The following is a 101,467-nucleotide window of genomic DNA, read 5'->3' as shown; positions in this document are numbered from 1 at the left end:
GGAGGAGGGGGCGGGGGGGCCGTCGGAGGGGAGCACTGGGGGAGGGAATTAGGGGCTCCAGGAGGGGAGCATTGGGAGGTACCATGGGGGCAGCACCCCGAGGATCCTGCACCCAGCTAGACCCCATCATCCAGGGGGGCCCCCAGTCCTGCCCCACTCCTGGGAGGGCCCAGTCCCACTCATTTCTGTGGGGCTTCCTGCACCCAGGGAGGGGAATGAGTGCCCCAATACTTCCCCCTCCCCCCAGCTTTCAGCATGTGGACACACCACCCACGCACTGCAGCGCGCACAAACACCCCCGATGCACACATGTGTGTGCACACACATGCACACACGTGTGCCCTCAGAGGCATTTGCTGGGTGTCTTCCTACCCCGCTGCACAGCGCCACTGGGATCCCTCCCCAGCACCAGTACTTTATTATAATTACAATTATTACTATTACTGTTCCTGTTCCTGTTATTATTTTTACATCCCGCCCTGGGAGCCACAGGCAGGGACTGGGATCACAGGGCTGGGGCAGGTGCCAGTGGGGATGGGGACAGGGGTGGGGGGCACAGCAGCAGTGCACAAGCGCATGGCAGCAGGATGCATGCGCAGCAATGGGGAGAGAAGCAATGGAAAGGGCAAGGGAGAGGAATGGAGGGGAATGCTAGCAGGAGAGGACAGCTTGGAGCCGGCAGAGAAGAATTGGGGGGGGGGGGGGGCGCCTTGGCCACAGCAGCCCCATGCATGTCCCATGTTCTCCCCATGGCTGGGGAGCCCAGCCACGGAGGAAGGCTTCCCTTCAGCTTTGTGCTTGCTGAAATTGTTCTTGCACCCCACAGCCTGCTCCCTCCCATGCAGGAGAAAAGACCCAGGCATCCAGGAGCCTCCCCCCCACCCACTGCAGCAAGGTCCCTGTGGGAGCCCTGGTGCCCCTGACAACCCCAAGGGCTGTGGGGTGGGTTAGGTTCCCCTCCTGCCCCACCAGCAGCCCCAGATTCAGGCAGGCAGAGGCAAGGGGAAAGAAATGAGGCTTGAAGAAGATACGGAAGGAAAGAGAAAAAGGGAGAGAGAAAAAAAAGAACTCTAGAGGAGATATAAGAAACCGATAAGTGAACAAAGAGACAGTATTGAAATAGATCTGAGGGCTGGGCTGCGCCGCAGCCCGCCAGCGGAGGGGCTTGGCACTTTCCCAAGGCACCAGTGCAGGCATCCGTGGGAACTGGGGGCACTGGGTGCCAGAGCGGGCGTGAGCTGGAGGGCATCATGTCACCCCGGTGCCCCAGTGTTCTGCGGGTGGCCAGGTGGGCCAAGCTGCTTGGCTGCAGGCTCCAGTAGTGCAGAGGTGTGGGGCTGCAGTGGTACTGTGCGGCCCTGCTTGGTGCTTGCACCTGCTGTGCTCCATCCATTATGCAGCGAGGGAGGCTAGGCGCTCAAGGGCCACTTGTGTGTGCCCTCAGGAGCAGTGAGGCCACGCAAGGAGGAGGAGGAGGAGGGCTGAGGGATGGCAGGGCAGAAGGGTTTGTGCATCCACTGGAAAGAGAACAGACATCAGACAAATGACTCCCTGGCATGCACCGCCCCATCCCCGCTGTCACCTCCTCAGGGACTCATTGGTCAGCAAGCATATCTGGCACCCCCATCCACTGCAGATCATGGGTGAGCCTTGGATGTGGCCCGGGGGGGGCCTTGGCCTTGACCTGCTGCACCAGACAGGGCTGCTGCAGCCCCGGCACAGGCTCACCTGCAGCTCAGCTGCCAGTGGCCCTTGGGCTGGCCCTCTCCCAGCCTGCGCTGTCAAAGACCTGGCACTTTCTCTGGTGTTAACCCCCCTTGCCATGCAGGGACACTGCAGGGCACAGGCCCTGGCAGTGCTGCACACTGCAAGCTGCATGCTGCCTGTGTGGGGAGAGGCAGGGTGAGCAGCTGCCTGGGTCTGTGGTGCTGCTGCAGGAGCAGGGCTGGTGCTTGTGCTTTCCCTTCTCCCATGCCCTGCCAGCATTGCTCCCTGCGCTGCTCCCAGCTGTGCTGCCCTGCCAGCGTGTGGGTCTGAACTGGCCTCACTGCGCAGCCGTGTGTATGTGTGAGTTCATGACCCCGGGCCTCACTGAAGCGTGTGCAAGACAGGAGTCTGTGTACAAACCCTCTCTGCTGTGAAGCTGTATCCCTACTCATGAAGGCATGCGTTCATAACCAGGAGCACACACGGGGTACATGCACATGAGGGAGTGCATGGCGGGGGACACACATATGTGGGAGGCATACAGACAAGGGTGCCAACAGATGGGGTGCACATGGGGGGTGTGGACAGCGGGTGCACATGAGAGGGTTCACGTGGGGATGGCACATGGGAGGGGTGCACACACAGGGTGGTGCACACAAGTGAGCACATGTTGAGGTGCACACAGGGATACGCATGAGTACACATGGGGGGGCACAAGAGAAGCTTCATGCTTGGAGTGCAGAGGGTGGTGCACACAGGGGTGCTCAGGGGGTTGCACATGAGAGGCTGCGCATGGGAGGATGCACAYGGAGGTGCCCCTAGGGGATGCACACACGGGAGGCTGCACCCAAGGATGCCCACAGGGGTGTGCACACAAAGGTGCCACACAGGGCTGCCCACAGAAAGGCGCACACGATGCCGCGCGTGCAGCCCCCTCCCGTCGCCCGGTTCCCGAGGGCGGTTCCGCCACCTGGCGGCGGCTGCCGGGACCGCGTGCGCCGGCCGAGCCCGGCACCAGCGCCGAAGCCGGGGCGCGGAGCGCGGGGCACGGAGCCGGGGCGCGGAGCCGGGGCACGGAGCCAGGGCGCAGCGCTGCGGGGCCCAGCCGGCCCAACGCCAGCCCCGCAGCGAGGCAGCGCCCGTGCCTGCACCCACCTGGTCGCATGCGTGCTCTGTTTGCATGGGCACCGCTGTGCTGTGTGTGCCTGCCAGGTCGCACGGGCATGTACTGGCTCACCTGAGCGTCCGCTGGGTTATGTGAACACGCTGGTTCACAGGAGCACACGAGCACCCACCCAGGCACAAGCACTCACCTCTTTGCACAAGCACCTGCCAGGTCACACAAGCACCAGCTGAGTTTAACGAACGCCCACTAGTTCACATACTCACGCGCTTGTTTGCACAAGCACGGGCCACGTGCCATGCGGCAGCCCGTGGCTCCAGCTGCAGCAGCGTCCTGAGCCAGGGGCCAGCACGGTCACAGCTGTGGCTGGCGGGACCCAGGGCCTGGTAGCACCAGCAGCATTACTGAGGTGAAAGCCTGGGAGCCCCTGCCGCCCCCCACCTCTGCCCCCCCCAACCAGCAGCCAGCTCTTCAGTTTTTAAAAATTTTATTTATAACAATATCTGTTTTGTTTAGTTGTAAAGTAATCCAGCAAAAATTATTAAAACATTTCCCCCCAATAAAAGGATAGGGTTGCCCCCTGCCCTCCCCCCACATGCGTTTATTTATTTCTACTATAAAAGCTAGGTCATTTTCATGTTTTTTTTTGTTGTTTTGGAGTTTTTTTGAGTGTGTTTCTTTTTTCTCTTGTTAAAAAAATGTGCATGTTGGAGAGCGGGCGAGGTGCAGGCAAGCCGTAGCGCGGGGCCGTAGTGGCCAGGCCAGGGGCTTCACCAGGTGCCCCCCCAGCAGCAGGGGCAGGTGAAAATGCCACAAAATGAAGGGGGAAGAGGGGAGCCAAGAAAGGTGGCAGGGGGGCACAGAGGCCACACAGGAGGGGTGGGAGGAGGGCAAAAAGTGAGGGGGAAGGAGGCAGTGAGGGGAAAAGGGAAGGAGGGCCAGGATGAGCAGGGATGCAGGGACAGGGAGAGGATGAAGAGATGGGGAGAGGATGGAGGAATGCAGGGATGTGGAGGGGAGGCAGGGAGGGAAGACGGAGCACAGAGGTGAGGAGAGTGGAGGGTGTAGCCCCTGAGCTTTGCACCCTCCTGCCTGGACCCTTTGCTGCCTGTGCCCTGCTTTTTGCAGTATCCCCTTGTCTCCGTCGAGCGTGCAGTGCCCAGCCCTCGCCGTCCCCATCACACAGCTCCGCAGCACACTGCCCATCCAGCCTTCACTCCCAAGCCATCCCCATTCCCTGGCGCCAACTTGGCCCATGGCCGCCATGGGGGAAAGGAGGGGGGGCCCACAGAAAGAGATTTAAAATAAACCAAAGCCGAATCTGGCAATGAGGGGTGCTGGGGCCCAGTACCAGGGAATATACAGGTAATAATACTGCTCACATAGAAAAGTAATAATCCTTCATTTGTACATTTATACAGTGGCTCTCGGCTCCCCCCRACCCCCTGCTGGGCCCATCCCGTCCCATCCCCACCCTATGCGAGGGGGTCGGCCAGCTCGTCATCCGCCCCCCGCGACAGCAGCTCCCGTTTCTCGTCGGTGCTAGCCAGTGAGTTGCGGCTGTTGTGGGCACCCATGTACAGCGTGGCGTAGACAGGGTTGGTGAAGTTGGTGGGCTGCAGAGAGGAGGGCGAGGAGATCGGATGAGGGACAGACACCATGTCTCCCCCAGCAGAGCCGTCCCTGGAGGCACCCTCTGCCCCTGTGGGTGCCGGACCCTGCACAGGCGAGCACCAGCAACCAGCTCCCAGCGCTGCCAGCCCCACCCCACACATGGGGCACCCCACCATGGCCCACCTTATCTGGGTCCAGGGCGAAATCGGCATCCAGCAGCTCGCCCACGTCATCGTCGGGCTCCCCCTCATACATCTTGTAGGTGGGGTTCCCAATCTCCACGTTCATGGCACCGTTGGTCATCCGCTGGTGCTGGAAGCCCTTGGCACTRGGGGCAAGGGAACGGGGTGAGTGCTGGGGGGCACCAAGAGGGGCAAAGGACATTCCCATCTCTCCGCCCAGGGCTTGCCTGCACTGCACCAGCCAGGCAGCACAGGTCTCCCTCTGGCGCTATGCCCCCTCCCAGCCCCTTGCCCCAACTCACCCCTTAATCCTCCACTTGTACCAGACAAAGGCCACCACAGCAATCAGGATCAGCAGCAGCAGGATGGGGATGATGATGGAGGCTGCTCCTGTGGGGTCAGAGGTGCAGGTGCCTGTTGGTGGGTGCACGGTGCCACACAGCTCCCCCCCCCCGCCCCACTGCCCGTGCCGTGTCTGATTGTGAGAGACGCAGCACGCCGGAGGAAGAGCCCCAGCTCTCCCCACCATCAGAGCCAGGCCCGCATGGTGCGGGTGCTGGGCAAACCAAAAAACCACATGAGAAGCCACCCCCCGCCCCACCGAGTGCGTCTCGGTGGCCCCTGGGAAGCCCCCTGCCTACGCACGGCTGCTCTGCTGCTCGCTGACGATGAAGTCCTCACAGCGCGGCCCCGTGAGCCCTGCCGGGCACCTGCCAGAGAGCGGGAGAGCCGCATGGTTAGCAGGGGGAAAGGGAAGGGGTGGCTGTGGGGTCGGGGCTGCATGTGGGGCAGAGGGGGCATGGGGCAGGCGGCAGTCACAGGCTCCCTCCACCCAGGGGGAAGGAGAAAGTCCTTCCCCCGTGCCAGGCAGCCCCTGCAGGTYGCCTGCCTGCCCGCCCCGGCCCTGCTTACAGGCATTCAGGCAGCCGCGTCTTGTCGCCCACGGTGCAGGTGCCTCCATGCAGGCAGTAGTTGTCGCAGGTCAGGCAGCTGGGGGCCACCTTGCCGTCTGGGCAGCTGCAGGGTGGAGAGCATCAGCCGGCACCCAGGGCACCCCACTTGCCCTGCRCCCCCTGGCCCTGCTTCCCAGAGCCCTCTGCTGCCCCCGGCACCTACACGCAAGAGACCTCTCCGCTCTGCTTGTTGATGTTGCACTTGCCCTCCTGGCAGCGGGAGCACTTGTTGTCCTGGCACTGGCTGCCCTCAAACTGCGGTGGGCAGCGGCACTGCTTGGTGCCACTGGCCGTCATCTGGCACACGCCATCGTTCTCGCAGTAGTCAAAGCACTGCCCTGCAAAGGGACAGCAGGCGTCAGGGTATGGGGCAGGCCCCGCATGTGCCAGCGGCCGTGAACCCACAGTGTCGCGCCTCTGCCCCTGCGCAGGCAGTTCCCCCTGCTTTGCACAAGAAACATGATTATCCAGGAGTGCAGGAAGCCCTGGGTGCCCCACTGCCCAGGAACTGCTCGCTGGGCACGTGCAGATAGGCAGGTGGCAGCACTTACGGTACTGGCAGCGGTCCCCGATGAAGGTGGGCAGGCAGCGGCAGTTGGGCTGGTTGCCCTGGTTGACGGTGCAGCTGCCGTTGTGCAGGCAGTAGTCAGTGCACACTTGCTGGTTGCAGCGGGGCCCCGTGAAGCCAGTGGGACAGCGGCATGTCGGCATGCCTGGTGGAGCGACAGAGCTGTCAACCTGCTGCCTGGCCCTGCTGTGCCCCGGTCACCCCCACTCCGTCGCCCAGCCTCACCAGACGGCGAAGCAGCACACGTGCCCCCGTTCTGGCAGTAATCCCAGCACTGGTCGATCTGGCACTTCTCCCCGTTGTAGCGAGGCTGGCAGCGGCACTTGGCCTGCTTGCGGGCGTTCAGGAAGCAGCTGCCCCCGTTGAGGCAGACCAGGTCACACGTGTCTGTGGTGGGCACTAGGGAGAGGGGCCGGGTGAGTGGAGCCGCCACTCCTGGCCACACTGCCCCACACCGGACCCCAGGAAGCACCTACCGACGGGTGAGATGGTGGGTGAGGGAATGACCACGCAGGTGCCGTTGTCCAGGCGCTTGCCATTAGGGCAGGTGCAGACGGGGCCGCTGGGGCTGAGCAGGCACAGCCACTCACATTTCTTGCGATCGCAGGGGTTGGTCACTGCAAGGGAGTGGGGCAAGAGGCAGGGTGAGCCAACGCAACGCACCCACAGCCCCATGTTGCCAGCCAGCAGTTTTCCCTAATACCTGGACAGCTTCCCCCCATCATTCCATCCTGCTCCAGCACTCCTGGCCTCCCCAAGGATGCCCTCCCACTGTGGCAGGGAAACGCATGGCTGAGCCTCTTCTTACTCCAAAGCTCTGCCAGAGCTCCCCTTGCCTCTCTGGCACCCCATCCTACCCTGCCTCAGAGATGAGGCCCCCCAGAACCCTCATTCTCCCCCAGCTTGGAGACAAGGCCCCTGGCATCCCCAAGCCATACTGGGATCAGCCAGTGCCCAGGCCCGGCACGCACCCTCTGGCTGCTTGTACTGGTGGTAGAGCACCACATCAGTGGCATGATTGAGGCCAGATGTCAGGTTGGTGACGGACTTGTGCCCGAACTTTTGGATCTTGAAGATACGATTGTTGATGTAGGTGACACCATAGATGTAGTCCTCAAAAATGTCGATGCTGAACGGATGGCTCAGCCCTGGAGCAGCAAACGGAGAACACGTGGTCAGAGATAACCCAGGAGCAAATGGCATGGCTGGCTGTTCCTTGTGCAGGACAGGGCTGACAAGGGTCTCCACCCATATGAGGCTTCTGCCTGTGCTGAGACTGGGTCTACAGCAGTGCCAGTAGGCTCTACTCCTGCTGCAGAGCATTTAATGAGGAAGAGCAGCCCTTGCTGCTGTCTGCTGGGCATCTTCAGCCCAGTGCTGGGGGTCTGCCGTGCCCCCAAGGTGCCGGGCACACGTGGCACAACCCAGGTCATGGGGGCCCCGAGGAGCCTATGGGGAAACTGGGGGTATGGGAGGATCACATCCCAGAGATATCACCCCTCAGGCAGCTCTGTTTCCTCCTTGCTGTGCTGGTGGGTCTCAGGGGTCCTGCTCACCCTTCTTGTTGTCGATGGCCACTACAGGGTCAGTGCCATTGAGCCGGATGCTGCCGATGACGGAGAGCTTGGCATCAGCCCAGTAAAGCCTCTCGTTGTGGTAGTCCACAGCCAGCCCTGAGGGTGCAGGTGCAGATGCAGCAGTGAAGTAGGGGGACCACAGCCTGCTTGTAGTCCTTGCTGTCCCCAGGGCCAGTAGAGGAGCACCTGCACTGCCCCCCTGTTGCCATACACTCACTCTTTTTGTGGAGCTCAGAGGAGACCAGAAGTTCTGGCTCCCTAGTCAAGCCTTCTGGCCCCAGCCTGGTTGCACATCTTTCCCATCGCCCACCTCCACCCCTCATGCTCCTCCTAGCCTTTACTCACCTGTTGGCCACTGGATGTTGTCTTGCACCAGGGTCTCCCGCAGTGTCCCATCCATAGCGGCCGTCTCGATCTTGGGGTGATTGCCCCAGTCTGACCAGTACATAGTCCTGCAAAGGATGCAGCAGGTCATTGCTGGCAGGGGAGAGCAGAGTAGTCCAGTGCCCCCTCAGAGGAAAGGCCCTCGTTCATTCTCCCAACACCATTCTACAGTTACTGCTGAAGGGAAATGCAACAGGCCAGCCAACTCCAACCACGCACAGCTCACATTGGCAAAGAAACAGTGACACTGGGGCTCAGAGATGTGCCACCATGGAAGGTCTTGTGGTAAGAAGAGTTGGGTGAGGGCAGGGTACAGGACAAGGGAGCAAGCCCTTGAGTCTCTCACCCCCTAAGCGGATCAACTACGATGGCGTGGGGTTCATCGATCATGCCTGAGATCAGCGTCTTGCGATTCTCGCCTTTCATCTGCGCCACCTCAATGACATCCCGCCCAGAGTCTGTCCAGTAGATATTCCCAGCAACCCAGTCGATAGCAATACCCCGAGGCATCTTCAGCCCTGAGATCTGGAAAGAGCAGAAAAGAGGGGGAGGTCAAGGAGGAGAAGCCTCCACAGGCGGCCTGGGTGACTCCCACTGTGGCCCTGAGTAGAGCTCACATTGAGGTGGGTGACACCACCATCAATCTGGCGCCGGTTGCGGTTGGAGGCAGTGGAGGCAGCGGAGGAGGCAGGCAGCTCGCGGTACGAGATCCTGCCAGTGTGCCAGTTGGTCCAGTAGATCTTGTTGCCCTTGACGTAGATGTCCATGGCATCAATGCGCACATTCTCATCACCCTGGAAGGCTGGCTCATAGGCTGAGTTGGGGTTGAAGGGGTACATGCTCCGGATCTTGTTGTCATCAGCAATGTACAGGATCTGATGCTCTGAGCCTGCAAAGGAGGAGCTGTTAGCAAGGGCTGGGCAAGGAGCCTCACTGGGTCACCAGGAGCTTGGCACCCCCCTCGGCCTGTTCTGCCAGGGCAGGACACACTGGCAGGGCACAAGGCAGGACGTGGTGCCTTCCCTTGACAGTGCCAGGCTTAGCATCCCAAAGGGCAGGATGCCCTGGCATCCCTGCAACAGGCAAGGAGCACTGTAGGGAGAAGAGGTGGCAAGGAGGAAAAAGCAGCTGGATCCTGTGGGGAGGCGTGGATGCACTCAAGATTGGTGCACCCCCATGCACAGCATGCAATCCCTTCTGACCTTCTGCCTTGCACATGTTGTCTGTCTTCATGAAGTTCTTGGCACAGCTGCACACGTGGGAGCCCTTGGTATTGTTGCAGAGCTGGGAGCAGGTCCCAAATCGCAGGCACTCATTGACATCTGGGCAGAGGACAGGAGTTACCAGGGAGATCAGGCAGGTGCCTCCAAATGCAACACAGTCTGTCCTGGCTCCTGGGAGCTGGTTTGTGCTAAGCAGGGCTCAGCGATCCCCTCGCTCCCCCCCTTTCCCACTCTCCCCCCACTCAGCATGAGAAATCTCCATCGCATTTCTGCCACAAGGACATCAGATCTGACTCCCCACATACTCTTCATTTGTGAAGACACACCTTATGGGTGAAAACCAACCATAAATCTGGCGGCTCAACCCTACGTCCTCCACAGCAGAGGCAGGGAGTACCTTGGCAGGAATTCCTGTCTGGCACCTTCTGGAAGCCTCTGCGGCAGGTGCAGTACGTGGTGGACCGTGACTGGATGCACTGGGCCTCGTCCCCACACATGGTGGTGTTGGTCATGCAGTCATAGGACTTGTGATCTGCGGCGGAACATCATATCAGTGCCTGCACCTTCCCTGTTTCCCTGCTGCACACCCCAAGCACGGGCCCTCACCAGCTCCCCACTCACCGTGGGAGCAGGACTCTTCATCTGAGCCATCCCCGCAGTCATCGAAGAAGTTGCAGCGGAGGCTGGCACTGATGCACTTCCTGTTCTCGCACAGGAATTCATTCTTGTCCTGGCTGCAGCTCCTGGGCTTGGCTGTGGGGGACTCTGTGGAGGGACAGGGCAGTGGGCGCGAGCTGGGGCAGAAGGGGAGCTAGCCCCAGCCCAGGTATCCCGCCCCACGAGAGCAGCAGGCAGAGAATGGTACATAAAAGACATAGCAGGGACCCAACAGGGCTGGGAACCAGGATGCCTGAGCTGGTCCCCCAGGTTTTGGATGGGAAGAGTTGAGCAAACTGAGGCCCAAATGCTGGCACTCAACCCAGGGCTTCACCAACAGCAGCCCGGGGACAGCCACAAGCTGCTGTCGCCTGTTGGCATTGTGTGGCCAGTGGACCCCCACTCACCGCAGTCCTTCTCGTCGGTGTTGTCGCCACAGTTGTCGATGCCGTCGCACTGTCGACCAATCCACAGACACACCCGGTCGTTCTTGCAGCGGAACGGTCTGTTGGGGGGACACTGGAATTTCACTGCACCGGCAAACAGAAACAAACGGTAACGGTGAAAGGAGACGCCAGAGCCAGGCTGTCGCGCTTATCTAGAACCGCTGTTGGCCCTGCCTGCTCTCCGGAGAGACCCGTCCCATGACCAAAAACGGGCTCCAGAGACAAAAGCAGGGAGTATCTCCCAGCCGCCAACTCAGCTCCACTGGGGGGGGGGGCATCAGCCCTCCCCTTCCCCGGTAAGTGAGACGCCAGCACCCTGCGTCTCCCCACCGGCTCTCGCTGCTCCAAGCCCCAGCCCCAGCCCAGCATCGCAGAAACTCTGCCCTCTCCATGGGCCGCCCCTGCACATCCTGGCCTGCAGGCTCCTGGCAGCGCTGCGGGGTCCCCACCACCCCTCATGGGACTGGGGACAGAGGGCAAGCACCTGTGGCCAGCCAGCGGGTGCCCCAGGCCGGGTGCTGGCTGGCGGGCGCAGGCAGAGCCCTGCACAGGGGGCAGGGGCAGCACAGTGGCACTCACAGCACTCCTCAGGGTTCTCGTCCGAGTTGTCCCCGCAGTCATCCTCCCCGTCGCACTTCCAGGCCAGTGGCTTGCACAGTGTGTTGTTGCACTGGAACTCATCCAACGGGCAGGTGCGGACTGCAGGTGACAGGGGGACACAGCCCATCAGTGAGCACAGATCGCAGGGGCGCAGCAGCACCCACAGGACTGCAGCCCCTATGGCATGCACAGTTGCGGGGCTCGGAACGGCTCGTGTGCTCATGTGTGCACACACGGGGGGCTGGGGGAGCAGTGCTGACACAGACACAGAGCAGAGCTTCCCCCAATAACCTGGGGCTTGGCATGTCGGTGCACTGCATGTCAGCTGTCCCCGCTGCTCCTACAGTCCCGCCGGTGGGCGGCAACGGATGCACAGGCAGACATGCAGCCCTGTGACAGACCCTGCAGCCCTTCCAGTAGCAGCGCCAGAGACATTAGAACACAGACAGGGAAGGCAATCAGCACAGAGGGCAAAAGGGAGCCGTGACACATTGGCATTACCCCCAGTGCCGCAGTTCTCCTCATCAGTGCCATCCATGCAGTCAGCATCAGCATCGCAGCGCCAGCGCATGGGAATGCAGTGCCCGTTCTTGCACTGGAACTGGTCAAACTCACAACGGGGTGTGCAGTCCTTCTGCAGAGGGAGGCAGGTGATGTGGCAGGTCAGTGGGAATGCAGCCTGGAATGGGCTCTCAGGCCCTCCACAGTGCCAGGCAGGACAAGGGCTGAGGATGTGGCTGAGAGCACCATACCTCATCGGAGCCATCTGCGCAGTCATGGTCCCCATCACACTTCCACCGGCCTGCGATGCAGCGGCCATTGGCACAGGAGAACTCGCTTTCTGAGCAGGGCCTGGGCGCTGGGGAACACAGAGCAGAGGGGCGAGCCTGTGAGCATGCGGCGCCACTGGGGACAATCAAGGACTCTCTGGCTAAGAGTTTGGAGGGACACAGGCCAACACAGACATCCAGGTACCCAGTGGCATGGGGGACAGGCTGGGGTGCAAGCAGGACTGGGGGAGCTGCCAGAGAGGGCATGGCTATTCTGCCTCCCAGCTCCCTTCCCTCCCCACTGCAGGGTTTCCAGCTCCATTCAGGGAGATGGGGGTCATGGGGGGACAGTATGGCCAGGAAGGCTTGATCCTGGCCACTGCCTCCTGTGTCATCCCCCTAAGGCAGCATTAGTCCCACGTCCCTGCTGCCCGTCTGCTCCCTTGTCATTGCTCCCCTGCCCTCCCGCTCGTCCGTGCCCCGTTTCCCCAGAGGCGCGGGCCAGGCAGCCCAGCCCGCTGGCGTGGCAGAGATGGGACAGCAGCGTGGGCGAGGGCCACGGCCAGAGCAGAGAGGGGTGGATGGGGCAGATTCTGGAGCTCAGCATGAGCCGTGCAAGGGCAGCAGTGCTGGAGCCTTCCTGACACGGACCCAGCACAGGAGGACACTGGTGCAAGTCCATCAGGGCTGATCCAGTCCCGACCCCTCTGCCCTCACCTCTAGTTTATTGTATTCACTTATTTTAAAGAGATTGTACATGGAATTAAAAGATTTTGGCGGAAACCTACCTCTGTGCGCCCCATAACGACAGTGTGAAAATGGAGAAAAACATAAGATGAAGTGAAATGGCACAAACTCAAAAACACAACGTGAAATCAACAGAAAAGAAAAGAATTTACGCTCTAGAGGGAGACAGAGGCAGGTGGGGGGGCAGCTAGGGGTGGGAGGAAGGAGCCGAGCCTCACCCAGCCCCCAGGAGCTGGGATCAAGAGCCCAGTGATGCTCCGTAGGTGGTTTGTGCCCCTGTGGAGCAACCAGAGTGAGTCCCTGTCCACCAGCAGAGCCATGAGAGCCCCCCGGCCATGGGCACCACCACCGCCTCTTGCGGTGCAGCAGGACAAGTGCTGGCACAGCCCTGCTAACGAGTAGCAACTCGTTAAGGGGCAGCAACTTGACTGCCTGCCACCACTTTCCAAACCAGCTGTCCAGGTCCAGGTTTGTGACTTAGGTTCAGCTTGTTCCAGACAGGCTACAACTCCCCTCCCAAAGGCAGTGCACTCACAGAGGCAAACTTTTTCAGGCAATGCTGCCTACCAAGCTGGAGCCAAACCACAGGGTGATGGTCTAAAGAAAATCAGTTCCAGAATGAGGTCTGTTCCATCACACTGCCGGCCAAGCCCACATAAGCTGCCTCGGGAGCAGCACCTGCGAGCTTAGCAGGTGAGTGCAACCGCACAATGGGCTGAACCGCTCTGCACACAGCCTGCCCAGGAAGGTGCTGGGATTAGCTGCCTCCCTGTTACCTGTCACCACTTCCAAACCTTCCATCAAACTGCCAGGAGCTGGGGAACTTAAGACCCTTTGCTGAGGGACCAGCTAGGGTTAGGGTTAGAGCCACCACCCTAGCTCTGTCCAAGCGGAGAATGCTATGCAGCCCCCAGAGCAGCCCGGGGCACCCTGCTCCACACCAGTGGGGCCACGGAGCTGGCAGAGTGCCGCAGCAGATTTGCAATGCTCCGCTCTCCTCCACACCTCCTCCTTCCAGCCAGCAAAGGCAGCACTTACTGCAGCTCTCCTCGTCTGAGTTGTCCCCGCAGTCGTTGTCATAGTCACACTGCCAGCGCCCTGGCACACAGCGGTTGTTCTTGCAGCGAAACTGGTAGGGCTCGCAGGTGCGCTCGTCTGCAAGGAGGGGGAACACGACAGCATCAGTGCCACCTGCACATGGTGGGCCGAGGGGTAAGCTGYGCTGCTCCCCAGCTGCTGCCTCGCTGAAGCCTCCTTCCACCCCAGCTTGTGTGCCAGAGCACCTGTCCCTGTTGGGACAGACAGCAGCAGCAGCTTGGCTGTCAGGGAAGAGGGGACCCAAGATGTCTTCGTGGCTCATCTTCCCTGGCCCCCAGCTTGGCTCACCGCATTCCTCCTTCGGCTCGTCAGACCCATCCCCACAGTCATCCTCCCCGTCGCACTTCCAGCGCGCTGGGATGCACCGGCCCGAGTCTTTGCACCGGAACTCATCCACGCCACATGTCATTTGCGCTGCAGGAGAGAAACAAGATATCACCGACATGGGGAGTGGAGGGGCAGAGTTCGCACTAGCCAGAAAAGTTCCTTGCCCTCCAGGGCTCACAGATAGCTTTTCCCAGCAACTGGAGCCGAGTGCAGCATCCCTGTCTGCACAGCTGAGTAAGACCCCAACTGTTTGTGCCCCCCTCCAGGAGGGGAGGCAGCAGAAGCATCGCAATGGGATAGACCCAGGCAGAGCCAGTGCCACCCCCTGCCTGCACCATGTGCAGATCTGCCAGGATCCCACAGGGAAGGATGCACACAGCTGACGAGCTGCAGGGCAGCTGTAGGCATCAGTGCAACCAGACCCTGTCACTCTCCATGCATAGGCTTCTTACTGCAGTTGGCAGGTTCATCTGAGCCATCCACGCAGTCGTTGTCCCTGTCGCACACCCAGACGCGGGGGATGCAACGCTTAGTGATTGCACACTGGAACTGGTTGGGGGCACAAGTCACCTCCGCTGAAGAGGAAGAAATAGTCAGGACAGGCAGTGAGCGCAGACAGGTTCTGCCAACAGCTACCTCACGAAACCATCCCACTGAAGATAGGCATCACAAGAAAGTCTCTGGCCAGGCCTGCTGACTCGTTTCCACAAGGGGAAGGGAGGGGAGCCCTATGACAGCCCCAGCAGACTCTCTCCTGTCTGCTCCACTGGCCAGAACAGCTGCAGGCAGATGGGGAAGAAACAGCAACAATATCCCTCAGCTGTGAACAGATGGTTCAGGATAGTGCAAACCCATAGCAAATATGTGAACTGGTCACAGAGGGATTTAAGCATTCGGTTTCCACTACAAAATGGGAAACAGCAGTGTCTGCAGGGGAAACAGGGTGAAGGTGGACAGATACTTTAAGGTGCAATGGTGATAACAGAGTCCCTTGCCTAGGGACAGGATCACTCAGAAAGCAGGGATCAGGCCAGCCTGAAAGAGAAGGCTAAATGCAAAGACACAAATCTGATGCAGCACTGAACTCCTCACCCCTAATCGTGCATGTTCCTCACACCTCATACACCCAGCAGCTCCCCACTTACGGCAGTCTTTCTCATCCTCGCCATCACCACAGTTATCCTGACCGTTGCAGCGGAAGATGCCTGGGATGCAGCGGTTGGTGTTTGTGCATTTGAACTGGCTGGGCAGACACACATGGATATCTGGGAAGGGAGGCAACATAGTCAGAAGCTGAGACACAGAGCATCTCTACCTCACTCCTCAGATGCTGCAGCCCCGCCAGGGTCCAAGGGTCGCAGGGGGGAGGTGGAGAACCTACCACAGTTGGCCTCATCTGAGTTGTCCTGGCAATCATTGTCCCCATCACAGATGAAGGCTGGGTTGGTGCAGATCCCAGTTGAGCATTGGAACTGTCCTGGCCGGCATTTGAATTCGGCTATGGGGAGAGCAAGACAGGATGAAATATTTGCTCAGAGTAACATTTTCAGGGAAAACCTTAACCTCCCACTTTCCCTCTTTGAGGTCCTCAGCAAGGATTGTGCAAACACCACACAAAGCACTAGGTGACAGAGGACAGCTCTTCTACAAGAGAGCAGCAGGAGGCTGCTGTCTTCCATGGGGCAATCTCCTACACAGGGAAGCATGGTATTCCGCTGTGCTGCTCAGCCTCATTAATGGGGTAATGCGGCCAGCGCCAGGCCAGGGCAACCCTCCTTGTCATCTGTTCTGAGGAGGGAGGACATGTAAAGAGTAATGCTTGCCTACGCCAGTGCAGCAGTAGGGCTTTTTGGGACCTGCTCCCCAAGCAGAGCCACACTAGCTGCGGGCAGTGCCGAGAGCTCTCCCCTTATCACAGCTGCAGTGTTAYACTCCTTCTGAAGGCACCAAAATGGGGCTTGGCTGGTAGAACAAGGCAGCATTGGTCAGGTGATCCCTTCTGTGCCCTGCCCTGCACTCACGGCAGTCCTCGGGCTCATCTGAACGGTCCCCACAGTCGTCCTCGGTATCGCATTTCCACCAGAAAGGGATGCACTTGTCGTTCTTGCAGACAAACTGGGACAGAGAGACAGCTTGTGAGGGCAGCCTGGAACAGGATGCCCAGCTGGGGACATAAACCGTGCCCTCATGCCTGACCCAGACCTGACCCTACACAGCCTCTGGAGTTTTGGGGAAGGAGGAAAGCTGCAAATGGAGTGGGACTCCAGAACTGGGGCAACTGTGGCTCCCTGTGGGAGATGGGGCAGCCCCAACCCACCGCAGTCTGTACGTGCTGCTAAGGGCCACAGGAGGGAGATGTTGCCCATGTCAGGAGAAGGCATGTGCCTATCAACATCCAGGGTGTGTGCAAGCACGCACATGCCAGGGAAGCCGTGGCAGCTGCACAGCTGCTGCAGCATTATGGGAGCCTGGCAGGAGGGACTGGTGCTCCAGTGCAGGTCCAGCTGGTGATGTGTGCTTGCAGGGAGTATGTCTGCACATGCAGGAGGACTCAGGCAGCCCTGCTGCTGCATTGCAGCCGGGCAGGTAAGGCTGGTACCTGGCTGGCTGTGCAGTTGGAGACACAGGTTTTGCCATCGCTGCCCAAGTAGAAGTTGGTGGGACAAGCACACTTGTGTCCCCCGCCCGGCGATAGGAGGCAGAGGTTACTGCAGCCTGCATTGTTGGTCTTGCAGGGATGGTTGGGAACTGGGGAGGTAGCAGTGAGAGAATTGCAAGTCAGACCAGGGAGAAAATACCCTCTGAATAGTGCATGAACCTTTGACTGCACCTCCCATCCCACCATGGACATCACCCATCTGTTCCCCACCCAAACTGGCATTACCCAGCCCCAGACACTGTGTTCAGCCCCTGCTTCCTGCCTTCCTGCCCAGGGCTCCTCCCCAGGGCCAGGGCCACCAGAGACCCTTGTGTCCAGCCCCAGGCTGGCAGCTCACCATCAGGCTGGCGGTAGGAGTGGTAAATGTGGATGTCCATTGGACGGTGCAGTGTGCTGATCAGCAGTGTCTTGTTGGCACCTGTTGTCTTGTGAGCTCGGTTGATGGACTTAGTCTCCCAGTCAGTCCAGTATATGAAATCCTCAAAGAGGGTGAGCGCGAAGATGTGCGGGATGTCCTGGCTCAGGACTGCAAAGGGGAGCAGGTGGCCCACTGAGAGGCTGCCCCAGCCCATTCCTCCCAGCTYGCCCTCAGCTACACATAGGATAGCTTCCCTCCAGGGCCAGCTCAGCCAGAAGCAAATGTCCTGCAGAGGGGAGCTCCAGAGGCAGCTGCCACCAGGGCCGAGGACAGAACCTAGGAGTCCTGGCTCCCAGCCCCACAATCACACCAAAAATTGCACTCCCATGGAGGTGCGAAGGGGACTGGGACTGCTGGCCCTCTCACCCGTGTGCCTGTTGGAGCCATCCAGGCTAGCAAACTCAATGTAGTCCTCCCGTGCATCAGCCCAATAGATTCGGCTGTTGATGTAGTCAAGGGTGAGGCCATTGGGCCATGTAATCTTGGTGTCCACAATGACGCTGCGGTTGGTGCCATCCATGCCAATTTTCCCAATCAGGGAGTGGTCGCCCCAGTCTGTCCAGTACAGGTAACTAGGGAGGAGAACAGAACCGTAGAGGGAGGCTGAGTCCAGCCCAAACCACATCCTTCAGCCGGTCGCGTGGCTGAACTGAGAGAACTACAGCAGAAGGCATGGGCCAAGTTTGCAGCCACTTGGCAGGGAAAAGGGGCAGGAAAAGGAACCAGGGTGTCCTGCAGGTGGGGAGGAAACTGTCCTGTCTCTCAGTCCCCAGGACTAGCCGCCCACCAGCAAAACAGCAGAAGTGCCACCAGCTCTGTCCTGGCATAAAGAGGTAGGTCCCAGAGGCTCTCACCCATTCTGCACATCCACCACCAGCGCCCGGGGCTCGCGCAAGCCCGAGTTCACCAGCACTGTGCGGTAGGCACCATTGAGCTTCGACACCTCGATGGTGTCCCGACCTTTGTCACACCAGTACAGGTTGCCTCCCACCCAGTCCACAGCCAGCCCATCAGGATTACTGAGACCTGTGCGGTGAAGAACCTGTTGAGAGAAAACACATGTGTTGGGGCTGGATGGGGAGAACCAGATCCTGCCCTGGTCCCTCAGGAATAGGAACAACGTCCCCCTTCTCTGGGCACAGTCTCATAGGTGGTTGTGCCCTACTCCCTTGCCTCATCCCTTCCTTCACCCCTTGGGAGATGGTCTCTCTTGCCCCACTGCTTTGGGGCAGCACAGAGACTATTTCTGACTGGGATGGTCCTGAAAGGCCTCCTCTGGAGGCCTCATTTGAACTGGGCTAATGCTCTGAGTCCTATGGTGACCCCAAAGCAGGGCTGCGCCCTCTCGCATGGCGGTCCTGGTCCTGACAGTCCTGGTCCCCCTCAGTCTGGACAGTCTTGCCACACAGGAGCTGGATAAGGAACAGAGGCCCAGGTGTTAGTGAGGCCTCCTTGGCTGCCCACCTGAACATTGCTCCCATTGATGTGCATGCGGCGGATCATGCTTCCCTGTGTGGTGACATCTGTCCAGTAGATCATCTGCTCCCGATAGTCAAAATCCAGAGCTACCGCATTGTTCAGTCCCTGGGAGGAAAGAGAAGCATTAAAGCAGCTTAAGCTGCTGTTGCAGGTGCTTTAGACATCCCTATGATGGCCCCAGCCACAACTCCCAGCCTCAGCAGAGGAGAAGTTAAAGGCATTTACAGACAACTGTTGTGTAGATATTACCTTATAAAGGTCAGCTACTGAAAAGCTACTGTTTACACAGGATCTAACATGTATTTATAGTGAGAGCTATTATTTATACAGGACCTATCATCTGTGTCAGAAGCCAAGACCCTAACTCACATTCCCCCTTCTGGTCTCCCAACGCTGCCAGTTTCACCCCCACCAGGCCCCTATGCCAGCAGTGGGGCCTGGCCCCGGGGCTGGTGCCACCCTTCGGTGCCCTCACTCGCCTCGTACCTGCTTGAGTAGGGTGTAGTTGGAGCCATCTAGGTTGAGCTTCCTTAGGTAGTACCGGTTGGCAAAGATGAGGAAGGGCTCTTCATCTGCACAGGGAAACCAAGAGATGTCACAGAAGGGCCATGGGCAGATCTCCTGCATCCAGTAGCACCCAGATCTGGTTCCCTCTATGCCTCCCTGCTCCTCCTTCCTGTAGCAGCTGCAGCTACATCCCCTTGCAGAGCACCACAGCTTGCTCCAGTGCTGGCAGCACCCCACAGTCCCTAGAACAGCATCTCCACCCCTAATGCCTCTCTGGGCTCTCACCTGTGACAGCTTTACAGCTGGTGGGGTTGTCAGGTTTGAGCCTGTAGCCCTCTATGCAGAGGCACTTGTAGCTGCCCAGTGTGTTGATGCATTTCTGGCTGCAGGGGTAAGTGGTGGAGCACTCATCGATGTCAATGCACGTCTTCCCATCGTCCTTGAGTCTGAACCCAGGACGGCATCTACACTGCAGAAAGCAAMCAGGAGCTGTTAGATACATCCAGGGACATGTTGCAGCCTGACATTCATCACTGTGGGACAAGTGGGCTCAGGCACAGAGAGCTTGAAGATGTGAGAGCAGCACACAGACACCAGCCAGGATTGCTTGCATGCACATTGCCTGACACCAACTGCAGGAGAAAAGCACCCCTCACGCAAGGGTGTCCCCCAGCCACCTGCCTCTGCCCAAGAGGCTAGACCAGGCCCCTACCTTGTACCCGATCTTGAGGTCCTCACACTCCTGGGAGCAGCCACTGAGTTTCTTGTTGAGACACTCGTTGATGAAGCAGTTGAGCTCATCGGAGCCATCTGTGCAGTCATCGTTGTTGTCGCAAAGCAGGGCCTCCGGGATGCACTTGCCATTCTTGCACAGGAAGAACGAGTCATTGCACTTGTTCTCTGCAAGGGCAGGGAGACGTTAGGGCCACCAGGCACGATGCAGCACAGCGGCAGCTTCTCAGGCCGCCAGTTCACCCCTGCTACCCTGCAGGTACCAGGGCTGGTGCAGCGCGGGTTCTTGGGCGCCTCATCTGAGTGGTCATGGCAGTCAAACTCGCCGTCACACTCCCACTGGCTGTTGCTGAGGCAGCGGCCATTGGCGCAGCGAAACTCATGCGGGCCACAAGTCGGGTACTCTGTGGGCAGCGTAGGTGGTGGCTCAGGCAAGTGCCACAGGTACTGAGCCCTGGTGGGGTGCCCAAGGCTCAGCTTCCTCGCGGCAGGGCTGCATGCACCAACAAAGACAAATGCTGTGTGGCTTTGTCTCCCTAGTCATGCTCAGAGCCTGTGTCTGCTGCCCCATCTCTGCATCCCTCATCTTTCCCCACTTCCAACCCCCTCAGATGCTCTGCTGCCTCCCCCTCCAGGGTCCCATTTCCAAGCCCAGGAGATCCCAAGGGGCCACCAGGGCCAGTGCTGCAGAAGATGCATCCCCCTGCCCCACGAACACCCACCACATTCTGGAGACTCATCTGAGCCATCGCCGCAGTCGTCGTCATGGTCACAGACAAAGTGCTTGGGAATGCACTGCCGGTTTCGGCACATGAACTCCCGCTCGTCACACGTGTTGTTGTACACTGCAATGAGGCACTGCTGTCAGCCACCCGCTCCAGTGGCCCATAGGGCAGGCTGAAGCTCTCCCACCAGCTCCCCAAAGCTGTCTCAGGGTTCTGGGCTCAGAGGAGCTTGGATGGGACAGAGGCACCCACACAGAACAGAGCCTCCCTTGTGCGGCTTCCCCATCTGAGCAGGGGGCTGCACCACAGTCCCTGACCAGGAACAGGAACCAGGCAACTGGGTGCCTTCAGCTACTGCACCACGAGGTGATACTCTCTCCCCCCTTGCAGCATGGGAAAGGCATCCAAAGGTCCCCATACCCAAGTGTGCTGTGACCACAGCACTGTACATCCCCACTGTGAGCCTGGTGGCAAGTGGGCAGGATAAGGCCCCTGTTCTGCCACCATGCAGGTGCTGGCTCCACTGCAGCAGCTCCCCACACCCTGCCGTGCACAGCCCAGGTGACTCACAGCAGCCAGCAGCCAGGGTCTCATCAGCGCCGTCTGTGCAATCTTTGTCTCCATCACAGAGCCAGCGCTCCGGCACGCACACGTAGGTGCCTGGGCACTGGAAGGATCCAGCACTGCACGTTGTCAGTCCTGCAGGAGGGACAGACAGAAAGGCTGGTGGTTAGGCTGCTGGAGAACCCGCACGCTGGGGTTGTGTGTCCCCACGGTGCATGTCCAGGTGAACAGCAGGGCCCAGGCACAGAAAGGCAACGGTAGGGGTAGGCAGGGGCAGAGGCTGGATCTTGGCGAGGGGGTAACATCACAGGCATGAACAGACAGAGGTCAGATTGGGGGCTTGAGTGACTCACGGCAGCGGTCATCTTCATCAGAGCCATCCCCGCAGTCATCTGCCCCATCGCACACCCACAGCTTGGAGATGCAGCGGTGGTTGTTGCACTCAAACTGCACGGGGTAGCAGAATTTGTCTGGCAGGGGAGAGGAGGATGTTAGGGCAGGGTAGCGTGGAGGAAGGATGCTGCAGTGCAGAGCAGCCAGGCTGAGCCCACAGGCTGCAGTTCAGGGTGCCACTGTGTATGGAGCTCACTCAGCCCTGTGAAGGCCCATATATAGTGTTGATGGGCACGTGAGGAGCAGGACTGATGGAGTGTTCCCTGCTCTAGAGGGAAGCCATGATCTGAGGTTTGCTCAGGGAAAGGTTAAACTAAAAACAAAAATCAAGTGAGCTAAGTCACAGAACTCAGAACCCCAGCGGGACACCCTCAAAACAACCGCAAACACATGTGCCTGTATCAACTAAACAAGCATGCAAGAACATTTGTTTCAGTCACAGGCAAAAGCCCCAGTTCGTGGAATCAGACCACAAAGGGGTGAAGAATCTGGACCCCGGTCCTTGACAAAGGGATTTCAGAGAAAGAAGCGGCTGCTGCCTTCCCCCCACAGCATGCCTTGCTTTTGCCAGCCCTGCTATGACCCTGGGGGATCCCTGGCTCTCCCCACCCTGCCGCTCACTGCAGTGAGTCTCGTCTTCTCCATTCTCGCAGTCATCCTCTTTGTCACAGGTCCAGGTCATAGGGATGCACCTCCCGCTTGGACAGGCAAAGTAATTGGCTGGACATTTGGGTTTTCTCCCACCTGGTTTGTGAGGAAAACAGTAAGTTTGGTGACACTGATGGAGCTCTACCTATCTTCATGCCCAGAATGGCTCCGAATGCAGGCCCAGGGACAGGACCCCAGAGAGATTCCTCCCCAAACCTGCTTTTTACTGGTGTAGCACAGCAGTGCCCAACACCACCCCTCACCACAGGAAAGCAAGGCGATCCYTGTGATGCAGAGCATCCACTGCCTAAACAGATGTGGACCATGAAGCGCAGCAGCTGGCCAGTGAGTTCATGTGACATCTGGGCCCTGGGGCAGCGCTGAGCCTGCTCATCTAGGCCCTTCTCCTCGCTCTTACCTGGGCAGTTGCGCTCGTCTGAGTAGTCTCCACAGTCGTTGGCCCCATCACACACCCAGCTTGGTGCATAGCACAAGGAGGTGTGTTCGCACTTCTGGAAGGTTGTGCCCTTCACTCCCAGCTTGAAATAGCTGCTGCAGTCAGTGGCGGCTGCAAGGAACAAGACCAAACRTCCCCGGTGATGGGTGCTGCCTGCCTGTGGTACAGCCCTTCTGCTTCAGCTCCCACTGGGCAGCAGCACAAGCCCTCGCCCTCTGGAGAGCAGCTCTGCCCACTCTGCCCCAGCACCACGCTGATCTCGCCCCATGCGTCTCCTGCAGCCCCGTGTTGCTGGGGCAACACACATTTCCTACCACCTCGCTAAGTGCTTCTAAAGAGCTGTCAGACAGCAAGTCGCTGAGCACTGTGCATGTGGGCTGGTAGCAAGAGCGAGGACCTGTACCTCTTCCAGCACACAGGCCAATCTGGACCGGCCTCTGCTGATGGCATCTGAACCAAGATCCTTCTCCCTCCTTTCCTTCCCATTCAACGCAAGTCCCACAGCCTGAAGCAAGCTGTAGGACCCAGAATTTCCTGCCCGCAGGCACAGAAGGCACGAGCATCTCTGAAGGCTACAGGAATGTCACAGGTGGGGAGGCAACAGGGGACAGGATGGCAACTGGGTCACTCACTGCAGTTCATTTCATCAGAAGCATCCTCGCAGTCAATGAACTGGTTGCAGCGGCTTGAATTCCCAATGCAGCTCCCGTCCCGGCAGCGGAACTCTGTGGCTGCACAGCTCGTTTCTGCAACRCAGGGAAACCCACAGCTGTGAGGCTGGCAGGACCCATTGCTGCAGCCACCCATGGCCCTCTGCCTGCACTGCAGCCACACTGGCACACATGTGAGTATGCTGCCTTCTGCCCAGCAGCCCTGCCCAGCCTTGGACCTGCACTCCCAGCTGTCTATCCCCCCTCCTGGTTGGTTCCTCTCTCACTTATTAATTTTGCCTTCCATGTCTGGACTCACCTGCCTTTTGTGAGGGGGCCTGGCCTGGCACAGAGGCGCTCCTAAGCTATTCAAGCAATTCTAACCCAAGCAGACAGGCTCCTGCAGACCTGTGGCTCTGAACAGGCACCTTGGTAGGATGCTGCCCTTGGAGACACATGGGTGCCCTTTTCTCAGGAGTACAGCAGCAGTGACATGSCACCTTGCCACCATCTTGTGCTCTTCCTGGATATTAAACCACTATTTTTAAGTAGCTTCAGTTGCTGCACTGCCCTTCTCAGGAGTTCCTCTTCCCAGCTATCAGGGGGTGTTTTACAAAACTAGTGCACAGAACATGCAGCACAACCAGGGTTTTAACCTTGACTCTACTAAGCCCTGGCTCTGCTATGATCCTGTCAAGCTGAAGGTAACTCACTCCTGAAGCCTCTCTCCCTGTCCCAGACAGCTGACAGAGTGCTGGTAAGGGCTGGCACAGTGCCAGCCAGCCTGCTTACTGTTACATGGCACTTCGTCTGAGTTGTCTCCGCAGTCATCCACGCCATTGCACCAGTAGCGACTAGCAATGCAGCGGCCATTCATGCAATGCAGATAACCCTTCTTGCACTTGCGGCTGCCTGCAGAAGAGAGAAGAATATGAGGGCAAGGGGAGGGCAAGGGCCTTCAGGCTCTCTGGCTCCTCAGGGACCTTCAGCAGCAGAGAAACCACATGGAGCAAGATCAGGAAACAGATTCCCTTGCATTGTGCTGGCAACATCAGAAGGTTAAGCTTGGCCTCTGCCCAGCAGAGAGACCCCTCCCAGCTGAGGAGCAAGGGCTGGTGTTAGAAGAGTGCTTCAGCCTCCTCAAGATAGCTCACAGCACCCCACTCTCTAGTCTGCCCCCAGCAAATAGAGGGGCTAAGAGTGAATGGATGTGAGGAGACCACCTAGGAGGCCTGGCTCGCTTTGACCAGCAGAGCTGACAGCCGAAGTAGGGTGTATGCACACGTGAGTGGGTGTGCAAGCAAAGCAACAAGAGGAGGAACCTTACTGCAGTAGGACTGCTTCTCATCTGACTTGTCCTTGCAGTGGACCACACCGTCGCAGGTCCGGCTGAAGTCAATGCAGTCACCATTCCCACATTCAAACTCATCGTGCACATTGCAGGTGGAGTTGAGGGCTGGGGGGAGGTGAGGAATGTCAGTTCTGCTGGGATGAGACAGGCTACCTCCCCCACCTCCTGCATCTTTCCTCTTCCCCTCTCCATCCCCACCAGCTCCCCACTTCCACTTCCTCTCCACCTTTGCAGGTGAAGTCTTCCTGCAGGATGCGCTCGCCACGGCAGGAGCAGTTGACATGTCCTTTGGGCGTGAGCAGGCAGAGATCCTGACAGCCACCATTGTTCACTCTGCAGGGGGACAACTCACCTAGGAGAGATGCAGAACAGCATCTGAGCAACCCTTTCCCCTAATGCACCTGTGGGGAATGGGAAGGTCTGGGCTCTCCCTCGAGCTCTTCAAAAGGGGGCTATGGAGGGATGCACGAGTTTGGGAGCTTCCAGCCTCCTCACACCTCATAAAGAGGATGCCCTGGGAACAGCACAAATGGGGCAAATTCTCTCCTTCTACAGCCTTGGATGGACATGAACGGACTTTGGTGGATACATGGCTTTAGGGTGTGAGAGCCTCTAACAGGTAATCACAGGACAGGAAAGATGGTGGGAGAAACTCCACTTTCMTCCAGCCTGAGAAGGGCTAGAAGAGCCAGAATGGTCTGGCAGGGGGTTCGAGAAGCCACCATAGCTTGAGAGGAGGCCAGGTATGGCAGGGATATGTGGGGGTAAGTGTGTGGGGCGGTGTTCTTACAGCTGTCGGTGTCGTTGGCCACAGCAATGATACCCATGGGCTGCTGGGGGATGTCAACACGCAGAAGCTTCATGTCGGTGCCCACGTATTTGTTAGCTCGTTGTACAGCCCTGCGTACCCAGTCCGTCCAGAAGATGTAATCACCATAGACAGCCAGGCCAAAGGGGTGCACAGGTTCCGATTTCAGGATCACCTGCCAGACATTGGCAAACCATGAGCATCAGGGATCTTGGCTGCAGGACATAGTTCCCAGCATCATCCCAAACAGCTCCTATCCCAGTGTGTCAGCTCAAGGGAAGACTTGACTTCCCTTTGCCACAGGAACAGCTCTGCTCCTTCCAACTTCAACCATTCTGCTTTGCCCAGTCCAGGACTTGCCTCTCAGCACTCCTCCCCCTTCTCCCCTGTCCCCGGTGTGGGAGTCAGAGTGAGTTTGGCCTTGACTCACATGGCGGTGGGAGCCGTCGTATTCACAGCGCTCAATTTTGTCCAGTGTGGCATCTGAGAAGTAAATCTTTTCGGCCTTGTGGTCAATCGCTAGCCCATTGGGCGTCCGTATGTCCTGGTCAATGATGATGAGGACATTGGCACCAGACAGAGTGGCACGCATGATGCTGGGGTGCTGCTCATTCCAGTTGGTCCAGAACATCAGGCTGGAAGGGAAAAGATACAAAATGCCTTTGAAAATCCCACCTTTCTCCATGCATGTTGGATCCACTCATCCCAGCCACTGGCAGATGGTAGGGGCCCATCCCTTTATCACTGTGGAGTTTCCAGGGATTTTGGGATGGATAGGGTCATTGTTCCCCACATAAAGGGGGCAGGAGCAGATGAACAAGGCAGCTGGGAAGGGTAGCACTCAATGGTGCCACAGAAGGGGATTAGGATGCGGTTTCTGCCTCTGCTTCTGGGTGCTGGCTGCAATCCAGGGAGGGCTGTGTAGGGATGGGGGGACATGGGGCTCTTCCTCCCTGGGGCACCAGTCTGATACAGCCTCCGTTTGGAGAACTCAGCAGGCTTGGGAAGTGAGAACCAGCATTTCCGACCCAGAGGAGGGGTGCCTCTCCAGACACTGGCCCTGGATCATATGGACACAGCTGGCTGGCCCCAGCCTCAAGGGTGACTGCCACTCACTTCTGGCACTCGTCTAACACAAAGGCCCGGGGATGATCGTCTCCCGACATGGTGATCACAGTTTCCCTCTCAAAAGCCCCCAGGCGGCTCTGGTCCACAGTGTGGCGGGTAATGGTGGAAGTGGTATAGCTCGTCCAGTAGAGYGTGTCCCAGCCACGATGGTAGGCCAGTCCCTCCACCGAGCCCACATCTGCAGGAGGGGAGGATGAGGACATGGGTGAGATCCCGGCCCTGGGGCTGTGTCCACCCCCTTGCTCCTGCTGGGCATCCCAGCTCATCCTGCACAACCAGTGCTAACAGTGACATTTAGTGTGGCCTCTTTGGAAGCCTGACATTATTGCTTTTAATTACACCCCAAAAAAATCCCTCAGCAGCAGGACACGAAACAAATCGTGGCACTTGTGTATCTTGAGAGCCTGAGAGCAGCAGGAGCTCACTCTGCACAACCAGCTATTGAGCCTGGGCACAGCATCTGAAGAGAGAACAGGCACTGTGGACTCCCTCAACCTTCCATCTCCTCCAGCTGCCCCTGCAGCAACACTAAGAAGAGAAAAGTCTCCCCATCCTCAGGATGGGAGAGGAGAGGCCCCAAGGCACAAAGTGATGAGCCCAGAGTGAGACGAAGATCTATGACAGAACAGGGAAAAATATTCTCTTCCTTCTGGAGCCCCAGTCCACGAACTTGAACCACACACCTTCCACCATCCTTCCTTCCCCATTAATGATCAACAAAAGGTTTAATGAACCAGCTACAAGACACGGGACCTGCTCTCCTGATCTCAGTAATAAAAGCTATTTCAAGTGCCAAATGTAAATACAGTCATTAGTGAGCACATTTATAACCCTTGCTTGAGGCTTTCCCTAGCGACACAAAGCAACAGACATGGTCCTTCCAACAGCTGTAGGAGCTAATAAAACTAATCAAGTGCAAACCAAGGGCTTTGAGGCAAACACGGGGCCAGGCTATGGCAAGGTTTGTTCAGGCTGCACTGTTCTGTCTTAGAAGTTAAAGGCAAACACAGAGCAATTCCAAAGTTTGCTGCAGTGCCTCATTTCTAGAGCAATGCACACACACGTGCATGCCTGAGCTTTCAGAGGTGCTTCCCTGACAGAACAAGCTCAGCAGACTGCTCCTTACTACCTTCCAGTCCTCTGTCACAAGCTGTTGTCTCTTCTAGAGACCCCAGTAGAAAATTCACTGCTGAATCCTTAACAGTCATCACTCAAAACACTTCCCCCCAAAGCATTAATGAAGGAAAGGAGAAAGTCCCCAGGTGAGGAAGGAGGGAGCTTGGGAAGAGGTGACTGGGAAAAGCAGCAGAAAAGCGGGGGACATGGGAAGATGTGAGGAGGGGAGCCCACAGCACTCACTCTCCACAATGGTCTTGCGCCCTGTGCCATCATCATTGATTTGCTGGATGTTGCCAAAGTGGATGTCGCTGTAGAAAATGCGGTTGCTGCCCTTGGAGCCATAGCGATAGTCAAAGGCCAGGGCGATGACGTTCTTCATGTGCTCTGCATCCTCAAAGGGCTTGATGGGCGCGTTGAGGTTGTTCTCATCTGACAGGTGGATGCTCTTGAGGATGGTGCGCTCCGAATACAGCAGGTAGCCATCATAGTCCCGGCAGCTCACACCATCCTCGGAGAGCATGCCATGGGCGCAGGCACACGTCCTCTGCCCGTTGCCCCGGAAGAGGCACAGCTGCTGGCAGCCCCCATTGCTCTGCGCACAGATGTTGGTGCCTGTGGCAGAAGAGAGTCTTTATTTAGAGGTCTGTGTAGGCTCTGTGCGGGAGGATGTTCCTGCTGGACAACTTTTCACCTCTCCTCCAGTTCCCAGAGGAAGCAGGTGAAGAAAGGGGCTCAACCCACACCATGACACAGTCCTTTCATAAGGACACAGCAGCCCATTTGTCTCCTTCCCCCTCCCCTCGCATCTGTCCGTGGTGGGAGATGACGTCCACCACTCGGCTCAGCCACRCGAGGCTGCCCAAACTCGGCTCCCAGCCCAGTCCTACCCTTCTGCCTGGCGCGGTTGAACACTTTGATGTCCTTCAGCTGCACACCAATCCCTGTCCGCAGAGACACCGACTCCGTGGCATTGTCCTTGCTGCCTCTTTTAATGGAGCCATTTGCATGGGTCCTGGGAAAGGAAGGCATCACTGAGCRGCAGACGCAGGGCTCAAGCCAGCTGGGCAGCACCAGCCCACCACGACCTTCCCTCTGTCCTGCTGCTTTCCACCAACAGCAACCCGTAGACCTGTCCAGTCTCCCCATCCTCCTGCCTCCTGCTCCTCCCTGCCAGYCCTGGCCACCCACAGCACCACCAAGTCAGGGACTGTACCGGTCACTCCAGTAAATGTAATCCTCAAAGACAGACACCGAGAACATATCCATGTTGTTGCTGGAGAGGACAACCTCTCGGTTTTCTCCAGTCTCCAGGTCAATTCGTTCAATCTTGTCAGTTCGAGCATCACACCAGTAAAGCTTTCCATCCTGAAGTAGACAAGAAACCAGCCCAGTCAGCAGGAGAGCACAGAGGTACAGGGCAGGTGCTGGGCCTGAGAAACCCTACCAGGCAGCCTATCATGCCTAAGGTTCGGAAGATGACAATCCTGGACAAGCTTCCCTGCACCAGAGGGGAGGCTCCAGAGCCCTGGTGAGGATGGCTGTCCCCTCCAAAGGCTCAGTCCCACTGACACCTGCATCCCTGCAGGGACCATTTAGGCTGGCAAATTCCCTGCCAGGCCTGTGGGAAGGCTGTTGAGGGGGGCACTGTCCTTCCAAATGCCACCGTACCTCATAGTCAACCGATATCCCATTGGGCCAACTGATGCTGACATTCACCAGTACCATCCGCTCAGTGCCATCCAGGCGAGACCGCTCGATGCGGGGATACTGCCCCCATTCTGTCCAGAACAAGTACCTGCAAGGGAGGGGAACAGGGACATGCACAGGGCTCATCAGGAGCAGCAACCCTGGCCTCAGAGGGGAGGACAAACATGAGGTCCTCCACAAAGTCAAGGAGAGTTGTGATTTCTCAGCACCCCTAGGGAGCCAGCTCAGCACATCGCTGAAAGTGGGGTGTGTAAATCCAACTGCTGCTTTGGACATCCTGGGCCTCTCCCTTGGCGTGGCACAAGGCAGTGCCAGAGAGAACAGGAGAGACCTGGAAGCCCTGCTCCTCTGCCGGGTGCAACCACAGCCTCCCACAGGAGCAACAGCACCCTCTGGGCAGCTTTGTGTGGTTCCTCACCCCTTCTCTGGATGGACTGTAATGGCCCGTGGCTTGTCCAGCCCCTGGGAGATCACCACATAGCGGAAGGACCCATTCAGCCTGGCCACTTCAATGACATCGAAACCCTGGTCTGTCCAGTAGATGTTCCCTGGGGAGAGGGGAACAATGAACAACCACGTGAGCCCTGCCGCTGACTCCTCATGGATATCTCCATGCTCAGGAGCACAATTCTCACCTGCAATCCAGTCCACAGCGATGCCTTCCACTCGGCCAATGCCATGGGTAACCACATCCTCCCGCCATGTCTGGTCCCGCTTGGCCCGGCTGATGGTGCTCAGACCCATATCCACCCAGTATATGGTATCGTTCTCTAGGAGGGGGCAGGTTGAAGCACTCAGGTCAATCACCAGCTTTGGGTCACCCCAAGGATGGCACAGACGTGGGAAGAGCTCCCTCCTGCAGCCCTGGCAGGGGGACTCGAGACACAGATGGGAGATGCTCTACAGAAAGACACTGCCCAAGGAAGGGCTGCGTACTATARGAGCAGGGCCTCCTGCCAGAAGTGTAGGGAGCAGAGGAGGCTGTCAGGGAACAAGGTGCAGGGGAACGGTTCCCAACAGAGAAGGGAGAGGAGCGGGGTCGTGAGAAACCAGCGCAGTGTCCTGGGATCTCTGGGGACCAGGTTTGGCAGAGAGCAGCTGCTCTTTCAGGGTCAAAGGGATCACCCTGGCAACATGAGGGTCAGGGGYCAGAGCAGCCTCCACCTCCCTTGCTCCATCCTTCCTCCCCATCCAGCTCCTGCCACCCACAAGAGGCAGAGCAGCTCTTCCCCGAGGCGCAGCGGCAAAGCCAGGCATCCCAGCTCCCAGCCCCTTCAGTCACCTGCATGGAAGTCAATCCCCACAGCCAGAGAGGTCCCAGACACTGGCACCAGAGCATCCGACTTGTCATTGGGATCCAGGGGAATGCCACGGATCCCCTCATGGACCGAGTACAGAAGGAAGGAGCCAACACCTGCAAAACAGATGCGGGGACATTCAAACCCCACGGAAGAGGTTTGCACCACCACAGGCCTCAGTGACAGTCACAGCCCCCTGGAAACCTGCTCGACAGCCAGAGGAGCAGCAGCCTGGGTGCCACCCCCCACCGCAGCATCACATGCCATGCCAGGCATGAGGCCTGGGATAGTGGAGGGATGGTGGACAGAGCAAGGGATCAGACAATGCTGCTTGGAGCTGCTGGCAGGCTTGGACGCTGCTGGAGGCATTGCTGTGAGGCAGGTGCAATGCCCACCTCACAGCCTGCTCCGCAGCTGGGCCCCGGACATAAGGACAGGAAAGACTGGGCAGCTCCCAGGAGTTGTGTCTGGAGCTGTCGCAGGAGCCCAGCAAATGGATCCMCCTGGAGGCTGCAAGCTCAGAGACCTACTCAGGGTGGGGTCTGGATCCACGTGGGGACACAGGGGAGGCATGAGTGCAGCTGCTTTGTTCCAGGGTTCCCTCCACCCCCCCCAAGCGCTGACAAGAGCTCAGCGTCACATTTGGGTCAGGGTAGCGCTTGTTATTCAGTCCCTGCCCTGACCCAGATGGTGCTGCAACTTTGCCAGTCCCGTCCAAAAATACCCAGAACATTTTGCACAAAAACAGCCATTGAGAGAGGCCTTGGCAGTGAATGATTGGGGGGGTGGGGTGCTTTTACCTCCCAAGGGTTATAGAGGCAATTTGGGCAGAGATTTGGGAATTGCAGGGCAAATGCTAATGGGGAGCTCGAGCTGCTAAAGGTACCCGGGAGAGGTTGCTCACAGCTGCTGGGCTGACACTTTGCTCTCCCCCAGGGGCATGGAAACACCTGCAGAGTAGGATGACTTCACAGGAGCTACCCCAGCCATGGAGCAGGAGGGGCCAGCCAATCCCATGCCAGGCTGCCCAGTCCCATTCTCCATGATTTCGGGGACTCAGTGACCCATCCCCACTACCAGTAACAAAGGTGTCCTCTCTCCTCCAAGAGCTTCCACCTCAGCTCCCACCATGGCATCTTGCCCTGTGTCCTCTAAAGCTGGAGCAGTTAGTTCCTGTAAAGAGACCTGCTCCTCCTGGATCCAGCCTGCCCGCCCCTGCGCAGCACCCTGTAGGCACACAAGTCACCCTGCAGCCAACTTCAGCCCCTTCTGGGCTCCCACCCTGCTGCGGTGCCCAGTCACCTGCAGCTCTGCTTGGCACAAAGCTGCCAAAGAGGAGGCAGCCCCACAAGGAGCCACCACCAGCTGCCTTCGGAAAGTGCAGCGAGCATCACGCAGGCTTTGCTCCCACTCCTGCAATCGGCTCAGCTGGTTGGCACCATGATGTGCAAGGTCTTGGGGCCTCTCCGCTCCCTAGGGACCCAGTGGGAGGGGAGGGTGGCCAAGCGGCACAAGGAGCAGGCGCAGACTCACCCTCACAGGACTGCTGTCCGCTCTTCAGACTGTAGCCAGCAGTGCACATGCAGGACCGGGAAGTCTCTGAAGTGGGGAGGCAGAGCTGAGAGCAGTCGCCATTATTTACGCTGCAGGGGTTGATTCCAGCTACCGTGGAGAGAAGAGGAAGTCAGAGGTGGCTGGGGGCTTGAGCCAAGTCCAAGGGCTGCAGGCAGCTGGGGGAAGGCTAAGGCAGCCAGGGCCATTGCTGCCTGCTGCACAGTGCAGCAGCAGGAGACATGGGGGCTCTGACAGCTCTTGAAGAACTGGGTGCAGGGATGATGGGCAGGCGTGGGCCAGCACAGAAAAGGGCCTGGGCAGCCCCAGGGCTGCCAGCAGAGCATGAGATCCTCTCCCCGGCCCTGTGGAAACCTCTGCTGGCAGGAAGGCGAGCTTACCCTGCTGGATGCTCTCGTCATACACCTTCATGTGCATTACCAACGTGGTGCTGTTGCGCAGCACAGTCACCTCTGTGCCATCCTTCTTGTTGCAGGTGCCCATCCTTTCCGAGGCCTGGTCWGCCCACCACAGCTTGTCACCTGTTTGGAGAGGAAGCAGGAGCATGCAGCAGATTTTGCACCCTCTTCCTCCGCCATCCACCTGTCTCTTCCCATCTGCAGGGTAGAGCTGCAGCTCCACACAGATTCACATGCAATGACATGGGAACAAGAGGTCTCATCCCCTCCCTCAGCTGCTAGAGGTGGCAGTGAGTAGTCTMAGCCTGGGAATGGTACATAGCTTTGCAAGTGCCCCTGTCATCCTTCCAGCTCTCACCCATGATGGCCAATGCAGTCGCCTTGCTCAGCTGGCTCTTCACCGTCTCAATCACCTCCAAGCTACTGCCATCCAGGTTACACCTGTTAATGGTGCCGTTGCCAGAGCTGATCCAGTACAGCTTGCTCTCTGGGTAGTCAATGGCCAGCCCTGGAAAACAARGGACCATCAGCAGCTCGCACTAGCGGCTGGGGCCAGCCAGGGAGCTGGGAGGCAGGGGCTATCCACAGGAGTGTGCAGGGACATCCGTACCAACAGGCCCCTTCTGGTTGGTGAAGAGGAGGGTGCGGTTGCTGCCATCCATGTTGGCCACACTGATGTTGTCCCCATCTGTCCAGTAGAGCTTCCTGTACCCGTGAGAGCATGGTGAGTGTGGCTCGTCTAACGGAACGACCCACGCCTCCCTCATCGAGGCCCACCTCTCCTGCTCACTTTGTCCCTCTGAGCTCTGCCAGCATCCCACCATACCAGCCAGCACCACCTCCTCTTCAGGCTCTGGTGAGCCCTTCTCTCCCTCCTGCCACACAGCCAGGACAGGCTGGCTGCCTTGCCTCAAGCACTGGGCCCACAGCTCCAGGGAAGCGAGCATGGTGTTTGCAAGAACACATGCACCCCCATTCAGCAAGGCCCCCATGCCCAGAGCTGCAGCCTGTCCTCTTCCTTTTGCACACACACACACACACACACACACACACTGGCACATGCTCATGGCTGAACATTCATCTGCAGCCTGTTCAGCTCCACATACATTCTCCTACACACACACACGCAAGCCTTTGCAGAAGCACAGCCTGCTTGTTCAGGCACACTGGCAGATGCACACCTCCTAAGCTGAGGCCTATCTCCTCTTCTTACAGCACTCCTACGTGCACAGACACATACAAAGTGCAATCTGTTCTCCCCAGCCTTCTGCACATGTACTGATTCTACCACGCACACACACACGTGCCTGTACACACACCTTCACTTCCTTTGACGCTCCTGGCCCTCTGCATCTGAGCCTGCTGGCACACTGGGCTCCTGCTGCCCCCACGCTGGAGACACGAGCGCAGAGCCACAGTGCTCCCGAGCCAGCCCACAGCTGAGACACCTACCCTTTGAGGGGGTGAACCACCAAGCAGTGAGGCTTGTCCAGCCCCTGGATCACTGCGTTCTTAAAGGAGCCATCCAGCCGCGCAACATTGATCTGCTTCTTGTTGGTGTCATAGCTGGTCCAGAAGAGGTTTCTGGAAACCCAGTCCACTGAGAGACCGTGAGCGTTGGGCAGGTCTGAAAGGCAAGGGTGAATGGAGACTCGTTAGTTTTGCGGCCAGGCTCTGGGACGATGCTCAAACTGGAGAGAAAGGGCCCAATAAGTGGACCAGAAGCCTTTGGAGGCCTGAAAGCCCAACAGCTTGCTCTGCAGTGGGAATAGCTGTGCCAGTTAATGCTGCCTCTGCCATGTCATGGGGGCTGGAGAGGAGGGCAGAGGAGCACTCCTCCTCACTCACCTGCAGAGACCACAGTCTCCACACCAGTGCCATTGATAAAGGCTCTCTTGATGGTTTGAGTGCGCACATCAGACCAGTAAATGCGCTGCTCCAGGGCATCATAGTCCACCACAGTGACATTATCAATGTCGGGCACCGTGAAGGAGATGATGTAGTTGTAGTAGGGATTGTCAATGTCCACGCCACGGATCTCCATCTGTCGCGCGTACAGCAGGAACTTCTTAAACTCTGAGAAGAAGGGGTGAGATGGGGCAGTAGTGGGAGCTCACTCTGGAAAGCCCAGTGAGGCCTGCAGCAGGGTGCCTTCTCCTCCTCTCCGGGAGCAGAGCCCTGGACACATCCCTACCGTAGCAGGTTGTGTTGTCCTTGTCCAGTTTCATAAGGTGTGGGCAGGCACAGGACAGAGTGCGATTGTAGTTGATGAGGCAGAGGTGGGAGCACGGCCCTTTACCCCCATTGGCTTCGCAGGGATTCGGAGCTGCAAAGAGAGAAAAACAATCAGCAACACCTCTGCCTGTGGGGCCGCTTGCCCCCAAGCTCCAGAGAGTGCTGCAGATGCCCCTGCTCAGGGAACAGCTCGCCCCATCACTGCCCCAAGACCTGAGAGGGAGCCAGGCCACCCTTACCCTTTGGCTTCATGAAACCAGGGCATTTTCTCTGCACTGGTGGCCAGAGCCGTGGAGGGAATCTCCTGGCTCAGCTGGGAGGTGAGCAYGGGCAGTCTGCAGGCTCCCAAGCTTGCAGGAGCTTTCTCCCTCATGAAGCATGGGAGTGGAAACAACTTGCCCACAACACACTGAGCAGATACGGGCACACACTGAGTGCAAACATCATGTCCCCATCATTCTTCTCCCACCCCACATCACAGTCTCCTCCAGGCCTCACCCAGTGGCTGCCGGGAGGGGTGATACACCTGCAGGTCAAAGGGCTGCGTGTTTGTCCTCTGCACCACTGTGACGTTATGCCCGGTCCATTTGTTGGCCTTGGCCAGTGTGTTGGTGCGCCAGTCGGTCCAGTATACCTCACCCCCATAGAGGGTTACAGCAAAAGGATGCGACAGGTACTCGTGGCCCCGTAGCACCTCAATGTGCCCTGTTCCGTCATACAGAGCTGAGTAGATAGCATCTGACCTGCACCCCAACAGAGATAGGGAGAGGGAGACAAGGGGTGAGAGCAGGCTGACAACGGGGCACAGGCAAGGGCCAAGTATTTCACACAACAGCAACAACCCAGGGTCCAGCCACTACCACCTCTGCTCTGCATAATGCTGCAGGCAAGGATGGCTACTGGTTCTCATCAGGGAGTCAGAGCTCTTGCAGAGGAGAAAACCCAGACCAAAAGCTGGAACATGCTTCAGGCACCATCAGACCCCTCCTGAGCAAGGGCTTTGCATCGAGCCTGGAAGTCAAAGGGCCGAGTAACATGGACACAATCAGGAACATACCAGAGCTAGGCGGTATGGCCGAGGGGCAAGGGCCCTGGCAGCTGGGAGGTGCTTGGAGCAGTCTGGGGAGCTGGGGAAGGGGAGGAGGCACCAGGGTGGAAGATGGCCTGCTGTTACCTGGCGTCGATCCAGAGGATGCGCTTCTCCAGGTAGTCGACGGTGAGCCCATTTGGCCAGCCCCCGGAGCCCGTCTCCTTGTGGATGGTGCGCCGACCCGCGCCACTCATGGAGGCAGCCTCAATGCGGGGCAAGCTGGCATCCCAGTCTGTCCAGAAAAGTATCCTGCAAGGGACACCAAGGAGGGGTGCTCAGCAAGGGGCACATGGGAAAACAGCTTCTCCTCCCAAAACAGCAGAATGAGGGAATGCCACCAGGCTAGAACCTGTGGCTTGGTCCCTTCTCAAATCAAACATCATGCCCTGGTGACAGATATCTCTTCCTGCCTTACCCATAGCGGGGGTCTAGGGCGATGGCACGGGGATGTTCGATGTCCCCAGCCAGAAGCGTGGTTCTCATGGTGCCATCCAGCTTGGCTACCTCGATCTGGTCCAGGTTGCTCTCCACCCAGTAGATATTGCCAGCGATCCAGTCCACAGCCAGGCCCTCAGGGGTGGCCAGCCCATACTGTATCACCACCTCAAAACTGGTCAGAGCTGGGAGGAGCAGTGCCAGGAGAGTCAGAGCTGGGAGCCTCCTCCTTGACACACCAAGGGCACCCACACACCCTAGTCCTGAACGGGTCCACCTAGCTTGACTGGGGTTGAAAGGGCAACACACACCCTATGCAAGATTAGTATCTTCCCGAAATAGGGCCTGAAGCCCAAAGGGCTCAGCTCTTCCCCTCACTGTGCACCAGGATGGAGGTAGAGCCTTTGGAAACCCCAGCCCACGTCCAAGCCCAGATGCTGGGTGCTCCCCCTCCCACAGCTGCTACTGGCATCGGAAGGCACTGCTGGGGCGGGGGAGAGCCTGGGCTTTTTGCTCCCAGCTGCCAGGCTGTAATTACCATTAGGGAAGCATTGGGAATGCTAATTAACGCCTACATAATGAGCAGCCTTGGAAGGCAGAAAGGGATCATTACAGCGGCTGTGGGCTCTAGCCGCTGCCACACCATTGCTGGGGWACAAGGACTCACTTCTAGGAGCCTATCCCAGAAAAGTGCCTCCGCTTCTCATTCCACCCGTCTGGCCTTTGAGAGCTTGCTCTACGCCCTCAGGGCTGCTCACCCCCGTTCTCAAGCAGCTTCCCACGGTAGATTTTGTCCTCCACCACATCTGTCCAGTACAGTGAGCTCTGGTTGAGGTGGAAGTCCAAGGCAATGGTGTTGCGCAGGCCGGGGACTAGGACACTGTAGTCTCCCCTGTGCAGGTCAATGCGGCGGATCTCGTGGCGGTTGGAGAAGATGATGAAGGGCTTGAAGGGATCTGGGGAAAACATGGCAGCGTCAGAGGGGCGGGGCACGGACAAGGCAGGAAACACTGTCTTCATGTCCATGGGTGAAATGTGTCCCTGGCTCCTGGCCCCCAGCCCCACCTGCATCCCTGTACCACAGACCCTCCTTCCAGCCCCACCACTGGCATCACTTCTCTCCCYACTTGGAGGGTCAGCCTGTGTGGCCACACCCCAAGAACCAGCCTGGGGTACATCACAGTCCACCTGAGCCTCGTGCAGGGCAGAGGCTCGTGCCCTACTAGGTGCTTGCCTCCCCCCTTGCCACATCCTCTGGCTTCAGACAAAACATCCCCTGGCTGTGCCGCTCACTCCTGGGCTCTGGGAACAGAGCTGCCTTTCTTGTGCCACCAAGCCTGCCAACGGCAATGAGGACAGCCCTGAGGACAGGGACATGGCTGTGCCCTTGGYGGGGGACAGCTCAGGCTCACACCCRCAGTGACAGCAGCCCTTGGCAGGACTGCACAGTTGCTGCACACAAAGCAGGTTCCGACAGGCTGGCAGAGCTCCCTCTGCCCTCAAACCCGCGGTATGCTTCTCCACTCTGCAGGAATRAAGCCAGCAAGGGCAAAATGCAAATTCCCTGCTTCTCAAAGGCACATGAGCCAGGTCTGAGCTCAGGGTTGATCCTGGGAGGGAAAAGGTGGCCATGGAGCTCTGTCTCCTGCAGAGAGCAGCTCCTGATGGGGTAGGGACAGTGAGGGGTCCATTCTCTACTGGCAGATCCTCCACCTTGGATCAGGCCAGGCTGTGGACTCCTCACCAGCATGGTCCTCAGCTGCACTGCGAATCCCTGCGTCCCGCAGGGTCCCACGGTTCACACGCACCCAGGCTGCGGCAGCTCTCGCCATCAGGCTCCAGCATCCAGCCCTCATAGCAGGAGCACTTCACGTTGTACTTGTCCTGCTCGCACTTCTGACTGCATTTGAGATGCTTGGCACAGTAGCTCTGGATCTGGCAGGTCTTGTTATCTGAGCCCAGCTCCATGCCCAGTGGGCAAGAGCACACGATGCCCTCGCCGGGGGCCACAGTGCAGTTGTGGCTGCAGCCGCCGTTGTTCAGGGAGCATTGGTCTGCAGAGAGGGGAGCCATATGGCTGTCAGGGATTTCTCCTCCTCCCTCTGCCTGGTCAGGGAAGGCATTGGGAGTTCCAGCTCAGCACTCACCACAGAGCTCGCCCTCATCGGAGCCATCTCCACAGTCATCAGAGCCATCGCAGAGCTTCTCAGGAGGCAGGCAGATAGAGGTGTTGTTGGCACAGGTGTGGGAGGGCGGCTTGCACACCAGTGACTCACAGTTCTCCTCATCCGAGTTGTCCTCGCAGTCGCTGTCCCCATCACAGACCCAGGCCTTGCTGATGCAGCGGGCTGGTGGGGGGGGAAGGCAAAGATGGTACAAATCAGACACTGAAGAGATGTTATTTCCATCACCAACAAGTCCTCTCTGTCCCTGGAGTTCGTGCTAGCTCAGGGAACTTTATTTTGCCTCCAAATTAAAAACATTCAGTTTTCAAATCTAAAAGGGGGAAAAAATATCCTAAATTCATGTTCCAGGGGTGCTTCCTGCAACCCAGATCTTGGGCCTATATCCCCAGGCCTCAGAGGTCAGGCAGGGCCCTGCACACATCCCTCTCTCTTTCTTTGGCCCAGATGCAGGTTCCTGGCCCAGCCCCATAGAGCAGACAGCGCGGATACAGTTTCCCCGTCCTGTTGTCACCTGAGTCCTTGCAGCCAAACTTGACATTGGGGTCGCAGACGTGGGTGACACCCTCACAGTTCTTCTCATCGCTGGAGTCCATGCAGTCGGTGTCACCATCGCAGCGCCAGCGCATGGGGATGCAGAGCCCATCCAGCCGGCACTGGAACTCGTCTGTGTGACAGCCTCCGGGTGGGCGCGTGGCTGCGGGGTGGGGCACAAGGATGGGGATACACACTGCATTAACTGTATTAACCACTTGCGCACCCAGAGCCCAGGTACCAGCTGGACCTTGGCGGGGAACAGGAGGAGCTCCAGGCTCTTACTTTGGCAGGGAAATGGCTGGATGCCCTGGAACATGCAGGAGCAGGGTATTTGGGCATCCAAGGCGGCAAACGAGGCTGCAGGATCCCTCCTAGGAGCAGGGGGCTGGGGCAGCTCTGTGTCAGGGGACTCCTTGCTTTGCAGGGTCTGGTGCCAGGGAACGTCTCCCTGCTGCACCCACCTGCCCCTTTGCCAGTGGCTGGGAGAGGACAGGCCAGTTTGAGGCCTCCCAAAGCAGGTCACACACAAGTTCTCCCATGCCATGGAGTGGCTACACCCCGAGCCCTTCCTGCAGGCTGCGCCGCAGGCAGGATCTGGGCTACAAACTGCCCTCTGCATTCCCATGTCCCTGCAGACTGACACGCAATACCAAACGTTCTGAGCCCAACGAGACAGGAGGGACAGGAGCAACACGTCTCTCCACAGCCTGTGCCGCGGCTCACCCTGGTTGGTGCAGTTGGCGTGGGTCTCATCGCTGTAGTCGCCACAGTCATTGTCCCCATCGCATGTCCAGTGAACAGGGATGCAGCGCCCACTGTTGCACTTGAACTGGTTGCTAGAGCAGGAGTGGCTGCAGCCAGCCTCGTCGCTGTTGTCTCCGCAGTCATTGTCTGAGGAGGGAAAGGGAATGGGAGGAGAATCAGYGCACACTGAGCTGGCTGTGGCAGGGTCGTGCTGCGGTATGGTGCCGTGGGCAGCGCCAGAGTGTGGAGGCACCATCCCCCCACCTCTGACAGAGGAGCAAGCTGGGGGAAGTGGGCAGACATCAGGGATCCAGCAGGACCATGCTGCCAGGCCCGGAGCAGGAGCCCCAGCTGAACAGAGAGCTTGGCCTCAGGCCCCCCACCTCCCACCAGACATGCTCGCCCGGCACAGCCGGGCACCAGCAGCACACAGGGAAGTGAAACACAGAAACTGCATAGATCACTCATGTACCGGGGCTAGGAGGGCACCCAGCGCCAGGGGAGCGGGGCCGGCCAGGTGCTCCAGCTCGTGCAACGGGGCTGGTACAGCCAATTGCAGGTGCCAGCTTGCCAGAAGGAGAGCGTGCTTCCTGCTCGCAGGGAGGTGGGATCTCTGCAGCACTGGTGCTGTGCCGGGCTCTGGAGCTGCCAGAGCTGGAGCTCCTCCAGAATGCTGCACTCCCACCATGCCAGGCTGTCTCCAGCCATTGGAAACACTGGGAAAGCTGGCAGGGCAGGTAGGCATCCTGGCCTGTGCTCCCAGCGCCAGCCTCCTGCAGCTCTGCAGGACACGCGGGGCCACCGGCACCACCGCAGCTCCAGGCCAGCCCAGCTCCTGCAGCTTCAGGCCCTTGTATTACTGGGCTCTCTCTAATGGGGCCCGAKCTTTTGAGTCCGTGGCACTGGAGCAAGCGGGGAGGCATGGTTCCTTTTCCTCAACATTTCTCTCCTGCTGCCAGAGTATGATTTGTGGGAGCGGAGCTGCCAGCATGCGCACAAGGGGGCATGCGGCACCCCGGAGGGGCAGTGGGTTTTGGGGCACCCGGGCCAGGCCGGGGTCTGGTGCATGTTGATCTATGCACTAACCGGTAGACTTTGGACAGTTCTTTTCGTCAGAGCCATCCCCACAATCTTTTTCTGAAACACAGAACCAACCAAGACAGAAGAGTGGGCACAATGACAAACAAAACAACACAGCACAGCACAGCACTGGCACACAGAGTGGCACAAGAACAAGTGGACATGGGGACAAGGACACCAACATGGAAAGGGACACACTGACACCATGCAGCGGCAGGGCTGAGTGGATGCCCAGGGGGCAAGCGAGATCAGAAGCAGGGGCTGGAGGCAGCTCTGGCTCTGTGGATGTGCAGGGTCTGGCCACAGCAGGCCGTCAGCTCCCGCGTGCAGAGATGCCCAGCACCAAGGCCATCGTTCAGCAGCACGCCCTCTACACTGTCTGGCCACAAGCACTTGTGGATCTCCGGGAAAACACCTGGCCCCTTTGTAGCTGGTGGCTTCAAGACAGGAGGAAGAGGCCACAGGCTCATTAAGAGCTGAGGGAGAGGTTTGCACCCTGCAGCTCCCTGCTCACCTCCTTTATACCTGCTGTAAACATGCCTCACCTACTCTGAAGTCACTAATTAAATCATAACAGTTAGGAAGCCCAAAATAAACTTGTGAGGAAAAAGAGCAGCCTTGGGACAAACCGTCTCTCCCAGGTCTTATCCTGGAAACAGGATAGTGAGGCCAGGGTGGAGCTGCCCGGAGTCCTGCCCTGCTTCTCCCAGGGCTAAGCACAGCGCCTCGCTCAGCCCGGCCATTACCACAGGCCACAGGAAACTTGCTTAAAGCGCTGGGCACACAGTCTTGGCTGCCTTGCCAAGGTCTGCTGGAGTGATCCCTGCCTGGCTACTCCTGCAACACCTGCTCCCCCAGGGCAGCCAAGCGACATGTGTGTCCCGGCGCCTCAGGATGCATTTATAGTTACAGCTAATTCYTCCTCCCCTGGCTGCCTGGGCTCCAGTATGCAGTGGTGGACCAAAGGGAGGCAGTCCTTGCAGACACAGGCCAGCCAAAGAGCCCCGCTGCCCAGCTGCCCTGGCCACTGATCTCGCCATCGCAGGCTGTGCCGTGGCGTGGCGTGCCACCCCAGCGCAGCAGGAGAGGCGGCAGGGCCTTACCGTTGTCGCAGCGCCAGTTGATGTTTATGCAGCGGCCGTTGTTGCAGGTGAACTGTGTCAGGGGGAAGCAGGTCGGGTAGGCTGCAGAGGAAGCAAAGGCAGGATCAGCACGGGGAGAGACCCTTCTTCTCGCCTGCCCCCGCACTGCCATTCCCGGCGCTCTCCCCAGCCCCAGCTCACCGCACGAAGCAGACTCGTCGGAGCGGTCCCCACAGTCATCGTCCAGGTCACATGTCCAGGAGATGGGGATGCAGCGCCCACTGGCACAGGAGAATTGCTTGGGAGAGCAGGTGCGGGCTGGACCGGGGGAGACAGAAAGAGCTTTAATAACTGGCCATGCCTTAGTGTGCCTGGGTAGAGGTAGAACAAACTCCATGGTAGAGGTGCAGAAGCCAAAGTTGCTRCAGCAAGGGCAGCTAGCACCTGGCATGCAGACACCTCCACGAGGCCCCTGAAACCCCAGCTGCAAACCAGCAACTTATGCAGGCAACAGCAAAGGCTGCAGCTCAGTGCAGCAGTTCAAGCCCTCCCTCCTGTCCCYCAAGGATCTGGCAGACTCCTCACCAGAGCAGGTGGAGTTGGACTCATCCTCGTTGTTCCCGCAGTCGTTGTCCCCATCACAGAGCCAGCGATTGGGGATACACCGGTTGTTCTTGCACTTGAAGCGGTCCGAAGGGCAGGTGTGCTGGTCTGCGAAGGAGACATTTGCTCAGGATCTTCCCTTCTCCACCCACCCCCTCCGCCCCTGCACTGCTCCTGGCGCAGAGAAAAACACAGGTAGAAAAGGGCAGAGAGTCGCAGACCAAAATGGGGATCCAGATTCCTAATCACCATTTTCCTTCCTCCTCCCTCCACTGCAATCTTGTGAATCTGCTCCCCTCTTAGAGTCAGTCAAGAGACCCAGGAACTGTGGCTGCCTGCCCCATGTCTGTGAGAAGTCAGATTTCTAGGCTGAGCCTGGATCCCAACACCCCAGAAGCACGCAGACTGCCATCCCCCTGTGCAGGGGCTGCTACGCACGGCAAAGCTCAGGGGCCTCATCACTGTTGTCCAGGCAGTCGTTGTCCCCGTCACACTTCCAGCGCTCCTGGATGCAGCGGTTGTTTTTACAGGCGAACTCCCCAGGCTGGCACTGCGGAGGGGGGATGTAGGACGGGTTGGCTGGCAAAGGAAAAGCAAGAGGCAGGGATGATTTTAGACAAACAGTTGGTGCAGGATGCAGGGCAGCAGAAGGAYAGTCCCACACCCCCAGGCAGGCAGGCTGTCACCACGAGTGCCCAGCAGACCTGAGACAGGTCGCACAGAGGTACCCCATGCCCATGTGCACAGTCTCCCAACAACAAAACAACAACACACAGTGCAGGATGGAGGGGGACAGATTCTGGGTAACTCCATGCATGCAGGCATGCTGCATCAGCAGAACTTCACCCCTCGCATCCRTGCAGAACTGGTGAAGCCCATCAAAACCTGAGCTCCCTGTCTTAAGTCTGGCTCTCCTCAAAGTTCACACGCAGCAGAGCAAACCCGCTCCAGAGTGCTTGGGCATAGACGCCTTGCACCAGGTAGCTCCCATACTGCGGCCTTCACTGGAGATTTCCACATGCTTCCCAAGGGAGGCTGCTGTCCTTATCACCATTTCACAAGTGGAGGAACCGGAGCAGGTAATGCGACTCCTCCATCAGCAGTCTCCCAGCAAAGCAAAGAGGACTCGTCTTCCCCCAAGCCCGGAGCCAGCCCATCCTCTCCCCGTCACCACACAGCAGCCTACCCTGGCAAGTGACTGAGTCCAGTCCCAGAATCTGGTCCTCGGCACAGGCACACTGCCGGCCCCGAGGGGTGGCCAGGCACAAGCTGCTGCAGCCCCCGTTGTTCACGCGGCACTTGTTGGAGCCCACTGTGGAGACAAGGCAGGAGAGGAGGGAACATCAGCGTTCAAGCAACCCTGCTAACCCTCAGGAGGGCTGCTGGGTGCCCTCAGCCCCCCACAGTTCCCTCCACGGGCTCCACAGCAGGAACCCAGCTGGAGAGCCTGGTTCAGCAGGCCATGCAAGGCGCTGGGGACTCCTTGCAGGATAGGAGCCCAGCTGAACCAGCCACTGATGTTGTGAGAGAGGAGGAGGAGGAAGGGAAAGGGCGAAGGGCCTGGGATGACTGATAGCAGTGTTTATGGAGAAATACAGGGTGCATGGCAATGAGTAGGGAAGGTGTAGGGGATGGACAGACAGCCGTGGTGCTCCGCGGAGGCCCCCCGACCTTGCTGCTGCTGGGCATCGTACATCCGGATCTCGAAGATGGGTGGGCGCTCATTCCGCAGCAGGCTCACCACCTTGGAGGTCTGGTCCAGGCGGTAGATGCTGCCTCTACGGTACTCAGTCCAGAAAAGGAAGTTGCTGTAGTGGCACAGCCCGAAGGCATGATTCAGCTCTGTTCCCTCGTACACGATCTGCAGGGCATAGAGAAGCTCGTCGTTACCCAGGGCGGGTGCCAGGGAGCACAGGGCAGGAGGACGGAGCAGAGAGCAAGCAGCAGGGGAGTGCGGCTGAACACAAGCCAGCTGCCCACCCTACAGGCGTGCAGGACCACAGCCAGCCAAGGTGAGGCATGAGACACCCTGCTGGCGGGTGGGCTGCCTGCCCATGGCCCCCACAGCCCCAGCAGGCAACTGGCCAGCAGGAGCAGGTGAGGCCTCCACTCGCCTTCCGCTCAGTGCCATTCAGATAGACCATTTCAATGCGGTCATAGAAAGCATCCACCCAGTAGAGAATCTTGGCTGGAATGTCCAGGCTCAGGCCATTGGGCCACAGGACTGTCTTGGAGGTGATGAAGATGTTGCGGTTGGATCCATCCATCCAAGCTCTCTCAATCTTGCCTCTCTTGCTGTCCTTGGGATCCTCCTCCCAGTCTGTCCAGTACATCCACCTGTGAGAGATGATAAGCTGTTAGAGGTGCAGGAGATCTGGGCTCTGAGTCCACCCCATCACTGACCTGAAGAGTCACTGGGCTCTGCCTCCATTTCCCCATGCAAGTGGGCATTCTGAGAGTAAAATTCCCTGTCATCCAGCATCTAACAAGAGGCAAAGGAAGAACCTCCCACAGGTCCCAGAAATCCCTCTCCTGAGCCAGGGACGCCTTCCCAGCTGATGAAAGCAGTGCTGCAGCTGCACATACCTGAGCATGGAACCTCAGCATCCTGCAGTTGTGGCACCTTGGCCCCAGCCTGAGCATAGACAGCTATGGCTAAGAAGAGGGGCTGAGAGCACATCTCTGGATGTCAGACAGCTGAGGACTCCTCTCCCTCTGCTCTCCAGCACCAGGATAAGTGTGCAAGGACAGGGCTTGCTGTGTTTCTATCTCCCGCCAGGCCTGGCTGAGCCATTTCCAGGCATGGGACATCCTATCCTAGCACCCAGGAGACTCAGGCTGGGCAAGAGCCAGCACAAGAACAGGTGGGAGACACACATGAAAAGGGGGTGGATGGAGCAGCTGGAGGAATACATCCCTCTCCCCTTCAGCCAAAGGACCAAAGAKGAAGCTCCTCACGAGCTCTGCCCGGCTTCGTGCCACCCTCCACATACTCACCCATTCAAGGGATCCACCACAATTGCTCTGGGGTGGGTCATCTTCCCCTCTATCAGTGTCTTCCGCGTCTGGGCAGCCTTCTCCAGGCGAGCCACGCTGATGGTCTTTTTCGGGCCATCGTCAGTCCAGTACAGGTTGTTTCCCATCCAGTCCACAGCGATCCCTTCCACGTTGTGGATGCCTTTGGGGAAAAGCAAGAGCGTGTGTTAATCAACAAAGCTGGTGCAACAGCAGGAAGACAAGAAGCGGAAATGTAAGCCCCATATGACTTATGGCGCACACAGCACCACCTGATCTCAGCTGACCCTGACAGGGAACACCTCCCCAAGCCCACATGCACGCAGCTCTGCCAGGGGTGCTGGAGCCTCAGGAGGCTGGTCCAGAGCAAGCAGAACTCAGGAGCATCCTTGGCTGCTTTTTCCAAAGGCAATCCCAGCAGACTCAGTAGGCAGCTGCCCTGCAGAGCCCCGCAATCTAGACTGAGAATCCTCCACCCCTTCCTCTTGTTCTCATCCAAAGAGGTGATGGTGGGCCAGTTTGCAGACATGTCCAAGGCTTCTACAAGCCATGGCCCAGGAGTCCCCAAGCCACTGCTTCTTGGAAATGCGTGCTGTGTTTGTCCCTTAATGGTAGTCTGCAGACAGACTCAACTAACAGCTCCAAATTTTAGTTTTAATGATCAAATACGCAAGGGAGAGAACACAGTTGTAGCCGTTACATGAGGAAATAYGCTAATAGCAACTGCTCCTGGCTCCCAGGGCCTGACCATGCTGACAAGAAACCAGCCCGGACCCTCAGTCACATACCATCTTTCAGGATGGTCTCGCGCTCCGTGCCATCGATCTTCTGGCGCCCAATGAGGTAACTGGTGGTGTCAGCAAAGTAGATGAAGCCRGTCTCTGCATGGAAGTCCAGTGCTCGGGGGTTCATGAGGTTCTCAATAGGGATCATGTGCTCATCGGGCACCTTAGCCCCCATGTCCATCCCACGGATGATGCCGGGACGTCCCTTCCCATACACCAGGAACAACTCATGTTCTGGCTCTGCAGAGAGAAGGGGAGAGCCATCACCACCAGCTGGGTCAGAGCAGCAGAGGGTCCATAACAGACCTATGCCTGTGTGGAAGGTGCGCAGTGCCTCACACTTACAATCCCACCTGGCTTTCACCGGGCTGCAGTGGCAGCAGAAAGGACAAGAGGAGGCAGCAATCTGTCCCCCATATGCTACTTACAAAGACTGCAGATCCTAGGAAGCAGCCCACAGCTTAAGGCAGGAGGGAAAGGGTTGTTTACAACCAGGAGAGAAGGAATTCAGAAACCCTGCCTGCCCTGGACCTGGTATATTCCCCATCCTTTGACATGTGTGCAATGCCCACCCTGCTCATGCTCCCTCCCTTGAACCAAGCTGGGATGACTGCTGACCCCCCTGTAGTGCTCCAGTGAGGGATGCGACTCACTTTTGCATGACTTCCCATCACTGCCCAGGCTGAATCCAGACCTGCAGCGGCAGGTACGGGTCTTGTGGCTGTTCCCAAGGAGGCAGATGTCGGAGCAGCCTCCTGGTTTGCCGAACTGATCTGGTTCACAGGCATGGCTCCGCACTAGAACAACACGGTAGAAATGGATTCAGGGGTGTATTTTACTGAATCTGGGGGCAATCAATGCCACACAAAGGTGGCTTTCCCAACTGGTGCTACAAGCCTGTCAGAAAACATGAGCTGGCAGAGGCACTAGCCTGGAACTGCAGAGACACCGGGGAAATTTGCAGGGCTGCTATTTCCACTGGCTGGAGTTGCCATTCCCAGGGCTGACATGCTCCCTTCCCCCTTCCAGGGGCCAGCAGCAAGGAGCCAAGTATTGCACAGGACAGACTAGTGCAGAGATTGGAAAGCACCTGCCCAAAACCCAAGACCATTCATTGGCAGAGCCAGGAGCAGAAACCAGGTCTTCTGCATTACAGCGCACTGCTGCAACTCCTGGGCCCTACCACACTGCCTTTGTCCTGTTGTGCCGCCCCTCGGGAATACCATGTCCTCGGGCTGTGGCCGTGCAGCACGACCCTACCCTGCAACACTCCCAGCACAGCACAGGGAGGCAGTGAGTGCCTGGCCCTGCCACTCTTCTTAATCAYGCTCTTTCCCCACTCAGAAACCTCCTGATTAGTTTTGTATTCTGGAAAATGCCAAACAGACTAAGAGGATTTAAATTATGCAAATTGATTAACTTCAAGGAAGGTGCTGGGGGTGTGGAGCAAACAAAATGGGGAGGGACACAGGGCAGGGATGGGACACAGCACATGTAGCACTGAGGCCTTGTAACTCTTCTGAAATCCCACTGGCTTCCAGGATCGAAAAGCCCCAGTCAAAGGATGGATGAGCTAGCAGTGGGGACAGAAAGAGCAGGCACCTTAAAAGGGAGCCATTAATATTTCAAGCTGACGCATCTGCTCAGCTTTCCTTTTGCTCTCCTTAGTGAGACATAATCCATCAATCATATCGTGCAGGCCACATGGCCCTCAGGGACAGCTGTCATTTTTATCTTGCAAAAAGAGACAGGGAGATAGCAAGGGGTAAGAGAARGGGGGTGCACTCCTGGGTGTGTGGCAACCCATTAAAACATCAGCCCTGGCGCAGCTGCCTAGAGAAGAGGAATCACATGCAAATTCCCTTGACAGGGAGGGCTGACAGTGAGAAGTCAGCTCAGGGAATTGCTATGGAGCATGGCGAACTTGGCAGTGGACTCCTCTTTTCCCCAGGAAGCTCTGTGCAGCCAAATTTTGAGCTCCCTGGTCCCTGATGCTTTCTAGCATGCCCTTCTGGCATTTGGTACCCTGCTTGCTCCCCTCTCTCACCTGTGAGGACACAAACCAGGGCAATCAGGGGGCTGCAAAACAACGGACTGGCAGCAGCTCAGTGCCGCACAGCCAGAATTCAGCACACCTCAGACTAGCGCCGTCAAGGGGGTTGGGCACAGAGTCCCTGGGTGCACAGCAAAGGGGAAGAGCTGTCTGCAACCAGCTCAGAGCCCCGAGGGCCTCTCAGGCAGAATGGTTGCTCCTCAGCAACACGGATGAGGGTTCCATGCGTCACAACTGGCTGGGCTGCTTTTGCACTGCAGTTTTTGCTGATTCTTTGCTCCTGGTCCTTTGGACAGGCAAAGCCCTGAGGCAAAGGACAGCCATGGCTGAGGGGGTGGAGGGGGAGCTCTGCCTGCAGAAACAGCACAGTGCAAGACATGCAATCCCCTGACAGGCAAATGCCAGGAACCATGCCAAGGGCTCCCACCTGTGGGCTGTCGCCGCTGGTGGTAGATATGCAATGCTCCTCCCTTGTCCACCCTTGTCACCACTTGGTACTCAGTGCTGTTGAAACGGTTGACCCGGATGACGCTGGTTTTCTGCTGGGCATTTGCGTTGTCAGAGTTGGTGGCATAGAGATAGTTCTCGAAGACAGTGAGCCCATAGAGGTGTTCAATCTGGAAGGCACCAGGCAGACGGCCATGAGGAATTTAGGAGGAGACATGGGAACCTCAGCTCCAGTACAAAGCTGCTGCTTCCTGCCCTGTGGCTCTCCTCCCTCCCTTCCCTTAAGGCAAGGCATTAACTTGGCAGACAGGTATTGCAGGACCCATCAGARCTCAGCAAATGGCATTCTTTGCTGGATCAGCAAGGCAAAGTTTGTCAAAAACTGCCCCTCAGCAGGCCAAGCTCAGATTGGTCTCCAGGACACTCTGCCATCAAGGTCTTCCCTGGCCTGACCTCCCCTCTGGGCCCCACTCACCAGGATGCCCTGGATGATGGTATGTCTGTTCTTGCCTTCATAGTCCACAACCTCAATATAGTCCAGGTATGCATCAGCCCAGTACACGAGCCGATTCACCAAGTCCAAGGTGATGCCATGGGGGAAGACAATCTTGCTATCCACTAGCTTGGTGCGGTTTTGCCCATCCATGTCACAGCGCTCCACCTTAGGGATCTGCCCATAGTCCGTGAAGAACACTTTGCTGTGAGAGAAGGGCAAACACAGGAGCTCAGAGCCTGGATGTCACATTGGAACCAGACTGAGGGGAACAGGGAGAACACGACTGGGATCACACACACACATACATACACGCACCCACGTACAAATCATGCACACAGGCTTTCAGCTACAGGCTTGCATATACACACACGCTCCCATGCTCATCGAATCATGCACAGACTCATACTCATCCATGGGCAGAAGCATGCCTGCATAAGCACACAGGCCATCTGGACCTGCACCTTTGCATTCATACACACATGGAGGTGCTGGAGTGCTCCAGCATGCACATACACGTACAGAAACATTTACGAGCCGCTGCCCTGGCTCAGAGGAAGCAGGAACGCTCATCGCGCGGCTGCAAGCAAAGTGCTGACTCAGTAAGATCACTGTTCACTGCACTTATCAGTTGCTGCTGGCTGGACTTAAAACTGAGGTCACAGGGACGGCGGGTTCCCTAGCCTGGGGCAGGTGGGTGGCTGGGTCCCCCAGCTGTGGCCAGCTCTGCAGAGCCACTCACAGCTGCRTCCCCAAGGCTGCTTCAGCTCTGACATGGCCCAGCTGCGCTCAGGGCTGCTGGTGCCCTTGGCGCGGGGCTGCCTGGCCTGGCACCAAGGGGAGCTTGAACAAGTTGCACAGACCCCAGCAGAGATGTAGACCAAGGCAAGGGATGTGCAAACAAAAGCCTGGACCAAGATTTGCTAGTGTTACAGGAAGAGGTCCAAAGTCCTTCACCAACTGACATGTTCAAACCCAAATGGACCCATCTAGGCAGGTGTCACAAGCGCCGGTGACCGCTTCAGCTCCAGCACTTCCTGGGCAAGGAGCAGTGCAGCACACTGATCCTCGCCAGCTGCCTGGTGAGCTCCTTGGGGCAGCCCCAGTGTGATGCCTGTGAAACATGCTCAGATGATGACCAGCAGCCACATCATCCTGCTGCGTCTCAGTGGCAGAGCACAAGCAGCCAACAACGCATAAACTCAATCACCTACAGCGATTAACGTGACTGTCTGCTTGGTGAGAGGCCAGAGAGCCTGTGTCCAGTCTGCTATGTGGTATTATTTATTTATAAAAAATTCTTTATCTTTTCTACTGAATGACATCAGCTCTCATCATCCGGGCATGGACAATCAATGCTGCTGGGCTACACACAGCCACACGAACATGCTGATAGACTCCCCTGGGCAGCTGGATTCCTCACACACACGTGTACCCCATGACTGGGAGTGCACAAAGCACCTGGTGCTATTTCACACACCATTGTGTTTTCTGCCCCAGGCAGCTTCACTCAGTCCAGCTCCCGATTTTCAGCAGCTGCCACGCACACCCAGAGCCACACAGATGATTCAGCATCACAGCTTCCTCACACAAGAAATTTTGCAAAGGGCAGCTGCACGAGTGGCATTATCTGCCCACAGCACCCAGGATAAATAGACACAAGGGGATCTGTGCAACCCAGGCAAGGATCTGACACGTCTTGGCTCCTGAAAGCCATTAGGAAGCTCTAATCACTCAGCCAAAAGGTGAAAGTGGCAACTTGTCATTAATCTGCTCAGCAGGTCCTCTCCGTCAGGGGCATTCCTACGGACTAGAAAATCCACTGCCCTAGGTGGGCAGCATGGGGAAGCTGCTTCTCCGCAGAGAAACTTCCGAAAAGTGAACACAAGGAGCGTGAAACTCTGCCAGCAGCAGACGTAAGGGCAACACATCTGCTGTCACCCAGGACAGTCAGATGACCCAGGTTTGGATTCTGCCGCTCCTCACTTGACAGCCCAGAACCTGGTTCCTCCTGCTTGCTCCACCAGTCCATAGTGATGGTGCAGGCTCAGGTAGCAATGCCAAGCCCTCTCACTGCCACCAGCAGCACCCTTACCCCATGGCTGGGTCCAGCGCTATTCCTTTGGGGTTATACAGCTCCAAGTCCAGCAGAGTGACGCAGGTGACTCCATTCTTGTTGCAGACGAAAATCCTGTCATCGATGTCATCAACAAAGTAGAAGTTGCCTGTGAGCCAGTCAAYAGCCATCTGCTCCACATCTAGGCCATGGGAGAAGGGGGACAAAGAGAGGTTAGCTGGGGAGAGAGCCAGATAGCCCTCCACCAGGAGCTACGGCAGGCAGGCAGACCCATGCCTACATGAGATGAATGTCCTGGGTTTCTCAGCGCTTCCTGACTCGCCAGGTCATCTCAAACACAAATGTGCTTGGGAAGTGGGGAACTGCACACCATGGAGAAACTGCAATCTTCAGCATTCGAGGGACTGTGTCAGAGCACAGAGAAGCAGCCGAGCCCTGGTCACCCTGCATAGCTGTGGCACAGCCAGAACTCATTGAGCCTTTGGGCTCATTGCTACCAGCGTGGCACTACAAACCCAGGCTGCTGCCCTGCCTTGCCGGGGAAGGGTCTGCTTCACCTAGAAGCACTGGATGGTGATGGCAACCCACCCACTCCTTTCCCTCCACCCTGGGTCTCTCCATGGCAGACAGGACCCCTCATCGCCCAGCCGGCACTGCAGCGAGCAACAGAGCGTTATCAGAGATGTCGGAGGCAGCCGGGCAAGGAAGGTGGCAGAAACACAGCCAGGGCGCAGAGGACTCTCAGCTGCAGGCACTGAAGGAGGGAGAAGGCCAAAGGCAGCTCGCGGAGAGCTGAGCAGTGCAGCTACTGGGCCACAAGGACACCCCAAGTCCAGAGGCAGGGGCAAGACAGCTTCTGACATGCAGCATTTGAGTATTTAATTAAACCAGTGAAAGCCCGTTAAGTCAGATAAGCTCAGTGCACCCAAATGCCTTGCTGGTAAGCAGGCTCGTGCTCCACRTCGCAGCTCCCCCTCCCCACCCACGAGATCAGAGCGAGGGAGCAGCAGGCCTCCACCCACACCCTGAGGACATTAGGACTCAGACAGCCTCGGGGAGCAGGGCCAGACGCCACTGAATTATTAACCAGCACAGAGGCTCAGGAGCACATAGGGAGCCGATGGATGAATCAAGCCAGGACTTTTTGCAACATCCCAAACTCCTACTGCTTGCAGGACTCAGCCTGACTTTATTGCGACCTTCTGCACTTTAGCACCACAAAGCACTGCCCAGCTTGTGATGAACACCTAACTCACAAAAATCCAACGATTTTGCAGGTGCCTCCCCCCCTGAGTCTCAGTCCCCCAGCTATCTAGGCTATCTCACTCACTCGATCAAGCATTTTGGGTCAAGCCCATTGTCTTGGGGACAGAAAGGTCTTGCTGTCTATGTCCCAGGGGCCTCGGGCTGCAAGTCGATGACTAACTCTATCCCCTCCCCTCCGGAAAGGCGAGGCTGGCGCTGTCTCACAGCTATCGCCCAACATGATTTATCCCTCATAAAAAACAAGTGGAAAYCTCCAGAGCCAAGGAATTAGCACCAAACCAGCTACGCTAAAGGCCTGCAGAGAGCACACTGCCTAACAGGCAAGAGCAGCACGGCTCGGGTCGGGGCACAAGTCAGGACTGCTGTTTGCAATCCCAGCTCTGCAGGGGGTAGTCTTGCCGGGTAAAACATGAGAGTGGCAGCAAGCCAGGGTTCCCGGTACCTCTCCCTCACTGGCTGCTGGGTATCCATCCGCATGCAGACCAACAACAGAAATTGTCAGGCCAAGCAGAAACCTCTTAAAAAGGCTGCCCTAGACAAAGAAGGGTGACAAGACATGCCTGCTCGTCCTGGCTAGTGAGTATCCGCAGGGCTCACGCCCAGTGCAGCTGGAGTCACTGCAAAGGTCTCTTCATAAAGGCATCAACATGCCCCTCCGTTTCACTGGAAAAAGCAATTTAAGGACAGTCTCTGCAGTAGGTTCCCCAACCTTTGAAAATCACCATGCCCCAAAGGCAACAAACAAGGGGCAGGAGCAGCATGCCGGATGCAGGGACCTCTGCCAGTGGGAGGGGGCTGTTTCATGACTTCAGCACTGGAGGACAGGTGTTCGGGTCTATGAGCACGTTGGGGAAAGTCCTGCCTGTCTCCAGTGCCAGCACAAGCAGCCTGTGGAAGAGGGGCTCATCCATCTGTGTGGATGGCACGGTCCGCAAGCCCACATCCTGGCTGCTCTGCTTGGTCGCAAACCTCACGGTTGGGACTGCCACCAGGAGACAGTGGCACAGCACCCAGTACCAGGCGTTTCACTCTCTGCCTGGGACAGGGCAACCGTCCCACCCTTTGCAAGCTGCCCTGGGGATATTCAAGGCAATTGCCAACYGCTCCTTCCGCATCCCCAAGGCCCAGCTTGAGAACCAGAGCACTACCCAGGCAGCACAGGGCTAAGGGAGACAACACTCACAGAGACATATGTCCCTGCCCAGTGCCTGGTGCGGGTGGACTAGCAGCTGGTGAGGGCCACGCTCTGCTTTTAAAATCTCAGTTACATTGAGTCACGCTCTCTGGAAGGGCCGCCTTCCTCCGCAGCTCGGCTCCACGCCGTCCCACCACGCTATCGTCTCTTCCCCACATCCATCCCGCTTGTGACTAAGACAGCCGATCCCATCCAACACCCCTTCCTCTGCCACCCCCAGCCCTGATTCATTAATATCTGACAAGAGGAGAGGGTAGGAGGGAAATGTGCACACGGAGCCATGTCTGGGTGAAAAACACTTTACCAAAGGGATTTACAAAAATTCCCAAAAAAATCAGATCTTGGCTGGAACCTGCGCAGCTCTGAGTCAGAGTCACAGGACCAGTACAGCGATCCAAGACAGGATGGAAAAGCAGGCAGGGAGCGCAGCAAAAGCGCCCTGCAGGACAAGAGCACAAAGCCGGGACACGGCTCTCCTGGCTGCAGGACACCTGCCTGCAGCAGACTCCCCTCCTCTACCTCTCTCTCTGGTGTTTTTAACCCGTTTTGGTTTGCAGGATGGTTTGGGATGGCAGTGCAGCTCCTCCCAAGAGCAGGCTTACTCTTCCTCGCCACTTTCCTCCCCGAGTCTGGCTGGAAGCGGCCAACACATCGGGTGCTCTCTTACCRGCACTCTCATTCTCTTCCTGGACTCTATTCTCCTCCAAAACCTCGGCTCCCAGGGTCATGGGACTCCTGCCTCCCCCCTGACGGCTTCCAGCTGCACTGCAGGAAGCTTCCAGCTCCTCCAGCTGGGAGGAAGCTCACAAACGTGCTATTGAAAGGCCAAATAAAAATCAGAAGGGAAACAGCCAAAGACAAATCACAGATTTCACATCRTTCATTTGTGAGGGCCCACAGCTTCTTCCACGCAGTGTTTGTGGCCCTCACCCATCCCAGGGGRTGGGAATGCCCCTCCTGGCACCAGGTATCCTCTGCAGCAGGAGACTACCCAGCGACTGATGGCCAGCAGACCTGGAGTGGAGCAAAGGCGTCAAACAAACCACAGCCTGGCACAACCCCCCCTGCCCAGCCAACACTTGGGCAAAGCAACCATCCCACAATTGGATGTTCCTGCAGCCCCCAGCCATGCCCAGGTGGGAACCTGGCCTGGCTGGAGCGCAGCAGGGCACAGCACAACCCAGGAGCTGGAGGTGACGCAAGCACTTGCTCTTCTCCCAGGCTGTATTTTTGCAGCTGGAAAGCATTACACTCCTCAAAGGCTTTTGTTTTTCAAATTGCTCCTTTTCTCCCTGCTCACTCTCCCTCCCTCCCTCTCCTTCGCAGGAATCAGTTTTTATTATTATTATTTTCAGCTCTTTCTTGTAGCCTCAGCTAAACCTGGATTTCCTCCTGAACTTTCAGTGGAAGCTAATTTAGCAAAGGTCTATTTTTAACGCCGAACGTTAACTTGCAGAAACCTCTTCCCATTCACTCCTGCCACATCGCTTTGTGGGAGGAAAGTGGTGAACGCGGCAGCCTCTTCCTCCCTGCTCTCCCAGTGGGAGACGGGGTGCCGGGAAAGACATGCTGCAGTCAGCTCCTCTCTGAAACACCCCGGACAGACGTCCATGRCTCTGGGTGCCCCAGCCCAGCTGCACCCCCAGGGATTATTCCCATCCTAGACAGCTGGTGAGGGAAGCAGGAGGGCTGTCCCCTGGCACTGCATGAACAGGGAACTGATTTAATAGAAAAACAGCCCAGGATACCACAGCTACCACCGCCACCGGCAGCCCAGGCAGGCCAACTGGTGAGCTAACGCTCCTGGTCAGCTCCCATCTGAGAACTGACTCTTCCTCCTTGCTCAATCAGTGCTGCGTGTTGCATGCAATTGCAACATGCAAAACTAATTTGCTATGATTTATTTATTTGCTGGAGTACTTGAAAATGAACTTTMAAAGGGGGCAGAGAGGAGGGAACTGTCAAGTTTAAAGGCTCTTCCCGGAAAAAACTAACTAAACTCGATAGGGCCAAAGAGCTGCGGCCAACGCCAGCAGCCCCAGGACGAGCACTGGCCTGAACTGCAGCTGGCTCGGGGGGCGGCAGAGGGGAGCTTTGCTTTGCGGAGAGGGGCACGAGAGAGATCCAAAATGTCATCAGCATGCAGGAGGCACATTGCCCAATGCTGCGAGCTGGCTTCTTCAGCAGATTCTGAGACTGACTCTGCACAGATGTTTCCCCATTTCAAACTTGATCTTAACAGAAGTGACCCCGCTCAGGCATTTGCTAAAGGCTCTTCCCCAAAATAACTTGCATCACTCCAGCCTTGGCTTTTCCTTCTTCCTTTCCATGGTCACCCTGTGGATGAGAGATGCTGAAGGAGCCTCTGCAGCCAGCATGCCATGAAGAGCCTGCTAAAGGTGACTTCCCAGGACCCCTGCTCATGGTCCCACCAGCTCTTACAAGCCTTCCCAGGTGCTATCACACTATAACCTGTTGCCCTCTCCAATTTCATCCTAGGCTCGAAGGGGTCAGGAGCATCTTCTGTCCTACTCCAGGATCTCCAACACTCTGGTGCCACCAGTTCACCGGCTGGCTGCAGGAGCTCCTGTGGAAATGCTCTCTACTCCCTGAGTGAGCGGCAGAGCATCTGATTCACCACGTGGGCTCTTTGGGGAACTAGCTTTGCTGACCCAGCACATAAAACTTTCTTCCATATGAATCAGTTGCTGTGCAGTCTGCAAATAAATCAGTTGTCGCTGACACAAAAAGGAAGGAAATGCGCAATCTTCTCTCAGACTGAGACATGGATTTCAACATGAGCTCGAAGCAGCTAGTTTTGAAAGAGGTTAAGACGTGTGCAACCCAAAGGTTCATCCTGACATGTGCACACCTGCAGCATACAAGAGAAACCAGCTGCGGTGAAATGAGCCCACAGAAAGCTTGAAAGTCAGTGCTCTGCTCGGCAGCAGTCAGGAAGAAACTGTACCTCTCCATTACTCCTAGGAGAAGGCCCTGCTCATAGGGTGCCTGGAGCAGGACATCACTCTGCTCTGCTGGAAAGCCCCTCTGAAGCAGCCACAAACCCCACCACTTCCAACGCAAAGCGCAGAGCAACTCACATGAGGTCCCCATTCACCCCTCACCAAGGCCATTTCCATGCTCGCTCTGGCATGTGGGACTGGCCAAGGAACTGAATGGAGTTCTGCTGCTGAAACATGAGAGTTGATTTAAGATTAAAAAAAAATGCATGTTCAAACATATCTTCTCAAACCAGCTTAAAATTTCTTGCTTTCAAAGCTCAGGAGGTAGAAACTCTCCTTCAGCAGAAAATGAACCCGGTTCAGCTGCAGGGGATGGGACCCCAAAAACAAGCGGGTCTCAGCTCATCTGGTGAGTGGTAGGAGGTAGGTAAGTGTCTGGACAAGACACTTGGGCTGCTGTGACCAGTCAAAGAGGAAGATGCATGGAGATCAGAGACCAGCCAGGCCAAGGTAGGCTTTAGCCAACCTACAGGTGAAGCCAACCCCCAGCTGGCGCCTGAGCTCCCTGCCGTACAGCAGCAGGCCCACACACACGAGAAGAGTCAACGGAAACAAGGTTTCTAAGGAATAAAATCTTGGAGAAGCTGCAGAATGTTTCAGCTCAAAATCGCCTCCAGAAGAGGAATGAAGGTTTGTCAGGAATGCAGTCCCCAGGGCTTCTCAACTACATTGATTTCCTACTTTCTTTTTTATATGGAATGATCCATTTGATATATTTACATAATACCATAATCTGGAGGCATTTCTGCCTCTTCCCTCTGCACACGCACACTCCCTCCCCCTTCCCCCCCCCCCCGGAGACCAAGACATTCTCTGTAAGAGCAAAATGCTTTATGGACAAACATTGCTCCTGGGGACAGTTTTTCCTAATTAACAGTACGTTACCAGGGTGCACATGGAGACAAACTCTGGCCCTGAAGGGTGCCCACAGTCCCGCTAGCTGCTGCAAGGGACAGGAACACCTCAGCCCTGCCAGCAGGCACATGCACCCAGCACCTCCCAGAGMAGGACCTGCTGGTCTCCAGAGCCACTACCCCTTGCGCCTTTACATCAACGCCGGGCAGTTTATTCCAAAAATGGAAAGCTATTACAACAGCAATGGAACAASAAAACCTGGTTTCCTACAAACCCACACGTGGAGGATGAGCAGTCACAGGTGGATTCTCTGATGTTTAACAGAGGTTGTGCACATGGCCACCTCCCATCTGGGGAAGGGAGGATCTAACACAGCCCTTTTCCTTTGATCCGGCTGCCTGCTTTCAGGAACACAAATGTCCTTTGGAGCAGAAGCTGCAATCTCAAAACTTTCCCGTTTCCTTAGGAAACCAAGCTAATAAATAAATAATGAATTTTAAAAAACACCCTTGCAAGCTGTTTAGCTCGGAGCAGACAACAGCAGGGTGGAATTTGTGGCCAGTGGCCAGGACATCCAATGAGACACTCGCATGGTGCCCATGAGGCCCTGGCACCCRAGCACCAGGCGCGTGCCCATACCAGCTGCACAGGAGCTCACCCCAGGCCCCTCCGAGCCCTCTCCTGCCGGAGATGATGCCTTGCCCTCCGCCGAGCGTGGCTGCCAGGCTCTTACCCAGGCGCCACCGAGCCACAAGCAGGGCCAGCGCAAGAGGGAAATTTCAGCAGAGCCACTCAGAGCAGGGCTGCTTTTAAAGGCAGGCTGAGCATAGCTATGCTTTGATCAGAGATGGCTGTGCATCGCCCTGGCAAGGAGAGCAGCGAGACCATCTCTCCTTGGAGACACGGGAGAACAGCCGACCCCTTTGGAGAGAAGCTTGGCCCCCCAGGGTGGGCCCGCAGGTTGGGTAGCTGGTGCCTCAGCACCGATGGCAGAGCAGGGCCGGTCACTCCCACCTGGACCTTCCTCCGTTGCCCTCACTGGACTTCTGACCTCACTTCGGCGCAGCCTCATCACTGCAGGCCCAGAAGAAAGGCTCAGCTCCCTCCTCACCACGCACCGACTGCGAGCCCAAGGGCAGACAGACACAGGGAACATGGGGACGCCCGGGCTTGAGCTAACACAGCAGCCATCTCCATGCCTCAGTTGTTCCATCTCTGTGGCAAACAGCATCACAGCCATATCCTAAGATAGACAGTCAGGGGCCACACAKGCTTCCCAGTCAGCTGGGCACAACCCAACACCAAGCCAGACATGGCCTCCAATGTCCCTAAGGGAGCAGGCACYAGGTGGTATCTTGGAGACGTGTCCAGCCAGGGAATTTGTGCCTTTTCCCAGGCCCCTCTCTCCTCCTCTGGGGCCTCAGCCCAGTGGCTCCCAGCAAAGCCCAGCCATGACCCTGGGGGTGGAAGGCTGAATGGAGGACAGCCAAGGAACTGCTAATTGCTCTTCCTTAATGAGGCACTTCCAGTGGCAGGAACACAGCATGGCCAACCAGGGGCCAGGCCAGCTTTCTTCTGGGTGGACTGAGACAGACAAGTTCAAAGAGGTGGTGAGAGCCAAGGAGGCCTTTACGGGATGGTTTTTCTTGGAGAGGAGAGGATTCAACAAGAGGAAGACGGGACAAGGTCCAGGCCAGGGCTGAAGCCRGTCCGGCTCGCGTGTGCATGCGGCAGGAGGCAGCCCAGCACCGGCAGCAGCTCGCAGGGATGAACAGGCTCCCTTCCCTTTTGAAAGCCAAACCTTCTCTCCATGCACCCCCACTGTCATGGAAGTTCATTTCACTCTTATTATCAGCAATCTGGAAAKGGAACTCAGCCCCAAGGGGTGAGTCACGGGACCAGGCCACCAGCCACTAGCCAGGGACCACACCGTGACGAGGGCAGGCTGGCTGCTCCCTGTTGCTGACCAGGGCCCCTCGCCAGCATGCACGGCCAGTGCATGCAGTCCCTGGCTGCAGCCAAGCCTTTGCCAGGGTGCCGCAGGCCGATGCCTCCCGGCACCAGGCTTTGACAGCTGTCTAACAAGGCCATCGTCCCCTCCCAAGACTGAGGCTCGTGAGTGACCTGAAGCATTTTTGCTTCCTCCTTCCTTTTTTCCTTCCTCTACGTAATAAAAACTCAACAGAGTGTGTTTCAGCCAAACCTGCGAGCTGGCCGCCCGCCAGGAAGAGAGCTGGAGCAGCTGAGTGCTGGGCTGCTGCTCCCCAGCCAGCAGGGCAGCGGGGCTCTTCCTCCCTGCTCAGCCACGCCGARCCCAGAGGGATCCGAGCAGCAGCACGGAGCAGCAAGGAAAAGAGGCACTGGATGTGGCAAAGCCGTGTGGAAAGCCTGGTGTTTGGGCAAAAATGCAGGCAAAGCCCATCCACAGCTCTCACCCTTGGGAGAGCGTGATGCCCTGTGCATGAGGGTGCTCTRCACCTGCGCCGGAGAGAGCAGGCTCCCATCCCTTCGTGAGCATGGAAAAGGCCTCGTCTCCCAGCCTTCCAGGCAAAAGTGCCTCTGCACTCTCTCTTTGCCATCGCTGCCGATCTCTTTCCCAAGCCACCAGCCCACAGTGCTGCCCAGCTAATTGCAGCCTGTACCTGTGCACGAATCCCCATCTCCGTCCTCTACTCACATTCCCAGGGAATCTCCCGCAGATCTCAGCGGGATCTAGGCACAAAGGTCAGAGCTCTCTAGGGGCCTTTTACAGCAACTGTCCTCCTTTGGAGGAGGGACGTGCACGAGGCTGCACAAACCCAGGAAAGGCACCTCACCTCCCGCCAGACAGGAGGAGCGAGCCGTCAGCTCCAGAAATGCCACCGGCCCCGGTGCTCAGCCCTGGGGGCTGCTCAGCCCTTGTTCCTGCACCGCGCCGCCACCGCGCCGCCACCACGCCTGCTGGGGCTTTATCCCCCTTTCACACACCAGCAAACGCAGAAGGGGAACCAAAGCCAGCAGTGCTGGCTAAACACAGGGAGTGGCCGGGGTGGGCAAAGTTCCTCCTGACGCCACATGCCAGGCACTGCTGCAAATCCCCATCCTGCCCCAGCTCCTCACCTCCCTCTCCAAATGCAGCCACCCTGCTCCTCGTGCACCCCGGAGCCCCTCCGGGCCACGCATGGCCCCATCAGCACAGGGGAATGATGCGGCAGCACGTGCAGGCTGAGCACATCAGCCTGCGACTCAGTGGCAGGTGAAGAGGGAAGAGAAAAAGATGCATCATGCGCTCTTAGGAGTCGCTGGTATGAGAACAGTCAAACAGTTAAACAAAAAGAAAGGAATCAGCAGATGAAGTTACCAATCATCCTGCTCTACTGCCAAGTGAGTTCACATCGGAGCCTCTTTCTTGGCTAGGATGAGGCAGCAGGGAAGAAAAACAGCTTTCCATGCAAAGTGGGGAAAGAAATGTACTTGGATTTCTCTGCAGACCAACAGCTCCCTGAAATCAATTTGTCCCAAACTCTACAGCTTTTCTGCTTGCTGGCAACAGAACAGGTCATTATGTGCAACGGGGCTGAAATGGAGTCAAGGAAAACAGCCTCCTAGACAGGCTTGTTTAGATAGATGCTGCCCAGGAAGGTATTTTAATAATGGCCAGATTGCTATCGTTTAAGGTTTATAATGCACTCAGGATCATGCGTCATGGTATTTCAAACCCCTTCCTGGGGGCTTGTTTTATAAAAGAAAGAAGGAAAACAACAAACCTTAAACCTAAGAAAAATAAATCAAGAAATCTCTGCAGCCTTTTCCCAGAAATCCTGGCAGCGTCGCACCAAGGAGCCGACATGCCAGCGCGCTCTGCCGGGCCGCCAGCCCCGACCACTTCCCCTGCCCAGCGTCAGGGGCACCAGCAAATCTGCAGCTATGGGCCCTGTGCCCCATGAAGTCTTCCTTCTATAGGGAAAAGTGCTCAGAAGCCCTTCCCAATGCTGTCTTAAGAAGAAAAACAAAACCCCAGATACCTAAAGTCCCAGGGCCGTCAGTTAGGTGTATTGACATCAGCAATCTACTCGCACAAAAAATACAGTCAGTGAAACAAGCATTGGAGCTGCAGAGTCACCAGCTGTGACTGTGCAAAAGTCAGGAATCATAGAATGGTAAGGTTGGAAGGGACCTCTGCAGATCATCTAGCCCAACCSTCAGCATAGCCCATACAGGGATTGAACCCATGACCTTGGCACTAGCAGCACCACACTCTAACCGAGCTAAACCTGAGTTGTCCCAGAAAGCGAAAAGAAAGAAAAGAGGGGGGAGGAGGAACAGGGAAGGAGAGAATCACCATGAGATCCCTTGAGAAACTCAGTTTTTAGGTCTCCTGACACATGTTTTCGAGTATTTTTCCATAGCAAAAGCAAAGCAATCTTCCCTTTTCTTGAAAGCTGAGCTGCACTTGATCACATCCCTGCAAGCTGACACAACACTTGCAATAAAAGCCTCAAAGGCTGGGAGGCTGCTGCTTTTGGGTCAAATTGCTGCCAATTAACATTGTCCTTTATAGGCTTTTAAGGACTGCTCCTAACAGAACTGCCCTGTTTTGATCCTAATCTCTTACCACTAGAGCATTTTGCACAAGCCACAGAGAGGGATTATAACTTTCTTGTTTTACCTGTGAAGAACTGAGGCACAAATTTGATTTAAGGTCACACAAATCTGACCGCAGGCCTGAACCGTGTTCCCTTCATCCCTTCTGTGTCCCAGCCCCTACGACAGCGGCAGACACAGCAAAAGCAGCTGCAAGCGCCCGGCACGCTCTGCAGAAGGTGTCCGAGCACTGAGGACGGGGACTGTTGGAGGCAGCYGGCTCTCTGAACAGACTGGAAGCACAAATAGCAGCAGCAAAGTTATAATCAGGATAACCACCGTCATTCTACAAGTCAGCCAGTGCCTGCCGCCTTCACACCGCAGAGCTAAGGCTGCAGAATTAGTGACGGGGGGGGGAGGGAGATGGGGGGACAGGAGCCATGCAKCCCCATCGTCTGCCACGGCACGGCCGGCCTTGCCCCACGGGATGCAGAGCAACTCCTGGACCAAGAGCACCCATCCCCCCAACACTGCCTGCTGTTGGCTCCGCTCAGACCCTCCTGCTCCACAACGAGCAGAGCAGCTGAGGCAGTTGTGCTTGCAAGCAGGAGAGGCCAAAGCTGAGGCCACTCTATTGCAAATAAATAATCCGCAACTGCCTTTGCCAGGACGCAGGAGCACAGCTTGTGCCTGAGGAATGTGGAGGCAAGCATTAGCCTAGGAGCGGGAAGCCAGGAGCATAGGGAGAGCATTAATTATAAAGTTCTCCAAAGCCAGCCTGCCGCTAAATTGGGAGAGTTTAGCAGCATTTAGCGGCATAAAAACCTGAAAGCAGATTGTTCATGTTTTGTTTTGCTTTGAAATTCTTTGGAAACTCAGCTCCAAACAAACGAGAACATTGTCTCAGCAAACACGTGAAGACTGGAATCTGCTCAAGAAAACCCACGGGACTGGAAGGTCTCAAGAAGGCCAGGGATTAGCTGCCAAACAAGGTGGCCCTGTTCAGGCCATGCAGTTGCCGGCCAGCCACGGCAGAGTGGCACCTACTGCCCACCTGGCTGCAAAGCCAAGGGCTGGGGATGGCTCGCAAGCTTCCCAGCACTGGACAGGCTTTGCTCTGGAATGAAATCACTCAAGTCCATGATTGCAAGAGGAACTGAGCCCAAGGAGCAGGCTGTCGACAGAGTTTGGAAAGAGCCGCCAAGCCCCATGCAAACAGCTCGCAGCTTCCACCATGGTCACACCAACAGAGGATGAGCAGCATGGGCCACAGAAGGGGGTTGGAGACAGCAGCAAAGAAAATTGGTGGCAGAGGAAGGGACTAAAGTGAGATCTCCTGCATCCCAGCAAGGTGCTGTTCTTGCTGCCCCATGCTTCCTCTACCTCAGAGCACTGCGGAGCTGAGACTGAAGTGGCAACACCACTCTGCAGATCTGAGCCGCATCTGCACATGCACAGCCCCTCCAGGACCTGCCATTTCAGGAAATGCTCCTAAGCTGGGAGGTGAGGAGGGAACAAGCAGGTTGCATGGGCTAACTCATTCCATKCAGCTCCATCTTAGGCGGTGAGCTCAACTCCAGAAAAATCAACAGCCAGACTAGACACTGGCCTGACTGTTTAAATGGAGGAGGAAAACCTCTCCAAGCTGTGGAAAGCAGTTCTTCCCCTGCACACACACACACACACACTCCTTTTTGTCCTCAAATGTGAGCAAGATATTCGATGCCTGCCAGGAGCTTCCCTGATTAGAAACAGAACTGGAATTTTCACACACAGCAGAAGAAAGAGAGAAAAAAAGAGAGAGAAAAGGGAAAGGGAGGAAAGAAGAAACAAGTTCTTTTTTTTTTTTTTTTCAGTTTCATATTCACAGGAAGGATAAATCCATCTGAGTGGTGCAGGAGTTGTGCAAGCACAAGTGACTCATACCCTGTCCCTGGTTCAGACGAAACTGGGAGAGGGAAGTGGAGAGGAACGACCCCTGGCACATGCTGCAAATGCAGAGAGAGAAGAGGGAGCAAAAGCCTCTGCTCGGCTACAGCAATTTGTTGCTGATCCTCAACACTCCTGTGGTGACTTTGGGGATGGAATCTCAGCAGCGCAGCAGCTGATGCAGAAGCATGCCTGGACAAGGACCTGGGGCACCAGCAAGACCCTCATGGGAGCACCCAAGGAGAGCTTGGGAGACTGGAGAAGGTCACTAAGCCAACAGGCTCTGACAGCAGGAGAAACCTGGGGAAGAAGGGCTGGGAAGGCCCTGCCTGGCCAAACTCCAGCCTGCAAGGAGGAGCCACACATTTCCTACATCTCACCTGCAACTGGGTTTTGCTGCTTCTTAAACACCCGACACGGATTGCCTCTGACCAGCACTGGCAATGCCACCCAGCCCAACAGGTCCTGCGCAAGTCTACACAGGGAAGGTCCCCAGGGCTTCCCAGTCGCTCAGTGGCTTTGACTGATAGCAAAGAAAAACAATTCAGTTATTAAAAATGCAAAACCTTGTTCTGGAAGATAAAGCGGTGTAAGACTTCTCCAGCCTATGACTTTTAGAGCATGTCCCTGGAATAAGACTGAGGGTAGCGAACAGGCCAGCTCAGATCCGCTGAGAAAATCAGTGCTTGTGAGAAGTGTCCAAGGGGCAGGGCAAATCTAGGAGCCGAAGCACAGTAACCATGAACAAGCAGATCTTTTCCCAAGGCTTCTGGTGAAATAAAGGTTTCAGCAGTGCAAGGCACAGGGGAACGGCAGAGCTTCAGAGTGCGGCAGGTCTTGCCAAGCTCTGCTAATAGCACTCATTTAACACCTCTCCCATAGCACAAGTGACACTAATCTCTCTGCAGGAATGAAGACGGGGTGGGGGGGGGAAGGCATGAAAGCACCGTTCCTATCGGACTGGACTGTGAGATGTCACCATCCCAGACCTGCTGGTGACAGCTGTGAGCTGGCAATTTTCAACCCTTGAGCATAAGTCTTTCCCCATCAGATGCCAACTCCAGCCACATTGGCAGCAGGCACCAGGGAAACCTGGCTCCTGCTGTTCAGAGATAACTGCCATAAAGATGCAAATAAAGAAAGAAACCACTAACTGGATTCACAGGTCTGTCGTACTGTCCTGAAAGACAGAAGCAGAGGAATGACATTATCTCCTCATCAGAATCCCCAGTAYCAGACCCAGGGTTGGAGAAAAAATTTCTCAAACTTGTTTGCATTTATGAACAAACCTTGTTCTTTGACAGCTTTTTCCTGCAGGTTAGAAGTCCCAGACCRTACCCCATTAGAAGCCTGCTGGTAGTGCTGACAGCCCCAGCACCAGCAGCTCTCAGGGGCCAGGCACACCTTGTGATACTCATAGCACGTTCTCAGGGCTCTGTGTGTTGGCACCTCGCAACTGCCTGGAAAACAAGCCTTCCACTGCTGTGCAACCTCCAGGAAACCCCCACTCTCACCTCGGCACTCTAAGCAAACCGCTTTGGCTGTGCACTTGCAACCAAGGAGGAACACAGCTTCCCAGGGTCTCACATCAGCAGAAACACAGTGTGACTGTGTTCTGTGATGATCCAAAGGATCATCTCCTTCAGAAACAACATTAAAAAAGTAACCCTCAAACCAGCTTGGGGCAGCCCCGCTTCTAGCCTTTCTTCACTGCAGACCGTAACAAATGACACATAGCAGCCACCGCCTAGCCACTCTCGTCGTAGCTCTTTGCCACTGTGTCTGCAGGAAAGACGGAGCCAGCAGCTCCAGTCACTGCCGGATGCCCTGTCTGCACCTTCCTGGCATTCAGAGGTTATCAGGGAAGTTAATGGAGGTCATACATCAAACGCTCCCTTGAGCAAGAGGGAAGATCTCCTGGGAGATGCACAGAAGTGGCATCCTTGCTTTTCCCAAGGTGCTTTGGGTTTTTATTGCTAGTGCAATATTTCTAGACAACACACAGGTCTTTCCAGGCAGCCCACATCCACTGCAGCACAGTCCACAGCTGGGAGGGCAGAGAAGACAGCAAATGACACAACCACACAACAAGTCCAGGAGTTAAAGCCAAAACTTAGAACCGAAGTGTCCCGTTTCTTGCTTATTCTCTCTCCCTCCAGCCCCATCCTCGAGACYCACTCTCTCTAGATCCAGGATTTCTGCTCAAGGCAAAGCAGATGAGATGGTAGCTGTTTGCACATATCCAGCAGCAATGGGACAGCGCAGAGGAGCCGCTGGCGCGCTTTTCCTCTGCAAACAGGACCGCTCCCTTCATCCCAGGATAAAGACAGGCATTTTCCAATCCAGATAAGCTGAATTCTTCCCACCCTGAGCTGTCACAACAGATCAAGAAGCCCAGTCGTGCAAGGCACCTTTTCTTGTTTGGACTTGAACACAGTCCTGTTATGAGCTCCCTTCCCCACTTGACCATAATTATAAGGTCATGTCTCAAAAGATTAACTTCCTAGAGCTAGAACAGCTGAGAAAATTGCCCCAAAAAGCCTGCCAGGCAGAAGATCTCATTTGAGTGTCAGGGAGGGGCAGCACAGTTAGCACTCTGGGTCCTAATCCTGCGCTGTCACCCAACCGCTGCATGTTCTTGGTCAAAGTGATCTCTCCTGAGTCTCAGTCTCACCTCTGATCTGCCAAGGACTTCCTGGTTTCCAGGGTAAGGGAATCACAGAAGCAGAGTGCTCAAAGGAGCAATCACCATCTCACTGAACAACAATTGAGAGGGAACTGRAGCCAGAACTGAACCATCAGGAGGGATTCATTGAGCCATTCCAGGACACAGAAACATCTCAACAGCCAAGGGAGGTGTCTCAGCTTCAACAGCTGCCTCTGAGGACAACGTGGGTAAACCTCAAAGCAAGCTGCAGTGAAGCCACCTTGATTCAAGAGCACAATTACAATATCTACAGCTGCCAGAACCTTTAACACCTTTAACCTTGCATAGGCTAACGCCAAGTAAAAGCACCCAACAAAGTCTCAAAACAATGGATATTTGCAGTGTGGAGACCTGGACAAATCAGACTGCTAAAGAAATGCACACAGATTAACTTTAGAAACACCCAAAACCTCCCATCTGAAACTCAGCTGAGTTGGGGAACTCCCCGAATGAAAGGGAGAGGTGCTGGGGATGCTGTGGAGGCTGCGGGGAAAGTTACTGCTCCTGCTTTTACCGGGACGGGAGCATAATAACAGTTTCCCACAAGACTGCACCCAATATGGGCTGTTTGGGAGCTCTGAGATAACAGCAGGCCTCCTGCCCACATTCCCCCGTAGAGGGTGTCCTGGCACAGCTCGAGCTGAGACAGATGGCAGCAACCCTCCCAGGGAGAAGCTGCTCAGCTCTTCCCATGGGCAGGACAGTGGAGGCACCTGGCTCACCCTTGTCAGGTTATCACATCAAGTCTGCGGAGAGCTTCATCAAGTGTTTATTTACCTTGGTGATGTAAGCTCTTCCCCCAGGGATCCAACCTGGATCACCCAGGGAGTCTACAGCAGAACAGCAAATTGAACAGAGGCAATACAAAATGGAGGTGGGCCACAGCCTTAGACCATCTTTTCCCTGGACCCAGTGGTTGCCCACCCACGGCTCATGAATCACATGCGATCCACCAACTAGGGCCATGGTTGCAACTCACAGTTGCAGGAAATTAAAGCGTTAAAATGGAGCTTGAGTGGAAGAGGCACGTTGACCAGAACGCTGCCATCAGACCACAGCAGGAGACCAAAGGCCTTCAAACTAAACTTGAGGATGCCTTAAAACAGGAGGCAAAAAGAAAGAACATGTAAAACTAGAGCTTCTTAAACCATCAAGAGGGAAAAACAGAAAGCAGAGCCTAGCCTTGTCCTGACTAATTTCAGGCTATCGCCTCCAAGAGCAGTGAGGCCTCTCCCTAAAAATACATACTGCCCTAAAAATACACAGTGCAAGCTTAAATTAACTGAACTGCACACACCCTTAGCACTGCACTGCAGCTGGAGCTTGCTGAACCCCTGCCTGTCCAGATCTGCAGGGCGGGAAGGTTCAGAAGGTCTCCGTCAGCCTCTTTGCTCGTGCTCTATGCTTCAGTCAGGATTTCAGCTGCTTTTCCCCTTCACAGCCAGGTTACTGTGCCTTCTCCAGAGGCACTCCCACTGGCATGTCCTTACCTCAATAATCCACTAAGGATTTTTATTCATTTGCAAAGATCAATTCGTACACATTCATCTCGCTTGCTATGTTGAATACTGTTCACTGCACAAATACACCCTCATATCCACGAAAAGGGGGATTCCTATAGCGTGAGGCACTGCACAAAGCAAAAGATGGTCTCCATCTGAAAGCACTCCTCATTTCAACAGGCAGAAAGACAACAAGAGGAAGACACCAGGGAAACTGAGGGCTGCTGAACCACCTCCCCTCTGAGATCATAGCTTCTTTTCTCATCCTATCTGTTCTGCATGGTGCATACCCTAGAGCGCAGAAGCCCTCAAGCCCACGGCTTTCTGCTTTGGTCCTTTAACAGGCAGAGGTTCTCAAGAGAGCAACACATAGGTATTCATGCATTAAGTCTTCTCCTGCACATTTCCCAGCAAAGGCCTGAATCAAAGCACTCTGAAACCCCAGCAAATAATTTTCTTTCTCTTTTCTGAGTGCTGAACTGGGACCAGCAAGCCCAAACAGGAGACTATGCTGTAACCACACTTGTTACAGCCAGGGAGACACAAACAGAATGAAACCACCATCTGCTACTTACTGCCAGTGACTCATTCAGCCTCCTGAGGGGAGGCACTTTTTGGTTGAGATTTTGTTCTCAATCACTTCTTATGGGCGGAGAACCAAAGCCTATTTCAGCAAGAGGAACATAGGGCTAAAATCAAAAGAAAACGACAAGAGTTCTCCCCCACCCCACCACACAGGTATTATCTCTGCTCCTCACTGTATCATTTTTTCCTCAAATACACACCCAAAGAAACCACAAGACTTACTAGAAATAATAATAAGAGGGATGGAAAAGGAAAGCCAAAATCTGCAACTAGAACAAGGAAGAAAAGTCTGTGCTGAAGCTCTAGGTAGCTGTCTCCATGGAAAACTACCTCCCACCAAAACACAGTCCTGCTTCAGCCACCTCCAGCTCAGCTGCCAAAAGAGGTATGGGACTGGGGGAGCAAGGGCAGAGCTTCGAAGAGGAGCAGGCACTCACGGTGTAGGCTGAGGGAGATGTTGATGGAGCGTTCTTCCACAAAGCCTTTGAGGTTGGGGATCTTGGCACACTTGAGGATGGTCTGGGAGGCACTGTCTCCCACGTGAACCCAGCACACTGTGTCTTCAATGTAGTTGAAGTCCATGGCTGTGGTTTGCTTGGCACTGGTGGGGGTGATGTTGGGCACAGGGGCTCCACTCAGGTAGGTGGCCAGGATGTTCTGGGAGTTGGCAATGAGCAGCACAGGAGGACGATCCACTGGCTCTGAGAGGGAAAGAGAGGGAAGAAGGGTGGTCATGATAGGGCAGCTAAAGCTCGCAGTTGCAATGCCTCACCAGCCTACAGCCTAGCCCTTCTGCTCTTGCAAAAACAAGGTGGTGCTATACAGCCCAACACACACAAAAGAACATGGTAGCCCAAGCAGCACTTGGGAGACTGCCTTAAAATGAAGAGTTGGGAGGCAGGGCAGAAGACAGCAGAAGGTGGCATTTTCTGGAGCTGCCCAGAAGCAACATTTCTGTAGTCAAAGAATTTACCATTCTTTGCTTTGCAGGATCTGTTATCAGGCTGCAAGAGGTACCCTTCAACACAGCTGCATGTGTAGGAACCCTCCGTGTTGGTGCATGTCTGGCTGCAGGTCCCATAGACTGTGCATTCGTCAAAGTCTGAAAAAGGCAAGAAAACAAAACTTGGAGCAGCAAGTACCTCTCTCCTTAACTGAGTTGTGAGAGAATAAAGACTACCCCTGTTTTCCAGGGCAGAGCTGCATGGAAAGATGAGTTCTCCAGACMCATTCAGAGACCCTCAGAAGCCACGGTGACAATACCATGACCTCCAGAAGAACATATGGAGACCATTACTCTGCAACACCTGTAGGCAGCCCTCAACTTTCTGCTCAAGCATCAACAGAAAGGAAGGAAAATACCTTCTTCTCAGCTGAGCTATCTGAAGGCCTAATTATTCACTGCCCCTTCCCCCACTTTGGAAAACCTGCATCTACATTTCTAGTCTGAATTTCTGTAATCTTCAGCTTCCAAACCACTGGCTTGCATGCTGCTTTTTATTCTGCTAGATGAAAGAGCTGCTCCATCAGAAAGCTGTTACCCCCAGAGGTGCATGTAAAAGCTGATAAAGTCCCCTCTCACCTCTTCTCAGGTAAATGAAAGAGGCTGACCTTCTGAAATCTCTCACTTGAAGACCTCTTTCAAGACACTGCATCAATTTCATCACTCCTTTCTGACCCCTCTCCTATTTTCCAGTGTTGTTTTTGCAGCACGGACAGTAGGAGTATGTACAAGCCCAGTGATAGTCCCTTTGCCACTGTATGCAAAGACAAAGCCACCTCCTTACTCACTCCCAATATTTCGCAGGACTTTCAAGGACTGCACTCACCTAACGGCACCACAACTGGAAGGTCAGAGTCCCATCACCTGCCAATCCCTTGTATCCACCTCCACAGATCAAGGAATGCTAGATCCCTGAAGGGGCCCCGAATCCACATTGCCAAGCCCCCACTATCGCTGCTGAGACAGCAGCATTGGCAATGGCCCAGAGGAGCTACAAGTGCCTTGCCAGCAATGCACCTACCCTTGCCCCCATACCAACCTTTGCAGCTCCTCCTGTCCTCGGCCAGCTGGAAGGAGTTGTTGCAGTAGCAGGCAGGTCCACTCAGCGTCGGCACACAGTGGTGCTGGCAGGCCAGGGCCGTGCAGTTTGCTAACTGCTCTACAGAGACAGGGGTGAAAGGAGACGCAATGTCACTAGTGCACAAGCAGACAGAGCTATCCACAGTAGAGACGGACACACATGGTGACACTGGACGAGGGTGACACCCCTGCCAAGCTCTGCTGGGGTCTCCAAGCTGTTCCACCCCCGTGACACCCTCACTCTTGGATGGGTTGGGGAGGAATTCCCATTCATGGCTTTGGAGAGAGATTTTCAACAGACGGAGGGATGGGGAGGCCACAATAAATATGCCACTGCTCCCAAAAGAAGATGGGATTAGCATAGTCCCAAACTGTTCTCCAAAACTACTGATTTTTTGTCATTTCCCAACGGGAGTCCATTGCACACCAGAGCCAGTTGAAATCCCAGCAGCCTTGTGCAGGAGAGCAGGGAGGGACTAGGTTCTGGGCTGGAAGTCTGGTGCATCTCAGGAATGGACAAGACCTCCCTAGGAGACCATGGACACACTGAGGTGAGTTCAGCTGCCATGTCCTCCTTGCAGCGACCTCTCTCTAATCACATCTGCAGAGGGCCTGGCTGCCACGGCTCAGCTCCCCAGCAGAGAGAAGTTAGGGCACAGGCACGAGAAGGGGACTCCAGTACTAGAGATCCCCAAGCTCTTTAAATTGCCTTTGTCCCTACTCCAAAAGGCAGTGCCACCCCTGAATGCCAAGGGCAGGAGGCCCAGGGATCCATGCCTGCAGGTGGGACATGGCCACCCGGCTTGCAGCTTCCCATGGTTTAACTTCCATTAGCTTAATAAACTCTGGCAGAGCCACCACCTGCCCAGCACTACCACTGCGCAGAGGCAGCTGGAGCTGCTTGGGCGCCTCGATGGGCACCGGTTCCCTTACTCTGCCAACACACAACAGCCTCCCCAACTTCATCAAGGTCATTTAGCAACAGGCCTCGTTAGGCTGCTGGGGGGGGGAGCGTGGCAGAAGGGACTGTGAGTGCTCAGGTTTATCTGGTATTGCAGAGGGGGGACGGGGGACCCTCAAAGCCTTTGGGCAGAAGAACGGTCATCCTGGCTGGCCCGGAGAGGTGGCTGCAGCCCAATTAAGAGGCGCAGGGCTGCGCCTGGGCTTTTGTGGCAGGGGGGACGCTCCTTGTGCCAAAGCGATGTACGTCACCGACAAAGGCCTCTTTGTTAGAGGGGTTTTGTTTTTTGTTGGGTTTTATTTTCTCTCCTCCTCTCCTCCATCTGCCCAGCCCGCTCACTTCAGAGCTCAGCGTGCGGAAGGCAACGAACTCGGGTCCAGCAAATCTGCTTGCAGAGGGGAAAAATCCCACGCAGGCGCACTGTGACAGGCGAGCGGCCAGCTGCTCSAGGCCAACAGCGCGGGGCCTTGCCCCCCTCAGAGCCCACCAGGCACCCGCGGGAGGCTGCTGGCAGGGGCCGGGGCTGGCGAGCCTCCACTCGCGGGTCTCCCTGCAGGACATGGAGCRCCAAAGCAGCCGGCCCTCTCCGGCCGCAGACATGATCCACGCTGGGATCACCTGGCATCTGAGCCTGGTGACACCCTGCTGCCACTGGCACTTGTGCAGTGCAGCCCCACAGACCTTCCTCGCCACCTAGCCCATTTTCTTCTCCCCTGCAAAACCCTTCTCTTTTTTCTCTCCCCCCCCCCGCCAATCTCTTCCTCTTCCTAAAACCATGCTCAAAGCCAGGCAGAAAGTTGCACAAGCCACCAGGCTCCCCGGTGTGAAAGGGAGCTGCTGTTCTGCAGGGGGGCTGCTGGCCCCCACTGCGCGCCCACCAGCCAGACTTGGCTCCATGTCCCCTGCAAAGCTAGTGGCACCGGGGCATGGCTGGGCCTCGGCACAGGAGTCTTCACACAGCGCTTCAACTGCCTGGGCTTCTCATGCATCTGCTGTCTGCCTTTCACCAGCACGCTGCAGGGTGGCACTTTGCAGGGTGGCACTTTGCTTGCTGCCAATTTCCGAGAGGGAAGCACAATCTTCCCCCTCTACCAAATCTGTATATGGAGAGCTGAAAAGCCTGACTGAAAATCCTACCTCTTGCATGTATAACAGTTTAACAAGCCAGGCAGGGCCCAACTGACTCGTTTACAAAGTTTATCAGCTTTGGAAGACCCAGATATTCACTTCAGATTCTTATCTCTTTGCTAAAGCATTGTGCATATCCCAGAAAGAAGGAAAATCCTCAAGGATGTATGGTCTTGYGGGAAGAGGGCAGGGAAGGCAACAGAAGGAGTTTCAGCAAAGACTCCCAACTTTTCTGTTACCTCGATAGTGCAGACTCTACCTCTGCTCTCCAGAGAGGCTGAGCACTGGCTCGTTAGCTGGTACGCTGTAGGAGACATGCCCAGCATGCCCAGCCAGAGGACATGTAACGCGGGCTGTCAGACAGCATTAAGCAGAGGCAGCTCCAGGATACACCTGCCACTCCTGCCAGCCCCTTGCCCATCCTGCAGGCTTGTGAGACACTTGGAACTTCCCCAACACGCATCTCGACATGCATGGGGCTGGTGCTGCTGGAGACCTGCTCAGGGACAAGCGCCCTGGACAGCACAGGGCAACAGGACACGTGGGGCTGCTCCATCCCTTTCACACCACTCAGCTCCCTGCGCAATCGCCACCCACCCTCAACCACTCACTCAGACCATGAAGTCTCCACAAGAACAGTCTTTGCTGGATGCATGCAGCACTCAGAGCCGAAAAGCAATAAGCAATAGGCACATGTTTCTCATGTTGTCCTTTGTCTGATTAGGGCCTTTAGAGTCTGGATAATCCTGCTCCAAGCCGGATTAAGAGCCCGTCTCCCTAAGCCTCAGGCAGAGGTGGAGGGAGGTGTGGAGGCAAGGAAATGCCTCCCTGGGGTGGTGCCCTCCAGCTCCCCCTTCTCTGGCCCGTGGGCATGGAGACCTTGGCATCCACATGAAAGCTAGCAAGGACTTAAGTCTGCAACATGCCCAAGCCTGCAGACAGCAGCTGCCCCAAGAAGGGGCGTGCCTGGACCTAACCTTCTCTTCCCATGTGCAGGTCACATGCTGCCCAGCCACCAGTGGGCAGAAGCGCCCACCCTAGCCAGGAAGCAGCAGGTTCCAGTAGCAGAGCAGAGGGAGCTGCTCTGGACAGGGCATCCCAAGCCTGGATTCGGGTTCAAGCTATCGGGAAATTCAGCATGGCAGGAGAAGAGAGGCGAGAAGAGCATGTCACTCGCCCCGAGCAGGGACTCAGCTCTAGGGGTCAACCCAGGACACACGTTTCTGAGCAACTAATCTGCATGCCAGGAAGCCAATGCACAGTGATTGAAGGARAGGTTCCCAGCAGGATTAGCAATGAGGGACAGGCCAGAAGTGCGGCCAGAGCTCCTAACGGGGGGGAGGGGGGGGGGAAATACTGGCTTCTCTTACCTGAACCAGAATCCAAACCCACCAAGCTTTTAACCCAGGAGACGATGCAACTTTTTAATGGCCTGTTGGCTCAAGGATGATGGACATTTTACTTGCCCAAACCACCTTCCTTCAGCAGAGATGCACAAACACGCTGGCGCCAGTGCAAAGCAGTTAAAGTATCAGTGCGACACACACGGGTTTGCACACGAGGACTCGCCCCACATAACCAGATATGGGGAAGAGCCTTGTGATTCTTACCGTGGCTGAGGAAGGAAAGGAGTCGAGGGAGAACTTTGTGACACAGCCCAGCCCCCCACACAAATCCTCCTCGTCCACAGAGACTCAGTGGACAACAGATTCTTACTTTTCTCCAGACACCTACCCCGACAGTGTGGCCCCTCGTCCGAGCCATCGAAGCAGTCGTGAAGCCCATTGCACAGTTTGCTCATGTGTATGCAGAGCTCTGTGCCCAGGCAGTTGTGCTCATTGGGCTGGCATCGTGACACCTTGCTCTGAGGACCTACAAAGACAGAAAAATGCAGAACTGTCACCCCAAAGGAAAAAGTATGAGCTCAGCAAGCCCCATCCACMTGGTGGGAACACCCAAAGCCTCCACAGACGTTCTAGTACCTCCAGGTTGCTCTGCCAAAGCTCACCTGCAAGCCATCTACCACTCAATCTTGTCTTGCATAGCAAGGCTTCAGATAAAAATTATTGAGATGCAACAGGTTCCCAGGAGCTCAACACACACACACAAACACATKCACACAAAGTTTCCCTAGCTCTTGCTGGAGCCACCAAAATATTTCTACTGAATCAACAGCAGCACGTGAGCAGGATGATAAAATCACATTTTTKGGGCAGAAAGTGGCTGTTTATGCCTCGCCTGCCCATCAGGGGAGCAGATAGGGGGACGGTGTTGCACACAGCTCCACAAGCCACTCTGCGCTGGGGTGGCAGGCAAAGTGACGGCCCACTGTAGAGCACACCCGGCAGCACGTCCCACTGAGCACTTTGTCCAGGCATAGTCCCATTTTAGATAATTATTTAGACCAGTCTGTCACCTTCATCTAAACCCAGGGAGCCCCACTGGTGGAGTTTGCCCTAAATAAGTTTATGCTCTCCTTGGAGAGACGTATTGCAGCATACAGCGTACAGAGGTCAGGCTTGGCGCTGCATGTGGCAAGCATCTCCTTATCTAGCAAGGTTATCAGCGCTGCAATACTCCCTCCCAACTACTGCTTGGCCTTGGTGGCGGTTCAGTTTTACTTGCTATGAGCCGTCATTCTGCTGAGTTACGCTGAATATGCTTTTAACCTTAATCCCTCGGCTAGCAACAGGTGCTGAAATGAGCACGAGAGGCAATCACCAGCACACCTGGTTGCGAAAAGGTCACTGTAGACCGCAGGACGGTGGGGGAGCACGGCCGGCTTTGCAGACAACCTTTGCCCCGCAAATGGCAGCACAAGGTCCTCCTGCAACCAGTGCTGGCAGCATCACCCAGCTGCAGGTGAGGGTTAAAACGCAACACGCCTTTCTCCYGGATCGATTTGCTTGCACTTTAGCCCGAGTCTTTTTTTTCCCCAGATGGGATGTGCTGGCCTTGCACACCTGTGTTTTTACTAACCCTGAGCGGGACCCATTGAGCCATCTCCTGGACGGACACTGATGCCCCTCTGCCGCGACTGCGCTGGCTGGGAAACAGCAAGCTGCTGCTTAAAGGAGGGACAGAGCAGCATGGGTTTTTCCACTGCCCTTCCCAAATGAACCAAACTCTTTGCAAAACTAGAGTCACGCCACAAAACCCTCACTGAGTCGTCCCCAAGCACACCACCCCTGCATCACAGGAGAGAAGGACAAGACGATGCTTGTGCACCAGAAGGGAACCACAGAAGCGCTCTGCTAAGAGAACGCGACCACAGCTCCCTGCAGAAAGCTCCCAACTCACTGYAGGGAAAACTGCTTCTCTCTTGTCTGCCCATTTCTTGTGAGGTGACTAACTTTGGGCGTATTGAATAACATGCCCTTTCTTGCCCAAGAAGTGTCCAAAGGATGGAGATTTGGAGGGCTCCAGATGGCAGATTATTCCCCAATTGCAGAGGCCACTTTCTAAACGCATTCCCACTATGCTTCCATCGAGCGGGAAGCAGAACAAGCTGGGATTAGGGGCAGCAGGGTGCGGTTCAAAGCAGGGAGCTTGCCCGGGCTCTGCTGCAGCTCCCCGGTGGCGCCACCTCTCCCCTCCACAGTCAGCACGCCAGAGCACCCAGCACCTCTGCTGCACGGCTCCACACCTGGGCTGCTCCACAGCTTCTGCTCTGGACAGTGCTCTCTGGGCATCAAGCAATTGCATATAAAGGGTTAATTAAGGAGCATCAATATGCTGGTCAAGGGAATGAGGGCACTGAAATGAAGTGCACAGTTCATCAGTCAAAACTGATCTGCCCTGGCCATTATCCCTCTGCAAAGAGCCTGGATCGCACTGCTTATCACAAACAGGGCAGGATTAATCTGCAAGCCACTTTGTTTGCTTTTGACTGTGTTGGCTCACTAATAAATGAGCTAATTTATTACATGTGACAAGCTTTTGGTACAACCCAAGGAGCGGTGTTAGACAGGAATTTTTAACCTCCAAAAACAACTTGGAAAAAAAAAGAAAAGAAAAAGGAAGAGAAGCAATTCTTTCTCCTGTAAATACAGCCTGTAATTGATTTGGCAACAGCCCAAAGAGACACAGAAGTGGGGAAAAGCTACAAGCGAGCAGATAAGAGCATGTCCAGGAGGTGGATGGCGGCTCAAGGTCGAGCGCGCGCCAGGGCGAACCCCACCACGGCTTTCCGCGCACAGCAGCACCCATCCCCTGCGGACAGGCACTGCGTGCAGGAGCAGCCCATCTCCTCAGCGAAGGCTTTCGCATTGAGGGCTCATTCGAGGCTTCTCCTTCTCTTAAGTATATTTGAGGAGAAAACCATACAAAAAGCTAYGGGGAGGGGAGAACAAAACAAACAAACAAAAAAACTAAAACAAAATAAAGGGGAGGGGGAAGGATGCAGCAGTTCTGTACACAGCTAGTACAGCATCTCTGTGAGGTGTAGCCCATCACCTTTAGGAGCACCACTTATCGCAGCATGAGCTTTTACACCAGTGTCTTTGCAGAGCTGGCTCCGGACCAGCCCGTAGCTGTGCCGTCCTCMGCACCGAGCAGCAGTGACGCTGCCGCTCTGCAAAGAGGGCCCGGGGTGGCAGGGCTGTCACGCGGCCCCACGCAGCCGCCGCGTCGGGGCCGAGCAGGGCCCGGCTGTCAGCACCGCACCGTGGTGCCTCACAGCTCCTCCGCTCCAGAGCGGCAGGACCAGGATTTTAAGATCTCAATATTCTGACCAATGAACCAGCTCRATGCTGAGTCTGCACAAACGGCCTGGTGACTTCAAGGACCGTGGGATTCGATTCACCTGCAGTAAAGCAAAGCGTGCCGCTGCCGTGCAGCAGAAGAAACACATCCCTGGAGCTCAGATGTCCCAGCTTGCCGGCGAAGCCGCTCGGCCTGCGCTCGGACACCCAGCCGGAGCTGGCAGGGCTCCGGGCACGACGCCAGCCCAGGGATGAAGCAGCCAGAATGAAGGTCGTAGCTCAGCCACAGCCAGTTCGTTGCTCACAGCCCCTCATCTCCTTTGATCTTCAACAAGAGGCAGGCTCTTGCCCAAGTTTTTTTCCCCCAGGAAGGCTCTACGGGATGAAAAGCTAACTGATTGGGTTAGAACCAGCACAAGTCACGGACACAAGCACCACCACCGAGCTTAGAAACGGAATGCTTCCTACACTCAAAAATAAGCTAGCGTGTAAGCAAAGCCAGCAAATACCAAGAAGGATTTCCCCAGAGAGGGCAATGCTGCACGTGACAGACAGCGTTTCAAGAGACTCCAACATGAGTACGTCATTACAATGTAAATAACTCTGCCTTGCTGCCGGGGCGCGAAAGGGTGTGCCACACAGCACGCCAGAGCAGCATTTGCAGCTAGGGTTTAAGAAAAAAAAAAAAAAAAGAAGAAGATATATAGATTAATAGTAATAAAAGTCATTCTTTCCCTGCCAAAAAGATAAGGAGGATGAGAGTCTCCTGGAAGCCCCAGTGCCAAAGAAGCGTGAGAAAGCTTGCCTGGCAATCACAGAGATAGCAGGTCCTCAGCCCCGGCACGTGCTGGCAGGTCAGACTCCAGTGATGCCTGTCCAGCCAGGAGAGACGACAGCAAGCAGCACTCTCCGCTCACAGCCCCCCGTGCAGGGCAGGGCAGGGCAGGGAAGCCCATGCACACAAGCCAACAACGGGGCGGCCTCACACCCGCACCCCAAGCTCCAGCGGCCCCAGCAGAGCCGGGGGGGATTTCCTCCCAGGGGAGCAGCCGAGAGCGCCAGGCATCCCTGACTCGTGCTGTGGGAGACAGAGTGGACCCTTCACTCAAACACCCARGTGGATCGCGCTCAAGGACTTCTGATGTCACCTTCTGATGGTGGCTGCAGTCGGGACATGGCACATGTTGGTGCACTGTGTTCCACAAGGTGTGCACGCCGCAGGGGCACAGACCTCCAAGCGAGCGGCTCTGAGCAGSACCAGCGTGGTATGGCTTTTCAACCAGTGCGAGGCCAGAGTTTCAAAGCTTCGGTCTTTTCTCCCCTTCAAAATGYTGCAATCTCATCCTCTAAGGGGATAAGCAAATAACAGCCTGTGCTTTCCCAAGCCTACTTCTATTCCTTCACACTGCTGGTGCAGAAAGACTGGCTCTGTGCTCATGTCGAGGCAGCAGCATTCCTGCGGCTGGTGCCGACASCGGCAGCTGCTGAGGATGGAGCAGGCTGGCTGCCCACCACTGCCGATGCTCGCTCATATGCAGCACCTGGGGGACGGCGCTGCTCTCCCTGCCAGGGGGGGAAATGCCAGGGTGATGCCAGCCCCTGCCAATATTGAGAAACGATGCTTTTGCATTAAAGTGAGGAGGGGAAAGGGGGAAAAAAGCACCTGAGATTTCCCTTTACCTGTCCAGATGTATAAAGAGAGGGTGGTTACATGAGCACAGACAGAGCTAGCGAAATACGTCAATCAGGACGGATTTCTTCCAGCGTAGAAGAAGGRCCTCCAAGTCCTCCTGCAGTAATTTTCCAGGGCTGCTGATTGACTAGAGCCAGACAGCCCATCCCAGCCCCCTCATCCCTCCCACAGAGGGGATGGTTGCATCATTTTGCCTTAAGAAATAAATAACCCTGATGCTGAACCAAAGGCTGCTTTGGATGAGACCTTTATTCCAAGTACAGCAGGAAGCAGGAGTCTGGAAAAGACTTCTATGCTGGAGGACAAGGCAACTACAGTCGCTGTTGAAGAGCAGCGCAGATGAACCCTGCTGTCCAACAGGGCCTGGCACCTCCAGCTTGCTTTTCAGACACAATCAAGCAACCTAGAACAGATGCTTCTGCAAAGTTGTAAGGCATTGGCCACCCTGTCAGATGGAGAGGGAGAGACAGAGATGCGGGAGAGAGCTGCAGCTTCACCCAAACTCGCCCCGGAGGGCAGGTCTAAGTGGAGACGGGAGCCCTGACGCCAGGTCCTGGCTGGCTTCCGCAGCACAGTACAGCGGGACCGTTCACAGCTGGCACCGTCCGAAAGCCCTCGTGCACACAGCCGGGTGCCCTGGTGCCTGCCCTTGCACACACGTGTGCTCTGCCTCCTCCAACAGTTGGATTCTGTTTAACCCAGCTCGGTTTCCTGTTTGCTTCCCAGAACCCAGCCACTAGCGGACGAGCAGGCCTAGCAGCCCTGTCCCGGGCAGGGAGAGTCCCCACAGCTGCTCTCCAGCAGGGAGCCAGCCCGGACACCCACGGCAGAGGGGTCCAACAGGCCCAGGACAAGACCAGTAAAAACAACACATGCACCCTAATCCAAACACATCTGGGGAAAGCTATTTTGCTTTTCCACAGGCCATTCCCAAAGGCACTCCCAAAGACCTTCTTCTCCCTTTCAGCCAAACCCATGCTCCAAACACCCTTTAAATGCCAAACAGTGGAGGCAGGAAACTTTAGCTGCAAAGAAGAGAGATGCACACACACAGCGCAGCGATCCCCTGCATGCACACACCCGTCGTGGACGCTGCTCGGGTGCTCTGCTCCAGCACACAGGGGCACAGGCACGCATGCACAGACACCCCACAGGAGCTCTCCCCAGAGCCGAAGAGCCTGCCAGCAGGGCTGGGGCATTTCCAACCCAAGATGGAGGGGATCCTACCCCTGCTCGTCACCCCCGCCTCTCTACTGCAAGCCACAGTCATTTTCTACCCCTGCTGTTGTCCCTTTTGGGACGAGGGCAGAAGTCAGGGTCGGCCAGTCCCTGCTTCCCCAAGCCCCTCAGGCAGAAGGGCAGGAGCCTGCACACCGGGGTTTCACCTGCTCCTCCCCAGCGCCTTCGGAGGGAGGCAATGCCTAGACGACAGCCCTTGCTGCACCCTACAGCCCGAAAGCCAGATGGGTTCAAGACTCAATCCCCAGGCCCTACTGGAGACAGCAACGTCTGCACATGTCCCTGCTTCCAGCTCTTCTGTATCCGAGCAGCCCCTGAGTGCACGAAGCCTCATCTGGCATCAACCACCCCCCACACTACATCCTCAGTCCTACCGCAACCACCACGGTGGACTTTCTCCTTCAGTTCCCGAACATGAGACCAGAGGAGAGACCCACACAAGCTCTTCAAAAAGGGAAGCCACAGTGTTTCTCCTTTCAGCAAGTCTTGCTGCGTCCTCACCTTCAGCAGTCTGAGCTTTTCTAATGCAAATAAATTTTGAATGGGGGGGGGGGAGAGAAGAAAAGAAAACGAAGTGGAGTGATACCCAGTTCCCAGGAGGCTGTTATGTTATGATGGATCAAGTCTCTCAATACAAGAGACACTGGGGGAGCAGCAGCTAGTGAGATAAATGGAAGAAACACACATGGACGGTTTGAATATCTACCACGAGCAGCCTAAATTCCCAAGGTTCCCCCCACTGCTTGCCAAAGGTGCTGTGAGCTTATGGAAAAATGTGAGCTGAGGTAGGACAGCTGTGCGATGATGCCTGTTCAGGACCCTGGAACGGCCATGCAATGAAAGAACAAATGAAATAAAACCAAAGATAATTATTAGGAAGGAAGGTCATACATACATATATCAGGCGATTCATCCGAGCCATCGGGACAATCCTTTTCCCCGTCACAGCGCCAGCCCTTAGATATGCACGTAATCTGATCTTTGCATGCAAACTGTTTAGGGCTACATGTCTTCGGTGCTGGATGAGAGAAGAAATAAAATAATGATAATAAATAAACAAGATCAGTTTCTTCCCAAAGACAAGTTACTTTAAAAAAAATTAATTAAAGACTAGATTGTTTTTAGTTTGATTTCTTTTTAATGGCTCAGCAAAAGTTTTTAGCCTGGCATCAGATCCATCAACCTTGCCCCTAAGGAAAGGAGAAAACTTAAACTGAAGCATTAATTACACTGTGAGAAAACAGGAACTGAGATCCATGATGTGCTAACAGATTTTAAAGATCATTTAACTTGGATGAATAAACTCCTGGGAGCCCAAGGCAGTTTATTTTCTATGCTAGACAGTAAAAAAGAAAAAGGAAAAAAATCCAAATGAGAACAAATTAGAAAGTAACATTTTTAAAACCAYGAATACCGCACCGCTAGCACACGCTGTAGGTGCTGTGTCCTTGCAAAGGCACATCCGTGTGGGCAGCACGGCCAGCAGCTCTAGCCGGAGCTGCGGTCCAAGATAGGGGAAGAGGGCCTGGTGCCCAGACCCATATGTGAAGCGCCCGGCTCCCCTCCGCTACCGACCCCAGAGCCCAGCGTCGGCCAGCGACATTGGGGCACTAACGGGCAGAGCCAGCAGACGGGCAGGGACGGGAATCTGAGACCCCCGTCAAATTCCACACGGAAGCACCAGAGTTTCCCAGGAATCTCTGTAGGACACACCACAACCCCGAGACAACAAGTCCCTCCAGGCCACATGAGCTGATCGACTCTGAACAAGAGCTAGCTGTAATATTTTGTCACAGGTTGAGGCCAGGGACAACCACGAGCRTGTGTACTGGTTCCTGCTGGCAGATACTCCCCAACCCTTTGCAAAGCAGCTAGCATTAGCAGCAAAGGAATACAGAGACAGCAGCTTCCTTCCACTTTTGCATTGTTGGGTTTCATTTTCTAGACAGCAGACACTGCAAGAAAGCTCTTTTTTGGCTAATTCACAGCTGGCGGTGACTGCTCCAAACTTTTAAAAAATGCATATGCATGTGTACACAACACATGCAGAGTAAGCAGAACCAGACAGCAAAGACCAAATTACAACACAGGGCAGGCAGCAAAAGTTCAAGCAATAGCTGCATTCAAAAAGGGTCAAAATTTAAAGCATTCCTGGCTTCAGCCGTGATGTACTGCTCTCCCGGGTGAGGGCAGCGGACAAGCACAGAGGGGGGAGCTGAGCGCCTGGCGATCCTCTTGCAAGTTCCTAGGCGTTTCGCATTTCTCCTAGAGATTCAGCTCCTTGCAACACCCACTTCTCTGCCAATTTCAGCTTTCGTTATAAAATAGCGAGTCCAAGCCCTTGGGAAGGCAGCAAAACTTGAAAACACAAACAAATGCAACTTGGAGAATTGATTAAAAGAAAAGGCAGAAAAACACACAAATTCCCCAAACATTTATCTTGTGTCATCCCCAGCCTTCTGCTAAATTCTCTGCTCAAAGGACCCATTTAACTTCTCACATAACTCCCGATAAAGAGGGGACTCCGGGTTTGCTTTCCTGCCAATCACAGCAGGAAGCAAGACGAAYGCGCATCGCTGGTCGGGCTGCAGCTGAGCCCAGAAGCAGGCGGGAGCCGGGGTGCGCGGTGGCTCTTGGAGAAGACCCAAGCCTGCGAGTGGGTGGGAGCAGGAGGGGCAGCCCCAGAGGCACCGTGTCCTCCGGGCATGAGGCARGAGCTTACAGACTATGCTCCCCGTCAACAGAGGTTCCTCCTGATGCCCCGGGACAGGTCAGGCCTCGAYGCAGAAAGGTTTATAATCCACCACAGCATCTGTTTATTTACGCTACCAGAACTCTGGTTCTTTTCAAGGTCCTTATAAACATCCCTAAACCAGCTCCGGGGAGACACGCCCCGAGCGCTTCCCTGAGCGCTTCCCGAGCCCCAGCTCTCCTCCAAAGCCTGCTCTGCCACCCTCTCCTCCTGGAGGAGCTCATCTTCCCCCTTCATCTTTGACCCGCGAGTTTACCAAATACAAAAGTCATTAAAAATAAAAACCACAGCAAAGGCCTGACATTCCCTTTGGATTTCCTGCTCACCCTCATCTCTGAGGTCTCCAGCAGCCACAGTGACCTGCCAGCGCAGAGAACCGCACAGCCTCCCACACTGGCTCCCGGGTGCACCCTCCTCCTCCAAAGGGCCCTCTTCCTCAAGCAACCACAGTTCCATGGCTCTTGCTGTCCTCCTCCCCCAGAAAGGAGTAGACAGATTTAGGGAAGATGGGTAAATCCCCAGCAAGCGATCCTGAGGGTCCTGTCCAACATCAACGCTGCTGCTACCCGCCTCTCGGCTGCTTCAAGCCCTGCAGGTTTGTGTCTGAGCTGGAGGAAAAAGCAGAGTCACGGCAGGATCTTCATCCAGCTGGTTTATCTTGCACAGCGGACATCAGTCCTGGAGCGGCAATGCTCACTAGCAGGATAGGAGACGAGCTGTTCTTTTGGTGGTGCCACCCCTAACCACCGGCATCTGCATCTTCCAGACCCGCTGCGTCCCACGGCCCGGCTGCCATGCAGCAGGTCGAAGGAGAAAGCAAGTTGTCCTGTGGCTTGTGACATCTCCCTGAGGCAAGAGCAGGGCTCACRGGATCTCCTGCCAGCACTGACGCCCTGCTCACGCGCTCCTTCGCCAGGCTGCATGGGTGTCCCGGTTCTCCTGGAGGAATGCCATCCCCGAAGACACGTGCTGCTCGCCCCTGCCCTTTCCAAGGCACGCCAGCGTGTGGGCAGGTCCTGGAGCTAAGTTAGCCACTGGGAATAAAAATGGGTCTTCTAGCGTAGGGAAGTGCCAGCGAGCGGCGTGGCTGCCACAGGCCACGTTAGCGCCACGGAGCTGCATGTGATCGCTGCCTTGCAAAGCCGAGGCGACGCTGGCAGCACCAGGCCCTGCGCTCGCTCGGGCGGCTCTCGCCCAGCCACCGGCAGCTTCACGGAGCAGAGAGGAGGCAGGTCCCTTCCCCACTCGCTGACCAGCCCTCCAGGCGCGCGGGAGCCGAACGCGCCGCCTGCTCCCACGCCGCGGCTGCCGAGCCTCAAACGGCCTCTGAGGAAAGCGCCGAGGCGCCCGAGTGCCGGCAGCCGCCGGCGCGGCGCTCCCGGGGGCTACGCCGCCCTCGCGAGCCCGGAGGCGCCCGCGGCGCGGGGAGCGGAAACGGGCACGCCGGCCGGCCCCGCCGCGGAGCCGCCCGGGAAATGGGAGCCTCTCGGGCAGCCGGGGAGCGGCTCGCGCCAAGAGGAAACTCGGCAGGGACGGGGGATGGCACGCCAAACGGCAGATGGTTATTCGGGTGCCGAGAAAGGCATCCTTCGTCCCTAACGGGGACGGGAGCAGACACGCCAGCAAGGGCGGCGCTGCGATGGGGACGCCGGGACGGCGGCTGCGCCGGCCCCGGCTCCACGTCAGACACGGCCAGTAACAGAAAGGGCTATTTAAAAACAAAACAAAACAAAAAAACCCTCACACACCGCAGAACACGTTTCATTTTTGCCTACAGCAAGAAATCGACGGCTCCCCTCGAACCTGACTATTTTAGGAACCCRGCGAGCGGGAGGTTTTCACCTTGAGCAGAAGCCAAACTACCTTCAGCGCACACACGAGTACAGCATGAAAACTGAGACAGGCTAGAAAGCAAACCACAAAAAAAGTTAAGAAAAAACAACTTCTTTAAGCAAGCCACGCTTTCTTACTCAGCCCAGCTCCTTCTCCTTCTCGTTGGGAGGAGATGGCCGGCTTTTCCTCTGCAAAGGAAACGGCACTGGCAATAAATATGGACTGGAATGAGCGTGATTTGCAAAACAGATGTTCTTAGAGGGAGGGGGAAAAAAGAAAAAGAAAGAAAAAAATAAATTGACTCCACATTCCTTATAGGTCTCAGTCCCCCAGCTACTCCCCTCCCCTCTACGCTCGCCTGTGCGATGTGGCTCGTCGGCGGAGCCTGCCAAAACACACACCTCCCGCGCGGGCAGAGCCGGCTCGCTCCGAACCCGGCTCCGGACGCGCGCGCCCCTCGTAAACCTGCCCTGCCCACGCGGTCAAGCTAGGTAAAAAGTCTCCAGCTTGTGATTTACGGGCAGCACGAACGGTGCGGCAAACAAACAAGTTTCATCTTCGCGCCTCTCGTTGCAGGGCCGGCTATGGCTGCCGGGCCKTGCCTCCCCCGCGCGACGCCTCCCCGGCCTGCTCGCGTGGACTCCCCGCGGGCGCGACAGAAGGACCCGCGAGGTTCCTCTGCGGGGCGGAAGCTGGGCATCAAACCTCCGCAGAAGGGAGCGACAGGGAGGCGACGGCATCCCGGCACAGACGGGCCGAAGGCTGCCCCCCGCGCTGCAGCCCGCCTGACGATTCGCCAACGCGCTCAATAAGSCCAACAAAAATCAGTCACCTTTCATTTTCTAAGAATAGTAACATCTTTTTATCTTCATTCTCCCCTCTACCACCCAGCTGTCATCCTTGAATTTCAGAGGGAAAAAAAACCAATGCGACAATTTATTCATTTTCTGCTTTAAAGACTCTTCAACCTTCTCAGAGTGTCTCTGAAGCCATGAGATACATTCACTAGGAGAAAACACCAAGGCGCGCACAAGCCTAGGCTCTCCTGTGGTCACTTGAGTCCAGGGACGGGAGCTTCCTCACCAGGCCCCAAGTTTCACGCCAAAACTTGCAAGAACCGAGAGCCGCGGCCAAGACGCTGCCGTAACGGGAGGATGTCCACACGCAGCACACTGAATCTGCCAGCTCATGCCTAACGCACATCCCTCGGCTTCCTCAGCTCTGAGGAAACTTGACGGGCTAATGGAGACATTTAACATCACAAAACTAAATTTCATAGGCACATGTTTTTTCAATGTGTGTAGGGGGGTTGTTAGTTTTGCATTTAAATACAAGATCTCCAAACAGTTCAAATGCATTTTTGCAATTCTTCCATCTGGATCTCTCATACTGGAAGATTCAAACCAGATCCGCTGCTCCATCGTAGCTTCTATTTTCATGAATGACGTTGCTGTTAGCAYGCAGAACTATTCCCCTTTGGAAAAGCCACAGGTATGTGCCGTTCGTAACTTATTTGGGTTGGAGGGGGAGGGGCTGTTTCAACTGCTAAGTAAATATTGACTTTAAAGTACATATTTTTTCCCTTTTCCTTTCAAGTCTGTCTGCTGCATCTAAATCATGAGGCATTAACCTCGTTTAAAAAAAGACAATTTTGAGAAGAAAAGCTTGCCTCAGCTTTGCAAGAGAGAAATAGCTGAACGGAACCAAAACGCCATTCATAAGAAACACGCATGCCGCCTTTGCTAGCAAAAAAAGCCACAGTACGTCCCAGGTGGGAACCCAGAGGAGTGCCCAGAGCCCTGGAGCGGGTTTGCTCGGCGTTTCTCACCCTCAGCTCCCTGGGCACACAGCACCCTGCAGCTCGGCCCCGCTGCACAGGGCTCCCGGGCGGCACCGACTCCTGGGGCCATTCCCGTCTCCAGGACCATTGCAACAGCGCTGGGYGGAAGGGAGGGAGAACTGGCAGACATGGAGGAGAGGATGCAAAAGCTCCCGGTGACGACAGWGCCTGCCCAAGAGCCTCCATCCCCAGCAGGGAGTGGGGAGTAAAATCAYATTGCAACTTCTAAGGGCTGCTCTCATCTTAAGGAGACAGCGGTCAGCTGACTCCAAACGGATCCCAGGGGAGACAATTTGAACACTAGCGCGCATGCGGAAACCTGGACRTGCTCGGGCGGGAACGCACCCCCCTGCCAAGGCAGCCCCTTCCCTCCCGCTTGTGCCAGGCAGCTCGGCTGCCTTCAGACAAAATGCATTAAAAGGCAAAAAACAAAAAAAATGCATTTTAAATCAAATTCAGAAGCTGGGAGATGTGTGTGGAGTGAGATCCCCCTTGCCCCCTCCTGTCCCCTGGCCCCACGGACAGGACCTTAGAAGAATGAATTGGAAAATGGCAGAAGATGGAACCAGATGAAACAAATAGACGGCGTTTTCAGGCCTCAGAAAAAAATCAGCTTGATCATACAAAATGTGGGCAGGCTCCAGCCATGCAGCGGAGGGTATTTCAAGAAAGGAAATGCTTTCTTCTTTTTTTTTTTTTAAGCTTATCTGCAATTCAAATGCAAAAAGGAAAAAAAACAAAAAAGAAAGAAAAAAGAAAAAAACCCCACACATTTGCAGCCCAAAGAAATGGGCTCGGTGCTGGCAGYATTGCTGGCAAGGGGCCATGCCCCCGAGGAGATGCCCCGAGCGGCATAGGGCACCCCTTCGCCTTTGCTGTGGGGAGGGGGGGGACACCCGGGGGTCAGCCAGGACCACCAGCACGAGGCCGAGCGCATCCCTCCTCTGCCTTTGCCTGCTCAGGGGGGTTATTCCCTCTTACTTATCCCAGGAAAAAGCAGCGGGGTGTTTACACCGCCAGCAGCCTGGAACCCAAACAGAATACGCTGTTCTGCATCAGGAGGCAGTTATTTATGGCTTGTGGCTAAAGCAGATAACGCTCCCTCCAGGGACTGGCCTGCGCTGTGCAATAAAGCAATTGCACTTTATAGATTAATAGGCTTTTCATCTGGAGAGCACTCTGCCAGGAGCCCAGGGCCGCCCGCGGCTGCCGGGGCTGCGCGGGTCCCGAGACGGAGCAGGGGGACCCAGCTGAGGGAATTGGCTGCTGCATTTCATTCCACCCGGGACGGGCATCGGCGAACCGACAGCTCAAAAGGACTGGAGTCAGGCCAAAACCACTGGCCTTAATTCATTAGTCAACTCAATTTCGCTGGCTTTGCAAATAAGAACTTTGTCTAAAATGGGGAAACGGACTAGAACAGCTATTGTGGAGCGGGAGCAGGCAGAAAGGGCCCTTTGAGAGGCCACTCCGCCGGAATAAAAGTCACTTTCATCCCAGAATAATTAGCGTGCTCAGAGTACACTAATGAATCCCGCATAAAGGGACTTTTATTCCCAAGGCAAAGGTCCCACACGGGGGAGCTATTCTGAACACGCTGGGCTCCTGCGCGTAAACACCGTGGCGCAGGGCTGCGTCGGGCTCGGCCAAGCGGCCCGCGAGCAGGCGCTGGGTCCCACCGCGGCCTGCAGACCTGGCTCCATCCACCACATCTTCACGGGAGAAGCAGCAGTCTGATTTACTGCTATTCCAAGAAACCTCACTGGAGCAAGCAAGAGGAGGCAGCAGAGCAAAGCCTCAACRGCTCCCTGCTCTCCCACGAGGGCAGCGATCAGCAGCTCCTTTCCCCGAGCAGGGATTTTAGCCATGACCTATTTGCAGCAAACACGGCTCGGCAGCTGAGGAAGAAACAKGACAGATACGGATGGGACGCCTCCTCCAGGCGTGCACAGGGTGGCTGTCAGGAAGGGAAATGGCCCCGTCCCCCACCCCGCTATTTCAGAGAAGCGGAGCCCGACTACTGGCAAAACCCGCCCCAATGCAAACACCGACCTGCCGACCTGCTCGTAAAGAGACAGCGGCATCTGAACAGGAACACTGCTTCCGATGCCAGGTGGGGAAAACCCTCTGGCTCTGGCCACACCCGCCAGGATACTTTCCAGGCACAAGACGCATGCAAAGCGGCAGGTTCCCAGCGAGCGTGCGCGTGTCAGCGTGCAATGGGGGAGAGTTGGGGTTTCTTCCACTATGGACTCCCGGGAAGCTGCACTGTGCAGTGGCTTCCAGGCGGCTTTGCACAGACGTTGCTGCTGGTGAGAGCACCGCTGCACCGCCTCACTTCATCCCACACCAGCGCCGGGGTCCCGGCACACCTGGAGGGGGATCGCCCAGGGCCAGAGCCACGTGCCGGCTGCGTGGAGCGCTCTGCACATCTGGCTGCCCAGCGAGGCGCTGGCACGTGGGAACGCCACCAGCACGGGCTCGGAGGGGACACAGACACTCCCACAGACGGCACCCGCTGCTCCCAGGTGCAGGGACCACAGTGCACACTGACGGGGGGGGGAGGCCCAGCATGGCCCCGTGCCACGAGCAGCCGAGCAGAGGGCAGCAGGCAGCTGCCTCCCCCACCCAGCCCTGCCTCCGCATCCAGGGACCGCTGTGAACCCACGGTTTTGGGGACAGCAAACCCGCTGGCAGCTCCTCGCAAACCAGGGACCGCTCTGGCTCCTGGGATGCTTTCTGCACATTAACCCGCATTAAAGCATCAGTGAAGACAGGCAAGGCAGGTTTCAGGGTGGGTTTCAGGGCAAATACCCTGGGCACAGCTTGTAGAGCACTTCAGACCCCCAAGAGCGGCACAGGGACCTGCGAGGGGCTGGGATAAATGCCGAGCCCCAGTGCAGCGAGTAGTCTTGTCCGCTCCCAGCCGCAGGGAGGAGGGAAGACACCCCCGGCTCCAGAGAGGTCTCCCATGCACAAGAGAAACAGCCCCCGAGGCCGCCGCTCCCACGCAGAATCGGGGCTCTCCCCACTCCCAAGACGTGCCCCTGCATGGAGCTTTCTGCGAGGCCCAGAACAGAGCAAGGGGAAAGAGGAAGGAAAAAGGAAAAAAACACGCACAGGGCCATAACTTCCATGCAGGAATAAATCCAAAGCACAGCTGGCCTGCCCTGCTTGCTGCGCGGCGGAGCTGAGCGCCCGCCATGGCGGGGGAGACCGAGCCCCGCGGCAGCACCAGGGACAGAGGCGCAGGACGCCCGGGCCCCAGTGTCCCCCTGCAGCCCGGCGCGCGGCCAGGGGCTCCCACTGCTGCCCAGTTTGTGCTGGTGGATTTGCAGGCTGCATCCCACAGACACCTTCGGCACCAGCTCTCCTTGTCCTTTGCCCTCTGAGGCATGGAAATACCCGAGGCGATCACTCTCAGAGCAGCAGCACCACAGCAGCTGCAGCGTTCGGCTCCAGCGGACCTTTCCCCGTGCAGCCCCCACAACCCAGCTGATGCTGCAGCCCCTGCCAAACCTCCGGTATTCTGTTAAGCGCAAGCGCACACACGATATCACAGGACACGCTCTCCCTGTGCGAGGGTTAATACAGACAGGACGGTAGGTTTGCACTTCAACGTTCTGCTCTGACAAAGCCATTTAGCTGCATTTTAAGAGGTAAAGAGGGGGAAAAAAAATCTTTGGCATGATGAAATGTCCCATCTGTTTATAACTGGTAAAAATGATTAAAGAGGAATCTGGTACAGTTATGTCTGGTCTGATTTTGTGTTCCAGACATTACCCTACCCCCTCGGCGTCTCTACCAGCACGGTTCAGCTGCACAACCAATTAACTACTTGTTCATGACAGCCTGGATGCTCCAAGGTGGTCGGTGCAGGTTAGGGACTCTAGTTTGCCTGTTTTCACCTTTTTTCAAGCTCCAGGAATCATTATGACTTTTAAAAAGCCAGAAGAGCGAAGGGCTGGGCTGAGGGAGGGTTTCGAAGGTGACGATGGCACCCTAACAGCTGCARAGGAGAAAACCAAGCTGGTGAGTAAGTGCAGTTCGACTCCAAAATCATTATTCTGCAGAGAAAACATGCTCAGGGCCACGAAAGGAGATGCRAGTGAACCCATCTGGAGGGGTTGGATGTGGCCTGGGGAGGCTCCGGCAGAAAATGAGAGCTCTCTGTTCCCGACACAGGCGCTTGGGGAAGGCAGGGACACAGAGATGCTAAACCCACATCAGGGCCTGTTGGTGGGCTCGCTCCAACCGGCCTTGAGCAATCCCAGGGAAACGGATGAGGCGGGAAGCCTTTCCCCATTGCACAGTCAAGAAGAARGGGCCACAGAAACCTCAATTTTCATTTGCACAAGCAGGGAATGAAATTTCCCTTCTTGAGGGAGAAAAACTGCTGAGGAAGCTCTGGCATTCTGCTTGTAGAGCAAAGGCCCTCTACTCTGTCTGCCCCATGGTCTCTCCAAGTCCAGACCACAAAAGAAACCCCAGAAATGCTGATGCCCCAGATGCCCTGGTCCCCAGCAGGGACAGGCAAGACACAAGCCCTGCAACATGGCCCACGGGCAGTTTCCCCTCCCGGCGCGGGACAGGAAGGTGTTCAGGCCTCTTGCATCCAGCAGCTTCCGCACTGGCCCCTAGAAAGGCTGCTGCTGTAGGAAGTATTAAAACCAACTGTTTCCTTTCCTAAACAATAAAAAAGCACTACCTCAGAACTCGGCACACTGAGGGACAGGAGGAGGAAGCAATTCACTGCCCTCCGAGCCCAAGCGTCTCCCTGGCCCCAGGCGGGTGCCGCTCACGCTGCGGGAGCCAGCGCCGCTCAGCGCCACGCCGGCACGGAATCAGCTCTCCCGCGAAATCAAAGCTGCTCTCAAGTGGCATATATCAGGTGGGAACAGCTCTCCTGGCCAGGAAATCAAGCCAGATTGCATTCCAGGGGATGTCCGCTTGCACAGGGGGAGATTTGCTCATCCCTTGGATGAGACTGCCTCGAGCAGCAGCTTGCAAAGAGCCTGCGTGCCCGAGAGGGGTGGCTGCCCTGCAGGAGACAGCAGGGTGCCTGGTGCCTGCTAGCAGCCCCAGAAGAAACAAGCCAGGCCCAGTCCTTGCAGAGCGAGGAAAGGCATTTCTGCACAGGAACACCGGCTTACACAGGGCAGGGCGAAGCAGGCGGACAGACGAAGAAGACATCGTTCCTCCCCAGGGTCACTGCTCTCATCTCACAACTGCAGCCTTTGAATCCGCTTCTAGTTTTCCAGGACAAGATATTCAAAAATCTTCAGCAAATTCCAAGAACAGCAAAAACAAAGTTGTAGGATACTGCAGACACCTCTCTGCTGGGTCTCACAGAGCATCACAGCAATACCCAGGGGCTCTGTCCAGTGGGGATGCAGAGAAAGCGGCAACGAGGGCTCTTCCGCTGGGAAAGCAAAATGCAATTAGCCCCAGAAGCCTGATTAGCAGGTATAGAGTCATGACTGCTCCTGGCACAGCCCATCTCGCCAGCAAAATGAAAGAGGCAAAGATGCACTTGACTGTTCATCAGCTACAATAAGCTGCTGCTTGAATCCATTACCCAGCGAGCACTCGGTCCCCGCTCTCAGATGTCTGTAGCAGCGCCTGCAAACAAAGAGCTGCACCATATTAAGTAAATGGACTAGATTGATGCGTTTCAAAGCTCTGGGCAGATTAAAATAACAATTTGCCTGGCAGTCCACAGAAAACAAAACCCAGCTAGGTCTCAGCGAGGCCTAGGCAGAGGAGCAGCAGCACGGCGCCGCTTCGGCRGCGTTCATCCTTTCGCAGCCGAAAACCTTCCCCTTAGCACAGTCACCAAGGGATGAAAGTCAGAGCTCTGGATTCAGCAGCAAATTTATAAGGAAACAATTATTTCCTCCTCCTTCCCAAGCCAGCAGCCCAAGTTATTTATTAAGTTAACCACGCGTTCGGGGTTCACCTCGCCTTTAACCTGCCAGTCACCAACTCGGGCACACAAAGAGCAGCAATCAAGAGCTCTTTAAAATGCATGCTCATCCCTGTCAGGAGCGGTGCTTCAGCTCAATTCCGAGAAACAGCAAATGCAAGAGGCTAATTAGTCCACCCAATTAAAGATGCAACCTTCAACTCAATTAGACTCTTTCCCAGTCATCTGCAATTCACATTTGGGTGCCTCAGTCCACACATTTTGGAAGAAATTAAGAACCTGCTTGCCTCTTCCTCAGCAGCCAGGAGTGCTCCACGGCCGAGGATGCTTTTCTCKCTTGTTGTCTGCACTGCACCTACCCCAGAGAAGCTCTGAGCTGCCAGCAAGGCCGTTAATCAAAATTTTGGTTGCCTACCCCTCAAGCCCATGATTAGTCTTAAGCAATGCTGGGACTGTCTTTAATCYGGCAAAGCATCTGCATGATTGTAGCTTTAGCCTGTTTGGTTCCCTTGGCTAAGAAAGGACATTGTACGTCTATATTTAGCACTTGAAATGGCTGGACTGCACTGGAGAGTGCAACCTCGCGCAACGGAGTAAGATTCAGCAAAACAGTCCTCACAACCCACCCAGCATTTTCCCTTTTTTAAATAAGAGGCACAGAGGGAAAAAAACAAGAAGTTTGAGCTGAACTAGAAAATGCTGAAAATATTTGCTGCTGCTGCTGGCAGGACAGGCTGCCAAGGTACATTAAATGTAAGTGACTGAAAAGTTAAGTCAACAGCAAAGACTGGTCTGTAAATAGCTCCAAGTTGGTCTTGCACTGCCCTGCGCAACACAGAGGAGAGGAAAAACTCATCTCCTCCGCAGCAGGCTGCAGTRTGGATAAACGGCTGCGAGAGCAGGGCCGCGACGGGGGCTGGAGGCAGCAATATCCGCGCTCTGCCTGCCCTCAGGAATCAGCTTTACTCGGACTCAGCTTACAGACACCGGCAGGGTGTCAGGTGAAGGGCAAGCGCGCAGTGCCCGCCACGGCCAAGAGGCCGCTGCAGGACCCGAGCCCCTGCACACCGAGAGAGGGACACTGCAGGGAATGAATCCAGAAGTCACTCGGCAGGAGGTTACACGGATAAAATCCAGTCCAAGCACAACGAAAGTCTTGTCTGCTTGGCAGAGCGCAGAGACCACAGGAAGGAAACGGGAGAGATGCATTCATCGCTGTCGGGCTGAGTCAAGCTCGCCTTGCCGGCACCAGGAACACGCAAACTCTCTAAGGAGCCAATTTCTCAACCCTGGAATTGTTGGATTCATCCCGACTCATCCACTGGGCTTCAGACACAACTCTCCTACACATCCAGGCCTCTTGGCCAAACCCTGCGACTTGCTGGAGAAAACAAGCAGCGTAATTACTTTGCACTTTTCCATTGCCCCCTCCTCAGCCCTGCAAGCAGACTCGCAACGCGCCAGGAGAGGTGAGGCACCCAAGGTGGGGTTGGCTTGGCTGCCACAGGAGTCTGTGACCCTGGGGAGCACAGAGCAAGGGCTTTATCCGAGGGGTTAGCTGAAGCCGGACAGTCCAAACAAAGAGCTTAACGCAGACCTGGCAGCTGAAATCACTTCACAGGCTGAAAGAGGAACCTCCTGCCCCACGACAAGGCAGCGTTTCATCCGCAGTTACCACTGCATTAATCATGGCAGCTCAGCTGAACCGTGGCACAACCAGCTCTGGAGAACCCAGCCTCAACCTCTGCGCTCGGGCCTGCCCCAGCTCCTTTGCTCTCAGGAAGCATCTCCTGGGCACCTTGGAGTCCAAGGCCTTGTCCATCAGAGGTTCAGTGGGAAGAAAGATCATCCATAGAGCACGTAGGCTGGGGAGTTATCCCAAAAGTACAAGAGAAACTTCAGAGGAGCTGCAGGCTGGCAGCTGGCACAGGACCCAAGGCTCAATCCCTCCTGTCTCCTTGGGTACCGGTGCTATAGCAAAGCAGCAGCAGAAACCTCCCAGCCGCAAGGGAGCTGCACAGCAATGAGCGTGAACAGGGCACTGGTTTCCAAGAGGGAGCAGCAAGACTGCACATGAACAGGCTCTGGACCCCAGCAGACATGAGATGGTAGAGAGACCTTGGCTACAGGAACCCACCTGACAGCAAGAGCAATACTCCTATCTACCTCATTATCCCTACACAATAATGACCAGCACAATCATCAATTAATGGAAGCGACAGCACAAGGAAACACAGAGCACATGCCAACAGCTACTCTGCAGATGCGCTGAATACCCAGTATCCCCAAGACTGCCACAGCCACCTCTAACACCCATCAGGGAGGTTCCCCATTTCCAAGCCTTGGGACCTCATCTGCCCAAAGCACTCCCCCACTGCCTCTCTCTARCCCTCACCGTTAATTACAGTCTCTCCAAACTGCAGATCAACTCAAAACTCCGGGAGACATGGAAAATAAACAGAATGTTACTAGAGTTGTCAAGGAAGACATCCTTGGATGAGGAGTGAAAGGAGAGGGGCTGAGCTCAGGCCATACAAAGTCCTTCCTTCCTCATGGCAAGACAATTRTATAGAGCCAGGGCCAGAAGCGGTCCAGGTCCTACAGAATAAGAGGAGAAATCGAGGCAGAGGCCATGCAGAGGTGTAATCAGACCTGCTCAGAGAGCGTACAGCAATGCCTTAGCTGCCAGGCTATGTGGGGATGTTGTGATGCAGCTCTGCCAGCATCCAAATGGATCAGACCCACCAAGGGAAGAGGAAAGGGGGTTCCATCTCTGTACAGCAGCTGGGAACTGAAGCCCTGATGGATGAAACTGCCTTTTTGAGGAGCCAGGGCTTAGTCAAATTCCACCTCGGAGCCATCAGCCTTCCCCTCGTGTTTCACAGCCATTACAAGGCAGATTTATAGCTCTCCTGCTTGCCTGAGCATCCTTCCCCTTTTCCTTCAGGATTCACACCTCTCCTCACCCACCCCCCAGCCATAACCCTGCTACAAGCATTGCATACAAGAGAGAGAACTCCATTTCACAGCCCAAAGCCCCACTCTTTCACCCCAAGGAAGGGGTGCAGAAGCAGGGGGACATCTGCAGACAGTGGTGGAGAGGAGGGTCCAGCAGCCCCCAGCCCTCTGTTTGGTTCTTCCTTGCCCAGTAGCACAGCCTAGTTGGAGCCCGAGCACAGCCCAGCACCAAAGACTTTCGCAAGCGCCTCACGGCTCTGGAAGCACTGTGCTGGTCACACGCACACAAGAGCCGAGATTTCACAAATGCCCCACAGCGAGCAGGCAGCGGGCAGCCAGCCCCAGGACAGCACACCATCCACCCTGCAAAGCTTGCCCCAACTTCTGCAACGGAGGAGCCAGGATGTGGAAGCTGCTGGCCCCACAGCTGAGGCAAGCAACATGGTCAGCAGATGAGAGGGCTCAAGCCCCACTGCACGCGCTCGCAGGGCAGCCCCAGCGCGAAACCAAGGCCACGGCCCACCTCCCACCAGCTCCCCCAGAAGTGCTTCTCACCCGCTTCATGAACCAGTGTGGAGCCACCTCACCCACCCAGCAGCCAGTGGGACACTCTGTCCTTCCCTGCCCACCTCTGCAGGCAAGGAACGGGAGCAGGAATGCCAGCAAGCAGCTGTTTGTCGTCAGGGCTTTGGAGCAGGAGTCTGTGCAAGGATAGAGAGAAGGGGAAACACCCCTGCAGCAATAGAGGGACAAGGGTAAAACTTAAACACAAAACCAGAGACACCTTTCAGCAGAGCAGCCCTCAGGCCAGGTAGGACCAACACTGCTGGGGCAGGGTTGGACACCCCACAACCCACCTGGCCACTTCTGTCCTGGAAGGGGCACCTTGATTGTCAGGCCCAGGACAGAGTCTCCACCACATGAGCAGGCAGGTGGCCACCGCAGTCATCACTTCTTGCGTAAAACCACACCTCATCCCCAAGCCTGTAGAGATGCCAGCAGAATGCTGGTCCCTTCTAAGCAGAGGGAGAAAGACCTGAAGCCTCTCCAGCAGGTTAGGTGACCATTTGTCTTCCAGCTTCCCCCAAACACTGTTTCTCCATAGCCACATTGCAGTTGATCCCATCTCCAGAAAAACAGTGCTTGCAGCTAACCTCCTGGGAGCCCCTCAGAGGGGCTTTCCAAAGATGGGCCCCAGGAAGATCCCCTCTGCATACCCTGAACCTACTCAACCAACCCCTGCCTCATCGCCCTGTTCCCTGAAGGGAAATGCAAGAGGACTACACTTTTGAATTCCTGCCCAAGAGCATCATGTAGCAGAGAGTTCCTCAGGTTGAGCTATTTTATGTTTTTTTTCCTTTGCTTTTGCTCATCAGCTTTAAGCCTCTTGTTTCTATGACCAGAGACTCCCTCTTCCTCCCGCCCTAGGAGGTTTGCTGAGACTAGGTGGCACTCAACTGCCATTGCCTTTTCGGAAACTCTGCAAGAGTCAATCACTACAGTGACCTGCCCAAGACAAATCTCTCCACTGCATCCCTAGGACCATTTAGGTGCATTCACAGCTGTTGGCATAGGTGCCTGCACCCTGGCCATCTCACAAACTCGAAATGGGAGACTGCTCCCACTCAAAAAGAGCCCAACCAAATGAGACACTGTCAGGATGGGGAAGGAAGAGTCACCCCATCCCTGCCCTGCAACAAGCCTAACAACCAGGTTCGGGTCCCTTGAGACACTCCCCTATCAGACTGAAGTTCCTTGTTAAGTGAAAAAGCATCTGTGTTTCTCTTCCCAACCTCTCTCTCTGCCAGGTTCCTGGGGAGTGAGTCACTCTTGCAAAGCTAAATCTAGACATTTTGGCTGCTCCACACATCCACACCTTGCCAATCACGCAAGACTGCAAGGCTCATCCTACTCCAGCAGCAAGATCCAGAAACACAAAAGCTGCCCCAGTTTGAAATAGCCCCTCACAAGAGCACTCCCATTCTCCTGCACTGACAACGGGCAGCACCCAAGACATCCAAAGCCTCTTCTGCCATCCCCAGCCAGAGCAGGGAGCCAGGGCCAGTGGGCAGAGCTGAAAACAGAGGCACAACTCACAGGCAGGCCACCCTGGCCAGCACAGCTCTGCACTGCTGGAGCACGAGGGGTGATGTCCGATGGTCTGCCATGCTTTAACACCTCCATCCCCTTCAAGCTRGCAGTCACCCTTCGCATTCACACAACGCCTGCAGAGGTCACAGCCCCTGCTGTAGCAGATGCTGCAAACACAAAAACGTGATCCAACACTCACCAGCATGAACAGAAAACAGGTCTCGCCCAGTGAATCCTCCACACACCTCCATCCAGCCTCAGTGGGAAGCAGCATCACCCCTCACCTCCTGCTCTGGACCCCACACACAGGAAAACCAAGTCTGCCCCCACCCCTGCACCAGGCAGGCAATCACCACTGCTCCCAGATGGGGATTCAGCCAGCACCCAGCAGCTGCAGATCAAGTACAGGCTCGTGGCAAAGGGAAACCAATTAAGGTGGAAGTCTACTCTGTTCTCTAGGAAGAAGAGACTCTGGATGCCAAGGCATTTGAGGAACGAGGAGAGACTTGGGTGGGTTTTGCTCTTCATCAGCCTTACTCGTGCCCTGGAGGAGAAGCACCAAGAGCCAGAAGGGTGCAAATAGCCTCCGCTCCCTCCCAATTCACAGGCTCCTGTGGAGCATGTGGAGACAGCATGGAGAGAAGACAACATGGAGCAGCAGGGACAGGGAGGATGAGGCAGGATGCAACAGGCCATGCACAGCTATTCTCACCTTCACACACCACCCACTCCACCCAGTGATGCCTCAAAGTGATGAGGACACMAGAATGCAACGCAGGAGACTCGCACAGGAACCCCAAGCTTAGAAGCACAGAGAGACTGGGGCAGCTCGGACATCTGCTACAGAGCAGAGGATTCCACTGCAGCCCCTAGAAGTGGCCACTGCTCCACATCCATTGAACATGGTGAGGCTCTGGACATGTGTGTATGCGCTTGGGGAAACGCATGCCCTATGTGCACGCACCATGCATGCTGCTTGCACACATGAGACATGCCAGGCCACCAAAGCAGCGAGTCACTCTCGCCGCCCCAACCACAAGCGTTTCCAAAACAGTGGTGGGGCAAGCCTGCACTGCTTCTCCCTAAGGCTCCTGGCATGGTTCGCCTGTGCAGCACAGCCCACGGAGGTTCAATGCCCCAGCAAGCGGAAGAAGAGCCCTGCAGAGACAGGAGTTGGGCACCAACGCCCTTTGTCCCCCCCGAAAAAGCTTCCGCCCGCCCCATCTGCTGGACTTTGTCTCCTATCTCTTCTACCACTGAAGCCAGGGAGGGATTAATAGCTTCCAGCAAGGCACACCAAGGRAGTGGGCAGGGGGGCAGGTGCAGTACTGGTCTGTGAATAAGGAAGGAGCACATGGAGGCTGGAGCCCTGCACCTGCTCCTAGCCCTGCCCCGGACTGTTGCAGCGTGCTGCCCCTGTTACCCAGGCCCCCCGGCCGGATCCCTGCAGCCAAGCGCCACGGTCCATGCCATGCTCCAGCAGACACCACGGGGCGCCAGCCTCTCAGACCGGCTCCGTCAATGTTTAGATGATGGCCTCTGCGGAAGCAGCAGGACTCCCCAAAACCCTCTCTGCACCCTTCCCTCCTCGCCTCAGGCGGCTTCTCACTCCTACAGCTCCCCAAAGGGCACGTCTCGCAGTGCCRTGCTTCACAAAGGCATTTGGGGTTGGCGCACCACGAGAAGGGAGAGGCTGCCGCGTGGGGAGGCACGGAGCCAGCCGTTCGGGAGCAAAGGGGTTGTTTCTGCGTTGCTGCACCCGGGTGGGGAGCAGTGCACAGGAACTTCCCTTCAGCACATCGCTGCCGTGCCGCTGTAGCCCGGTTTCCAAAGGCAACCCAGCTTATGTAATGATGGACGCCTGTCCCTCCCGCCCCCACCAACTTCTGAATTCGGCGGCTGTGAACCGCAGCAAAAAGAAGAGGAAGATATTTCAAAGGTACTGGGGCTACGCGAATTCTGGGGGCACAGTCAGACCCGGAGCTGCAGCCGTGCTGCAGGAGGGCACGGACACTGCTGCACGTGCYGCCCTGGGTGCCATGTCTGCCCTTTGGTGCAGGATGGGGACCATGGCACCAGCCACTAATTTGGGGCAGGAGAGGTAATTTGGGACCAGGGCGTCATCCAGCCTTTGCCAGCACCTCCTGCCCTGCCCCAGTGCCGCTCCTGCCTCTACCACRAACCAAATAACCACAGCTTCACCCAGTTCCCTCCAAGGTGGGAGACCAGAGGGGACAGAAGAGCTTTCCCAAAATATTCCCCTCACCAATAAACCACTTCAGATCCTCCTGCCTTCATCAGGCACTTCTGCACAGAGAGAACCCATAAGAGGAAAGTGCTGAAAGCAAACCCAGAAACAAYCCGTTTCTGGGCTTTTAAAGGAAAAAAACAGCCTTCTGCCCCACACATTCAAACGTCTCAAGGAATAACTTCTCTGCTGGCCGCGTTTGTTAGGCTGCCAGCTCCTCGACGCACTTACACTGCCAATAACAGCCCCTTGCGCATTCAAAGCCTGCAGCGACTGAGCTGACGAGCTTGCAAAAGTATTTACTGAATAGATCAATACTAGCAGGGAACCCGACGTGCGCTGCTTCGGAAAACACAAGCAGCTGGACAGGGAGACCAGACGGTCCGACCGCTCGGTCAGTATCCTCCCCCGGGGCCGGCTGGGGCAGGAGGCAGAACTGCTCCCGCTCCGGATCTGCCGCCCGCACGGAGCGAAGGAGAAGCGAAGGAGAAGCGCCGAGCGAAGGAGAAGCGAAGGAGAAGCGCCGAGCGAAGGAGAAGCGAAGGAGAAGCGCCGAGCTCCCGCATTATGCAAGAGCGGGCGCGCGGGCGGGAGCGCCAGGCCGGTTCTGATCCCCACGGGAAGGCGACGCTCGGCGGATTTCTCGGCCAACCCGAGGGGCGAACACCGCCGCGATGGCTATTTACAACTTTCCTGCTCGGCTACAAGGGAATAAAAAGCCTTTCTGATTCCGGCGGGGGGGGAACCCATACCGATGGGGCGTTATTGGAGTTAATGGAGAGGAATGGAGAATTACCTTCCAGTAATGTACGGGGGGGGGGCATTTCGCTTTATTTGCAGAAAATCTGGGAAAAGTTAGCAACGGGAGGAGGAGCTCGTCGCGCTCCCCGGGGGCGCCCCCCCGCCCCGAGTCCGCCGCGCCCCGCGCCCCTCGAGGGG

At 56.1% G+C, this 101,467-nt stretch overlaps 1 protein-coding gene across 1 annotated transcript; it reads right to left on the bottom strand.

The window, feature by feature from the left end:
* Nucleotides 1-3,300: 3,300 nt before the first annotated feature.
* Nucleotides 3,301-86,021, bottom strand: LRP1 (LDL receptor related protein 1). Its single transcript, XM_085316197.1, has 90 exons — nucleotides 86,013-86,021; nucleotides 85,603-85,687; nucleotides 81,776-81,898; nucleotides 74,980-75,117; nucleotides 71,116-71,235; nucleotides 70,047-70,175; nucleotides 69,511-69,774; nucleotides 51,467-51,629; nucleotides 49,354-49,576; nucleotides 48,859-49,048; nucleotides 47,032-47,175; nucleotides 46,382-46,618; nucleotides 45,576-45,756; nucleotides 44,693-44,915; nucleotides 44,250-44,439; nucleotides 43,765-43,890; nucleotides 43,017-43,157; nucleotides 42,561-42,686; nucleotides 42,177-42,293; nucleotides 41,997-42,077; nucleotides 39,793-39,960; nucleotides 39,047-39,229; nucleotides 38,497-38,697; nucleotides 38,158-38,403; nucleotides 37,108-37,305; nucleotides 36,330-36,534; nucleotides 35,999-36,163; nucleotides 35,323-35,567; nucleotides 34,784-34,915; nucleotides 34,438-34,665; nucleotides 34,042-34,216; nucleotides 33,200-33,294; nucleotides 32,948-33,097; nucleotides 32,572-32,712; nucleotides 32,153-32,281; nucleotides 30,604-30,735; nucleotides 29,957-30,091; nucleotides 29,740-29,869; nucleotides 29,283-29,409; nucleotides 28,828-28,979; nucleotides 28,502-28,626; nucleotides 27,855-28,226; nucleotides 26,484-26,673; nucleotides 25,798-26,002; nucleotides 25,350-25,542; nucleotides 24,786-24,911; nucleotides 24,536-24,664; nucleotides 24,001-24,120; nucleotides 23,191-23,304; nucleotides 22,520-22,669; nucleotides 22,063-22,197; nucleotides 21,414-21,530; nucleotides 21,067-21,195; nucleotides 20,494-20,616; nucleotides 20,035-20,175; nucleotides 19,752-19,939; nucleotides 19,325-19,508; nucleotides 19,019-19,104; nucleotides 18,518-18,637; nucleotides 17,908-18,095; nucleotides 17,420-17,625; nucleotides 16,973-17,161; nucleotides 16,576-16,724; nucleotides 15,998-16,091; nucleotides 15,358-15,474; nucleotides 15,122-15,241; nucleotides 14,429-14,551; nucleotides 13,938-14,063; nucleotides 13,590-13,706; nucleotides 11,787-11,893; nucleotides 11,536-11,668; nucleotides 11,014-11,133; nucleotides 10,396-10,518; nucleotides 9,953-10,096; nucleotides 9,729-9,863; nucleotides 9,311-9,430; nucleotides 8,726-8,997; nucleotides 8,455-8,633; nucleotides 8,070-8,176; nucleotides 7,704-7,820; nucleotides 7,119-7,295; nucleotides 6,624-6,764; nucleotides 6,373-6,546; nucleotides 6,131-6,292; nucleotides 5,743-5,917; nucleotides 5,539-5,643; nucleotides 5,272-5,336; nucleotides 4,929-5,016; nucleotides 4,628-4,772; nucleotides 3,301-4,446 (listed from the first exon to the last, which is right to left on the bottom strand). Exons 1-90 carry the CDS (start codon nucleotides 86,019-86,021, stop codon nucleotides 4,306-4,308), a joined length of 13,653 nt encoding a protein of 4,550 aa, XP_085172323.1. The 3' UTR covers nucleotides 3,301-4,305.
* Nucleotides 86,022-101,467: the final 15,446 nt, after the last annotated feature.

Source organism: Rhea americana, unplaced genomic scaffold (assembly GCF_003343005.1).
Source record: "Rhea americana isolate MKP2758 unplaced genomic scaffold, rheAme1 scaffold_457, whole genome shotgun sequence".
NCBI classification, from domain to species: domain Eukaryota; kingdom Metazoa; phylum Chordata; class Aves; order Rheiformes; family Rheidae; genus Rhea; species Rhea americana.
Note: the sequence above shows the minus strand (reverse complement) of the source record. Positions and strands in the feature narration are given on the sequence as shown.